Source organism: Phodopus roborovskii, unplaced genomic scaffold (genome assembly GCF_943737965.1).
Source record: "Phodopus roborovskii unplaced genomic scaffold, PHOROB, whole genome shotgun sequence".
Lineage (NCBI taxonomy): Eukaryota > Metazoa > Chordata > Mammalia > Rodentia > Cricetidae > Phodopus > Phodopus roborovskii.
This window is the reverse complement of record NW_026126480.1, coordinates 48845413-48980339: the sequence shown is the minus strand read 5'-3', so window position 1 is coordinate 48980339 and position 134927 is coordinate 48845413. Positions and strand designations below refer to the sequence as shown.

Below are 134927 nucleotides of genomic sequence, written 5' to 3'. Positions count from 1 at the left end.
CCCAGGCCCCTGTACGTCTTGCTTCTGCTCCCTTGTCTCCTTCCCTAGCCAAGTGGACCGATTGAATACTTCCTTTGAAGGTTCTTCCATTTTGCAGAGGACCTGGCTGGGGCTGACACTCCGGGAAATGGAGAATATAATGGCCCTTCTCCAGATCTCTTTGGTGAAACCAGATAAGTTTTTAAAAGGAAGCTCCCCACTTCAGGTGGCTATCCTGGCCCAGACCCACCGGGCAGATTTTTGTCCTTTCCCATGCTGTTTTACACAGTCCCTGTGGAGCCTAGCCAGGAGATGGGAGAGACAGGACCCTCCCAGGAATCAGGCATCCCACTAAGGCCCCAAGACTGATAGACAAAATTTAGAACATAATAAACCAATTCTCTGGCAAGGCTGCTGAGTTTGCCTGATGAGAGTCTAAGGGGCAAAGGGCCAGCACCAGAGAATAAACTTCCACAGCTACCTCCTGGCAGAGGTGCTTACCCTCCAGCTTGTCCTCCCCATCAAAAGGATGCTTCTGGACCATCTGGGTGCTGGACAGGAGCAATAGGAACCCCCCAAGGCCTATGCCCAGACAGGAACAAAGCTGCAGGAGGATTTCTGACTCCTCCATTGCACTGACTCTGGGATTCACCACAACCATCTTACCTGTGATAGTTAATATTTAAATAAAATTTATTATAATTTATTTACTGAGGGGTATGCAATGTGGAGATCAGAGGACACCTTGTGAGCGTTGATTCTTTCCTTCCATCTTGTGAGTCCCAGGAAGGACCTTTACCTGCTGAGCCATCTCAAAAGATGGTTAATCTTGATTGTCAATTTGATGGGATTTATAATCACCATGAGAACAAACATCTGGGCAAAACTGTCAGGAAGTTCCTAGATTAGTTTAATTGAAATGGGAAGGCCCACCATAAACATAGGCAGCATGGGTCGTTCATTGATTAAAAGGAAAGGTAACTAAGCAGCAACATTCATCTCTGTTTCCTGGCTGTGATCATAATGTGAACAGCTGCTTACTGCCATGGCTTCCCCACCTTGAGAGACTGTCGTCCAACTGTGAGTTTCAACAAAGCCTCCTTTTCTTAACTTGCTTTAGTCAGGTATTTTGTCACAGAAAGAAAAAAACTAACATAGGATCACACAAGTGTGCCACATCAGGCCAGACAGTGGCCACCTCCTGCCAGCACTTTTGCCCTTCCAGATACACATGTACCCATATCACTTATCCCACCCAAGCCTGGAACCCAAGCACATGGTCCTTCCAAACAAAAGCCACTCCTCCCTGAGAGGCTGCTAATGTGCACTCCTTGGGAACAATTCTGTTTCTTAACGTTGTCTGAACTAGAGACTTGTCACATTAGCCTCATCATAGTATATTTCCCCAAGTCTGAATGGTACTGAGCCCTGCCTTTCACCATAACCACTAGGTAATAAGGGCTCTGCAAGCTCCAGCTGGGGTTGTTGGGAGAGAATATCAGAGCATCCCAGAGAGACAGCTTCTGCAACACTGCCTGGCCCTTCCTATGCTCACCTAGATCTGCTCACACCTCCTGTCATTTTTACAAATGGCCCAGTTTTCTTCCTCTTATTTCTTCAGTAGGTTAGGATAATGAAGCTTAGAGAATATTGGGGTTCTCTGTCTAGTGCAGGTGTGACTAGGTCCTGGCTTATGGAAGGACAAGGATGTAGAAGACCTCAGACCCAGTGGCTATCTCTGTGTAGGTAATTACCTGTGGTCATCAGAAATGACAAAAACCGAGAGAAGGTCAGGGTTGAGTAACTCCTGCCAAAAACAATGTGTACATATAGAGGGACTCAAAACCTCTAAAGTGGTTGTGGGTGTGGCTCAGTGGATAGAATATTTTCCCTGAATGTATGAGTCCACACATGCAATCCCCACGACCATAGAAAAATAAAATAAATGTTCATACCTTGTAGTACCAGCTACTTCAGATGCTAAGAGGATTGGAAGTATAAGACCAGACAGGCAAGTTAATGAGTCTCTGTCTTTAAATTAATTTTAGTTTACAAAGGATCTCATGGGGCTCAGACTGCCCTCAAACTTGCTCTGTAGCTGATACTGGCCTTCAAAACAATCTTTTTAAAAGCTGGTGATGTAACTTAGTGGCAAAGTGCTTACTTAATATATAGATCAGGCTGTGCCCTGCCTTGGGTGACTTCATTTTACAGGCAGCATTTGACTATATCCTGAGTGCAGATGTAGAGGCAGGGTGACTCTGTATCTCATTCATGCACATAGGCAGCGGCACTTTCCAGCACCACCCATGAGGCACAGACTGATAAATGACATCCCTAACAAGTTGCAAAGTTACCACCTATGAGCTTATCAAAACACTGAGGCACATGGGTACCTTTAAAAAGTCTCAGGAAAGCCAGGCCTTTCTGGATGGTGGTGGTGCACACTTTTGATCCCATTACTCGGGAGGCAGAGGCAGGTGAATCTCTGAGTTTGAGGTCAACCTGGTCCAGGGTACATAGAGAAATCCTTTCTCTAAAAAACAGAAAGAAAAAAAGAAAAAGAAAAGCCAGGTGTTTTGAATGTATTGAATACACCAAGCCAAAAAGAATGCAATGGATCACTTAAAAGAAGAGACACCTAACACTACCAGGACAGCAGTCATGACTGACCATCCCATGCAGTATGTGCCTCAAGGGATAGATAGGTGGGAAAAAAAATCCTCATTGGCCCCTGGGGCTGGGGCTTTGGCTTAGCCGGATATCTGACTACTTGTCACTGCCCACTCAAATTTCAGTCTGTCCATCTTTCCATCTGGCCCCAGTCCTGCCCCTCACCTCCACAGCCCTACTCCTGCACCTCTCCAGTAGCTCTTCCTTTTCATTAGTTAATATCTTATCTAACCATGTGCATATAAGCTCTCTGCCTCTGTCCTTGGTAAGACTTCTTTGAATTCAGAGGCCTCTTTATCACTGTCTTAGTTGAGGTTACTATTGACATGATGAAACACCATGACCAAAACAGCAACTTGAGGGAAAAAAGGGTTTGTTTGGTTTACACATCTGGAGTCACAATCCACTAAGGGAAACCAAAGCCGGAAAGTCAAAAGCTCAAACACAGTTTGCTCATCACAGCTTGTTCAGTGCTCTCTCTCTCTCTCTCTCTCTCTCTCTCTCTCTCTCTCTCTCTCTCATTTTTCAAGAAAGGGTTTCTTTGTGTAGTAGTCCTGACTATCCTGGAACTCACTCTGTACACAAGGCTGGCTTCCAATTCAGAGATATACCTGCCTCTGTCTCCTGGGTGCTGGGATTAAAGACGAGCAACACTAAACTCAAGTCTACCTGCTTTTTTGTAGAACCTAGGACCTCCAGCCCAGAGGTGTCCCCCACCCACAATGTAGTGTGACTTCCCATATCAATCACTAATTAAGAAAATGCATGCCTGGAAAATGAATTCCAGGACAGTCTGATTTACAGAGCTAGTTCCAGGACAGCCAGGGCTGTTACACAGAGAAAACCTGTCTCAAAATATATTAGGACTACTTAGTAAATCACAGGCACCAAAACTGACATGACTTATGAATTTATTGTTATTCAGTAAAATCTAACACAGTAGAAAGACAAAAACATGTCCAGTTTGGGCAGCCCCTTGTCCCTACCATTGCTGCTGTTGTCAAATACAACTAAGATTCCAGAAATTCCTAGAATTAATGCAAAGAAAGGAATTCACAGACTTCAGTGCTTGAGCCTGACTTTGGAACTGTATAACACACAGAAAGTTAGCATCTTCTCAGGCTCCTGGAGATCATCCCCTAGACTAGCAGAAATGGTGGCAAAGATGAGCTCTCTGCTTTAAAAAGAGGTTGGTCAAGATGATAATGGCCCAAGGAACAGAATATCCTGCTGGCTGCAGAGTCTGTGACATCATTTAATGATCTGTTTAACAGTGGAACTGGAGGAAGCCACCTGCACAGAGGACCCTTGAGCCAACAGATTGTCAACTTTCTAATCCCTGTTTAGTCAAGAAAATCCCAGACTTGGTGAATCATGCTCCTACAACTATTAACTCCTCCCTTATGTCCAAGGACATGCCAGGATCCAGACCACAGAGCCTCCCAGAAGAGGGGATAAATGCTGCTGAGAAGAAGCAAAGCCTGCAGTAGCATCTCAACTCTCTGCCCTCCCTTCCTGGTGCATCACAGCAAAATGGGGGAAAGAGACACCTGAAGTCAATGTCAGCAGACAAAGCACTAGACTTCGATGTAGAAACTCCTCTTTGGCCTCCTAGCTGGGAGAGTAAGAAATCACCACTGGGTAGGATAGCTAGGTAAAGACCTTGGGAGGGAACATCCCCAGTGCTTGCTGATGCCACACCCACCTTCAGAAGTTCTGATGAAGTGCCTGATAACCTACATATGTAGCTAAGGATAATATTGAATTCTTGACACACATACACACCCCTCCATTTTCAAAGTACTAGGATTGTAGATGTAGGAAGACATTTTTTATTTTAGTAATGTTGTGTGTGTGTGTCTGCTTGTGTGTGTGTCTATGTGTGTATCTGTGTGTGTATGTGTGTGTTTCTGTGTGTGCTTCTGTGTATTGCATGTATGTGTGTGTGTGTCTGTGTGTATGTATGTGTGTGAGACTGTGTGTGTGTGTGTGTATCTGTGTGTCTATGTGTGTGTCTTTGTGTGTGTGTGTGTGTTGCAGGGGTTGAACCACACACATGCTGAAGAAGTGCTCTACAACTCAGCTATATTGCCAGGTCTATAGTGTTGGAAGTTTTTCAAATATTCTCAGTATCAGACTCTTTGAGGACAAGTGTGGTCGGTAGCAGCTTAAAGGAGTGATACTCAGGAAGTGTTATGGATTGTCAGGTATAGAGCTGTATGGTAATGGTATCTCAGTTATATTATTCACAGCATTTAAAAGAAAAAATAGTCAGTTTGTAAATACACAGATGCTGTCTTTAAAAAAGAGAGAGAACAAAAAAAGAAAAGAAAAACTGGTTCTATGAATAATAATGCATACTTGAAATTCCAGTACTCAGAAAGCTAAGGCAGGAGAATTACCATGAGTTTGAGGCCAGCCTGAGCTACATAGTTTATGCCAAACCATATAGGGCTATAAAGCAAAACCCTGTCTCAAAATAAGCAAAGACATACATGCACACATACATACATAATACATACATACATACAATATGCCAGTAATTCCAGCACTTGGGACATAGAAGCAAGATCAAAACTTCAAGGTCATCCTCAGATGGTGAGTTGAAGGCCAGCCTGGAATACGAGAGACTCTACTTCAGAAATAAACAAACAAACAAATAAATAAATAAATAAATAAATAAATGCTAGAATGCAACACAGATGTAGAGTTTTTACCTATCCTAATTAGGTTTGTCAACTTGACACAGTCTATACTCATCTGAAAGGAAAGGCTCTTGACTGAGGAATTGTTTGGATCAGATTGGCCTGTGCGCATGTCTGATGATTGTCTTGAATATAACTGATGAAGGAGTGCTTGGGCCACTGTGGGTGGCACTAGCCCTAGACAAGTGATCCTGGGCTGAATGAAGAAGCTAGCTAAGCAGGAGGTTGTGAGCTGTCTTCCAGGTTTATGGTTTGAGTTCCTGCTATACCTTCCTTCAGTGATGAACTGTGACCTGGGCATATAAGCTAAATAAACCTTACCTCCTCACATTACTTTTGGTCAGTGTTTTATCACAGCAACAGAATGAAAATAGAACACTGCCTAACATGTATGAGGTCCTGGGTTCAATTTCCAACACTGGAGGGGGGAAAAAGTCAACATTTACCATGAATGGTGTCAAACATCTATAATCCCAGCACTTGAGAGATGAAGGCAGGAAGATCAGGACTTCAGCCTCCACCTCGATTACATAGTAAATTCAAGGCCAGACTGACTGAGTTACCTCAAACCCCGTCTTAGAAAACAAGCAAGATTGAAAATATTTGTTGTACAAGCACCTAAGTTTCAATCCCTAGAAACCAGGTGATGAGGCTGGGCATTGTGACATCCCAAATCCCAGTACTAAAGGGCTTGTCTTAGTTTCTGTTGTTGTGATAAACACCATGACCAAACCCAGCTTGTGAAGGGAAAGGTTTATCTGGCTTACATTTCAATATCACAGTTCATCACAGAAGGGAGTCATGGCAAGAACTCAAGAAGGATAGGAACCTGGAGGCAGAGGCCATGGAGGAATGCTGCTTACTGGCATGCTCCTCATGGCTTGCTCAGCCTGCTTCTTATAGAATCCAAGACCACCTGTGCAGGGATGGCACATCCCATGATGGGCTGGGCCTTTCTACATCAATCCCTAATTAAGAAAATCCCTATAGGGTTGCCTACAGCCCCATCTTATAGAGGCATTTTCTCAATTGAAGTTTCTTCCTTTTAGATCTCTCTTGCTTATGACAACTTGACATAAAACTAGCCAGTAGAAGCGGGGAGGTGGTAGTATATGCCTTTAATCCTAGCACTCAGGAGGCAGAGGTTGGCAGATTTCTGTGAGTTCAAGGCTAACCTAGTCTGCAGAGCGAATTCTAGGATAGCCAAGGCTAGACAGAAAGGCCCTAATCCTGTCTCAAAATACAATACAAAACAAACAAAAAATTAGCCAAGAGAGAGGTGGCGAAAGGATCATTCCTTGGAGTCACTAGAGCACAAGTCTAGCCCAATTAGTCAACTGTGGGCTCATGGGACTCTTCCTCAAAGGAGGTGGCTTGAGTTTCTGAGGGTGACACTTAAGGTTGTCATATAACTTCTACACACACACATGCATGTGCAAACACATGCATAAAAATACATAAAATACTGGGGGCTAGAGAGATGGCTCAGAGGTTAAGAAGAACACTGGCTGCTCTTCCAGAGGCCCTGAGTTCAATTCCCAGCACCCAAAAGCTAGTCACAACCACACGTAATGAAATCTGGTGCCCTCTTCTGGCCTGCAGGGATACATGCAGTAGGAACTATGTACACGTAATAAATAAATAAATCTAAAAATACAATACAAATAAATAAATAAATAAAAACTGGGAGGCCAGAACTTAATAAAGGACATGGCATTGATTGCAGGTTGGCCAAACCTGAACAAGAAAACAACAAAAGCCATCCTAATTTATCCCTGCCTTTCCTGTGGTACTCATAATTTTTAATTATGCATGTGTGTGTGCCTGGTATGTGTATATCTGTCTGTCTCTCATCTGTCTGTCTATATGCACATGCATGTGAAAGCCAAAGGAAAACCTTGGGTACCATCCTCAGAAATGCCAACCACTTTTTTCAAGAATGTCTGGCAATAGTCCTGAGCTTATTAATTAGACTAGACAACAGGCTAGTAAGTCCCAGCCATCCTCAGTGCTGAGTTTACAGGCATGCCAGCATGGCCAGCATTTTACATAGATACATGCATCGTTCAGGTCCTCAAGACAAGCCCTTTACTGGCTGAGCTATGTGTGCAGTCCCACAGTCTTACACTTTACAGAACAGATGAAACAACAGAAATGTGTAAATTTAGCCATGAGATAAATCAATGCATTTTTCATGGGAAAGCCAGCTCTTCCTGTGGTTATGCCCCAGGCTGTTCCACTCTCAGCACGGACATTAGGTTACACTGTGAAAATTCTTTCTGGGGTAACAGAGGAAGGCAGATCTCTGAGTTCCAGACCAGCTTGGTCTATAATGCAAGTTCCAGGACAGCTGAGGCTACACAAAGTAACCCTGTCTCAAAAAAAAAAAAAAAAACAAAAAAAAAAAAAACAAAAAAAAACTGTCTGGTTCAGCATTAACTTCCTTGCTGGGAACTCCAAAGGAAACATTTTTTCCTCCTTCTCCAACAAATCTCATCAGCTCAGGCTCACACTCATAGCTGTTGACCTGGCTAAAAGTCCTTTGTTTTCTCAAATGCATGAGAACAGAGGTCAAGCTGATTAACAAGGGAATTTCAGACATAGTGACTTGGAGACAAATGTTATTATTCCCTTATGAAATATTCACTAGTCCACACTGCAGGGCAGGCAGAGGGCTTTATATTCCCCAACCCACATCACTTGTCTCTGGCTTCTGAATAGTTGTCTCACCTGTCATTCTCAAGTAGTAGAAAAGGAAAAAGTAGAGCTAGGTGTTTGCACATCATGCACGAGGCTGAGTTGATCCTTAGCACTATATACACAAACAGGGCACTGGGCTTGGTGCTTTAAGTCTGCAATCCCAACAGTCAAGAAGTTAAGACAGAAGGACTATCACAAATTCAAAGCTCATCTGGCTACCTAATGAGTTTCAGGCTATCATGGGTTACAGTGTAAGATCCTCAGGAAGGCTAGAGAGATGTCTCAGCAGTTAAGAGTACCTGTTGCTCTTCCAAAGACCCAAGATCGAGTTTCAGCACTTATGAGGCGGTTTATAACAATCTGTAACTCTAGTTCCAGGGAATCCAGTGCCATCTACTGGCTTCTGTAGGCACCAGGCATGCATATGGTACACAGACATTACACAGAAGCAAAATATCCGTACATGTAAAACAATTTTTTTAGAAAGAAGAAAAGGAAAAGGAAGGAAGGAAGGAAGGACAGCAGAGCTGGAAAGATGGCTCAGCAGTTGAAGATGCTTGCTGCCTTTACGTGGAACCCATTAGATTTCTAGTACCCGTATCAGTAGGTTCACAATAGCTCTAGGGGATCTGACACCCTTTTCTGGCCTCTGAGAAAACCTGTATGTGTGTGTGCGCACACACACACACACACACACACACACACACACACACACACACACACACACAAATTGTTTGAGACAGGGTTTCCCTGTGTAACAATTCTGCTGTCCTAGAACTTGCTTTGTAGACCATACTGGCCTTGAACTCAGAGATCCACATAACTCTCCCCCCCCCCTCCGAGTTCTGGGATTATAGATGTGCACCACCGCTGCCCAGCAATAATTTAGTTTTGTTTTGTTTTTCAAGACAGGGTGTCTCTTCATGGCCCTGGCTGTTCTGGAACTCACTTTGTAGATCAGGCTGGCCTCAAACTCAGAGATCCACCTGCCTCTGCCTCCCAAGTGCTGGAATTAAAGGTATGCTCTCTCCCTGCCCGCTATTTTATTTAATTTTTTTTTTTTTTTAAGAAAAATCCCTACAGAGCCTCAAAAGAACTCCTCCTGAGGCCTTTCTGCAGAGTTGAGTTTCTGAAGCCTTTGTTCATTGCATCACCCCATGGCCATTACACAAAGAGGACCTGCTGAGCAGGAAGTAGCTCTGGGGAGACTTGCAGGCCAATGGTAGAGATTACAGCCTCACACTAAGTCTTCCTCCTTTTACACTTAGTGAACTCCTGAGCTTAACCCTAAGAGTATCTACAGCCATGCAGAATAAAAACTACATTAAAGACTACATTTCCCAGCCTTCTCTGAATCTAGACAATGCCAGCTAATAACAGAACATGGAGGATAATATTAATTTCTTGCACCATCCATAACTAGTACCACAGCAAGCACTGTTTTTTGCATAGTTCTGGAGTTTTTTTTTTTTTTTTTTTTTTTTTTTTTGGTTTTTCAAGACAGGGTTTCTCCCTGTAGCTTTGGAGCCTGTCCTGGCACTTGTGCTGTAGACCGGGCTGGCCTAGAACTCACAGAGATCTACCTGCCTCTGCTTCCGGAGTGTTGGGACTAAAGGTGTGCACCAACACTGCTGGGCAAGTCCTTGAGTTCTTTTACATGATTAAAATTCCAAGACTAAGAACTGGCCCCTCCCAAGGACTCTCTCTTTGACCTGTAGGTAGCATCTTTTTCATGTGTCCTCACATGGTGGTGTTTGTTTGTGTCCTGTTCCCTCTCATAAAAATTCTACCAAGACTGGTGAGATGGCTCAGTGGTTAAGAGCATGTACCAGGATTTAGTTTCCAACACTCACATGGCAGCTCACAACTCATCATAATTCTAGTTTCAGGGGACCTGACACCCTCTTCTGACCTCTATGGGCACCAAACATGCATGTGGTACACATCCATACATGCAGGAAGCACTCACATACATAAAAATAAATAAATCTTAATTCTACCATATATAATTAAGAACCACCTTCCCTAGTGGCTTCATCTGAAATAATCACACCTGTCCTAATCCTGTCTATTCATTCTGCAGTACTAAGTTGGGACTTACTTCAACACAGGAATTGTTAGAGGTTCAATTCAGGTCATAATAGAAGTGATATGTGCATATTTGGAGACATGGTTTAAGGTCCTAACCTCTCTCTTAGCTCTCTCCTGGAAACAAAAACAGGTTTGCTTGTTTGTTTGTTTTTAACATTTAATTAAGTAGTTAATTATCTTGTGTGGTGAGGCAAGTTTGTGGGGGTGCCGCAGCACATATGTGGAGGTCAGAGGACAATTTTCAGGGGAGTCACTCCTCTCCTTTTACCAAGTGGTGCTGGGGATTAAACAAGGGTCCTTAGGCTTGGCAGCCAGTGCCTTTACCTATAGAACCACCTAACCAAACCTCCATGAGATACATATATATATATATATATATATATATATATATATATATATATATATATTATATAATTATACATAAACTCACATTGTAGACCAGGCTGTCCTCCAACTCACTGAGATCTGGCTGCCTCTGTCTCAATTGAATGCTGGAATTAAAGGCCTGTGCCACCACTCCCAGACCATTGTTCATTTTTTATTTGTGTGTGAGTATATCTGTCTTCATGTATGTCTGTACATCATATGCATGCAGTGCCCTTGTAGGTCAGAAGAGAGCAGTGGGTCCATGGGTCCTCTAGAGGAGTGGGCAGCCAGTCGTCTTGACCACTGAGCCAGTCCTCCAGTCCCCAGGTTGATTTGTTTTTTGAAACAAGGTCTTATTTTATATCCTAGATTGCCCTAGAACTCACTATGTAGCTCAGGCTGGCCTCAAATTTATGATCATCTCCTGTTTGGGATAGACTGAACTTGAAATCCTGATCCTCTTGTCTCTACCTCCAAAGGGCTGGGTGTATGTGAGTCAGTATGGTTAAAACCTTTTCTTAATGGTCTCCCATTTTGTTGAAAGAGAGACAGAGACACAGAGACATGGACAGAGACAAAGATGAGACAGAGAGACCCTTCAGGCCTCCTCATTTCCATAGAGCATAGACCCAGGCCTCCAGGATCCCTGAGAAACCTGTTTAAAAATATTCCTCTGACCTGAAAGGCATATGTCTGGCTTTTAGGCCTGGCTTCTTCCTCTGTGAGTCCAGTCAGGGTGAGCTAATAGGATATTGTGCCAAAATTCTGAACCCCCAAATCACCAAGAGACCCAATGCAAAAGCAAAGAGTCTTTTCTTGTTTAACAAGTTAACTGTCTTAACTTGGGCCCTTCATCCATTCATCACAGTGGATGGTGTGAGAAGAAAAACTGCTAGGTGGGGAAATTATTAGAAGGAGCAAGGGGAGTGACACAGCAGTCTCAGGATTGCTGCTCTTGTGCAACCTGCCCTGTGTTGATTGGTCAACTGATTGTTATGGCCTATAGGCCCTTCCAGAGCAGTTGCTATGCTCTGCATGGCACTGTTAAACCACTTGTACCATAAAGCACATCCAGAGCCTGCCAGCTAACTTTTGATTTGTTCCTTGCCATGTGGAGGGTATCAAGGGCTAGGACAGGTCCTGCAAGGTCAGGAGGGCAGGAACTAAGCAACATGTAATGAGTCAGAGGCCTACATCTTGCTGATCTTTTCTGCAGCCTGTCATGGCTGCCAAAATAGAAGCTGGGTGAGGGTCTGGTCCCTTCAGCTATACCATCATTTTAACATTGACCTGAGAAAAAGAGCATCTGAAAGAACACGATGATTAGGTGTCTAGGTATCTTAGGTTTTTCTTTTCTTTCTTTCTTTGTTGAGACAGAGGCTCTCTTTTATGTAGCTCATACTGTCCTAAAACTTGTTTTGTAATCAGGCTGGCCTCAGACTCACTAAGACCCATCTGCCTCTGCCTCCCAAATACTGGGGATATTGAGATATTGTCACCAAATTGGATGTGTGATGGTTTAAATTAGAATGTTCCATAGGCTTATATGTGTGAATATTTGGTTTCTAGTTGGTGGAACCCTTTGGGAAGGATTAGGAGGTGTTGCTTCACTGAAGGAAGTGTGTCACTGGGACTGACTTTTGAGGTTTGAAAAGACTTGTGGGATTCCCAATGCACTCTCTCTCTGCCTTATGGTTGTATATCAAGACCTAAACTCACAGCTGTTCCTTTGCTCCCTTATCATGGCCTCTAACCCTCTGAAACTGTAAGTCAAATCAAAAACTTTCTTTATAAGCTGCCTTTAAAAGTAACTAAGACAGAAGTTGGTACTAGGAATGGGAATTTGCTGTGACAGACCTGACCATGTGAGACTTTTGTTGTTGTTTGATTTGTTTTGGGGTTGTTTTCTGTTTGTTTGTTTGTTTGTTTGTTTGTTTTTGAGGAATTTGGAAAACTTTTGGACTTTGGATTACTGTAAACAGATTATTGTTTGTTTTTTTCAAAACAGGGTTTCTCTGTCCTGGAACTCAATCTGTAAACCAGGTTGGTTTTGAACTCAGAAATCTACCTGCCTCCATCTGCCAAGTGCTGGGATTAAAGGTGTACACCACCCAGTTTTTGTAAGCAGATCTTAATGGGCCATCCTATTAGTCTTGGTAGACAGCAATGCTGACCACTGTGTAAACTGTGGAGGCCCAGTTGGAAAGGTTTCAGAGAACAGTATTAGCAATGGCGTAAGAGGCATTCTTATCATATTTTGGCCAAAAATGTGGCTGCCTTTTTCCATTGTTCTAATAATTTGCCTGAAGCTAAATTAAAAGGCAATGGACTAATCTCTTTGGAGGAGATTTCAAGAGAGTCTAGTATTGACCCTGTTGCATGGTTACTAGTAATCCCTCCTATGCAGTTCTACCACGAAAAATAACAAGTGGAGTAAAAAGAAATACAAAATGTATACTTGGAAGAGGGAAAAATTAGCTTCAGGAAATTTAATATTGAAACCAGACATAATGAGAACAAACAGCAGCCTAATCCATAATGGAATAAAAGAAGTGGTTTTCTCAGGGCAAGAGCCCACCTAGATAATTCTGCAACTTGTAAAAGGAAAAGGACCTAAAGAAATTTATGTTCCTAAAGATCAACAACAAACCAAAGATGTTGCAAACATGATTCAAGGGGTGCAGGGTTCACCCCAGGTTGGTCATCAAAGTTGGCAATGTCTTCTAAGCGGTTTAGAGTCATGAAGGATACATGAGTAAAGGGGCTGTGGAATCCTCCTTTGTAGTTAGGGAGAGCCACTGAGATCAGGTGGATGGCAGGGGAGTGAGTCCTACATGGAGGCCCTGAAAGGCCATTGTGTGAAGCTGTGAAAGTGAAACCTAGATTGTTTCATATCCCACTTGGGATATCTGCCAAGTAGAGAGGCACACAGGGAATAGAATCAGCTGGAGAAAGAGACGGATCTTTGAGAGAGCAAAGCTAGAAAGGTAGAGCCATCTTGCCTTTGACATTGAGCATGGAGCTACAGCTATGGTAGTAAAGTTTGCCTTGGTAGGTTTGGTCTTACTTAGGTCCAGGATTTTCTCATTAGGTCTCAATTCCTCTTTTGGAATGGTAATGTATAGTCTGTGCCATTGTAAGTTGGAAGTACATAATTTGCATTTTGGTTTTACATATTTCCTTCAAAGTCAAAAAAGACTTAGACTTTGGACATTAAAATAGTGTTGAGGCTGTGAAAGACTATGGAGACATGGTGTGGACTGTGATGGTTTTAGGCATATACATTTAGGCATATGCATTTGCATACTCAATCCCCAATTGGTAGAACTGCTGTGGAATAATATTTTTGTACACTGTAAAGATGTGTCTCTGCCTAAGGCAACTTCTGATTGACTTACTAAAGAGCTGAATGGCCAATAGCTAGACAGGAGAGAACAGGCAGGACTTCTGGGGATATAGAGGATTCTGGGGAAAAAGAAAGGTAGAGATGCCAGTAAGACTTGGAGAGAGTTGTACATACAGAATTGAGGAGAGGCAATAAGCCACATAACAGAATGTAGATTAATAGAAAAAAGTTAATTTAAGTTATGAGTTAGTGGGCAAGCCTAAGATAATGTCCAAGCTTTCATAGTTAATAATCAGTCTCAGTGTTGTTATTTGTGAGCTAGAAGCCCAAAGGAAACTCTGACTACATGAACTGTTTGGAAAGGATTAGGTGTGGTCTTGTTGGAGGAGGTGTATGTCACTGGGGGAAGGTTTTGAGGTTTCAAAAACCTTCTGGAGTCCCAGTGTTCAAGCTCTCTCTGCCTCGTGGTTGTAGATCATGATGCAAGCTCTCAGCTGTTCCTTCACTCTGCTATTATGGACTCCTAACACTCTGAAATTGTAATACAAATTAAACTGTTTTGTGTTATCAAATTAAACACTTTATAATTTGTCTTGGTCATGGTGCTTTATTACAGCAATAAAAAAAGTAACTAAGGTAGGATGCTTACAAACAACAGGACTTTATTTCTTCACAGTTCTAGAGGCCAGAAATCCAAAATAAAGCTAGCATCCTGGTGGGGTTCTTTAGGAGACCTTGAGGCAGCTGCAGTTAGCTGCCTTCCTGGCTTTGGAGCTATGCTACTCCCCTGTGTCCTCACCCTCACATACTTTCCTACCTGTGTCTGTCTCAAATCTCCCTCTCATCCTCTTATAAGGACACCCTCTCCTCACATCGATGGATTTAGGGTCTACCCTAATCCTTAATCCAAGATTCTTAATTTAATTATATGGGCATAGTTCTTATTGACAAATAAGGTCACATTGAAAAATAGTACAATTTAGGACTTGCACAGTATTTTAAGGAGGGGCCACCATTCAACATAATCATCCAATAAGTAGTGCCTCTTTGCCTATCATTGCCACCTACCCAGATACTTCTCTTTTGTTTTGGGTTTTGGGTTAGTTTCAGAATACTAAGAAGCATTTTTTAAAAAAATCCCCTGCAGATATCTTGAGGCACCAGCTCTTTGCAAAGTTCAAATGCTGTAGGTATAAGGCCACATGCCATCACAGATGGCTGCCCAGTTGCTGACCAGACACCTATACACAGCAACCATCATGGCCAAGGTCAGCCAGGACAGAACCAGACTTGTGGGACACAAACAATATGCTGTGCTGGCCCTGGAGTTCTTTCCAGCAGCTTCCTCCTTCCTTCTTTCCTGGAATTGCTTATTCCAGTACTGAGAGAGGATGTCTCTATCCATGATGGGGGAGGGATCTGCGGCAGGGACTAGAAGGAAGAACTAGTCCATCCTTCTAGACTTCTACCCTTCACACTGGGCTGTCTCTAATCCAGGAATGGCATGAAACAGACAGCTCCAGATGATCCAGGCCAAAGCTTTGATTAAAACAGAGTACAGATTTATTGTCAGGCATGGCCTTGTTGGTCCTGACTTGGCAAATGAGGCCTGGCACAGAGCCATCTTAAGACTACAACTCTACCTTCACCCCACCTCAGGGCACTGTTGAAGTGACATTCACATGCTGGGCTTCCCATAGTAACTCAGAGACACCTCTTAGGTTGTCCCCATAAAATAGCCTTAGGCTGAAGATCCTTACCTGACCATGTGCTTGAGGGTGGTGTGTTCCCAGAAAAAAAAGCAGGAATTCCATTGGCTGCTGAAGGGCCACTGGATAAACAGCAATTGCCCTGTTCTTGTCTGCTTTCCAGCGCCAACTGCAGACATATAATGGTACAAGCCAAACAGCTTCAGGACACCAGCTCCAGGACCATAGCTCAGAGTCAGAGTTTGAACCTTGGCCGGGGCATTCCAACATTACTGTGGTAGCAAAGGCTGAGAAACTGCTTGAGGTCTAGTTTAGTGCTCTGGACAAGGGAGTTATATTTACATTTACATTAAAGTTAAAGAATTAAGATTTAGTCAGTTGGTTTTTGTTGTTGTTTTGTTTTTTATTAATAGACAGGGTCTCGTTTAACCAAGGCTGGCTTTGAACTCATTGAATATCAGATTTCAGTTATGAGCCACTGTGCCTGCCTTTTTACAGTCACTGTTTAGATGTCTTTGCATAATATTTTGTTTCATGTCAAAGCAGTTAAATATAAATAAACATTTTCACCAGTCGGTGATGTCACACACCTTTAATACTAGCATTCAGGAGGCAGAGGCAGGGGGATCTCTATGAATTTAAGGCCAACCTGGTCTACAGAGTGAATCCTAGGACAGTCAAGACTACACAGAGAAATGCTGCCTCGAAAAACATAAGTAAATAAGCATTTTCAACATTTTTAAATGAACATATATGTATGTATATACTGGTACATAACCCAGGCTTGCTTTGTACTTGTAGCTATTCTCCTGTATCTGCCTTCTAAGTGCTGATATTACAGAGGCATGTACCACCACCACATCTGGCCTACATTTTGAAAATAAACTTTCATTTTTGTTTTTTTGTTTGTACTTTGTTTAAAAGAGCAACAAGATCTCAGGAATCTCAAGAACTTGATTTTTTTTTTTTAAATTAATTCCTTGGGCCAAGGATCTGGTTTAAGTGGGTAAAGCATTTAATTAAAAACCTGACAATCTTAGCTTGATCCCCAGAAACCACATGGGGGAAGGAGAGAGTCAATTCCCAAAAGTCTTTTGACACCCTCACACCTACACACACACACACACACACACACACACACACACACACACACACCACACCCCAGGGATCTTGCACCTTGCTCCAGCTGTGTATGTGGAGTATAGAGAGGACAGATTTTTTTTTTTTTTTTTTGTGCTGGCATCTCATCAGGCTCCTGAGCATCTATCCAATGGAGCTCTGCAGAGGGACTCTTTGCTTTCTGTTCTTAGCAACACAGACTTGCCTGGAACAGAATTCTTAATGGACTTTGCAAGTTTATAGCTCAGAGACCTCTGACCTCAGTTGGATTCTCCTGAGACCAAATGCCTTTCCTAGTTTAAAACAAAGTTAGTCTTAACAGGGCAGTGGTGACACATGCCCTTACCCAGCACTCCAGAAACTGAGGCAGGCAGATCTCTGTGGATTTGAGGTCAGCCTGGTGTGAATTTCAGGACAGCCAGGGCTACACAGAGAAACCTCGTCTCAAAACAAAAACAAAACAAATTAAAAAAAAACCTCAAAAAAAAAAAAACAAAAAACAAAAAAACAAAAAAAACCACTGGTCTCATTAGTATTGCTAGAACCATACAATTCTCAAGATATCCAATGTAGTTTATTGGGACCCTCTCCAGAACTCTGCCCCTTTGGAGTCACCATTCTGGGCATTTCTTCACAGTAGGGTGCTGAGCTGGATGCCAGGAAAGCAGATGGTGATGCACAACATGCCTTAGTACACACACCCAGTCCCACTTCTGTAGAAAGATTTGGGGGACAACTGGCAGAAAATATGGGGAAGAGAAAGGAGGAAACGTGATTAGGAAGGAAGAACACAAAGCTCAACTCAGTGAGAAAACCCTGCAGCAGCAGGAACAGGGAAACTGCGAATTCTGGAACAGGCCTTAGTGGAGTGGGGCGGAGGGTTTAACTGGGTGTGTACAGGCCAAATGTGGTTTTCTGCAGGAAACTGCTGGGAACAGCAAGGGATGGGGGTGGGGACCAGTCAGCTTGATGAAAAAATAAAATGCTGGTCACGTGTGCATTCAACCCGCTCTAAGAAGTGTCTGGGCTCCTCTTGCTAAGGCTTAGATGGGGGTAGAGAGAGTGTTGTCTGCCTCTGTGGGTTCTAGCTCCTACAATTTGCAAGACCAAAACTCTAGGATTCGGACAGGTAGAATGCTTGCTGTGCAAAGGCATCCGGAGAAGGATGCTACATTGTCTGACGCAGTGTTCCTGCTGGAGACCGTGTAGTGGACGCTGCAGACCTGTAGATGGTGACAGAAATGTGGCATCAGGGGTAATGCAGAGAAAGGTCCAAGGAAAGGCTGGTGCACAGGGTGCGTGAAATAGGGTCGGTACTGACACACCTGGGAGATTACGGAACTGACCATGCGCGTAGTCACCCGCGCTACGCAGACTTGGCAGGAATGGGTTCCCAAGACCCTCAGCACATAACTCGGCGGTCGCATATGTGGACGTGTGGTATTCAATGCAGGCACTAAGCCAGCCAGCCAGGAAGCCCGGAGCAGGGGACGCTCTGCAACACCACCAGGAGCCCCGCGAGGATCTCAGGATCTGACTCCACGATTCTGCAGCAGGCCAGGCCCTGAACAATCAGGAGACTGGCTGCACAAGCCGAAACAGACCCACAGCCACGCAGTACCGGGTCTGCGCTCCCAGCACTGTCCCTTCCAACTCATCCCTTCTCTACATACTCTACATCAGCTAGGTTCCACCTCTAACCCCGCCCTCCAACCATCTTGGCCCCGCCTCATCCCAGCATGCTGTGCGCAGGGCATCTAGGAAGCTGGCGTGGCGCAGTGATAGCGTGTAGAAGCCGGTGGGTGGGACTTCCGGCCCGATGGATTGTTTTCCGGCCGTGCTTGATGGGTCTGGCCGGTCTTCTGACATGAAGGTGAGCCCGGCGGCGGCGGCGGCGGCAGAGGCGATGACTGCTACTTCTTGGACTGCTTTTGCTTCCGCGTCATGATGCGGCGGGAACGCCGGGCAGCGAGGCTCTCCCCGGACAGAACGGGCAGAGTGTGAGCGGGAAGAACAGTTCGCGGATGAGAGCGAATGTGAGAGATACGGATGTGAGGGTGAGGGAGTTAGAGAATAAGCGGGCTTGAGGGTGAGAACGATGTGTCAGTGTGAGTGTGAGCTAGTGTGATGGTAGACAGATGTGAGGGTGAGTGTGAGCTAGTGTGAGAATGAATAGATGCGACAGTGAGCGCGTAAGCGAGTATGTGAGAAAGTGAGCTGGCATGAGGGTGAGAGGCAGTGTGAAGGCCAGAATGTGCATGTATGAGAGTATGTGTGAGATGAGAACAGGTATGACGATGAATGAGCGTATTAGGGTGAGAATGAGTGTGAGGGTAGGAGCAGCTGTGTTAGGGTGAGCAAGGGTGAAGAGTAAGTGCTAGGATGAGAGAAGGTATGACAGAATGTGACATTGTTCTTGTATAGAAGTGTGAGGGCAAGCGTGTTAATGTGAGGGGACTTCAGAGTAAATAGTTATATGAGAATACGAGAGAGCGCAAGTCATTGTATAGAAGCGACAGAGCCGGAGGTGATGGTACATGACTCTAATCCTAGCCCTTGGGAGGCAAAGGCAGACAGATGGATATCTGTGAGTTCTAAGCCAGCCTGGTCTATATAGAGAGTTTCAGGACAGCAGGGCTACATAATGAAACCTTGTCTCAAAAAAAGGGGTGAGAGGAGAATCAGCAGGAAGTGTGTGTGAACATGGGCAGTAATGAGTGTGAGTGTAAATGTATGTGCCAGTGTGGCTGGGTATGGAGACGCATGGTGGATTAGTGTATAAAGGAATGTAAACAAGAGTCCATAAGTAAGGTAATGAAGTCAGAGATTTTAAGACATGTGAGTTAATGTACATAAATTGTAGAGTCAGGAGTGGAACATGATATGAGTGTGCAAACAAGTTAGTGGGGTCATAGTTGAGGCATGAGCTCAGTGTGGCAGAATGGTAGCCTGCAGGCCCAGCCTGAGGTGGGAGGGTATACACCAAGTTGTGTGGGTTCCTTCCAGTTTTCTGGGTGTATGAGAGGCCTTACCCTCAGCACAGCCTAAAATCTTAAGTACACTGTGCTGGAAAATTTTCAGAGGACTTTCCACAGGTCACTGGACTGTAGCCCAGGGAGGCCAAGAAACTGTGCTTGTTACAGACTTAAAACTGGAGCCATCTTATAGCAGTCATGTTTGCATTGTCATGGTGTGATAGCCACATTCCCCTGCATTGGTTTCCTCATCTGTGAATGTGAATAACACTGATGCCTGGGTCCTGAGCTGTGGAGAGAACTTGTGGGTAACCCACCAGGTTTGGCATGCAACATATGGTCAATAAATGTCACCTGGGGTTGTGATCATCCTGATTCTTATGTCACCTTCATTTCCAACCATATGCTCACCTACCTCCTCATATGAACAGTTCATGCCAAGATTGTTCAAAAGTACAAATGTAGGATGATCATCATACTTGCTGTAGAGCATTGAATCTATTAAGAGTACTCAGAGGGCTGAAAGTGTGGCCCAGTGTTTGCTTAGTATTTGTGGTGCCATTGGTTCAAACCTGGTACTAAAAAACTACTAATAGGTGATGGCAGTAACAGATACTCCGGGCACATCAGTCAGCATCCCTTAAGTCCTTTAATACCAAAGCAGATCAGTCTGAGAGCCAAAAGCCATCTTTTTGTTGTTATCTTTGTTGTTTTGAGATAGGGTCTCATAGCCCAACCTGGCCTTGAACTCAACTACATAGGTACAACTGACCTTGTACTCTTGCTTTGGTTTGGTTCGGTTTTTGAGGCTTTATACTCTTTAATCTTTCTGCTTCCATCTTCTGAATGCTGGAATCCCAAATGTAACCCACTCTGCCCAGTCTAAAGCTAATTTTTCCTTTTTTATTTTTAAAAATGGTTTATTTTAATTTTATGTGTATTAGTGTTTTGCTAGTATGTACATCTGTGTGAGGGTGTCAGATCCCCTGGAACTGGAGTTACAAACAGTTATGAGCTGCCATGTGGGTGCTGGTAATTAAACCCAGAGCCTCTAGAAGAGCAGCCAGTGCTCTTAACTGCTGACCCATCTGTCCAGCCCTCCCCACTTTTAATGTTCTCACCAACTTTATTTTTATGCGTGTGGAAGTTCTGCCTCCATGTATGTCTATGTTCCTTGTATGTGCAATGCTCACAGAGATCAAAAGAGGGCATTGGATCCCCCTGGGACTGGAGTTGCAGACAGCTGTGAGCTGCCATATAAGTGCTAGAAATTGAACCCAGGTCCTCTGGAAAAGCAGTAGTGCAGCTGCTGACCCATTTCTCTAGCCCCCAAAAGCTAGTTTTGCTTTGTTTTGTTTTGTTTTTTTTTTTCCAAGACAGGGTTTCCCTATGTAGCTTTGGAGCCTGTCTTGGAACTAGCTCTTGTACACCAGGTTGGTCTTGAGCTCAAATAGATCCACCAGCCTCTGCCTCCTGAGTGCTAGGATTAAAAGCTTGTGCCATCAGTCCCCAACCAAAAGCTAGTTCTTAAAAGAGAACTAAAGTTGACAATGTATCACAAAGTAGGGTTAGCTTCTTTAACTCTGCACATTCACAATATATGTGTACACACAATATGCGCACATTAGTGCATGTCTTTGTAGGAAGCATATGACACTTCTTGCTTTAAATCTGCTTGAGGAAGATTTGAAAGCTGCTATGACTGTTTGCCAGCCTCACCACGACAGTCCTTCCAGTGCTGTGAAATTTATAGCCCCAGAGTTTCAGAACCTATAGCATGTTCTCCATTGTTGGCTTAGTTTAAACCAGGAGCCAGAACTCAAATAGGCCAAATTCATAACATTTCACACTACGTAGAGGGTGTTTCACCCAAAGGATGGTCATTAATGCTTGGGGACAAAACACGTTTTGATGTGAGAATATTGTGAGACCCTAGGAGTCTGCTATATGAAGAACAGGATGGAGAGTTTATCCTAATGGTCATCAGAGCAGTGGGCATTGGGAGCCATGGAAGGTGCAGTGGCTTGAGCACCCTTTATCATAACACATGCCTCACCCATGCACATCCTAGTCTAGAAAGTTGAAGACCCATATTTATGAGCAGTTAGGTACACAGTATTGTTGATTTTGGTTTTGCCTTGCTGCCAGATACAAACTATTAGACCTCCATGTATCCAGATAGGCCTTCACCTTTTTAAAAAGTGTTTTTTTTTTTTTTCTTTTAAGTACACATAGATGTTTGTGTCTGTATGAGCATGTGAGTGTAGGTGTTTATAGAAATCGGAATGGGCTGTCAGATCCCCTGGAGCCGGGATTATAGGTGGTTGTGCGTACCCGATGTGGATACTGGGAACCTAACTCTGTGAGCACAAGAGCTTTGAGTTGCTGAGCCATCTCTTCAGCACATCCCATCTCCCTTATTTTTGGCAGTGGGTATTTGGGGTTGAATGCAGGGCCTCATGCATCCTAGGAAAGTGCTGAATTACTGAACTACATCCCCAGCCCCTTTTTTCCTCCTTTTTATTTTGAAAAGGGTCTTGATAAATAATCTAGGCTGACTTAGAAGTCTATATATACAGACAGACCTTAAACTTCAGACTCTTGTACTTCAATTCCCAGGTGGTAGGGTTACAGGCCTGGCCCAGCAGGCTAGGCTTCTTTCACCCTTTATTCCTGTAGCTGTAAAGTCAGGTCAGGAAGAGGAGGTGTTAGGCAGAGGGGCTTTTGACTAGGTGAACAATGGCCCAGCTGTAAGTCTAGGCAACAGATATTAGTAGAGACTAGATCACAGGGAACCTGTACATACTCAGTCCTGGACTACTTACCTCTGGTTTCTTATTTCTTTCCTTCTGTGACCCAGTTCTTCACCCAAGGGAGAAGCCTTGCTTATGTAGGTACAGAGGCTAAAGACATCCCTGGGAACTAGGGTAGTCACAGCCTGAAACTGGCCAAGCAAGCTGTGGGTTTTTCTGTGCCACTGGTCCCAAGCCTGTACTGTGGTCAGGATTTCCCATTACCTGGGACTATGAACCACAGTGACTAAGCTTCATAGTTGTGAAGTCAGGGTGGTGAGCTGGGGTAAAGTGAGACACAAAGTTATCTCCTAATTCTCATTTTGTCATGGAGGAGAAACTGGTAGGATGGGAGACCAGGGTGAGAGTCATGGATCTTACCCCTCTAAGCAGCCAGCTTTTAGAGCAATCAGTGCCTTTGCTGGAGGTGTCAAGCATCCACCATTATTTTATATACTCTACAGTTTTCTCTTAAATCTTCAGAGCCTCGGGTCTAGGTTTTCTTGTGGTCTGCCAGTCTTCAAGTTAGGGAACCTTCTGATTTGCCTTACTCAAAGACCACATTAATCATAATTGGTTTGTGTCCTGGGGATGCCAAAGTTTGGAGGATTTAATGCCACAATCCCAGCTTTCCGTGGGTCACACCTGGAGCGGTCTCAGGGAATTGACAGCAAAGGGAAGCAGAAGGAAAACAAGCAGCTAGCCCAGGAAGTCCTAGGGATAGGGGGGCAGGCACTGGTGTGGAGCACATATTGTTAATGGCTCAAACCTTGCCTGGCTGCCTTTCCTATGGCCTTTCAGCCTAGGTTCTGGCATGCTTAGTTGCTCTTGACCACAGGGGAAAACTGTATGCTCACCTGTTGGGCAGTGGGCATGGTCAGTCTCCACAGAACCCTCCCTTTCACTTTGTCTAGTAGGCTATGTGTTGCCAGAGACATGCAACTAGATGCATACGCTTCTGCACAGGTTGCCTTGACATCCGCTGGGGACTGACAGCCCACATGGGCATATTTATCCAGAATTTCCTAGGATCTAAAAGTGAATTGTACACTGATGAAAACTCAGTGCAGAAAATAGAGGTGAAAGGAAATGACCAGCAGTTCCCTATCATCTCTTAGTTTTGCTCCTTACATGCTTTCTTATGTGAACCTATGTACATAAAAACAAGACTGATGGGCTAGGATAATGGTATATACCTGTAGTCCTGTTACTTGGGAGGCGGAAGCGGGAGGATCTTGAGTTGGAGACTATCTGGGATGTTCCTAGCAAGATCCTGTCTAAAGTAAATGATGACAGACTGCACTGCAGAAATGCAGTTTTGGATGTTTTTGCAGACCATCATAGGTACCTCCATGCTTGTTTGTGTTCCAGTATCAGAAGTGCTGGGTCCCTAAACTTGGTTCCTGTGTGTGGGACGGCCTTGGAGTAGAACTTGTAAAAGGAAGGAAGTGTATGGTGGACAGTATAATACTTACGGCCACATTGTCATTCAAAGGTCTTTCCCAGCCGAAATTCCCACTTAACCCAAGAGTTAATTGTTTTCCCAGGAAGCATTCTTTGTAACCCTTCACATACTGAGTGGAGACACCATCTTATATTTCATCTGTGTTTGTTTCTTTCATTCCTGGGGTTCTAAGTAACTGGTATTTATAGTGGGACATTGTTTACTGGGGTGTCTTTTGGTTTATTTGTTTGCTTGTTTATTTTTGAGACAGTTTCATTTAGCAAGCTGCAAGCTGGCTTCCACATCCATCCCTGGCCTTGTGATCCTCCTGCCTCTACCCTCCAAGTTCTGGGTTACAGACATGTACCATCATACCTGGCTTCTTTTTTTTTTTTTTTTTTTTTTTTTTTTTGGTAATATTTCTTTGACTGCTGGTGGTGAATGCCTTTGATCTCTGCACTCAGGAGGCAGAGGCAGGTGGATCTCTAATTCAAAGCCAGCCAGGTCTACAGAGTAAGTTCCAGGCCAGCCAGGGCTATAAAGAGAAATCCTGGCTAGAAAAAAATTTTTTTTCTTTAATTATTATGGATAGTTGTGGGTAGAAATTTGTTAAATATGTCCCAAATAAGTTTTTCTGACTAACTTGTCTTTAAATTTTCTTTTTATTTTCTAAAAGTTTAACTTTTTTTAGAATTTTGAGACAGGGACTTGTTATGTTGCTGAAGGTAGCCATGAACTCATTGGGCTCAAGCAAACTTTTTGTTTCAGTCTCTCCAATAGCTAAAACTATAGATACTTAACACAGTGCCCAGCTTTGAAAGTTATACTTTTTTGCTTTTTCGAGACATGGTTTCTCTGTATTGCTTTGGAGGTTGTCCTGGCTGGCACTTGCTCTGTAGATCAGGCTGACCTTAAACTCACAGAGGTCCACCTGCCTCTGCCTTCCAAGTGCTGGGATTAAAGTTGTGAGCCACCGACACCTGACTTGAAAGTTACACATTTTTAAAACTATTTTTATTTAATGTGCATTGGTGTTTTTGCCTGCATGTACATCTATGTAAGGCTGTCAGATCACCTGAAACTAGAGTTACAGACGGTTGTGAGCTGCCATATAGGAGCTAGGAATTGAACCTGGATTCTCTGGATAAGAAGTCAGTGCTAGTTGGGCTGTTGTGGCATACACCTTTGATCCCAGCACTCAGGAGGCAGAGGCAGGTGAATCTCTGAGTTTGAGGCCAGCCTGGTCTACAGAGGGAGTTCCAGGACAGCCAGGGTTATACAAAGAAACCCTGTCTCAAAAAACAAACAAGCAAACAAATAAGCAAGTAAGTTAGTGTTCTTAACTGCTGAGTCATCTCTCCAGCCCTGAAAGTTATACATTTTTAAATATTAAACTCAGATTATATTTTCTTTTGTATTCTTTCTCCTTACTGATGTACTTGGAAAAAGCTTCTCTACCTTGGGATTATATAAGTAGCTGTCCATAGTCTGTTCTAGCACCTTCTGTGGCTTCATTATTTCACACTTCAGTCCCTTTGCTGCTGAAGTTTCTTTAGATTTGAGGGGAATGTGGGAGTTAGTTTTCCTAGTTGTCTGTGGTTGGGAAGACATCTTTTGAATAGCTTGCAGTTGTCCAAGGGGACCTGGTGATCTTGCTAGGGAAATCTAGAAATTCTAGAGACTTGACTTCAGTAACCAGGGCTAGCCTAAGGGCCCTGAGGACTTAAGCTCTATTAGAATAAGTATACTTGTCTAGTTTATGCCATACTCTGTACTCCTTCCTTTCTGCAGCCCGCTGGACCTGGAGGTTGGTTCCTGCTGTGACATACCCACCATGTGGCCACTTCTTCATGTCCTCTGGCTTGCACTGGCCTGTGGCTCTGTTCACACCACCCTGTCAAAGTCAGATGCCAAAAAAGCTGCCTCAAAGATGCTGCTGGAAAAGGTAGGGAACTTGAGATAACCACATTGGCTAAGAGCTAACCTGTATTACTAGGCTGGGGTTTTTGTGAATCAGGACATTGAAGGATCTTGGCTCCTGGCTGCTTACACAGCTTTCTGACAAACTAGTAGTGGGCCAGTAGGCAGCCTGTGTGACTCTGGGGATGAATCTTGCTAAGGCTGTTACTTTACAGCCTCTGGAGCTGGAGGCAACAGGCTCTTTGGTATCATTGTCTTCCCTACTCAGACTATATCCTGTGACAATTTCCATCTCTGTCAGCTTTCACTATCCCATGATTGTTGAATATTTCATCTTTACAGATCCAAACTGTGTTTCCATCATGGCCCCTTGTGCTGTTCTTTTGGGACATTCTTAGGGATTGCAAACCCAAGCGTGGTCCCCCATCCAGCTCACTCCTTAGCACCAACAGTCCCTGTGCTGCTGGTCAGGCTACTGACACAGGACCATACCTATGACCCAGGTCTGGACTGATAGATAGATGGCTCTGTACTTTGGGGCAGAGAACCCATAGAGTGGGCATCTCTACCTGTGCTGGATGGTTTTATGTCAACTTGACACAAGCTAAAGTCATCTGAGAGGAGGGAACCTCAATTAAGAGAATACCTCCAAAAGCTCTGGTTTGTAAGCAAACCTGTAAGGCATTTTTCTTAATTAGTAATTGGTGGAGGAGGGCCCAGCCAATTGTGGGTGGTGCCATCCCTGGGGTTGTAGTCCTGGGTTCTTTAAGAAAGCCAGTTGAGCCATGAAGAGCAAGCCAATAAGCAGCAACCCTCTGTGGCTTCTGCATCGGCTCCTGTGTCATAGATGTTGAGGTATGGGTGTGGGTTCACAAGGGTCTGTGGAAAGAAGACTCATAGACACTTTAAGAATGGATTTAGCCGTTGCAGCTGCAGGGGACCTCATCTTCGAGGAACTGAAGTATATTCCCTATGCCCAGGGCATTTTTTTTTTCCCCTCAATATTTACACTTTGGGTAGTTTATTATCATATGCTCAGAACAACTTGAATGAGACTTCCAAAAAGACAATGCCATGTGTAAATATTTAATTAATCAGTTACCACAGTTTTTCAGGTTTCCTGAACCAAGTTTTGCATAGACTTTGTATCCTTGGGAAACTCCCAAAAGGTTCACACAGGGTGACAAAAGGTATCCAGTCTGTCAAAAAATGGATTAAGCTAGGTGCTAGCTAGCTCTCTGGAACTAGGCCAGGTGTGTGATTAGGGCTAGTGTTATCGATGCAGCACCAGGCCAGCTGGGTCCCACTACACTCCCACCCCCAGGCGCCTGCCCTGTTTGAGTTCCTGTTTGACTTCCTTTAATGATGAACAATGATATGGAAGTGTAAGCCAAATAAACTATTTCCTCCCCAACTTTCTTGGTTCATGGTGTTTCATCACAGCAATAAAAGCCCTAAGACACTGTCTCACAGGAAGTCAAACAAGGGAGTCAAACACTATCAGGGAAGGCTGCAATGGGCCCCCAAAGTGTGGACAGAACTCAAGGTGAGCCTGATGGAAGACTTTTTAAGAGCAAAGGTAGGGTAGAGACAGGTGTACTAGCAACCAGGTTGGGAGACTCAGGTAGTAGCTTGGCCCATGGGATAGTATGTGCTTGACATGTCCTCAGTGTATGGACATAGGGTGCTGAGATGCCCAGTGGTCTGAGGAGTCACTATAACCTGCCAGATCTGCAGCTCAAATTAAGTGTTGAATGGCCCCTGGCAAATGGCTACTTGTGCTCACTGAGTGCTAGAGCCCTTCTGAAATAAGTCATCTACTGTGGCTTTAATCTTCTACTCATAAGGTCATCAGATGAGCAATGCCATGTTAACCCAGAGACATGGCCTGTGGCTGAACAGAAAAGACCTGCTGCTGCTGCTGCTGCTGCTGCTGCTGCTGCTTCTGATGCTGAGAACAGGTCAGACAGCTCTCTTCTCTCCCTTGTGTTTCAGACGCAGTTTTCAGATAGACCTGTCCAAGATCGGGGTCTGGTGGTGACGGACATCAAAGCTGAGGATGTGGTTCTTGAACATCGTAGCTACTGCTCAGCAAGGGCTCGGGAGAGAAACTTTGCTGGAGAGGTTCTAGGCTATGTCACTCCAGTAAGTCAGGGTTCTGTGGTGCAGAACAGGGATGTCCTCCTGGCTGGTGTTTTCTCCTTGACTGTTGCTACTATGAGACTGTAGGAGAGATGCTAACATGAAAATGTCAAAGGGAAGGAGCTAGAGAGATGGCTGAGTGGTTAAGAGCACTGATTGCTCTTCTGGAGTACCCAGGTTCAATCCCCAATACCCACATGGCAATTAAAAACTTATCTCCAGTCCCAGGATACCTCTGACCTCTTTGGGCCCAGCACACATGTCATAAGCACAGACAAAACACTCCTACACGTAATTTTTTAGCTGGGCAGTGGTGGCACATGCCTTTTAATCCCAGCAGTTGGGAGGCAAAAACAAGAGGATCGTCTACAGAGTAAGTTCCAGGACAGCCAGGGCTACGCAAGAAACCCTGTCTCAAAAAACCAAACAAACAAATAAAAAGATGTCAGAGGGAAGGGTACCAGGGTTTTCTTGGGGCTTACTTCTTGTGGCTTCAGGCGATCCCTATCAATTCCTCCTGGGTGTAGAGGGGGACTTTAGGGCTGTCTAGCTCAGGGTGGGGGCTTGTAGAGCCCTGGTGAAGGGACACTGATGCAGATCTCTGATGGTGGGTTACATATAGACCCAGTAGTTTTGCAGAGTGGGAGAGGGAAACCCAAGCAGGGACTGATGGCAGCTCAAGTCCAGCACTATTGATACTGACAGCTGTCCTGGACATGCGACAGCAGCTTGGCAATGCAGTATACATTTACCTGTTCTTTGTCCCCGCTCTCTTTACTCTTCCAGTGGAACAGCCATGGCTATGATGTTGCCAAGGTCTTTGGGAGCAAGTTCACACAGATCTCACCAGTCTGGCTGCAGCTGAAGAGACGTGGTCGTGAGATGTTTGAAATCACTGGCCTCCATGATGTGGATCAAGGTTTTTCCATTTCCTTTCTATTTGTGCTAACCCTGAGGGCTTAGAAGAGTATGATAGTGTGCAAATTTGTCTGTGTGAGTATAAAAGTGTAGTGGGTATGGGTGTCTAAGAGTATATGACTCTGGTTATATTCTTTCTTTGTTTTGTTTTGTTTTTTTGAGACAGGGTTTCACTATGTAGTTCTGGCTGCCCTGAAACTCCAGGCAGGCTTTGAAATCACAAAGATTTACCTGCCTCTGCCTCCCAAATGCTGAGATTAAAGGCATGCACCACCACACCCAGCTAGGTTATATATTATGACTAGTGAGTATTAATGTAAATGAACTTATTGATTGTGACTCTGCTATTATAGGCCTATAATCCCTGCTACTCAGGAGGTTGAAGCAGGAGAATTACAAGTTCAAGGCCTATCTGTATGTGACTCTGCGTGTGATTACAGGAGTGTAACCATGAGAGATGTCAAGTGTGACTAAGTATGCAACTGGGTATGAGTGTTGCTGTCTCACACCACATGTCTGAGCCCAGAGTGAAGCCTGGTATGCAGTGTGAGGTGTGGTCTGCCAGGTAAAGATAGTCCCTTAGTTGGTCACCACTGTGAGATCCTGTGTGGTCAGTTATAGGAGGTGAGGGGCTGTCCAGGAGATGACAGATTGAAGAGCACTGGGAATGTGCGCCCCCCTCCTTTTCTGACTCTGGTCCCAGGAGCTGTTCATTCATTGTTCCTCCTCTTGAATGTCAGGGCTGCATGTGAGCATAAGGAAGGTAGTCTCTGAGGTGACTTGTGAAGCTGGGTAGTGACGTAGTTGGCTTCCCCTTTTTTATCTCTTCTTAGAATTTGGTGTCCAAAGAGGAAGATAAGCTAGAGAAGGACAGTTCATTGATGACATCCTGGGACCTGATCTACACACTTGAACCACATTTGGCCTCTGACAGAATTGACAGGAGAGGGTTAGCCGGAGTTCTGAGACCAGGAGTGGTTTTCTCCAATGTTGTGAAGGCCCAAGAAAGATGATGGGAGGAAGGGACGGGGAGCAGGAAGAGGGAGTGGAATAGAGGAGGTAGAAAATAGGAATGACTGTCCTGGGCTAGGAGAGGAGTGAGTAATGGTCTGGATCTTGGACTGGATGTATGCCACATACTGACTGTCCCTTTTATCTCTAACAGGGTGGATGCGAGCTGTCAAGAAGCATGCCAAAAACCTGCGCATAGGTGAGTCCAGCAGGCCTGGGCATGGTCAGGAGACCAGCCACCTCCCTGAGGGTAGACCTAGGGTCCTTTTATGTTCCTTCTAGTCTAGTCTATGCTGCTTGAGGGTAAATCCCTCCCCTGAATGCCCTAAGAAGTCAACTGAGCTTGGTCACCGACACAAGCACCTCCATACTTGGCTGGTGATTTTCCTGCATAGTTCTATCTCTTCCCTCTTTCTTCCTGTCTAGTAAACATTACTGAGTTTCCTGGGCCTGCCTGAGGGTGACATTGTCCCTACCTTCCCAATGCCTCTGAAGCTCACAGCTAGTATTGGAAGGAAAATTTTCCCGAAGAACAGCATGGACCTGAGGGCAACAGAGGAAACCTATAGGGCTCAGGGGAAACTACTGGAGACTCAGAAGCAATGGCAGGAGGAAACCTGTGGTTCAGGAGTGGAAGCCATCAGGTTAGAATGAGGTAGAAAGGGTAGCAACAGCAAGGATCCAGATGAACTGGGGTCTGGCCCAGCCAGTTTCCTAACAGGTGGAGCTCTGGGGTTATTTGATATGTTAGCATCTCCTTGTCTCTTCCTTCCTCCTGCAAGGCTATGTGGGTATAGGATAGCTGCACTGGATCGATCCATGATTACTTTGGATGGCCTTGCTGCTTGTCACTGGTCTGACTGGTCTGGGAGCCAAGGGGACACTTTTTTGCAGACAAGAGGGTAATCCAGTGTTTCCTGGGCACAATCTTTCTGTGCATTCTCTCCTGCCGCTAGTGCCTCGGCTTCTCTTTGAAGACTGGACTTACGATGATTTCCGGAATGTCTTAGACAGTGAGGATGAAATAGAAGAACTCAGCAAGACTGTGGTACAGGTGGCAAAGGTGAGGCCTGTGTGCTCCTCAGGACCTCCAAGCTCAGATAAGGCTTGGAGCATCCACTTCCCCAGACAGGCTGTACCTCCCACTCCCAACTCCCCTACTTGTTCTTGCTTCCCTCGCTGGCTCAGGCTCCCAAAGGGCCCCACCTAGCTCCTCTTTCTTTTTTTCTTTTGTTTTGCTTTTTCAACAGGGTTTCTCTGGGTAACAGCCCTAGCTGTCCTGGAATTCCCTCTGTAGACCAGGCTGGCCTTGAACTCACAGAGATCCACCTGCCTCTCCTTCCTTAATGCTGGGGTTAAAGGCCTGCACCACTGTGCCCAGCTCTCTCTCTTTTTAAATATAATTATTTATTTTTGTGTGCATGCGTGTAGAGAGTAAATGGTACAACACATTTGTAGAGGGCAGAGGACCACTTGCTGGAGTTATTCTTTCCTACCAGGTAAATCCAGGCATCAAACTCACGTTTTCAGGCCTCACAGAACAGAAAGTGCCCTTACCTGCTTAACTAACTAACTTAGTGGCTCTTTATTATTATTATTATTATTAATTTTTTGGGACAGTATCTCACATAGCCGAGACTTATCTTTGAATTCACTATGTAGTTGAGGCTGGCTTGAATTTCTGATCCACTAGCCTCTACCTCCAGGGCTGAGATTACAGGTAGAATGACTTGGCTCTTCTTGCCTGACTTTTTTCATGGATATCTTCTTGTGCAACCTGTGTTTTCCAGGGTGGATAGCATAAGCCCCACTCACGCTGTACCACCTCTTGCTCATAGCTTTGGGAGTTCCAAAGGTGAGATAGTTTTTGTCTCTAGGGCCAGAAAGCTTCCTTTAGCTAAAACCCCATAACTCTCCCTGGGGTGGGCCCATTCCTGCTGGTCGTCAGGGCTACTGCAAGGGTGGAGAAGTATGGGCAGCTGAGCACCTCTGCCCTTGTGACTGCTGTGGGTACCTCCTCCCCATGCTGCCTGCTTCAGAGGAACTAACAAATTTGTAGTGCAGACTTAGGCCTTGCCTCATGAGTAAGTGATTGGGCTACTTTGCCAGGTGGGCAGAGCCAGTGGCATCTTTTCTGTCTTCCCTTAATCCTCCTAGATTCCCATTTCTCCTCACCTGCCTGTTTCTTTCAGAACCAGCATTTTGATGGTTTTGTGGTGGAAGTCTGGAGCCAGTTGCTGAGCCAGAAACATGTGTGAGTGGGAATGTGTGTAACTGCTTAGTTCTCTTTCTGGCTTCTGTGTTTGGAGGAGCCAGGGGAAGGATCAAGGGAGAGGGAATCTGCCTGGGATGACTTTCCTTCCTCAGCACCTGGTCTCAGGATTGGGGGGTGGGACCCTGCAAAAGGTAGAGGCCTACCCAGAGAAGTCAAGAGTAGCCATGGGGCAGGCAGCTTTTCCTGACCATGTCACTGTGCTAGTCTGGTGGCTCTCCTGAATGGCTAAAGGAAATGGGGGCTCCTCACCCAAGAGGACTCAGTGAGAGAAGGGTGGCTGAGTCTATGCTGTAGCTGTTCAGCTTGGACCAAGTAGAGATTTCCTCACTGAACACAAAAGGAAACTCCCAGGACATGGAAAAGGGGCTGATCGAGTGTGGCCAAGACCTGGGGTATGATAGTTACAGTGTCTGCTGGAGAAAGAATGTCTAAGAGCATGGGAGTAGTCCACTGTGGGGAGGCTGCAGAAGGCACTCACATCTTCTTGCTACCATAGTACCAGCCAGCAGATAATATATCTCAAGCTCACAGGATCCCATTACCCTTTGCCAGTTAGACTAGGAAGGGGGGGGGTAATCATGGGAAAGTGCCAGTAGCTCCAACATATTTTGAAGTTGACCACAGCACTGAGATATGACCCCTCCTTGATCATTAGCTCAGGCTCTGGCTAACCTGAAACAGCTGCCTTTTCTAGTTGTGCCAGATTGAGAGTTCTGCCCTATAGAAGATGACATGAGGACATTTTGCCCCACAAAGGGCTGGTGCTGTCTGTGTGCATCCTCAGTAGAGGTTTTGGCAAGCCCATAGCAGGTGTTTGGGCAGTAGAGGAGTCCACTCCACTTATGCTTTCTAAGCCACAGCTCAGAAGTGGCTGAGCAGTTCTCTTGATCTTCACTGTCTTACAAGGTTCTGGGCTCCCTCCCCTGTATTACTCTTAGAGGTTTTGCAGAAGGCTTTAATTCTCAACTCTGCCCACTTGGAGGCAGCATTCCTATATGACTTCCCTGTGGTCTGCAAGGGAGATTCTGGTTCAGGTGAAGCACTGTAGGGGTGAGAATGAGGAGGTCATTTGATGAAGGAATGTCCAGACCCTCCATTCTGAGAGCCCAGAGGAAGGTATGCCTAGAGAGAGCCAGGAGTGCCTAGACTTTGCCCTTGGTGAAAGACCCCCACCATGGAACGCCACAGGGGAGAAGTGTGTGCCTGAGTTAGTGGGTAATCTTCTGCTTGCAGAGCCCCTGAAGGACCCCAGCTCTGTCCTGAGGGTTAAGTGCCCCAGACTGTCAGCCATGTGACATCTCCAGACCCAGCTTTGTCCTTGCTGAGCAGAGGGCCCCACCAAAGCTGACTCTGCTGCCAGCCATCTCTTCTTTTAATTCTGGAGATCTACAGATCTATTAATCAGAGATTCATTATAATTCATTTATGTTTCATCACATTCAGTAGACAGCGAGACACAGCTGCATTGTGTCTGGATTCCCAATGGATCATTAGTATCAGATAGGGAGGTCTAGGAGTGGGAGTTTTATCATCTTCAGTAGGAGAGGTGGAGGTAGGAGTAACCCTACATGGGCCTTTGTGCTTAGGAGACAGTGGAGAACTGGTTGCAGAGCAGTAATGGGGCTGAGGCATAGGTAGTGGCCAGGCTCCTCAATAGCAAAAGCTGTGATTCCTTTGGACACTGCCCCAAGGATGAACCTGGTTGTGGTGAGACACATCAGGAATATAAGGAGACTACTGCTCTGGTTGCCATTTCCTACTTCTCACTATTATAGGTGTCTATCTGGGGTTTGAAGAGCTAAGTCAGTGTGTTCAGTACATATGTGTTTGCTCTTCATCCAAGGTGATGGTAGGGCCCATGACTCTTTGTCTCAGGAGACAGCTTGTTGCCCAACTTTCCCAGAGCATAGTCAAGGAACTGTGACTCGTCTCTGAGGACTTTTCTTAAGATTGCCATCTATCACAATCATCTACTCTTAGGTAGAAGCTGCTAGTTGTAGCAGATGAGGCTGTGCAGGCAGCCTTCAGGACCACCTAGTTTCAGGTACCTATGAGAACAGGCCCTGCCTAGGTTACTGCTCTTAGATTCCCCATCAAAGGGTCTTCGAGGAAGGAGCCAAACCCCAGTTCCCCTTGAAGTACCAGCTAATTTGAGCCCTTAAGCTAGGTAGTGCTGTGGATAGCACTCTGGCTTTAGCTCAGGAATTAATTCCATTGCCAGGACTCATCTCAGTAAATATCATGGGTCTTATAGTAGTAATCTCCCCCAAAGTGTGGGTGGCAACAGTGGCAGAGGAAGCGATGGTCATTGGAGGCAGCAGTAGATTTTTGGATATGTCAGCTCTATTGTAACCTTGTCTCTGGAAGATGCTGGTCCCTCAGTAAGGTAGAAGAGAGACTACTAACCAAGTGCCTATTTTCTGTGCCCCCCAACTGATCTCATCCCAGTGTACCAGCCCTGAAGCTGGGCTCCGTGGCTTCTGATCACATACATTGACTACTACTAGGCACAGGCTCAAAGATAGGCTAAGGCCTTTATGGGAACACTATTGCTGCCAGTCCCACTAGAACTCTGTGAGTACTCTTAAAAAGAGTCCCTGCATCCAGAGTGGCTGTAGTGTGGGCCCTTGAAAGGGATGAGGTAGGCTCATACTTGTCTTCTAAAAGCCCCTGGAGCAGTCTTAGGTGCCTTGTAGTCCTTAGGTCTTGTATGGTCCTTGAAAAAGATCATCCTGCTATTTGTCCTATAATCAGGCAGAGGGGTCCTCCTTGGTGGGGTTGGCTTTCCATATTTCTGGGTTTTGGCACTTATCACAGACAGCATTTTCCTGGCTCACCTGCATAACTAGTGTACAGGTAGATAACAAGCCACCGAAGTGTGAGAATTTGCTGCCCTAAAACTTTGTATCATGCTTGTATATTGCCACCTGCAGTCTGCAAAGTATATACCAGCCCAAAGAAGGACAGACACTTGGGACTTAAGTGCTCTTAGCCCCTAATGGCTAGAGTTGTCACACTAGGATCACTGATACTCAGGTTGAAAAATTATAGATCAATGTGGGTCACAGCAGAGAGACTGAAGTCATTGCTGTCCAGTAGTTGGCTACTGGGAAGACTCTAGACTGTTTGCAGAGATATACTAGGGTCAGGTCTAGTGGCCAGTAGGGCACTCAGCTTTGGATCTGCAAGTGTAGAACTTGTCAACCTGCCTGCCAATGGCGCTGTTCCTTCACACAACAACAATAGAACCTCCCTGAGTTGCAATGGGCCAACTCCTTTAAGCTAGCCACCTTCAAGGAAGCAAGCTGGTGTTGAACATGTCACAGGCAGTCCATTAGAGGGGTAAGGAGTGGGCTCCCAGACCATGTGCTGAGAGAAGTGAGTTAGACCACCAGCTGCCTCCACCTTGTCTGGCTCCCTCATCTCTTGTCTCCACTTCTGCTAGTATCTACTCCAGGTGTCCTACCCCATATTCCTTCCCAGGGCCCCTACCTAGTATGTCGCTCAAAGTGTTTTGAGGTTTTCCTTAGCCTGAAGGTGTCTAGGAGTCCTCTGGGTCATTGTTCTAGGCCCTTAAGTGACCCCAAAACACTAGGTCTCTGGGGATACCCAAGTATGAGGAAAGGCAGGCTCGTCTGGGATGTAGAGTCCCCCTTTCCTCAGTTCCCTGTGTGGGTTCTCACTGAAAGGTGGTGTGGGAAACCCTGTGAAGGGCTTGTAGTTCTGCAACAGGGCCTAAGGCTGAGACTTGAGCTGTTATGTTCTTGAAGCAGTGGGTGCCAGGGAGCCCCACAGTACCCTGTGCTAACCTTGAGTCTTGGTTCTTGCAGAGGCCTCATCCACATGCTTACTCACTTGGCTGAGGCATTGCACCAGGCCAGGCTGCTGGTCATTCTGGTCATCCCACCTGCTGTCACCCCTGGGTAAGTGAACTCTAACGGTAGAAAACAGTTAGTCAAGCCCACCTCTCTCATCTGCATGGGTTCCCCTCTCAAAATTAAAAAAAAAAAAAAATCTTTGGATGCTAATTACCTTACCTTCTGCTTAGGTTGTGGGGTGGGAGAAGTTGACCTGCAATTCTAACCTGTTTTGTCCCTCAATTTGGGCATACTATTAAGGAATTTGTTGACATGAGAATCCACATGTTATCTGTCTGTGGGGCTCTGTGGCACCTAGTTCAGTGCTTAGGCTGGCAATACTTGCTATGCCTATGACATATTACACATATTTTCCAGCAAGCTGATGCCAGCTGGAGCTACTGAATGGACCTGGGCCTTTGCTCCAGATTCTAGCTCTTTACCATTCCCAGCCCTGGGAGGCAGCTATTTTGGAACCTTTGGGACAAGATGTAGTGACCTGGGTACTACAAATGGATTCCCATGTCCACCCAGCCTAGAACATCTTACAGAAACCACCAGTGTTTGACTTAGAAATAACAACTGGGCAATAGGAGATTCAGAATCACTTGAGGGTAGACCTGGGGCACAGCAGGTGGAAGCAGGTATGGGACAGGAGGAAGAGTTAGAACTATTGGGTAGGAGTCCTGGGAATCTTTCTGGTATCTGCTAGCCTCCACAGGCAGCTGTATCTATTTGGCCTTTAACCCCTCAGATGGATGCTGAGCACCCTGACCCACACATTAAAAGAAAGAACCCTTCTCTCTAGTCATCTGTAAGCCTTTAGCTATCTGAAATAACAGTAGCTGGATATGGTTGGATATGCCTCCAGGGCACAAAAGAAATGACTTGTGCCTTGCATGTTGGTGCGTCCCTTTAATCCAAGCACTTGGGAAGCAGAAGCAGACAGATCTCTGTGAGTTCAAGACCAGTCCAGTCTACATAGCAAGTTCCAGACTAGCCAGGGCTACACAGGGGCTTAAGCAGCTGGTACAGACACTAATTGTTGGAGACCCACCTAGTGTCACCTGTCACTACAGATGACTCAAGCAGTTCAACTCTTAAGACCCACCAGCTCAAAGTGGTTGCCCATCCAACCTTGAGGGTTCCAAGACAATGTGTATGGCCTGGATAATCTGCCTGACTTTTCTCCCTAAACTTCCCTCCACTCTCAGCCCATTAGTTGGGACTGTTGAGCATAGCTGCAGGCTCTCCACATTGATTTCAGGCCCATCCCAGGAGTCCTGATCCAGAGTGCCATGGGCTCTGCTACCTCTAGGTAGGGATCTGGAAAGTGGAAAGCATCAGGGCTGTCTGCCACTGTGCCCAGGAGTGATGTCTAATAGCACTAGGTAACATGGGCTAAGTCTTCAGCAGCTAGTTAGTGTCCATGTCAGCTGCCCAAGCATGTTGCAGGTGCTACATTAACTCCTCACTTTTTTAAAATTTGAGACAACATCTCACTGTGTAGCCCTGGCTGGCCTGGAACTCACCATGCAGACAAGTCTGTTTTTGTGTGTGTGGTGGGGCTCTATTTTATTCGTCCTAAGTCTTTTGCTTGGTGTCTCACAGGGCTGCTCCTCATTCCCGCCTGGGACTCAGCTCTGAGGACTCCTCCCTACTAGCACCTCCCTTTACTGTGTCTGCTGAGCTGACCACAGGATGCTAGGTTAGGAGGTATCCATCTCTGTCTTAGTCTATCCCAGGCCAGAGCTGCACTTATAGCTCAGTGATCCTACCCTTGCCAGTGAGAGGAACCCAAGGCATTTGTCTTGGGGTTGGGGCCTGTGTTATTCTCCAGGCTGCATCATCTTTGTGTGAAGCACTTAGACTGTCTGACACCCTGGTCCTTGAGCTTGCCTAGAGCTGGTAAAGGTGTAGCAGAGTGGATATTTTCTTCTTCCTCAGCTAAACAAGCAATCTTCCAGACCTAGGGGAGAAGAGGCAGTCAGGGGGCTAAAGTCTCTCAAAAGGGTCTCCAGAGCTGTGGTCTCAGCTGCATATGCCAGGTGCTTGTTTCTGGATCTCTTGGTACAATGTTTGCTGGGATGCCATAGCTAGGTAGAAACGTGGAGTGGACAGTTCAGAAGCCTGGGGCAGCTGATGAGGCTGTGGAAGCTGCCCTCAGATTCTGGTTAGGGTTGGGGTGCCACCCAAGCTCCCAGTCCTTTGCTGGAAGTGGGTTATGGAAGCTGAGGCAGACTCCACCACTCAGTTTGCAGTGACTGAGGCACACAGTTCACCTTATATGGCCATGGGGAGAGGGATTCAGGAGGGTACCCAGAGGGAGAGGGGCATCTGAAGTGGCTGGAAAAAGGACCAAGAGGCAGTAAGAGTCCGAGGGGAAGCAGGACCCTGAGCTGGTTGAGGAGCTATGGGTTTGGGGATGAACCCTTCTGCCTTGAATGCAATGGGTTACTATAGACCCCTCAGTTTCAGTTTCTGTGGTACTACTCCAGGGCATGGGGGTGTGTTGTTTTGTTTTGTTTTGTTTGTTCTCTTTGCTTGTTCTCCCCTCACCCCTTGCTAACAAGCCCCTTGCTAACAAGCCACCTCTGCAAGAGAGCCAGTCAGCATCTGTGCCCTGCATCTTCAGCAGGACAGTCATGTTGTAATGGAAGATACAGCTCTGGTGTGTTGGTGGGGTGGGGTGGGGGGTGCCTTCAAGTCATCAAATGAAAAATCACTTAGATCCTTTGTCATCAGAGTCAGGTTAGGTCAGAGCTGCTAGGACTGGCCTCCAACTGGGCTACCACAGCACTGAAGTGTCTTGGAGTCTTGCCCTGGAGTTGGACAGCTCTTGAGCCATGCTGACCTTGAAAACTTCTTCCAAGGTCACCTGGGTGCACTCAGGAATATAAAAACCAGGGTAGAGTGGCAGCCTTGAAGACCTGCAGGGGCCAGCAACACACCATCCTTGAAACATAGAAGATAGTAGATCTGCTTCTAGCTAGCTTCTTGTTTTTCTCAGGGGCCAGTAACATACTCTCCAGAGTGGTGGTGGTGTGGCAAGGTAAATGTCAGTTTAAGCTCCCACTGGCCTGTCACATTTCCTTGGCTTTTTTACCTACTGGGACCTTTTAGGTTGATTACAGAGACCATAGGGACAACAGGGCCAGGCAAGATGGGCAGACAGGACTGTTGACTGTAGGGTAAGCCTGCAATAAACACCCACTGGGTTGTTATAGAAGAAGTTGAATAGGGAGTTAGCTCACCACCCAGAGGCATGGAGAAATAGGAGTCAGAGGAGGCTGGGTCACAGGGTCAAGGGCAGAAGGTTTCAGAGGAAAGCTGTGGGATAGCTCCAGGAGGGATTGTCCTTAAGTCTGCACTTTCTGTCTAGCTGTAATTCCAATGTGGAGCTGCCAACTATAAGATTGTATTAATTGGGCACTGAAGGAGGGAGGCACACACCCTGTTAGCTGAAGTACAAGGGACAAAGGTTTGTGTATTAGACTCTCCAGTGTAGGAAAGGTGCTGCATTGCTTAGATAAGGTGGCCCTGGGACATGATTAAGGGTTGATAACCCTTCTGTCTCCCCTGAGGTTGCAGGTGTTAATTAAGTGAAGCTGATGGACCCATAGCTGCATGCCTAGCTCTCACAGTGTTCATGAGCAACTTCTTTTATTTGTTTGTTTGCTTGCTTGCTTTTTGAGGTAGAGTTTCTTTGAGTGCCTTGGCTGTGCTAGAACTTGCTATGTAAACCAGGCTGTCCTCGAACTCACAGGTCCACCTGCCTCTGCCTCCTGAGTGCTGGTATTAAAGGTGTGCGCCACCACATCTGGCTTATCATGAGTAATTTGTGCAGGCTGCAGCTGTACCGTGTACCCCAGCACCCATATGGACTTTTTCCCTAGCTGCAGGATGGCTGAATAAAGGGCCACATGACTGGAAGGTCCTAGCCCAGTGTCATTACAATCCTGTTCTCTGGAGAAGAGAGACACTGACCACTGGAAAGAAAGGGTGGCCTGAGGGTCACCCTATCTTAAGCCCTTAGTGGGCACTTAAAAGTGTCTCACTCCTGGCACTGGATCCCTTCCTTCTTTGCTATCACCTACAAAGGGCCTGTCCAAGACCCAGGCATTGACAGTGATGGGTTTTGTTATATTGTTTTCTTTCCTTAGAAATTAATTCAGAACATGAGGTTTTGTAGTAATTTCTGTTTATTGGAAGTCATGCCATGTGTGGCCTGTTGACAAGATGTTCTTCTGTTTCTTAAGCATGTATGCCCCCCCCCCTTTTGTCCTGGTGCTGTGGATCAAAAAGAAACAGCTAGTGACCAAGCTTCCCAGGGTTCTGGGGCAGTAGCAGGACAGGCTGGGGAAGGATGGCTCTAGCAACAGCTTTTGCATAGCCTTTCTTCCTCAAAGGCAGAAGGGGGAATGACACATTCCTAGAGAGCACCCAAGATCATAGCCAGAAGGGTGAGGGCAGAGAGGATGGTAAGAAGAGGCCCAGTGGCATCCCTTCTTTTCTGTTGATGGCTGCCACCTTGGAAGTTGCTTCATTTTAGGACAGTTTTGGCTGTGTTCCTGTTTGTCTTTGTCTTGACCACTTAAGATCATGGCCATTCTGACATGTGATGGTTCTTGGTGCCCCAGCCTATGGAGCAGGGTTGTATCAGTAAGAGGTTGCATGAGGGGACCTCTGGAAATAATCCATGTTCTAGGAGATTAGTTCTCACTAGGTCCAATGGTGTCGCCCCAACATTCCCATCCACTGCTGCCCCCTGTATTCTGACTATCTCCTACCTTACAGCTAGGCTTGCCTCTCCTTTGGTGTCAGAACCTCTAACCCACCCCTGTTCTTCAGGTGCTCCTCGTGCCCCTGCTCTCAGCCCTCATTGTCCTCCCCATTCATTCCTGCCCTGCTCAGTGAGTGTCCCAGTGACGCAATTGAGGGCAGGTGTTGTTGCAGCCCTGCCTGGGGGAGCAAAAGGTGGCCAGAGGGGTCTGTGCCTAGAGACTGTGAACCCAAAGGTCAGATGACAGCAAACGACACTGTGCACTGGAACCAGCTGTGCCTGGGCAGAAGCGATGTGATCAGATCTTTGTAATATACTTGCACTAGCAGAGTGCCCTCTGGCTGAGGCCTGGCTACTGGGTAAGCTGGTCCAAGAAGCACAACTAATAGGTAGTACCATTCTAGGTTTCAAGAGCTCGGACAGTAGGCAGGGCTGAGACACAGCAGATGGTAGATACTGTCTGCCATGACTATCCTTGTCTACAGTTCCCTCTGAGCTTCTGCCCTGGGGTCATAGTGTACTGGCAGCCTGACCAATGTCATTTAGCAAAGAAGCAGGTTCCTCTGGAGATCTTCAGAGAAGATCCATGCCCCTTCCCTGTGCTAGGTACAAATGTCTATGCAGATTTACCCTCCCACTGGTAGAGACCTGCTTTTCTTCATGGTGAGTGTCTGGGGGTTGGCTGACACTGCTGTAACAGCAGGGTTAAGTGTTCTTTCCCAGTATTCAGTGAGGCTACAGATTTTTGTGTGGGACTTTGCCAGGTGTAGCTACTCTGCTTGGAGCTTTCTAGGCCTCAACAGCCTCTTGCCCAAAGGCTTCAGCCACACCTTTCTGAGCCTTCATCCAGTTGTACTGCTGAATCCTTGACATAAGATAGGACTACAAAAAGCTGCTCCTCTGCCAGCCTCCAGCTACAGCCTCTTCCTTCTTTCCTTCCCTCCCACCCTTTCTTTCTTCCTTTCTTTCTTCACTTTTGGTTTCATTTTTTGAGACAGGATTTTTCTGTGTGGCTTTGGAGTCTGTCCTGGAACTAGCTTTGTAGACCAGGCTGGCCTCAAATTCACAGAGATCTGCCTGTCTCTAGGAGTAAAGGTGTGCACTACCACCTCCCAGCTAGCCCCTGCCCCTCTTAATAAGCCATCAGATCTGGAAACAGCAGGGCCTGACATATTAGGAGCCTGTAGACATTTGTGGGTTCTTGGATGAGGGTCCTATGTAGGAGCAGGCAAGCCTTTTCCATGTTGAAGCCTGCCTTTGTTACTATTCTATTGCTGTGAAGAGATAGCATGACCAAGGCAACTCTTTTGGTTTTTTTGAGACAGGGTTTCTCTGTATTGCTTTGGAGCCTCAAACTCACAGAGATCCGCCTGCCGAGTGCTGGGATTAAAGGCATGCGCCACCAACACCCGGCTGCCAAGGCAGCTCTTACAAAAGAAAGCATTTACTTGGGGACTTGTTTATAGTTTTAGAAGATTAGTCCATAATCATCATGGCAGGAAGCAGATAAACATGGCACTGGAACAGTAGCTAAGATCTTTACATTGTAAACTGCAGGCAGAGAGAGACTAGGCCTGGCGTGGGGGTTTGAAGCCTCAAAGCCCATTCTCAGTGATGCACCTCCTCCAACAAGACCACACCTGCTAATCCTTCCCAAGCAATTCAACTGACTGGTGACTAAATATTCAAATATATGAGCCTATATATGAAGGGGTCCTTCTCATTCTAGCCACTTCAGAACCCTTATTATGTTTCTAGATTGAATGTTTGGGCCCCATTTGATTGGGAGCAGGAGTAAGAGCAACTGTTACGCTACAAGGCCAAGTCCTGGGGGCATGGGGAAATTGCTTATCCATGCCCAGGCAACAGGGAGCTCCATGAGTCTGTCCTGTCCCATATGTTCCCACTATGGAATGGTTCTGGCACAGGGATGAGTCCCAGGTACATTGTATAGCTCTTGCCCTCCTTTCTCTCAGAACCTTCTAGGGGCAAGGAAATAGGAATATCTCTGAGTTAAGCCCTCATCCTAGCACCTGGGGACCTGGAGCATGCATGACCCAGTCAAATAGCACACTGCCTCTATTCCTGAGGGAAAGTAGCCCAGGCTCCTCTTAGAGGGAAGAGAAGGGATACAGGCCAGGATCCCAGACAGCATGCCTGTTCTGACTCTGATTGATGAAGGCCATACATAGTAACCCAAGGTAGGTATGCTTGTCTTGTCACAGGACTGACCAGCTGGGAATGTTTACACACAAGGAATTTGAACAACTGGCCCCTGTACTGGATGGCTTCAGCCTTATGACATATGACTACTCCACATCACAGCAGTGAGTACGGGCTAGTAGGGTGCTGTAGGTACAGTAAGTCTTCAGGAAGAGATAGACCTGCACCTTGGTCTTCCCAGCAGACATCTGCCTATGGGTTCTGTAGCTCAGCATAGATAGATAATCACTTTCTCTGCACCTGAATGATGCCAGATGGAAGCTGATGGTGTTGTAGCTGCACCATTCTCAGGAGAGGTGATTCTTTGGGAAGCCTCTCCCTGGGTGGAGCTTTGTTACCAGAGTCAAAGGCATAGTATGCCAGCTACTTCTGTTTTCCTTGGGCCTTAGCCCTAGCTGCATGTTCACTTGCCCAGGAGTTTAGCCCTGTTCCCACTGCTCTAGGGATGGGCAGGTTATACATTACTACTCTGCCCCATTCAAGGCACCTGTGGGTAACATCAGAAAGTGCTAGTGCTGCTTTGCCTATGGTACTTCCATGATACTTTTATGGTTCTGTCCCTTTAAAAGAATTGTAATGTGGGCCAGGTGATAGTGGCACATGTCTTTAATACCAGCATTTAGGAGGCAGAGATAGGCTGATCTCTTCCAGTTTCAGGCCACTCTGGTCTACAGAGTGAGTTCCAGGACAGCCAGGGCTGTTACAAAGAGGAAACCCTATCTCAAACATCTCAAACAGGTCTCATTTTTCTAAGATTTATTTTGTTTTTAATTATACATACACGTACCTCTGTTTGGGTGTATAAGCATGTGTGTGTGTTCTCAAGGAGGCCAGAGGTGTTGGATCTGCTCGAGTTGGCATTACAAGTTCTTGTAAGCCTATGGATGTGGCTGCTGTGAACTGAATTCACATCCTCTGCAAGAACAGTGTAAGCTGCTGAGCTCTCTCTCCAGCCCGATTTTTATTTTGCTTTGTTTTGTTTTGTTTGTTTTTTGGTATAGGGTCTCACTTTATATTGCAGACTGGTCTCGAACTCACTTTTTGCCAAGGCTGGCCTTATACTTGTAGCAGATGTGTGCCACGTGTCCAACTTCTTCCCAACTCCTTTTCTTTTTTTTTTTTTTTTCTTCTTTTTCCTTCTTTTTTCCTTTAAAGACAGGGTTTCTCTGTGTAGCCCTGGCTGTTCTGGCAGTCACCATGTAGACTGGGCTGGTCTTGAGCTCACAGAGATCTGCCTGCCTCTGCCTCCTGAGTGCTGGGATTAGAGGTGTGTGTCACTATACCTGGCTTCCTAGTTCTTGAGAGACATCTTGAGAGAAGGAAATGGGCCCAAGCTGATAACCTAGAGGACCAGACTGGAGTCAGACATAGGGCTTCCTGCTGGCTGCTGAGTGTGGCCCCATTCTCCATTGAACTTGCAGGCCTGGCCCTAATGCTCCATTGTCATGGATTCGAGCCTGTGTCCAGGTCCTAGACCCCAAGTCACAGTGGCGAAGCAAGATCCTCCTGGGACTGAACTTCTACGGCATGGATTATGCAGCCTCCAAGGATGCCCGGGAGCCTGTCATTGGGGCCAGGTGAGCTCAGGGCCCTCCAGGTCACATTCCAGGTGTGGCCAGTCATAGAAGTGTGGGTTTCAATTCCCTGGGAAAAGGGAGAAAAGCTGGGACTGAGAATGTTAGGGGGTAGGTCCTTTTGGACTTTGTGGACTATGGGGTCTGAGATATGGTTGAATAGAAAGCCCGAGTTCTCTGTTGGACACACACCCCAGGCCCATGAGGCTAGCACCTCCCCCACAGTGTTGGTGCCATAGCCAAGGTCTGCATCCATGGTGAAGTTGTCCTGCCATTGGAGAGAGGGTTGGACATGGCTGGCTGGGTTTGACATGGCTTAGCACATGGTTCCTCTGGGCAGCACCTGTGTCATGTGGGCCTGGCCAGGACTAGCTCCTCCTTTTCTGGTCCCATCATTTCCTCCACTGAGGGTCTCCTCCAACATCTTGGCTCTATGGTTTTAATAGTGTAAGCCCAAGCCTCTCTGTGTTTTATAGTATTGCTTCTACTTCCTCCCTTGCTTTTCCTGTGCACTCATCTCCCCACTGCCACCAAGCTTCAGAAATAGCTGTTGGGTTTCAGCTGTTTGGTCACCTGTGCTCAGTGTTCATCGAGCTCTCCGTGGACTGTGCACTCACACTTTTTTTTTCTTTTTTGAGACAGGGTTTCTCTGTGTAGCCCTGGCTGCTCTGGAACTTTCTCTGTAGACCAGACTGACCTCAAACTCAGAGATCCACCTGTCTCTGCCTCCCAAGTGCTGTGATTGAAGGCCTGGCCACACTCACACTTTTTACCGGATCTGGAAAGCATTTGATAGTTTCCTCTCCTCTCTTCCTCCCTGTCCACTCCCTCAGACAAGAATGTATGTGTTGTGTGCTGGCCTGGTTAGTTCGCCCCTTGGCTCCTGAGGTGTGTTAGATGTTTTTCTTTTGATTTTGGTTGCTTTCTTTTGCTGTCTCTGAAGCTGGTTTCTTTTGCCACCCCAGATCTTTTTGTCTCACATGTGTGAGTTTTCTAGTTCTTGTTTTACATCTCTGTGGATTCGTTTGTGGTGATGCTCAAGGTCTCCCTCTGCGAATCCTGACTACTGGTTGGCCTTCACTGGTGATTTCTCTCTCGGCGATGGGGTGGGGACTACGGTGTAGCCTCCTCTGAGGGTGTTAAATGTACTGAATTTCACTACTGAATGCTAGATATTTTAGTATTCTTACAAATCTGGGGTCTTTGTTTTGGGTTCAGCTAGTTGCTTAGAAACCTAACCAGGCATGATGGTGCATGTCTTTAATTCCAATACTTAGAAGGCCATGGCAGGTGGATGTCCATGAGTTTTAGGACAGCCTGATCTATGTAGCAGGTTCCAGACCAGTCAGGGATACATACTAAGACCCTATTTCAAACAAAGAGAAGCCATTTGAACTCCCTACTTTTCTAGTGGTTTTCCATGGAGAATGTTGTCCGGAAACAGATTTGGTTGTCATTGCCCACTGGGTGCAGCTTCCTGGGGGTTTCTTGAAGTTAAGTGGGAAAGTTGGACCACTTCTCTGAGGCCCCTGGCTGTTTGTATTTTGTGGAGGTGTGCTCATCAAAGCTGAGACTGCTTCTCATTCAATCCCTCTTTCATTGGTCTCTCCATGTTGGGCCATGCTCCAAAGCCATGGATCAGAGTTCTGTCTGTCCTATACACCTGTACTCTTCTATATCCACACAGCTGGTCCCAGCATCAGGGGTTCATCACAGGCTTGAATCTCCTGGCCCACAGTGCTGCTGGCCTTGCTTTGTGTCATGAGCTGAGGCCTAATAGCAGACAAGGTAGGGCAGGGGTGCTGACTAAGAAGGACCCTGCATATGGCACATGGGACAGACAAGGTAGAAAGGCCTTGGTGGCTGGCTATCTGCTGTTTTCCAGTAGATTGTTTGGAAGTCAGCCCCTCACAGCTGTGTCCTATGCCTGAAGATGTATGTGACAGGAACTAGACATGGGTTGCGACACTGGTAAAGACTATTGTTGCTCCACTTGGGAGCACATACATCTATACAGGCTGTTCTTAGCCTCCTGCCCTGTCAGAATTTGCCCAGCTAGGGAAGAAAGGCACTACCTCTCATTCCTCATCTTGCTAATGGCTCTTGTGAGGCAAGATGCAGGCATCTATGCTCTATCCTGGACATAGGCCTACCCAAGGGAAACAATTAGGCAAAGAAAGTACTTTCCTGGGGCTAGGCCTGGCCAGCTGATTGCTTTTGCCAGCTTGCTTGTGCAGAAAGATGCTACCTGCCCAGCCTCACCTTGCCAGGGCTGCAATAGTATAGATGCCCACTCAGCAGGGCCACTTTCCCCAAGGCTGGAATAAATAGCCAGCCAGACATACTCACACAGCCATCCTCATGGCTGCAAAGCAGCCAGAGCATTGACCCTGCACAGTTCACTCCTGCCTCAAGGATGCTTATCAAGGAATATGTGCCCCTCACCTTGGTTCTGGCCTATGGGGCTGACCTTCAGGGAGAGAGAACTAGGAGGACACTTTAAGAATGCCCTACCGGCCCTGCTGCCCACAGGGAGTTTTATGCTTGGCGACTGCTATATAGCCTTTGCTTGGGAGATCTCTGGCTCAGGACTCTGAAGTCCCCTGAGTAGGCAGACCTCTGGCTACTCACTTGTTTCCAGGCTTTCAGATCCACAGAATGTCCTTCCTGATCTCACCTCACCCCCAAGTGACATCTGACCCCTTCCTGCAACAAGATTCTCATGCTTGTGCCTTACCCCACCCCTTAGAACCTTTCCCTTTACACCCCCGTGTCATGCCTCAGCTGTGTGATGTCCACTCATGACCCAGAATTCAGCTTTCTAGGAGCACAGGGTTAGATAGGCTTTCTATTTGGGGATGTCCTGTGGGGTCTTCTTGCATTGCCTTAATCATCCTTCTTTCCAGACGTGCTATGCTTTCGGCTAAGAGCCTTCCCTCATCCTCTGCCTTCACCTTCTGCTTTTGGCACCAAGTTTCTGTTTCATATACTGATGTCACTGTCAACTGCAATTGGACCTGAGCCTTGGGTAAAGCAAATTGCAGCTCCCAGTTTGCTGTCTGATGAAATTATTCATAGGGTCCCCTCCCTGGCTGTGTAGTTCCAAAGTGAAAAGCTCTCATTCTTTCATCCTGTGTGTCTCCTTCCACTGGGGTGTGTGCAAGCAGGGTGGCAAGACAGGATGAATCCAATACTATGGCTCTTCATTGTTCCTGCTGCCGAAATTCACAGAAACTACATGCTTTCTTTTTATCTCATTCCTCTCGTTCTTGTTTTCTTTTGTTTTGGAGATAGTCATACTCTGTAGCTCAGGCTGGCTTCTGTCTCATGACAATCCTTGTGCCTCAAGCCTTTGAGCTATCCCCAATTCCCAGATTTTATGCTTTCTATTTAGTTTGTTCTCCCAAACTCCAAGCATCACCTGACAACCAGTGTTGGGGTAAAGGATTCCTATCCCTCGAGGTCCCCAGGCCCGGGATGAGGGGACCCTGTCTTTTTAAGTGGCTTTGACCAAGTTTAGACCTCAGGCATGAGCCTCTATGCCAGGACAGGTAGCAGATCAGGCTAGTTGTGGTTCTTGTCTCAGTAGAATGGACAGTACTCCATGGGGGCCCCATACCACAAACATGAGAATCCTCCAGAAGAGGCTGTATATCTGCTGAGAAGCCAGTGGAAATCTGCCTTGAGGTGTGAGAGACCTTTAAACCTGGGAAACCATGAATGTATGTCTCAAGGTTTTGCTTCTCACAAGGCGGGTTTAGGTGTGGCCCTGCCATCAGCCATCTCCTCCCAAAGATCTGGGTGCTGGGAAGGGGAGGGTCTCACCAGTATGCTGCCTGTAGCAGGCCCAGGGCTGGCTTCAGAGCCCTGTGGCAAACCAGGGAATTCCAAGGAAGAGCCTCTCTGTATACAACCTGAGCCCAGAATTGGTCCTGGGTGTTGGTAACCAGATCTACTGTGTGTAAGGCATCTTTATGCCTGGGTGTCAGTGAGTACACTCAACCCACAGGCCTGCTCATGTCCTTTTCTCAATGATGGGTCTCATGAGGGAATACTAGTTTCAGCTCTAGCGCTTTCTCATGTCAGAGCTGCCTTTGGTTAGGCTTTAGCCATAGCTGGACAGTCAGAGGTAGCAGCATAGCAGATCAGGCTGTGGGCCTTGCTTGGCATTAGTCTTCACACTCTGAAAGCTGTACCCCACTGAGCATCTCAGCTTTGCTTCTGAGGCTGCTAAACTTGCCCTTGCCTGGTACCCTACCAGTGACAGCAACCTTTCTTCCTTCTGTCTAGGGCCCAACTCTGCCTGCTGCTCACCCACCAAGTTTTCTTAGACTTGTGTGTAGGGTCAAAGGGCCTGTCATAGACAGGGCCTCTACAAGGGTTTTCATTGACTTTTCTTTCCAAAGCAGAATTTGTTTCTGGTTGATGGCACAGGGGATCCTGGGACCATGGGTCACAGTCTCTTCCCTGTTGTGGTCCAACCTCTCTGGTAGAGTAGAATCCAGATAGAGATAGCCATGATAGCTACAGCACCCTAGCCCCCCGCCCCCCCCCCCCAGGCCAAGAATAGCATCTATGCCCTGGATTCTCAGGGAAGGTATTAGAGAACATACTGACTAGAGCATAGCTGCTCCTTAAGAACACAGATTAGCAGGAATTGGCCCCTTCGTCAGTCACCATGAGTACCTCTACCAATGGCCGCATCAGGGAAGACAATGATCTGGTGTGGGATACAGGTGAGCTTCTTCAGTTCTTTAGGATTCAGTTGTCCTTTTTGTAAGAATCCAAGCAGGGTCTCAGTATGATCTTCCAGCTTACCTTAGCTTCCAGCACAGAGCCCTAGTCCTCTCCATGGGAGACACGGTTCAGCCACCTAACCATCTGCTCAGCTGTAGATGGAGCCAAGGCCCTGAGATAGGGGTGATTAGCCACCTCACTCAAGCCACTGGCTGTGGTATGTTTGCCTCTACCAGCCAGGCAGACCATCTGTGCCCTATGGTGGTATCTGAAAAGTAGTGCCCCTTTTTGGTATGACTAAGGCTCCTAGTGAAACTGTGGGATGGCCTGCTCATTGCTTGTCTTTAGAGTTATGGCATCCCTCATAATAGCAGAAACTGAGGTTCAAGATACCTGTCTTGGTCCCCTCACTTGGCTGACTGAGCGTAGCTAAGCTGATTAAGCATCACAGCCACTGCACATTCATAGGCTCTCATGTACTTACTGGACAGCTGTCTCCTCCCTTCTACCCCATGAAAGCTGAACTCATGTGGGCTGTGTCCCCTGGCTCCACCCTGTCTCTGGGCCATAGAATCATCCTAGCGATGAGCCATAGTTTACTTGGTGATGTGATGAACAAGGCCAGCTGGCCAGGAAGTGTGTGGGATCCTCCCAGCATGGGCTGTTGATGCTCCCAACATGGTGATGCTATAATTATCCTGTGATACATTTGGAAGCCATCATGGTCCAGCCAGCCAGTCAAATGGGGGGCCAGCCTTGGTGCTAATGACCATCTGTACCTTGTGATGCCAAGGTGAGTTCCATTATCAGCATATCTGATAACTTTGTGTTCTGTGGTGAGTAGCTCTGAACTATGGCAGGGATAGAAACCAGACAAAGATGAGGCCTGGCAGCATTGTCCTCATTCCTACCCATCCTGCCTATGCATCTCTCACCATAGATGGCCCAAGAGAGATCCTGGCCCACCTCCCTGAATCCTTCCTTGCTCATCCCCTGCTGGCTTTGTGAATGTCAACATGTCCGGAACATTCTTCTGATCAAACCCGCTCATACAGCCCTGCTTTTTGTTGTGTTTAACTTAATGAGTTTTATTTTTGAGATGGGAAAGAACACATATGCCATGACACTTATGTGGAGGTCAGAGAACAACATGCAGAAGTTGGTTCTCTCCTTTCACTGTATGGGTTCTGGGGATCAAGCTCGAGTCATCTGGCTTGGTGGCAAGTACCTTTACCCATGAGCCATCTCACTGGCCCTGTTTTGTTTCTTAAATTAATTTTTTAAAATTTATTTTTTATTTTATGTGAGTTGGTGTTTTGCCTATGGTGTATGTCTATGTGAAGGTGTTAGATCTTGGAATTACAGATAGTTAGTTTGAGCTGCCATGTGTGTGTGCTGGGAATTGAACCCAGGTCCTCTAGAACAGCAGTCAGTGTTCTTAACCACTGAGCCATCTCTCCAGCCCCTCAAATTAATTTTTAATTTGTTTTTATTTTTGACTATGTGTATTATGGTGGGGGTATATATGAATGCAAGTGTCAAAGATATCAGATCCCCCTGGAGCTGGAGTTACAGGTGGATGTGACCCACACAGTGTGGGTATTGGGGACCGAATTTGGGTTCTCTGCAAGGGCAGAACATTCTGTGCATTCTTAACTGCTGAGCCACCATTCCAGTGCCTTTTTTTTTTTTTTTTTTTTTTTTTTTTTTTTTTTTTGTTTTGTTTTGTTTTTGTTTTTTTTGTTTTCATTTTCTGAGACAGGGTTTCTTTGTGTAGCCCTGGCTGCTCTGGAACTCACTCTGTAGACCAGGCTGGCTTCAAACTCAGAGATCCACCTGCCACTACATTCTGAGTACTGGGATTAAAGGAGTGTGCTGCCTGCCACCACCTGCTTCCAGGCCCTGTTTTTTAAGTGAATTTTTAAAAGTTTTCTTAAATGTGTATATTGAGCGTTTTCCTCTCCTCATCCTCCTTTCTCCACCCCTTCTGCCTGCTAGTGACCCCTAGGCAGTTTGACTTCTGCTTTAAAACATGACTGAGATTGACTTAATTCACTAAAATGATTATCTCCGATAGCACCCATTTTCCTGCAAATAATATGACTTCATTCTTCTGTTTGACAGCCCTGGTTTTTAGGAAACCTCTTGAGCAGATCCAAGAAAAAGGGTTTCTGTCACCTGCCAGCTCTACGTGGTCAGTCTGTGACACTGGCCTCACTCAAGGCCTTTCTGGAGTTGACCCTCAGCTCAGGTGTCATGTGAGGGATGCCCTAGGGAAATGATGGGTCTGAGCAGGTCAGGGTAGTGGAAATGCCAGACCTTCTGTCCTGTAGGGTGACTCCAGCCTAGCTCTTAAAAATTTGCCTTTGGTTTGAGAGCACTCACTGTTCTTCCAGAGGGCCCTGGGTCAGTTCCCTGCACCCTCATGGCTGTCTAGAACTCCAGTTCCAGGGGACCTGACACCCTCACACAGATATGCATGCTGGCAAAACACCAAAGAACATAAAATAAAAACAAATGAATCATGAGGAAGGGCCAGGCAGTGAGCAGGTGGGTCTCTGTGATTTTGAGGCTAGCCTAGTCTACAGACCTAGTTCCAGAACAGCCAGGGCTACACAAACAAACCCTGTCTTGAAAAAGAAAACAAAAATATTTACTTATTTATATTTTAATTTTTTAAAAAATTATTTTGTGTGTGTGGCTGTTTTGCCTGCATGTATGTGTGGGTACCACATGCACGCCTGATGCCCACAGAGGCCAGAAGAGAGCACTGGATCTCCTGGAACTGGAGTTACAGACATTTGTGAGTCGCCATGTGGGTGCTGGGAATTGAACCCTGGTTCTCTGGAAGAGCAGGCAGTGTTCACAACTGCTCAGCTGTATCTCCAGCCCCTATGAGTGTTCTGCCTCTCTCTCTCTCTGTGTGTGTGTGTGTGTGTGTGTGTGTGTGTGTGTGTGTGTAGGTATGTATATATGTATGTGTATATGTATGTATGTATGTGCACCATGTGCATGCCTGGTGCTCACAGACCTAAGAAAAGAGATCCAAAACTCCTGGAACTAGAATTATGAACAGTTATGAGCTACTATGTGGGTACAAGGAACCAATCTTGGGTCCTCTGTAAGAGTAGTAAGTGCTCTTAACTGCTGAGCCATCTCTGTAGCCTGCTCTCTACATAGCTTTTGTTGGTACTGACCTGAAAGTGTGTCTAGTCAGTTCCTCAAGGAACTTTGGGTGTGGTGGAATGTCAGAGATCCATATACAACAGAACTAGAAAGGACCAGTGCCACAGTGTCAGCTGTGTGGGGTTGAACCTTGTTCTGAGTTATCTATCATTCTAGGTTCTACTATGGAGACTGAGGGTCCCACTGTAGATTTGATCTGTGACTGGGAGTTCCTTCCCCATCTCTGAGCAGTTTAGGCCTCTGGCCCTGTCCATTAATCACAGTATCACAGTGGACTCATTAGGCTCTGGGCCAGGATGGCCTGAGAACCTTTTGTATTACTGGAAACATGTAGGGCATCCTCTGTCCCTGCTGCTCTAAGCTCCTCTGGGAAGTATCTAGGTAGGTTTTCACACAAGGTTCCATTAGCATCCCTGACCATTTCATTTGAGGTCTTGTGTCATATATTATACCCTTCCATTTCAAAATATGTAAATAATATATTCACAAAATTATATAACTCACTGTAATTCCAAAACATCGCATTACTCCCCAAAGAAGCCTACTCCTTACTAGTCATGCCTCATCTCCCCAGTTCCTGTTGACCTCTACCCTGGGTCATGTCCCTGAAGATTTGTCTGGTATGTTACATGAAAATGGAATAATTTACTATGTGTTTGAGGCGTTTCTTAGCTTAGGGAAATGCCTAGTCCTTAATTCTCCTTCCTTGAAGTGGGTGGTGTTGCGTCTTTGAGCTGGCCCCAACCCCTAGACTCAGGTGATGTTCCTGACTATAGGCATTCTAGCTTCTTCTGTCTTAAATATTTACTGTACCTTGCTGTAGACTTAAAGTGATGCCCATGACCAGCTCTCCATGCCATCCCCTGGACTTGTTTATCTTTTCTGTACCTCTCCATCCTCTCACAAAGGTCCCTCTACCCTATCACTGCATGTTTCCTGTCATCCTGCTTGCTTATGCCTGATCTCAGAAAGGTATGTGTAGTCATTGGCTGTTGTGCCTGGACACCTTGTCCTTCACATGATGCTCCTCGGAAGTCACATAAGCCCAGGCCTTGTGTTGCTGTGCTTGGGAACTGGAGTTTAAGTCTGATTGTCTGTCCTGTACCCCACTCCTGTACCCCACTCCCAGCATTTGCAGATTGACTTCTTTTTTTGTTTGTTTGTTTTTGAGACAGGGTTTCTTTGTGTAACAGTCTTGGCTGTCCTGGAACTTGCTCTATAGACCAGGCTGGCCTTGAACTCACAGAGATTCACCTGCCTCTGCCTCCCAAGTGCTAGGGTTTAAGGTGTGTACCACCACCACCTCCAGGCACGGACTGACTTCTGTAACAAGGTTATCATGGGTGGGCCTAGAGAGTTGTGCACAGGAGGGAGGCCCTTGGCTATTGCTCCCTTCCTTGACAAGTCGGCAGCTACACCTGGTTCCCAGAGCAGTCATGCGTGACTTTTCCTCACACCTTCACCTGACTCTCAATTCTTTGTCCTCGGAGCCTGCTTAGAGGAGTAGTTCCTGGGGTTCATGCTGAAAGGAGACATAGGGACCTTCTGTTCTCTCGTCACATCTGCTCCCGTGGGGTCACATACATATATACACACATACACTAGCTGAGACTGGGGGGGGGGGCGCAACGACAACTTGGGGACACAGTTCTATAAAGTATACTAGCTTGAGCCTCAGGAGGCTGCAGGTCTTGTGAGGGTGACCACAAAAGTCTCCATGAGTAGAACCGTATGTGGCCACAGGCCCAAAGGACCCCCAGCCCTATGGGCCTCTGCCCCATGCCCTGCACTTCTCAGGTTCTTCCAGAGAGTATCTCAGTTGACACTGGGTTGATAGCCACAGAGTATGTTAGTACCTTCATTGACATTTGAGTCAGGTGGCCAAGTAGTATTTGGTGATCCTCTTCAGGGAACTGATCTCCACAAACCCCTTACGATTTCCTGGGTGCTGTCCCTCTGGATAGTCACCGGCCTTTGATAAGTTTCAGAAGGGACCAGTGAAGACCAGAAAGACATGGTGCTGCATAGAGAACAAGCTAAGCAGAATGTGTCAACAAAGCTAGTGTGGGAACAAGGCCTGTGATCTTAGCACTCAGCAGGAGGGCTGTGAGCTTGAGTCTAGCCTGGGCAACAGAATGAGACTATCTCCAACAATAAGTGCAGAACCATGGAACCATAGTGCAGGGTGGCTCTTGCCACACTGTGTAGAGAAGAGTGCAGCCACTCGGGTTAGGTCAGTGTCCCACAGCAGCTGGGTGCTGCTGCCCCGCCTTTCCCAGTACTACGCCTGCCTTCATTTGCTGTGGTCTGTATGCCACTGAGGAACCAGCTCAGCTCAGAGTTGGGGCATTGTCTGAGGGGAAGAGAAGACAACAGTGCTCTGGGGAGGTGGAACTATGACCACAAGCTTACAAGGCTGAAGTGACTGTGAGCCAGGCTGTCTAGTTAGGGCTATTTGTTCCCTATTCACCCTACCTTGTTCCTTATGTCTTATTTGGTGTGTAGGAGGCCCTAATACCTGCGCAGTGGCTCCCATTCTATGGGGCCAAGGCCATTCTCCAGGGATACTCTCTGGAGCACTGCTGGGCAAGATGACAGCTGTTCAAGTCTCCAAGACACCTTGCTGCTGCTGGGGCTCTGCCCTGCCCAGCACTGTAGCCTCCTTTTGTCGGGAGCATAGACAACTATAGCTCAGATCTAGAAGGCAGCTCTGTCTGCTACTCCATCATCTCCTTAACCCACATACACTAGAGGCTTCCATGCAGGAAGACTAGCATGCAGGAGCCTCTGCTGCCCGCTGTGCCTTCTCTTAGACTGCAAGCTAATAGCCCTGAAGACCCTCCCACTTCAGGATACAGCTGCATGTACACTGCGACCACTCTGCTCCAACAGGTCTTAATTGTGCTTTCTGGACCAGGGAAAACTCTATCTGCAGACTCCCAGCTGCAGACAGAGGATAATCTCCCAGGCCATCTATTAACATGCGTGTGGCCATGGCCTACAGCTGGGAGGCACACTGCTCTGGTCTCAGGTGTGTGGCATGTGATGGATGGACTGTGTGCCGTGGGTCCTCCTTGCATTGTTGTTCCTCCTGGCCCCAGCAGTTAAGAGCAAGCCTTTCTTCAGGAAGGGCAGCAATACTGCAGCTCTGCAAATGAGGCAGCAGTGTCCACCCGGGAAAGGAAAGTCTGGGGGACTGAGCCTATGAAAGCCAGTGTTTCCGCCCACTGTCCTGGAGAAATCCCTGTCCTTTAACCCTTAGCCCATAGCCTGGTAGAGCAGTTGAAGTCTAGACACTGGACAGCTTGTTATTTGGGCCCTGGGCCCTGGGCAGAGCAAGGTCAGAGCAGAGCATCAGGTGGTCTGAGTGCTGATTTCTCCTACGAGACTCACAAAAAGTGCTGTTTCGTAGTGCAGGACTTGTGTGCAGTGGGACTTTGAGGATTGACCACCCAAGCTTACTGGCTGAAAATAAAACTGAGTGCTGCTGGCTGGCTGTGAACCTTTTTAGGGACAATGTTTCCTTGATTCTCTGTGATAGCCACAGCCACATAGAAGCTGGGGGTTGGGGTGGGCTAGGGTGTGTGGCTAGTTCTCACACCTATAACCTAATCTCTCCAGGTACATACAGACGCTGAAGGACCACAGGCCCCGAGTGGTGTGGGACAGCCAGGCTGCGGAGCACTTCTTTGAATACAAGAAGTGAGTGACTTGTGGCCCACCATTTGTAGGCAGGAAGCCTTGTGGGGAGGACATTGATGAGGGAGCAGTGGAGAGTGGGGGACAGTGAGGGGCCAGGACTGGTGGACCTTAACCCTGGTGGTAGGGTAGTTAGCCCTTGGGCCTAGCCAGAGACAGGGTACATGATCCCATTTCTCCTGCAGGAATCGCGGAGGGAGGCATGTTGTCTTCTACCCAACGCTGAAGGTATGTGCCATGTGCTTTGGCTGTCAACCATAATGCTGTGGTGGGGGCTGACAGTTTTGGTCAGATGCTATCAATGGGTACCATTATTCCATAATTTACCATCTGCATTGGAGGTCTGTCCTGTGGTCTTGAGTCCAGGCCACACACTGCCCCCACACTTAGGATAGTTCTGGGTACCATGTGGGGGTAGTGAGAAAGTGGGTGGAGCAGGTGCCTACACCTCTGTCTGCCCACAGTCTCTGCAGGTGCGGCTGGAGCTAGCAAGGGAGCTGGGCGCCGGGGTCTCCATCTGGGAGCTGGGTCAAGGCCTGGATTACTTCTATGACCTGCTGTAGGCTGGACAGCAACGCCCAAGGGACTGTGGACTTTTCTAAGCCATGGAGTGACTGGTGAAATATAGGCCTCTTCTCTGTTTTCTGTGAGACATCTGCTATGATCCTCAGCAGGGCCCACATGCATGGGTATGTCCTGGGCTAAGAATTGGGGCCCCTCCTACTCACTGCCCGTTGCTGCTTCCTGTGGGCCTGCTGAAAACACAGTTCCCATCTCCCAGAACAATCTGGCTCAGGGCTCTTGAGTGCTTTGCAGGCCCGAGTTAGGTGTGGGTTTGGAACATATAAACAATCATAGACTCTTCTAGTCCTAGCAAAAATAGCCTTTCCTAGCGTCACCCTAAAACCTGACAAGGGCAGTACAGAGGAATCTGCAGCAGGTTTAACACCTATCCCTACCCAGCTTCATGTGACCAGGTTGTGGGGCCATGTTGGAAACTGGCCTAGAGGAATTGGCCTTAATTCTGTGCAATGGCCTGGGCCATAACCTCGACTGTCCACCAGAGGACAGAGGGATAGGGCATGCCTATGGGGCAACAGCAGGACTTGTGGACTGAGTGGGGCAGGTATAAGACCAGAGAGGTCTCTCTACCCTAATGAACAGCAACAAGCTGGGAAATGTCTAAGAATTCTGAGGCACCAACAAGTGAAGAGTGGCTGGCCCTTATTACCTCACTCCTTCATTCCAAGTTCCTTCATCCATCACTTGTGCCTGGACTCCTGCCCCCTCCTCATCCCCTGTTGGGTATGATCTTAAGGTTCCTGGTCCTACAGACCCTTGGGTGGAGCCTTCTAATCCATTAGCCAAGGCTGAAGCCATAGATGCCAGAAACCCTGACCAGGACTCTGCCCTGTCAATTTCTGGTATGTAGCTCAGGATCCTGAGGGATAGGAATGAGGAAGATGCTAAGGCAACAGGCCCAGCCCCAACTCAAAAGACATGGTTAAATCTATCCCACTTGGAGTTGTTTTGGAATAGGTTAAGTCTCGCCTAGCCATCAGTTGGGCTACCTACTGAATTTCCTGCTGGAATTGAGGTGGTTCCTAGCTACTCAGGTCACTGTAGCCAGGGCTGAAAACTTGGGATCCTGGATCAGGGGATGGTGAGGTAGACATATTCTGCCAACTGTCTGACAGTTGGCTTCAGGGGCTGCCCTTACCCCACTGACTCTGAGAGGGATATAGCCAGGCTAAGATAAAAAGGCCAGTGTGGGGGTACAGAGGCATCTTGTCCTCCCATTCTGTAAGAAGTGGTCATCAGTGTGTTCATGTGCTTTGTGTATTACAGGGGTGCTAAGAGGTAGGATACTGGCTGGCACTGTGGGGTGGCCTTGGTCCTATCCTGACTGGACAGGGCCTGGGTCTCTCCAGCCTTGACTCTGAGTGCTTAGTGGATGGGAGTACTCTGAATATAAGGAGTGAGTGACAGCCGGGCATGGTGGTACACACCTTTAATCCCACTACTCGGGAAACAGACACAGGCAGATCTCTGTGAGTCTGAGGACAGCCTGGGCTGTTACACAGAGAAACCCAGTCTCCCAAAAAAAAAAAAAAAAAAAAACAAAGTGAGTGACTTGGAACTTACCTGGTTGTGGGCAGAGCATTGGAGAAGTAACAGCAGTGGGCTGGGGAACAGCCTGCTGTGAGCAGGTGAAGTGACAAGACAACATAGGTCAGAGTGCCACAGCGAGGGTCCTGGTGGGGGGTGTCAAATGGTGGCAGTAGATGGGAACTTGGGTGAGTTCTTTGGGGACACAGAAAAGTGGACAACCAGTTCACCTCTTGACTTCTTTTTCCTCATTGGCGCTGGAGATTGACCCTAGAGCCATGCAGGGGCAACCCCACTGAGCAGTACCCTTCAGGTTCTGGGTTTGGGTCAGCGAATCTGGGGTATACAAAGCTGCTGTCCAAGAACTGACAGACTGGTGGGTAGATTTCAGTTACTAGGGCAAGGCCGTGTGAGCTGTCCGTGGCTATGGTGGACTGGTGACCATGAGCCCTACACAGGAGCTTCTTAGCTTGGGGGTGGGAAGGGCATCCTGGGACCTGAATGAAGCTCAAAAGGACCAAGGCTTTGAGCAGAGGGAAAGTCAGCACCCCATGTACCCTGAATGCAGCTTCCTCTCAGTTTGGCCACCTACAAGTGAAAGGGCCTTTCGCTAATGAGCAGCTTGTCTGGAGCAGCTGACTGCATAGTAATTCTCGGATTCTTCAGGCCTTATGGCTTCCACTAGAGGGAGGACAGTGCAACACAAGGACTCAGCCCAGAGCCAAAGAGCAGGAAGGGCGGCGGCAGCCCCACAGACAGCTGGGCCAGATTCTCTCCAGTGCATGCCACACTTGGTGTGACAGTCACAAGGATGACCCCTAATGAGAGAACTGTGTCCTGTGTCGCTGTCTCTCAGGCAGCAGGATGTAGGTAGGGACTGGGAGTCAGGCACCGCACAGCTTCCGGAGGTCCTGGGAGGAGCTCACCTTAACTTAAACACCACAGTTTAGAGCCCTACAGCCAGATGCCCTCACCTGGGGCTTCACCTGGGGCTCTTCTTTACCCCCTAGTTAAGAAGACCCTGCCTTTGATGTCCTGTTAGTGGCTTGGTGCTTTAACTCTGGCCAGTGGCAAAGGCTCTGTGTCGCCTAGTGTTGCTATTGGCAGTCCATCCATACTAATGCAAGGGCAGAGTTCCTAGGACAGACATACAAGTGTGTCTGAGACATCCCAGGAGAAACAGGAGTGGACAGAGGCCATGTCTTCCCCCAGCCTGCAATGAGTCAGCAGTATTCCCAACTCTGCTGACCCTTGGCTAATGAAAGAACTTCCTCAGCTGAAGGCTGTGGCTGTACAACTTTTGTGTGTCCAGCTAGTCAGAGGGGCTGCTCACACATTTTATTAAGATGCACCTGGTACCACGACACCGTCATGGAATGTGAATCATGGGACCTGGCCCTGCCTGGAGCAGCAGGACCATTGTGGGCCTTGAGCAGACTGAGCCTGCCTCCAACCTGGCATCCATGCAAGGTTGGGTACCCTATCCTGTGTGAATACTGGAAGATATATGGTTATAAAAAGTGTCAAAGTTACCTGGGCCTTTAGCCCTGGATGCCATGCGTGGTTGGCACCAACCCTATAATCTGGTGACTCTGCAGCCACCCAAGCAGAGGTCCCTTAGATACAGGGGTGGATCCTGGGTGCTCTGGCATCAAGCTCTTCCCCCTGCATTCAGCGGAGCACCAAGTCCTACATGGGAAGCGGGTTTGGACATCTCCCCATGGGTGGGGTCCTTTGGCAGAGAAGCAGAGGCTGAGAGGCCTATGCGCAGTAGGTGTCCGCCTTTACCACCTGGCAGTACATGGTCATGGCGAAGGTAAGGCCCAGAATCTGTGGAGACAAGAGGTCACAGGCCTTTGCCCATAGGCAGAAGGGCCTGGTCTTTAGCAGTGCCCTGGCTGGGCTCAGACTGGGCTTCTTGGGGCAGCCAGCTATTACCCGACTCTTGCAACTCACCCCCAGGGTAAGTTGTGTTCTGTACCTTAGGTCACACCTCTCTCCTCCCTGGTCTAAGCCAGGCTGCTTACCCTAGTGCACCCACTGTTTTAGCTGTAGCCAATTGAGTATCTGTTTGCCAAATGGATTATGGCTGCCCTGTAGGTCTGTCCCACTTAGCCTGGAGTGTCATACGGCCAACTTTCAGCACTTCTATGGATGGCTATGAATCTAGGAGGAGAGAGCAGGGCCTGGAGGCATCAGAGTCTCAAGTGCCACCCTCATCCTGCACTGGGAAGTCCTGTTACTTACTACCAACTGGTATAGCTGCCTGGCTGTGCTGACCCATTAAGTGACAGCAGGCTCTGCACAGGGAACACTGGGTAGCACTTGGTCCTTGAGATACCAAAGCTCACCTCCCCTAGTGAACTTCCTCTGAGACAATAGCTTCTTATAATCTGCATTGTTACCTGCCTGCCCAGGTCACGGGCTCCCGAGGGTAAATACTCTACCATTGTATTCCCTGATCAAAAAGCACCAACCAGGCCAGGCCCTGCCCTGCCCAGCCCTGCCCAACTCTGCTCACCTGTACCAGTGCCGTGCACAATCCAAAGATGCCCACAGCTAGCAGGTTCTCCTGAAGCCAGGCCTTCACTGTCTCATAACAGGGCTGCAGGAGAACCAGGATCAGCTGGGGGACCCCACCTCTGCAGCCACCCACCAGAGGAGGGGAAAGCCCTTACCGATTTCCACCAGGTACCAGGTGCGTGTAACCCACAGCTGTCACTGAACTCCAGGCAGCAGGAGTCAGGCACACGAGTGGCGTTGTATACCTCAAACCAATCAGTGTAATTGGAGACTCCACAGCAACGGAACTAGAAGCAGGAGGAAAGCAAAGGACTGGTAGAGAGGCAACCATAACACCCACCCCCCGCCTGCCAGTCCCACCATACCAAGAAGGCTGCCCAAGCCTCACATCAGTCTGGATGATGCTCCAGGCGTTGGTAAGGCCCACATTGCCCTGTGTGCCATACAGATGCAGGCCCTTCTTCAGGTCTTGCTGGGCATAACTGTCAATCTGTTAACAGGCCACCAGTGAATACCCTCTACTTCAGTCCAAGATGGACGCCATCCCTAATCAACACCACATGTTTCCTGGGGCTACCCCTTACCCCGCCACCCAATCACACCCAAGACATAGGCCCAGGCTCATAACCTCCCAGAATTCCAAGGACCCTGGTGCAGGCCTTTGCCCTCTTATCTCTAGGCTTCCTCTTGTTGGCTAAGGGAGGACTGCAATCTACTTGCTAGGACATGGGCATCATTCCTAGATCTCCACTAAAGGAACTAGGGCACTGAAGAAGGTAATTCCCAGCTTCCTGTAGACAGAGGTACTTTACAGAAGGGAGGTCCTATGGGGAAGTCAGGGACACAGGAGCTTGGAACATAGCACTAGCTATAACTCAAGATCCCCAAATCCGTCAGTAAACCCATCCAACTGTGTGACCAGAAAGATGGACAAGACACAAAGTAAGCAGCAGTGTAGGTTGGGGTGGCTGGGATGGTGTATGTTTAGCAACCTGTACTCACAGGAGAACCCTGACCTAGTATCCCACTACACAGATCCCAGCACCCTATGTGCTGCCCATTTGTAGCAACATACCTTGTCGCTGTAGGCAAAGAAGAGCACAGCAATGGTGGCTTCCAGCAGGAACACCAGCAGCAGCAGCACAAAGAACTGTAGAGAAGATGTCCCTTAGTCACATTCTGCTTCTAGAGAGTCCCAGAGCTTCCACTACACCATGGAACTCAGAGCCAGGCCAAACCATCCCCCTGAGCCTGAATTCTACCCCCACACCTGACGTGGGTGTATGTCCCTATTCCCCAAGCTCCTGGCCTGACATCTCTATTTGGGACATCCACTCCCTGCCCCTCCACCTCCATACCGAGATATATGTTAGGCAAGTACTCTGCTGCTAAGCTCCATTCTGAGCCACAATTTGGACATTTCAAAAAGATCCCAAATATCACCTATTAGAGGCCTATAAACATTCTGCCGTACCCCACCAGAGGGATGGGGGAGGGAACAGTTTGTCTCTGCAAGAGATTGAGGCCTTAAGCAAAACCCTACTCCAGGAAGGGGAAAGGAACCATTCAAAGCCTCTTGACATGGAGTTTCAGTCCACCTGCCATGCTGCTTGAGGCCTCTACCAGGCACATTAATTTGTAAGTGCCTTCAGGAATCCTTTCCTAATTACCTGTGATTAACTTCATAAACTGGAGGAGGAAATAGCTTCCTTCCCATAAATATATTCCCAAGGCCAAATGGTGCTATGAGATTTCCACAGAGGGTGGGGGAAGCGGCAGGCCCAGAACAAGAAGCTGGGGTGGAACCACCACAAGGATAAGCCTCAGAACAGTCCATTAGAGGCCACACGTGTGGGCATGCCTAAGTTCTTCGGTTTGTGCCTTGTCAAGAGAAGTCTCTCCAAACTGTGGTATGCTTTTGTATGTGTGGTGCTGGGACTCAAACCCAGAGCCTCATGCATAAAATGCAAGCATTCTTCTAAATCTATAGCTCCAGCGCTCTCCCCCTTTTAAACTTTATTTTGAGACAGAGTCTTATTCTGTACCCCAGACTAGTCTGGGCCTCATGATTGTTCTGCCTTAGCCCCCAGCCCCAGCTATAATGTATTCTTTTGAGCGACCCTTCCAGCCCCCCTGGCCTGGAAAACAGGCCCCAGAGGTGGCGCTGATGGCATGTCGAGCCACACAAGAGGGGCCCAACAACTCACGGTGAGCAGCAGGCACTTGTTCTCCTTGAGGGCCCCAATGCAGCCCACGAAGCCGATGGCCATGACGAAGGTACCAGTGACGATGAGTAGATTGGCAGCCGACAAAGATGGGAATGAGGATGACAGGGTGGCAAAGTTTCCCTGTGTGGCAGCCAACCAGATGCCAACGCCCAGGACACCACAGCCACCCAGCTAGGACCAAGGCAACGGAGAAAGAGAAAGGGTAAGATGACTTGCAGGGCTCCACCCACGAGATCAGGCCAACATTGTCAGCCTGGGAGCCACTGGGGACAGCTTGATTCCTGTGGCAGAGTACCACTCCTCAAGTCCCTTCCCTTCCCCCACAGACAGTGGTCTGTGGCAGAGTACACCTCCTTATACAACCCCTGTGAGACTATGCCTTCATATGCAGCCACCAACCCAATGTCTGAATCTCCTCTGGCTCTCTGACCCTGAAACCTTCCTTCCCCAACATCCTATGGAGGCCATGGCAGTTGAATGGCCCTCCCAGCCATGTGGCTTCCTTGCCCTGGGCTTCTGGTGTCCTGGGCTACCCATAACCCTGAGCAGGGAGAGCCCTGGCTCAGCACACTTTTGCTCATAATCAAGTCACAGTAGCTCTTCAGTACCAACCAGAGGATCTCTCCAGAGCACCTGTGACTGCTCAGCCACCCACCCTGAGCATCCCTGAGTCTCATCACTTTTTTTTTTTTCCTTTGGTTTTTGAGACAGGATTTCTCTGTGTAATCATGGCTGTCCTGGAACTCACTTCACAGGCTAGGCTGGCCTCAAACTCAGAGATCCACTTGCCTCTGACTCCCGAGTGCTAGAATTAAATGTGCATGCTACCCACTGGGCTCTCATCACTTATTTTTATAAAAACCCAAATAAGAGAAAACAGAGAAGAAAGGCAAGTGATGGTGGTTGGTTCTAGAGAGGGCTCATCCAGGCGTGGTGACAGGGACATCTAGTCTGTCTCAGGATACAGGGTTGCCATGGGGGATGGGGGAAGCTAGCTCCACCCTCACCTGAGGCCTTGTGCTTTGTATCATATGGGGAGGAGGGGCCATGCATTCCAGGAGGCCAGGGATGGACCAACAACTGATAAGTTCTGGGAAAGGGCCTGGCAACCCAACAGAGAACTGGATAGGACATGGCACGGGAGCATATGATGTGGGCTCTGACCCAAGGTTCTGAGTTCCAGGTAGCTCCTGGAGATACTACTGTAGAGTCATCAGGAAGCAAGGAGATCAGAAAAGGCTGGCCATATGGGAAACTCTGGAACCTGGAGAAGGATCAGGGAACCTGCCTGGGGAAGGTGTGCATGTGCTCACAGCCACAAGGTAGTTCTGGAAAGGCAAGTCTACAGAGATGCCTCATTTATGGTTGGAGGGAGCTCTGCAGGGCTGCCAGTGGCTAAGAGGCAGTGCTGTCCATGGTGTTGACCACATAAAGCAGCTGGATGGGCTGGACACTCCCATTCAACCTGTGAGGAGAAGACCCCCCCCCCCAATGGAGACCTGGCCAGGTGATGTTCACTTAATCACCCAACCACAGTCACAGTATCATTCCACAAACACACAAAGCTGCTGGACCTGGGAGGCTTCTCCAGGGTCGTAGCAAGCAAAGCCTCACCTGTCTCGGCTATTCCCATGACCTCCAGCAGTTCCCAAGCATCAAGAAGCCTTCTAGGACCCAGTAGTGTGACTCACAGGTTATGGAAGGACCCCCAGGGCCCCCACACTGCTAAGCAGAAGTTATTACCCTGCCTATAATCTTGGACTGGATCAGAATTACTGAGACTATGAAGCGGAAAGAGCAGGACATCCACCTTCACTCCACATTGTACCTGCCCTAGAAGAGCTACAAGTAAAAGTAGCAAAAGGCCTCAGGAGACACCCATAGGGCTGGCCTCAAGCCTAACACTACCCCCAAATGAGTCACATCTGGGAGGGTCACATCCAGGCTCATCACTCATGCTTATGATGGCAGGTCCTTGAACAGGAGGAAGGGGAAGATGCTAGTAAAACAATAAATGTCACTAAGACCCAAGCTGTCTGCACATCCTTCTCTGCCTTCCAAGGACAGCAGACGGCTCGTGTCAGCAGGAAAGTGAGCTGTTGGAGTGCCCCTGGCCCCACGGGACAGAGAAGGGCATTGGGAGGACACTGCTGTGCAAATCAGCTAACACCACTGGGTACACCCCCCCCCCATTCCAGGAGGGTACAGTCTCCAAGACCAGAATGGCAGGGAGGGACCCCACACCCAGAAGAGAACAAGTCTCCTTCACTGACATGGTGAGACATGCTTCCCTCTACCCACAGACAGCAGGAAAGACATCCATTCACTACCAAATAACCAGCCCCACTGTGACAAACACCAGCCCAGGTGCTCCTCACTGCCACCCAGCGGTGTTACATACATTGTCACACATGAGCAGCACACTTGGGAGCCACCATCCTATGCGGCCACCCCTTTCACAGCCTGAGCCAATGCCACATGCATGGGTGCACTGATGAAACTGTGCACGTGGTAAGAGTACTGTACCTGTAATTTTGAAAATGTTTCAGTGCGTGCAGCTTTTAAAACATTTTGGCAGGAAAATTACAGCTTCAAAGAGCAAGAAGGAATGGGTCCATTAGACTCCGAAGATGAGAAAAGCAGGACCTGGAGCAAGGTCTCTCCTGAATCAAAACTGGGGATGGAGCTAAGATTCCCATCCCAAGTCTACAATGTTCCCCCCCAGCATCCTGAGCCCCATCTCCTAAGACAGAGCACTTCCCATTGCTGGATCACTCCTCTGCCACTGTACCCCTAGGCTAGAAAGAAGCCCTGGTGGGAGGCTAAGCCCACTCCTCACAACAGTCTATAGAGAAGCTAGGGTCCTAAGAGATAGTAGCTGGGAACATCACCCAGGGGTAAGACCTCCTGCCACCATCGTCTTCCATCCTAACCTGGCTGATCTTCATGCAGGGTGCCTGGCCCCAAGCTCAGCCTACCTCAGCCATCTGCCAGGCACTCTGCTATGACACCCATGGCAGTCCCTGAGAGGTACAATGAGCTGTTACCCAGGTACCACCCAAGCACAGGCACAGCAGATGCCTTTAGCCTCCAACCCCTTGGATCAGCCTCAGGCTGAGTGCCACATGGTACCAGGTACCCACCAAATGTGCCTGTCCAGATCCACAGAGGTGGGTGCCAACAGGTCTCTGTCCACCACCCCTCCAGCCATACAGAATGTGGCAGATGGCCGGGCAGCTAGCCATATTTTTTGTGGAGGTGGAGGAGCTGGGTCCCCTGTATAAGCCACAGCTATATCCAGAACCCTCTCTCCTGTCAGGCTGGCAGGAGCCTTCCCTCTCTTTGCTAGGACGTTGGTTATCCCTGTGGGGTGAATTTGTGCACTTAAACTGAATGGACGCTGGGGATGTAACTGAGTTAGTAGAGTGTTTGCCAAGCATGCACTGAATTAGACACCCAGTGCCACATAAACCGTGTGTGGTGGTACACACCGGTATTCCTGGCACTTTAGAGGTGGAAGCAGCAAGATTAGGAGTTCAATGTCATCATAAGGAAAGATTGGGATAAGTGACTCTCTCTCTCTCTCTCTCTCTCTCTCTCTCTCTCTCTCTCTCTGTGTGTGTGTGTGTGTGTGTGTGTGTGTGTGTGTGTGTAATGTTTCAACACAGGGTTTCCCTGTGTAGCTTTGGATCCTGCCCTGACACATGCTCTGTAGACTCAGTTGAACTCACAGAAATCCACCTGCTTCTGCCTCCCAAGTGGACCACCACTGCCCAGCTTGTCTCTGCTCTTCCAGAGGTCCTGAGTTGAATTCTCAGTACCTACTTAGTGGCTCACAACCATCTATAGTAGGATCTGATGCCTTCTTCTGTCATAAAGGTGTGCATGCAGATAGAGCACTCATATACATTAAATAAATAAATCTTAAAAAAAATAATTTGTTGTCTTCCAACTCAGGGCATTGTCAGAGACAAGACTAACTTCTTGTATGGGGCGGTTCCCTGCCACCACCACCCCCATCACAAACATAAGCTATACAGGAAACAAAGAGGTCTCCCAGTTCTTCCAAGGAGCTGGACAGAGCCCTTTGCCATATCCTGGTCCCCTCATCCACCAGACTGAAAGTGTCAGAGGCCAACAATTGGACCATTATCCATCAGAGATACTATCTCAGCTCATCAAAGGCAATAGACAACCAAGGGCCTAGCAAGGTGTGTGCCCTACATCTTCCTGCCAGCAGGGGACAGACCCCTGTGTCTTCCTTTGGGATAGCATAAGGCAAGTGCTGAGGCTGCAAAGGTGACAGCGTAGGCAGAGCAGGGCCAGGATGGGGCCCTAGTACCCTTCCTTAAGGAAAGACAAGTGGAGCTTGTTTCCTGCGCCTCCTCCAGCTCAGAGCCTCTGCCCAGCTGCTTATCAATCTAGGGTCATCATAGGCCATTTAGGTGGTGGCTAAGGGACTCTGATCCAGACACCTTTGGATCATCTTGCATGATCCAGCGTGGTCAAGATGGAGAATCTGAGATGCCAGGAATACAGGATTTTTCTCAGGTCATCTTGTCCACCTAAACAGACACTAACCATACCATGCAGGGAACAGCTCTACCTTGTGCTAGACTGAAGACTAGAGAGGGACACCTGCCTGAAAGCACTAAAAGAAGGGCCTCAGACTGGTCAGTGCATGTATGAGAGGGGCCAACCACATGGCTAAGACCTGGCTACCAGCATCTCTAGCATCTGGACACAGAAGAGCCATGGAAAGGTCCTTGCCTTTCTGAGAAGCTCATCCCTTCAGACTAGTCCTAGCCCTTACACCACAGTAGCTGCCCAGAAAGGTGGATAGGTCCCTGAGCCCAGGGCAGGGGAGGGGAGGGCAAAGGAGAGAGGAGACAGGAAGCAGCCTTCACTGACTCCCCTCCATCCCAGGGGACCTCAATTTCCATTACAGGAAGAGCTTTGCTGGCAAAGGCCCAGCTGACAATGCAGCCTCAGAGGCTTGAGACAGGGGTTCCAGGAGCTGTTCAGTTCCCACCCCCTTACTGCCAGTGGCCAGCACCCAGTACCACCTACCCACTCACCTATGTTCAAGGGCCTTGTATGCAGCCCACATCCCTGAGACACCCCCAGCCCCAACCAGCTAGTCGTTACCCAGTGCACACCTCAATAGCAGGTTGGCCAACTGCCCAGTAGAGTTGAGCATCACTGCCCAGTGAGAGCCTATTTGCTGAAGGACAGAAAGGGCCCCTCAGGTACCCACACAGGTCTAGGGGTCAGCGCAGTTCTGACTGATTGACTGGCTAACTCTAATAGGGAAACTGAGGCAGGACACATAGCAGAGGGTGGGATCCTGTCTGTGATCTTGCATCATAAGTGGCAGATGGAGATCAAAGTCTTTCCTACAAGAGTCTGGCAGAGGAGTCAGGGTCTCAGGTAGGGGGTGCTCTGGCCTTCCCAACCACAGCCTGTCACCAGCAAGAAGGGAGATTTAGTTCACAGATACCAGGGACAATGTGGACTGACATCATACTGACCAGATGGATAGTCTCTCACACTTGCTAGCCCACACAGACTCTGCCAAACCCAGCACAGGCACTTCTAGGCAAAGCCATGCTGTTCACAGCACCCTTCACTTGGTTGCCTCCAACCCCTCACTGGGAAGCAAGCTGGAGGGAAAAGCCATAATGGTGTTGAGGCATGCGTTCCTGTTTGCAAGGCTGGAGGTCCATGTAGATAAGAGAAGGGAACTGGGGTTTTCAGCACAGGAACTGTCCCAGGAGAGATGCTGGTTGTTTCTTTCACTGGTAGAGGATGTTATCCACTTCTCAGTGGAATGTACCTGCTCTAGAGCAGGTGGGCCCTTCTACCTGTGTCCAGATCAGGAAGGTCAATGAACAGAGGGACAAGGCCTGCCGGAGCAGCCTCAGCCTCCCCAAACCAGACACTACCCAGCTGCTACCCAGCCCCCACGCTCTTGCTTCCTAACCTCCGGCAGCTACACTGCCTGCTACCATCATAGTGACCTAGAGCTGTCAGATCTGGTCACTGGTACACTGTCACATTGTCATTTGCAGTTCCTGAGCCTTTTCCACCTGTCACACTGTTGCCTACAGTCACCCTCCTCCCCACTGTCACAGTGTCAGAGACACCTGACCCTATGAGCCACTTGATACTGACCACATGCCAGTGCCCACTGAAGTCCCTCAAGCAGAAGCATTCACCTTACATGGGCTGATTACAGCTCCAGCCCACATTATCGCTGATGCCCACCTGGTATGTGAGTATTCCCAGACCTGGCCTATCCCTTAGGAGCCTCTGGCAGAGAACTCCTGATGGGGGTAGGAGGAGATGGGATAGGTGGAGCAGCAGCCTCCTTGGGCTATTGCCCACAGGCAGCCCTGGGTCCCAGCAAATCCCAGCACCTGCCCTGGGCCTGGGCTATAAAAACAGGGAGGTCAGGTAGGTGAACCTAGGTTTCTGCACATTTGACTTGAACTGAACTGAATGGAAATGAGCAGCAAGCGGGGATCCCAGTGATGCCCCTCATGCTCTCACTCCCAAGCTCCCTCACTCCCAACCACACCCCTCATCCTCAGTCACACACACCCACTCCCAGAAAGTTGGCTCAGGAACTACGGTAGAATATGGAATGACCTTGGGCACCATTCTCCAAGCTTTCCAGCTAGTAAGTATAGCTCCAGGTCATGTCCAGGTAATAAAGGGTCACCTCTAATCAATCCAGCATCCTCTGCTCAGACTCCAGGCTCAGTCAAGCTCCAACACTTGCCCCACTCCATAGTGTTGTGGAGTGGGGGGGTGACTGTGCATGCAAATTGTCCTCCATCTAGCCTGGAGAGGGCCATCTTCTGCTCTGCCATCATGCAAGCCCCAACTGAGTGTTACCCCATGTCTGAGCAACCTCAGCATACCCCAGCAAAAGTTGGAGTCTCTGCTGAGGTGGCAGGGAGCCCAGATGCCACCCATGTCCGTGGAGAGTCCGTGGCCAGTGTCTGTGATACCTCCCTAGGTTCTATTAATCAGGCAGTACACATACCCTTGATCTTCTGGATCCTGGAGGACCAGCTGGGTACCAGGACCTGGTGGGGCAATCTCCCAGAGGGGCAGAGTGTGAAGGGGGTGAGGCAAGGACATAGGATGAAGAGGAAGGGCGGGGAAGAGGCTGCGAAAAAGGCACCCGTGGCTCAGTCTCAGTGCACAGAGACTGTGATCAGTTCTATGCCTGGAGCCCAGGAGAGGCAAGACTCAGTACCAACCAGTCCTGTGAGCACGTGCGCACACACCCTGTCTCCGCAGCAGAGAAGAGGGCTCCTGAAAGAGCAGTGAACCCAATCCTTCAGGCCCCCACACTCACCCAGAAGAGCAGGTTGAAGGCGAACATGAGGTACTTGACACCCTGGAGGCAGCCGCGCGCCATGCTGCAGCGCTTCAGCTCTAGAAGGAAGATGAAGGAGAGGTCTAGGTAGAAGACCACATACTTGTTGCCCTTGGGAGTCGTATAGCGTGCCTGGGCCGCCTTGGGACCGGGGTTCGTGTGCAGGCCGAAGAAGCCGCCGCCTGCATCCCCGGCGTCGCCGGCGCCCGCTTGCCCATACAAGCTGCTGCAGCGCCGAAAAGGGCCGCTGCGCGCGAAGCCCTGCTCTTTGCTCTCCGGAGAAGGGCTGCGCCGGTATGTGGACTCGTCCGTGCTGGAGCGGCGCATCGCGCTGGGGAGGCTGGGCTCCCGCCGCCGGGCTCTCTGGCTGCGGCCGTTGTCAGCAATCCGCGCCCGCTGCTGCCGGACGCCCCATCCGCACCACACCAGCGGGCTCCCGCCCCTCCCGGGCCCGCGGTAGCAGCGGGCGCGCAGCTTGGCTCCCACCCCTCGGTCAGACACCTGCGGGCCGGCCCGCTGCGCCCCGCGCGCGCCGGGCCAATCCAGCGCGGCCCCGCCCCTCGAGGACCCCGCCCCACCGGCCAATCACTGCGACCCCGAGCCCCCGCCTCCTCGACACCCTCCCGGGGTCTCCGAGGAAGATGCAGCTGAAGGACAGGGGGAGCGTTTGAAGGGGGTGGGCGGGGAATGAGGCCGCAGCAGTTCTCGGCCCCAAACCTACACCCCAGACCACCCCCAACAGGCCCGCCAGCCATTCTGCAGCAGATCTTCAAACACTCGAAGGACCTGCAAAGCCCCAAACAAATGAAGAGGTGACCCAATTGCTGTTGGTGGCAACTTGGTCTGCTCTGGCTTTCAAGCGCCTTAGGGAGCCCGTGGTGCCTGGGAGGGTGCGGTGTCCACGAGATTTTCTAACTTAAAAAGAGAATTCAAGAACCAAAGTAGCAGAGGAAAGACGCCAAAGAATCCCCAAACGGCCCCCTGCTGGTCCAGAGTGCTCACTGAATCAGCTCAGCCTCCGATCCAGTCCATTCTCCTAGGGGTAGGTAGTAGGAGCAAAGCCAGATTCCATCAGAGCCATGGGCCATTTTGAGAGTCCCACTGATGCCACTCTATAACTGCATAACCAGGGACCTGAAATTTCATTTTGACCAGCTCAGGGAGAATCAGCCTATGAATACCATCCCAGGCAGACAAGTACATGGTAAGTGGCACCAATGCCCCTTGCAGGTGAACCCAGATACATACTAATCCATCAAAGATGGGGGATGATGGCCCCTTGACAGGCCACATCTCCAGTCTCTGAGCCCCAACACACCAAAGGATGCAGATCTTAAGAACCCCAAAATGGGCAGGGTGTTGGTGACGCACTGGAGAGGCAGAGGATCTCTGTGAGTTCGAGGCCAGCCTGGTCTACAGAGCGAGTTCCAGGGCCAGCTCCAAAGCAATACAGAGAAATCCTGTCTCGAAAAACAAAAAAAAAAACAAAACAAAACAACAACAACAACAAAAAAACCAAAGTGTGGGCCAAGTTTTCCCATCTGATCTGCAGCCCAGAGGACAGGAGGGAAAGCTTTGGCTTAAGATCTCTGAGTGTAGCAGGAGGAATGAGAAAAAAAGAAAAGCGAAGGATGTCCGTAGGCAGCTCTTAAAGGCTGAGTGGAAACCCCCATGCCTAAATGAGGTCTACAGCTCCCAGCTCAGCACCTAGGATCACTGCACCAACTTACTGCTGCCTCCCAGAGGGCACAATGGGAAACTGCAACCCCAGCCCGCAAGGCTGAATGCTCAGGGTCCCAGGTCTTGGGGCATGAGTACATGGGAGCCCCCAGAGTGCAAGATGCGTGCCTGGAAATGCCTGCTCAACCTGCGGTTTACCTCAGCCCCCTACCTCTCAATTCCCCTTAGGTTTTCTTTGATGTGTCTAGACCCCAAGAACGGAACAGAGCTGGGTGGGACCACATCCCTAACCCAGCAGAAACCACAGCCTGCAGGTTCTTCCTAGAGAGCAGCAGGCAGCTGGTGATTCCTAAAAAAAATCCTTGTAACCCATGGTCCCTGGTCTTCTTCCCTTGTCTTGACTCAGTCAGTTATACACCACTCAGGGCTGGGGTGGAGAGGTGCCTATATAATGGTATTATGTATGTAGACCATGTACATACAGTGTCTAGGCACCAATGGAGAGGAGCCACAGGGCCCAGGAAAGATCCAGAACCGACCAGAAAAGCTATACCCCCCACCTAACCAAACCATCACGCATACTGACATCACCCAAATGGGATTAGGTACCAGACAATTCCTCTGGAAGTAAGCCTGAAGCCCTGAGTCAAAAAACATACAGCTGACCTCTCAGCAGTATATAAATAAGCCTCATCTACTTGGGCACCTTTATCCCCTGGGCCATGCAATTCCCCATGATGTACTCTGGAGGCATCAGCTGGAGCTGTGAGGAGACCAAGAGTCAGAATTTCAGGCTGAGGGATATATGCAAGAGAATCCAGGGACAACCATCCTGAACCCCAATTCTCTTCCCCCAGAGGTAGCTGTGCTACTTAGTTTTTTTGTCAACATGACACAAGATAAAGTTACCTGAGAAGAGGGAACCTCAATTGAGAAAATGCCTCCATCAAACTGGCCTTTATACTGGGTATGGTGGCTCACACCTTTAACCCCAACACTCAGGAAGCAGAGGCAGGAAGACTCTCCATGAGTTCAAGGCCAACCCACACAAGTTCCAGGACAGCCTAGGCTACATAGAGATCTTATCTCAAAAAAAAAAAAAAAAAAAAAAAAAAAAGCTGTGTATGATGTTTCTTGCCTTAATCAGAACACTCCAGAAGCAGAAGCAGGCTGAGATCTATGAGTTTCGAGATCTGCCTGGTGTACAGGGAAGTTCCAGGACAGCCTGAGCTACATAGTGAGACCCTGTCTCAAAAAAAAAAAAAAAAAAGCTTGTAGGGGATTGGATGATGGCTCAACAGTTAAGAGAACTGACTGTTCTAGAAAACCTAGGCTTGATTCCCAACACCCTCATTGCTTGCAATCATCTGTAACTCCAGTTCCAGGGGATCTTAATCCCTCTTCTGACCCCTGTGGGCACCAGGCACTCACATGGTGTACAGTACAGATACACATGCAGATACACACCTATATAAATAAATTTCTCTGAGGGGCATTTTCTTGATTAACAATGGGATGTGAAAGGACCCTGTCCCCTTGTGGGTGGTGCAACCCTGAGCAGATGGTCCTGGAGAGTATAAGAAAGCAAGCTAGCCAGTGTGGTGGCACACGCCTTTAATCTCAACACTCATAAGGCAGAGACAGGCAGATCTCTGTGAGTTGGAGGCCAGCCTGGTCTACAAAGCAAGTTCCAGAACAGCTAGGGATACACAGAGAAATTACTTGGGATGTCCTTCTGCATGCTGTGAGTATGTGTCTGGGGGACCAGGTAGGTGGAGAGAAACTGATCAAGTGGGACCAGGCTAGACAGAAAAAAGTTTCCATCTACATCTGACACCCAACGTGGGGCTCTTGAGTTCCCACATAAAACTTTAAAAAGAAAATGGAGGGGGTGCTGTACTGCATAGATGAAGCTGAGGAAGGCTTCCTGGTTCTCATACAGGCCATAATGCACAGACGCTGCGGCATTAGGGCTCGAGCATAGCAGGGTGGATTCCCCAGAGATACACAGAGACATTTTCAGCCTGTGCAGAACACTGCATGGCAGATTTAACTTTTACTCAGACAAAAAAAGGTTTATGCTACACACTGGCCTCCAGAATTGGCTCCTACCCAGCGGTCTCAGAGCCAGCAGTGAACATACCTCCGCCATGTTGGAAGGTCAAAGGGGAGGAACTAGAATCCAGGGACCATCACAACCATGCTGCCTATCACTTTAAACTCTCCTGGTCAAAAAAAGGATTGCAGATACACAATAAAACAGATTCAAACATAAAAAGTCCTCTAAAGCAGTCACAGATCACAGTATGTTTAATAAATGTACATAGGCTTGGGAAAGAGAGGATATAAGATAGAGTCATAAAAAATAACTTAGGGATAATAAGTTAAGGTCCTTAAAGGACAAATAGAATAAAAAATTATAATGGGCCATGTAAAGATGGAAAATACACAGACTGTCTGGATTATGTATATTATTGTGTTTTTATTGAATTTTTGATAGTTTATGAGCTAAATGCAGAGAGACATTTGATTATGGGTGAACCCTAAAGACACTTCCTCCACAGACAGCAGAAAGCAGTTTGGAGAAGATGACATCCACATCCCAAAGAATTTGGATGGCCTTTGGTTATTTGGTAGGTTATAGATATTTGTTATATTTTTAAAAATATAAAATATAGGGTAAAAAGACAACTATTAATCTCAGATATTTTACATTGACATGGATTTTGATATAATGATACAAATTTAAAGTTAATTTTGTTATAGTATATATATATATACATTTATTTCTATTCTTGTTTAAGGTATTATGTTTATACAGTTCATTTTAAAACGTAATATATAATCAAGGTAGCCATGTTAGGTTTTCTAGATATACAGAGATATATTTCAGATGGATAAGTATTCTTCATACCTTTCAAAGACCTATAGAACATGGCATTTATAATGGTTTTCTAATTTAGGGCTTTTCATGACAGTGAGACACATCTGCTCCTGGCAGCACGTTACTTCAAAGAGGATGATAGGTATCAAAAATAAAAAATAAAAACACTCACCCTTCTTCCCCTTCTTTCCCCTTCCCCTTCCATCTCTGTTCCTGGTTGGCCAACACCTACCCCTCCCTTTACTCCCTTTCCCCAAATAAACTCCATGTGAGTTATGTTGAAAAACAAAAACAAAAACCTCATTATGGAGTTTGCCTTCAATGTGACAAGACTAGCCATTTGGTCAAGAAACTGCTCTTGCCTGGACTGCCTGATTGTATAAAAATGGACGTACAAGACCCACAAGAGAGTGACTACTGAACTTGCCAAGATAAGACAGGATGGTTCTTCAGAGTTCCTGCTTCACAGAAGAAACTGCTAGACATTCTAATTCTACAGGACACAGAAGAATGCAACTGACAGAACTTTACCAATATAAGATAGAACAGATCTTAAAATTCCCTGCTTCATTAAAAAGTCTGCCAGATATTATGGATGCCCCAATGTTACAAAAGAACTTTGGGTGACTGTCCAGGCAACAAGATGTCTCTGTCAATTGTAGAGTTTTAGAAGTTGCTTACAATGCACTTCCTGCTTACTTAAGTAATATTATATCCTTCTAGGGTCTTTGATGGAGTTGAAGACAGATAGTTTATAGTTATAGTTGTCCTTAGTTATGATAAAAGATAAATACAAAACTTTAGACTCACAAAGATAGGATAGAGTATTTTCTTTAAATTTTGCCAAATGCAAATGGACTACATATTGTAACTGTAATTTTACTATGTTAAAGTTAAAACCTTTCTTTTTTATTTAGGCAGAAAAGGGAGATGATGTGGTATGTCCTTCTGTATGCTACAAATCTATGTTGCTTTTTTATTGGTTGATGAATAAAGCTGTTCCGACCAATGGCCAAGCAGAGTAAAGCCAGGTGGGAAATCCAAATCCAAAGACAGCGAGAGAAAGAGAAAGAGGGCAGAGTCGAAGAGATGACAGTAGCTACCGGGGAGGCAAGATGCCAGGGCATCACTGGTAAGCAAAAGCCACATTGTGATACACAGATTTGTGGAAATGGGTTAATTTATAAGAACGAGATGTAATAAGAGTAAGCCATTGGCCAAACAATTATAAATATATATTAAGTCTCTGAGTGGTTATTTTTTAAGCGGCTGCAGGGATCCATTGGGCAGAGAGAAATTGATCAAGTGGGATTGGGATAGACGGAAAACAGTCTCCATCCACAGAGAAACCCTGTCTCAAAAAACAAAACAAAACAAAACGCAAGCTAAGTAAGCCATGAAGAACAAGCCAATAAGCATTGTTCCTCCTTAGTCTCATCAGTTCCTTCCTCTAGCATCCTGCCTCAAGCTTCTTTTCTGACTTTCCTTCATATTGTACTATAAGACTAAATCTCTCCAAATTGCTTTGGTCAGGCTGGAGAGATGAGTCAGAGGTTAAGCGTACTGGCTATTCTTCCAGAAAACCCAGATTCAATTCCCAGCACCCATATGGCGGCTCACAAGTGTCTGTAATGTCAGTTCCAGGGAGATCAAACACCCTCACACAGACATACATGAGGCAAAATAACAATTTACAGAAAAGATAAAATAAATAAATCACTTTTTGAAAAACTGCTTTGGTCATGTGTATCACAGCAATAGAAAGTAATTAATGCTGGACAGTGTTGGCGCACACCTTTGATCCCAGCATTTGGGAGGCAGAGGCAGGTGGATCTCTTTGAGTTTGAGGCCAGCCTGGTCTGCAAAGTGAGTTCCAGGGCTACATAGAGAAACCCTGCCTCAAAAAAAAAAAACAAAAAAGGAGAAGAGGAAGAAGAGGAAGGAGTAGAAAGTAACACAGCCAAAACTGGAAGGAGATAGGAAGGGCTCCCCAGAGGTGCCAAAAGTTCTTGAGGCAAAAGAGAGCCAGTTTGGTTTCTGCACTGAGCCCAGCATTTGGATGCTGGCCTCTAAACCATGTGCCACTCTCCTGCTTAGTAGGCCCTGTCTGTCTATAAAACCCACATGAACATGAAGTAGGCTACCAGCAGACTTCAGGACAGTCATGTGAGGACTGGGTCCATTCCTGCTGCCAAATACACAGGGTGTGGTGTGCAGGCTAAGGCCAGGCCACCCCATCTGAGCCAGGAAGGGTGCCTTCCTCAATACCCTGACCTAGCACCCAACCACCATGGTCTGGACATGGGGTCCATCTGCCATCAGGGATCACACCTAAGGCCATCCTCAGATGTGAGTAAGTACAGATGGGAAGCCTGGGAGATGGGCCAGGGAAACCATGAACACCCACCTAGCCAGAACAGGTTCCCACTCAAAAAGAGACCGGCCCAAACTCTAGACAAAGTATGACCAAAGTTTGACTTGTCTGGGGCAAGTAGTTGCCAACAAGCAAAGCAAGCCACCTTTGGACCTCTCAGTGGGGTGGCAGCATGAATCAGCCCAGAAGCTTGTTTGGACCCCTGAGTAAGCAACCACTCCCAGCCCAGCCAGCTCAGGAGGGAAAGCAGAGCACCACCCCCACCCCTGATACACAGACAGACAGACAGACAGACAGACAGACAGACACACACACACACACACACACACACACACACACACACACCACCCTGGCCCTAGGTTGGGAGGCTCCACAGCTTCTTTGAGAAGGCAGGGAGACTTGTGCCAATCCAAACAGGCTGTGGTGTCTGCCTTCCTGCTGTGGCTTCAGCCCCTGCAGGGCCTCAGTGCCTGCTCGACCCCCACCCTGGACAGGAGCACCACAAATTCCTGGTCCAGTAGGCTGACACCTCCCACCAAGAAGCAGAGACTGAGGGCCACACACAGCCTAACAGGAGCTCCTGGACGCTGAAGACACACCTCTAGCCTTCTACCACTTCAGGGACAGAGCCAGGGCTTGGGGTGCAGGTCTCTCTGGGTAAAGACAGTAAAGGGGCTCAGTCTTACTCCCTGGGCTCTGCACCCCAAACAATACCTTCCCTATACTTCCTGCCTTGCCCCCTCAGGTATTTCTGTCAGAGCTCCTGGGGTACTGGAAATAGAAGGGACCTGATTGAGACTCAGGGAATGCTTATGGTGTGAACAAAGCACACCCGTCTCAAAGTGCTAGGGACCTCCACGCACTGAGGTGGCTCAGGTACGGATCCCAAGTACCCCAGCCTCAACAGCCCAAAAGGTTCTTGGGTTAGTCACTTGGGTTTCAGCCACAGGCTCCAAGAGCTATTTAAACAGCATGCACTGGATACATTTAGTGTGTGTGCCACAGCTATGGCCTGGGAGTGAGGGATAGGTGTGTGTATGTTCACACGCCATACCCTACAGGAGCAAGCCAAAGGACACAAGGCTGGAGTTCCAGGGAAGAAGTCACTTTCGCCCTCTTGCCGCAGTTCATGGCCAGCCTTAAGTGGAGGGGTTGAGAGCCTCCCAGGGCATGCTTCTGCTCCCACCAGAGGTCCACAAATGGGGAAACTAAGGTTGTCATCTTAGTCAGGTGGTAAAACCAGCTGAAACCCAGCCCAGTGCTCCAGACCACCCTCTTTTGGCCGGCTGTTTTCAGGGCAACACCCAGGGTAGGAGGGGCTGGGCAGCTAAAACTTCAATCATGGGTTTCCTCCTTGTCCACTGCCCTGAAGTGACCCCTGCTCTGGCAGGAACTGTGGCAAATGGGTTAGAAACTGCGTAAGAACACATCTCCTTCACTGTGCCCTCCACCCTTCACCAGAGGCTGAGCACCCATTCTCATGACGCCATTGCCAGGCCAGAAACCAGTCGATTTGTGTTGGCTAAACACTAGCCCAGCTGGCAGGTAGGTACGAATGACCCACATCTCTCTCCCACCACAGAACAAAATGAGAACTCCACAGCAGTTAGGGAAAGGTAGGGGCAGAGGCTGAGCCTGGAATCCTGGCCAGGGCTCTGGAGGGAAGTGAAGCACAGCATCCCCCGCCCCCCCCACACACACACTGTCCTCTTGGGGTAGTAAGCAAAGGCTGGGCAGATAAGCAACAGCCTGAAGTCCTCCAGCCTGGGTCATTTCTGGGAATCCAGGGAGCTGGAGCAGGAACTAGGGGAGGAGAGGATGCCACCACCCCACAATAGGGCACTGAAGCTAGTCGGCATTCAAGACAACACACACACCACACACACTACACACACACACACACACACACACACACACACACACACACACACACACACACACACAGAGGAATTCTAGGAATGTCAGCTTGGCACAGCTTTCACTCCCCAACTCTCCCTAAGTAAACAAGTCTTCCAGGGGCGGGACCGAACTGAACCCCTCCTCCAAGAAAGAAGCCTTTGGCCTCCACCCCATCCTTAGGGCCCACCCTACCGACCATCTCCTAACCCACTCCCCTGCCACCCTCACCTCTGGCCACCAGCAGTGTTCAGTTCTGATCCTGAGTCTGATCCCAGGCCACAGTGACTCACAGGCCCCCACTGCCCCTCTGGCTAGGGCAGGATGTTGGGGGAGGGGACAGGACCGGGAAGTCGCCTAGCTCGTGGCTCTGCACGTGGCTCCTTGGGGGATGTCAAATATTGCTAAGAGAGGCTGCCCAGGATGACTGCGGGAGCATAACCACCAAGTTGGGCAGAGGCTCCGGCCAACCACACCAAGACCCAGGAGGCCCTTCGTGACCTCTTCTGCAACGAAGGAGAGTACAGCTTTTGTTCCCACAGAGGAACCTGGCAAACGGCTAGGACACCAAAGGCTTAACTCTAACCAGACTCCAAACTTTCCAAGCTCCAGCTTCTCACTGCATGCTGCCTTGTCCTCCCCAGGGTAGCCCCCCCATTCCTACCCCCTGCACAGCAAGAAGGCGCTGCGGTGAGGGTGATAGAGTTCCCAAGATACCAGCACTCATTCATTGCCTGGGTCAACTCCAGATGAGGCAGCCCTGTGGCCCTTAGCAGTCCCGCAGGCAATCTCCGCCAAGTTTCCCAGGAGAAAAAAGTTAGAAAGCCTGTTCTTAGGGTACCTCCTACACGACGCCTTCCCTGACCACCACCCTGCTCTCTACGCGGGAAAAGACTTTTCCTTCTCAGGGAAGGAAGGGCAGGACTGCTGGGCACGGGAGGACGGTGTCGGGACCCGGGGCACCGTACAGCCGACGGTTCTGCAGAGGCGGAAGGGAGGGGACGTCCCAAACTCTACGGCTCGGACTCTGGCTGGGCACCTCGGGTAAGGGCTCCAGACTGAGACCCCTTGCAGTCCGCGACAGGAGGCATTGGCCCCGGCCGCGCCACCACCACTTGTTGCCATCTCTTGGCTCAAATCTGGATGCCTTCGAGCCGGCGGGACCCCAGCCCGTAGACCCGCCGTACCTGCGCGCGCCGCCGCTCCGCGGAGCAGCTGTCAATCAAGCAGACACGAGAAATGCGAACCGCCGGCGCCGCGGACCTTTCGGCCTTGCTCGGACGCCGTAGCTCCGGGATGTACCACTACGGAGGGAGGGGGCTCCCGGGATGCTGCCGCGGGCACGCAGGCTCTAAGAGCCCGGAATGGGCGCTAGCAGGGAACACCGCAGCTACAGGGTGACCGCGGGAGTGGGGGCGGGGCCGCGGCGGGGTTCGGAGACATGTGAGGCGGGGCTCAGGATAGCGCGGGGCGGAGCTGGGGCGCAATGTGCCCCGCGCTGAGCCCCGCGCTGTGGACGCGCCTGGGCGGGCCTTGAAATACTGCCGCCGGCAGCCTGCACGCCAGACGCAGCCATGATCATCCCGGTGCGCTGCTTCACCTGCGGGAAGATCGTCGGCAACAAATGGGAAGCCTACCTGGGTCTGCTGCAGGCCGAATACACCGAGGGGTGAGGCGGCGGGCCTGCTGGGGGGAGGGCGGGAAGGCCGGCCTGGGGTCATAAAGCAGAGGGGTCGGGGTGAGAGTTACGCGGCGGACCCGGGGGTAAAACTAAGGTGCCCCTGGCCAGGGATAAATGAAAGTTTTGGATGGAGAATTGGCTGCAGAAGCAAGTCAGGGGTTGAGGGGTCAAGTGAGGAGTAGGATCTCGGGCAGCGAGAGCGGGGAACTATGCATTAAGAATTTCAAACTCCGTTTATCCTCCAGCCCAGCCCTGTGATGTATTCCCGGAAGAATGATTCTCTTTAGTTTGTTTTCGAGGCAGGGTCCTCTCTGTATAACCCAGGCTGGAACTATGTAAATCAGGCTGGTCCTGAACTCACAGAAATCCTCCGCCTCCTTCCTGAGTTGTAGGGATTAAAGGCGTGCACTACCACGCCCAACCTCTCTGAAAACTGAAGGTGGGTTTCAAGCTGCTGTCCTTCCGGAAACTTCTGAGCATGCTTCCCATGGCTGACTGGCACCTCTTCATCCCCAACAGAACACTCAAGTCTCTTATCTGTCCACCTACCCCCTGACCTGTGTCTATTTTCAGGCCTACTTCTATGTATTTAGAACCTTGTGGACTCTTTAAAATGCAGAGCAAAACCGATGTCTTTAATCCCAGCCCATGTCTGTAATCCCAGCAAAGGCATGTAAAGTCATGCTGATCTCTTGTGAGTTGGAGGCCAACCTGGTGTACCAATCGAGTTCCAGGGCAGCCAGGGCTGTTATGCAGGGAAACCCTATCTCAAAAAACCAAAATAATAAGTTTAAAAAATAATAATAATAAAATGCAGAGCAAATTGTGATATTCAGGCTTTGTGGGTTATCTTCTTGTGTTGTCCCTTCCCCCTGAAGTCACTACCATGTTACCCATAGTAGTCAGACCTCTGGCCACCATCTCAACACAACACCAAAGGGTTTCCTTTCACAAGCCATAGTCAGTACAGCTGAATGGGCAGCTACAATAAGCAGCATGGGTGAGTAGCTGCTAACCTTCTGGGACTCTCCTTACCTGGGCAAGAACTTCTCAAGCTGACTAGGTTCCAGACAAATTAAACCTAGCTGGTTTGCAACCTTTCCTGGATGTGGGGGTATGGAGTCAAGGAGCCAGTTCACAGCATTTGCTCAGAGTCCACCTATGGGCTTGAAATTGAGCTTCTAGATCTTCTGACCTTCCCCCAAATAATTCTGGAAGCCCATAAAGCTACCCCAGGCCTGGATACAAGAGCCAGAAGCAGAGGTAGGGGGCTAGAGAAATGGCTCAGCTGTTAAGAGCGCTGGCTATTCTTCTAGAGGACCCAGGTTGAATTCCTAGAACCCATATGGTGGCTCACCTTTGGTCTTTGGCAGGCACCAGGCATGTATGTACAAAATACCCATAACATATAAAATGAAGTTTCAAAATTGGGTATGGGCAGAAGGCAGTTAAAGGTATCGGGCACTGAAGATTGGCATTGGGCATATACATGGGATAGGTGTAACCTGGGGAAACAAGTGTACTTCTAGGTGAGAAAGAGACTAACCAGCCTCTGCTCTAAGTATCTGGGTGCATAGTTCAGAAATCTCCAGGTCATTTCCCCGTTGTGTGCTGTCAGGTTTCAATCCCCATTTACGTAGAGGTACTCGGTAACCCGTCCACAGTAATGCATAGAGGACCTATGCAGACTATAGATACCATATCCAGCCTTACTCCTTTCTCCTCCTTACAGGGATGCCCTGGATGCTCTGGGCCTGAAGCGCTACTGCTGCCGCCGTATGCTGCTAGCACACGTGGACCTGATTGAAAAGCTACTTAACTATGCTCCCCTAGAGAAGTGACTGCTGGAGCTTACCCTCCTCCTCTGCTGGCCATGGACAATCTAGCATGCTGAATTCAAACTGAGATGTTGGGGAGGTGGGTAGGATGCCTGGATGTGGCCCTGTGGCTAGGTCCCCTCATCCTGGAAGCAACAGTTCAGTAAAGACCTTTGCAGAACCAACATGTCTAACTTTATAAGACCCTCAACATCATGTCTGTGCTGTCTTTGAGGTTACCTGGCCTGGCTCCAGGCTTTCCCCTGATGCTGGTTTCCTTCCTCACCCGACTTAGGAGTCCAGTCTTGTGGGGAGCCCACTGCTTCTGTTTCTCTGGGCCTTGACCCATTTGATCCACTAGGTAAGCCTACAGTAGTCTTATGTTCATTGCTCTAGGGCCTCGCCACTTCCTGCCAGTGCTCAGGGTGGGCAAGGTAGATGTGGCCTCACCATCCACAAGGCAGAGCCCAAGCTTGGGAGGATACTCCTTTGGTTGGGGAGAGTACTTGGAGGCCCACTCAATTGTCCCACCACCATGATATTGAGATTCTTTTTATGTGTTTGGTGTTTTGTCTGCTTGTTTGTCTTTGTACCACTTGTGTACCCACAGAGATCAAAAGTTACAGACAGTGTGAGCTACCATGTATTCTTTTTTGTTTTTTTGAGACAGGGTTTCTCTGTATCTCTGGCTATCTTGGAACTGAGTATGTAGACCAGGCTGGCCCTGAATTCAAGATCCACCTGCCTCTGCCTCCTCAGTATTGGGGTTAAAGGCTTGTGAAGACCAGCCAGTACTCTCAACCTCTGAGCATTTGCAGCTCCTAAGTGCTCCCAAGGCCACAGGCTCATGCCCTAGTTTCCTAGAGCCTAATGAACATTAGCTGTGAGCCCATCTTCTACTCATGTGTGAAGGATTTTGTTTCCAAAATCTTCCAGGCCCAACAGCTAGGCATCCCTGCCCCTTAACCCAATCCCCACAGGAAAAAGTACCAGTCCGAAGAAACCTGCTCAAGGCCAAAGGAGGCCCATTTAAGGCTCTGGCTCCTAATAGCTGCAGTAAATATCCCAAGTTTTTTTTGTTTTGTTTTGTTTTTAGCACATTGATCCACTGAGATTTTTGTTGTTTTGGGTTTTTTGTTTTGTCGGGGTGGGGAATTGTTTAAGATAGGGTCTCATTATGTAGCCTTGATTGGTCTGAAACTCAAAGCAATCCCCCTGCTTCTCCCTCTCTTGAGTGCTGGGATTAAACATGAATCACATGCACATTAGTTTTCAAAGAAGAGAAACATTTTACCTTGGACTGGAGTCCAGAGGGCCCCTAGGATCCCATTCCTCCAGCTGTCACTAAACAGCATAGGACTATTGGAGACAGAGAATCAGTTCTTAAGGTACATTCTTGAGCCCTTGAGTGTAGGTAATCCTTCGCCTGGCCAAATCCAGGCCACAGTGAGCTGGAGGCTCTCCAGCTACCAGAGGTCAGCCTAGCTGCTTTGCCATTGGGTACTTCCCCATCCTTGACTCTTATGAGTACTCCAGCTACCGTGGACCCTAAGGTCCTGTCAGTGAGCTGACTCAATTGTTTATACATTTATTGAGCACCTGTTACATAGCAGGAGCACGTGTGGGATACAGTTGTAGATGGAAACAGCCATGCTCCATTCAGAGATGTTCCAAAAGGAGACAGTATACAGGAACATGGGGCATATGCATAGTGTTAACAGAAGTAGGGAAAAGCCAGGGCTGACACTGTTAGGAGCAAGAGAGGCCTGGGTGGAGAGGACGGCATATACAGTGAGTGGCGTTGGATTTCCCCTCAGTTTGTCCCATTGGTTTGGGGCAAGCAGATGTGAGGGTTTCCAGCAGCAGGCATGAAAGGTACCTAGCCCACCCAGAATGGCCCTTCTCACCTGCTTCTACCCACCATGCAGGTGGTAAACCCAAGTTCTCCCCGCACTTAATGCAAATCACAGCTACCCAAAGGAAAGTAGTCTGTGGGCAAGAGGCACTTTTGTCAAATAATCTAAACCCTATTCTACCAGCTAGGCCTAGCCCAACACTGGCATACCTGCCCCCTCTTATCCTGGGGCAAGTATACTGCCTCAAGCCTTGGGACTTTGGTATGCAGTGAAAGGCACTTGAAGCTACCCCTGAGGTGGGGTTGCCAGTGGTGGCCGTGATGGCATAAGGATAGCTACCTCTCTGGCAGTCAGCAGTCTAACTCAGTAGTACTTTGTAGTGGGGTGGGGCATAGTGCAAGGCTAGCAACCTGGCCTGCCACTGTGGTCAGTAGTGCTCCAACTTGAGGCTTCTATATAAGCAGCAGGTGAAGATCATGCCGAAGACCTGCATGGAACCAGGCTGGTGTAAACAGGGATGTGGGACACCAGCCACCCCAGTGTTCCCACCTAGTCACCTCTTATGTTTCCGCACCTGCACACAGGCGATGCCAAGGCCCACAGCCCCGATGACCCGCAGGTGCTCCTGAATGAAGGTCTCCAGCTTACTGATACAGCCACCCTAGTGGGAAGAGAGTGATGGTGGACCTTGCTGGCTCCCACATGCATCCCTATTAGACCAGGCTGCCCTAAGACCTGCCACCCAATCAGTCTAGCCCCTTGCTGAGCACCCACCTACCTCCACTTTATAGATGTTGGAGGCATGGTCCCGCCTACCACAGCCCGGTACCACAGTCTTGCAGCAGCTGTCAGGAACCACGCGGTTGTCTGCCTCACCAGAGCGGATCCACTCACTGTCTCGCCAGTCTTGAGAGCTGTTGCTGCCACAACAGCGGAACTACAAGGGGTATGTGGTGGCTGAGCCCTGCAGCCAGCCTACCAGCACACAGCCCCATGCTGGGAAAGTGGAGGGGCACAAGTAGGAGCATGGGGCTGGCGATGCCTGGCATGGGTTTCTCAGGGGACACCCACCTCTTGCTGTAGCTTATCTACAGCACTGGTCACACCCTCCTGGCCTGACTGGTGGTATTTCTTGGTCATGGTGTCCTTGAGATTCTCCTTGAGCTCTGTGTTCAGCTGTGGGTAGGATCAAAGTCTAAGACCCCCAAGGGCAAATCTAGGACCCCCAGTGGGACTAACAAGACTTAGAAGAGTCACCAAGCAGGCAAGCACAAGGCCAGCCTGGAATGAGTGACACTTTCAACCCTATGCATATCTGCCTCCCCATAAGTCTACCTGCCTATGTGTACACCTGTTCTGGACATACCCTATGTCCAGTTCAGGCCCTTACCTGCTGGTAGTAGACGTAGGCCAGGATGCCAGCAATGATCTCCAGGAGGAAGATGATGAAGAGCAGGATGAAGTACTAGGAAGCAGGGACCCAGTGAGTTGGGGTTCCTAGTGCCAGAGCACCACAAAGCAAGTCCCAACCCAAGAGGCCAAGCAGGAAGAATCCAATTAGCTATAGGCTGGGGCTGCTAATCTGATCTGGTGTATGCCCTCAGTGGTCCAGTTGGAGGATGCCCCAGTGAGTTCAACAGGAACAGCCTGTAGTAACCTACTTTACAAGAGTCAAGCCCCAGAAACAGTACCAGAAGCCCCTGAGAAACCCATGCCAGGCATCCCCAGCCCCATGGCCTCCCACATGTGCCACCAGGCTCTGCTGACCAAGCGTAACAGGTTCCGTCGCTCCTTGAAAGTGGCACAGCAGCCCAGGACTCCAGTCACCATGACAACAACACCAGCCACCACTAAGATGTAGGCTGTGGCTAGGTAGGTGTTTGAAGCCAGCAGACTAATGTAGTCACTCTTGAGGGCCAGTGTCCAAATGCCCACTGCCATGACAGCCAAGCCGGCCAGCTGCAGAAAGTATGTACTGGTCACCACATCTGGCCTGGGTCTGGAAGCTGGGACCAAGCCCTTAGGCCAGGCCTCCAAGATAAGGAAGAACAGGGATGTAGGGAGAATCACTTCTCACCCAGAAGCAGCAGTTGTAGGTGAACAGCAGATACTTGAGGCAGACCGTGCCACATGTTGCCTTCTTCTCATTGAATTCACCCATGCTGGGCCTGCAGAAATGTGGAGGTCAGATGGCCTAAAGCACCAGGCCTCCAACTAGCAGGAAACCAATGGGAACAAACAGGAGGGTATGCAACAATCCCTAGATATTTCCAGAGTTTGGAGCTCAGCCAGCTGTCTGCCTTAAGAGGAGTCTTCCCAGGAACCATATGAGTCACTTCCTGGACAACTGATCACTCCTCTTTGTATAGCCAGACACCCATATTGAATTGTCATGTAAGGACCCCCAACCACTGCTGACTCACTCCTGCTAGCAGGCAATGGGGGAAAGGCTACAGGATGCATTCCTGTGGATTGCCACCCGGACAGCATTCCCTGACCCCACATCACAGGCTGTTTAGTACTAATACCCCAAATGTGGCAGAGAAGCAGGAAGTTCAGGTAGACAGTGAGGGCTCTGTGAGCAACCTCTGCTCTCATCCAGGACAGGGACAATAGAGGTGCCAGTAGGTGGAGCCTGCACAATCAGCTCCCCTACAGGCTGAAGGAGGAGGCCCTCGGTTCCATAGATGTAGATGTGCCATTCCCTCAAAGGTTTCCTAGGCACATCCTGCCCTAGACACACTCATGTCTGCACTGTGGATAGTCTGCAGGACAAACCTCAGTGGAACACCCCAGGACCGGTTTCTAGACAGGCATGTGTGCAGGACTTCTCACATGCCACCTGCGGGCTCTGCCCAAGCACCAACAACTCACCTCTATAAGTCAGAAGGACCAGAAGGTACAGGTCAAAAGTCAGTCTGCCCTTTACCTGGCAGGTGGGGTCTTGACACTCCTCCTATGGTGGCTGAAGCAATGGTCAGAATGATTTCCAGAGCCACCAGATCTAGAAGCAGGCATAACAGTCAGGTCTATTTTCTTCTGGACCAGGGTAGGGCAGAGGACATTGCTGGCCAGCTTGAACTAGGGAGGGACCAAATGCCTTCTCCAGGGGCCCCACCCTTCAGACCATTACTGTCCCTCCCCCCACCAAACAGCATCGACTGCAGACTGGACCGGGGAGAGGAGGAAGGCATCAACTGACCACTCCTGGAGATTACAGACCTCCATTTGGAAATAGGATCCAAATACACGCTGCCTCACTGAAGGAGGGGCATGACACAAACTAAGGCCCAACCACAATGCAAGCCTCGGGGCCAGGCTCTAAAAGCTGAGAACCTATGCGGTGCTGCTTCTGAACACATCCAGCAACCTAAGCCAAGGGACAACCAGCAGACTGAATGTTAATTTCCTGAGAAATGGCTGGCGTAGGAGTCACAATCAGCCAGAAATAGCTCCTGCGGCCCGGACACAGCCGCCCTACACTCAGCCCCTGGACCTCTCCTGTGCCCTCGATGGCGCTCAGCCACTCGCCCCACCGAGGGGACTAGGAACTGAAGGCGGCTAGGCGAGGAATCCCCGCGTCACCGAGATGAAGTCACCACCGCTCCTGCCCGTCCCTCCACTCCCCCCGTGCCAATAGGCGGACCTGCGGTCTCAGGGGAGGGAACCGGTGTTCAGAGACAATGAATAGGGTGATCAGATTTTGACTTCCTCGGTTTCTGCAAGAAAGAGACCTCCAGGCCTGTCCAAGAACATCGGAGGCTCTCTCCCTCCCCCACTCTGCTCCTACCCTCCCGCCCCGGTGTCGATCTTCCGGAAAGAAGCCTGTATTCCTGTCCTACCGGCGCTGCCTCCTGGGCGTCCCCGAGGCCAGCGTTGAGGACTAAGGACACCAGGGCACAAGGCACTCAGGATACTGCTCCCGACACCCTGCGGCCTGGCTCTGCGGAGCACTTACCAACCACACTTTGTAGTACCAACCCCGGCGGGCGGCTGTAGGAGTAAGCGCTCCGAGTGCTGAGAATGCTCGGCCCGGGGCCTGCAAGGACACGCCCCACGCGCGACCCCGCCCCGGGCGCAGCCCCGCCCACGGCCGGCCTGGGCTGGGCAAGTCCCAACTGGTTTGGTGCTAGGGAGCACAGAAGACCGCGCGCACCGCAAGACCCGGGCACATCTTCCCAGTCTGTGGGGCCGGAAAGTTAACCTGAGGGCACAAGTGATCAGCAAGACAACCCAATCACTCAGAGACAGAGGAGCTAGGCTGGAAGCAGAACCCAGGTGGTGAATGGAGAGGTGGGAAAGGTGGCACCTAGACCAGCAGAGCCCAGAACTGAGACCAAGACCAGATCCTCCTCCAGTCTAAGTCGGGGGAACCACTCAGAGGCTGCAGGTTCTAGCGCAGCTCAGGAAATCCCAGAGGGGAAGCTCCAGGTACAGTGTGCCAGTGTGCCGGGAGACCCACAGACACATGAGGGCCCTGCAAGAGGTACCCAGTCTAGAGGGCATATGGTCTGTCTAGGAATGGTGTCAGACGATGAGGGAGTAAGGACCAGGGCCCGAGAGGTAGCTGAACACAGAAGTGAGGGGCAGGACTCCCTTTCCACATGAGGACTAGTATGGAAGTGGACACTTGTTGAAACCTGAGTCCTGTGATGGACGATAAGGGAGGGCTTGGTGAATGGCCAGAATCACAGAACATACACTAGCACACAGGAACACACAGGAATGGCAGGCTAGTGTGTACCTGTGAATCTACATAACACCTTGTGTCATGGATACCAAGCATGAACCACAAATGCATTGTGGCTCTGAGACATACAAAAGGCAAGGAGTGCACAGTGGCCAGTGGCCTTTATTGGTCAGCTAAACAGAAATGAAGACAGGATGGAGACTTTGGCCATTCAGAGCTCAGTTCTTTCTGGCAGGTGATGCTTTCTGGCTAGAGCCACATACCTAGCAGGCAACGGCCACCTACAACCAGTCCCCTTCTAGATAAGGAAGTGAGTCATTTGAGGCTGGTCATCGGGCACTAGGAAGATGGCCAGAGCCTCGTCTAGGGGGCCGAGCCCAGCCACAGCAGCAGCAGCAGTTGGTGGGTCCCGGCTTGTGGGCAATAGTTAGAGCCTTCCTGTGGCTACTGCCCAGCAGCTTAGTCTCACAGGCATCTCTCTCATCTCGAAGCCGCAGATTTAGCTCCCTAGAGAAGAAGAGTTTGAGACTGAGAGGTTAATTAAGATCTAGAGGAATCAGTGGGTGGGGAAGATGGGCTGGCTCTCCATAGGACTACAGAGACTGCAGCATGAAGGCTATAGGGCAGACATAAGGACTTCCAGCAAAATGGGTAAGAGCCAAGACCATTCTGGAACTTGAAACCACTTCTCCACACAGCCCAGGTAGGCCTGACCCACCTCAGCAACTCCAGCTGCCTTAGGAGACTGAGTTTCTCCTTCTGCATGTTCCTGGAGACAGCAACAACATCTCTGTAGGTAGAAGGTGATCCAGATGCAAGGTGGGGGAAGGGACCCTCTAGCCTGTCCACAGGCGCCTCACCATACCTTTGGGTTTGCTCCTGACGACCCTGTGCTTCACCCTCCAGTCGGCTGAGCTGCTCCTGCGCCTGATCCAGCTGTGCTCTTATCACCTCATAGGCCCTACGCAGCTGGCTGTGCTGGGCCTGTGCCTCTAGCTGTTCCGCAGTCCGGGCCAGCAGCTGCTGTTCCAGCTAGGGAATGGTGGGATGCGGGCTGGCGAACCACGCTCCCCACCCGTACCCCCCAGTGCCAAGGTGACCCCTCCGAGGCACAGGGAACCCCAAAGAAGGTGAGTCTGTGCGAGGATATGGGCGTGAAGTGATTAAGGCTTACTTCCCGCTGCCGCAGGCCTGCGCGCTCCAGCTCCTGCTCGCGGGTCTGCAGTTCCAGCTCCAGGTGGCCCCTCTGTTCCTTCCGGAGCAGTTTCTGGGATGTACAGCTGCACTAGAGCCTTCGCTCCTGGCTCAGAGGAGGCAGGCGGAGAGGCAAGGGTGGGGAGCAAAGGGGTGGAGAGCGCGGGAAGGGGCACTTGCGGAGGCAAAGCAGAGTTCCCTGGACTTGGGGCGGCTTGGACTCTCGGAGGTGAGTCTGGGGCGGGACAAGTTCGGGGAAGGCGGAGCCAGAGAAGCCAGAGAGGCTGGGCGTGGCATTCGTGGGCCCACCTGGCTCTGGCCGTTGTGTCGCTGCTCCCCGAAATGCTGCTCCAGCTCTTCGTAGAGTCCGCGCACCTCCCTCTCGTGCTCACTCTCCCGCCTTCGAGGAACCGGGATATCACAGGCATGAGCATTTACCAGCTTCCTTTCTGTCCCCTCATTAGACCCCAAGCCTAGCCAGGCCAATCCTCACCGCCGCAGTGCCTGCTCCAAACCGTCGCGTTCCCGGGCCGCCGCCTCCAGGCAGGCTGATGCGCGCATCAAAACTTCCTCCAGAGAGCCCAACAGCTCGGGTCGCTCGCGCTGCAGTCGGACCCAGAGTGTTCTCACAGCCCATTGCCTAGAGGATGTGAATATAGACGAGCTGGCAGGTGCTGGAGGTGTGTCCCCTTTGCGGAAGGTGAACCCCCTAGAGAACCCAGCGGCCCAGAACTGGCCGTGCACTGCTCATCCCTATGGATTGTGCTCTCATGCCTGCTTAGTAACTAGGTGTCTGGTGGCGCCCTGCCCCACAGAGCTATGGCCTCCTGAAATGCAAATCCTGAGGAAAATCACGCCAGGGCTCTCTCCCAGACTACCACAACTGACAAAGGATGGACTGGGCCGGCCTAGGGATTCTGTGGGCAACAGCCAGGAGGTCAAGGTGGACAGAGCATGCAGAGGAGAGGGGACAGGCGCGAAAAGGGAGTGGGCCTAGCATCAACTCACTCGCCCAGGACCCGGGCCACTCCCAGCTTCTCTAAGGAAGTGCAGAATGTCTCAACATCGTTGTCCTCCTCCAGAGAGCCCCCTGTGCTTGACTCAAAGGTTTCCTCAGGAGTCCTCAAGGAGGACCCACCGTGGGTCGACTCCACCCCCACAAACTTCCCTGTAGACATGGGAGGAGAGATGACCAGTACTGTGGGTTAACACTCCGGACCTACCCAACTCCCCCAGCCACACACAACACAGCCTGCCCTCTGTCAGGGCCCAGTTTCCTGTTTTTCTTCCTTGTTCTGGTTCTATTGGCCTGGGAATGGGAAATGACAGCCAGCTCCCCCACCCCACCTGGGTTGGCAGAGGAGAAGGGATTGGGGGAGGGCAGACCATACACTGCACAGTAGCTGGGGGTGGGTAGTGTAGTTCACAAAGTGACTGCTTGTAGACACCGGAACGCCTGGGTAGTTGTGAAAGGCACAGGCTATGTAGAGTCTCACAGGGGTCTGAATAAGGTCTCCAGGTAGCTGGGACCTACTCACCCAGGCCTAGACAGAACTCCCGGGCTGTGAGGAAGCCAGTGTGGGCCTGGTCCAGACTTTCAAACACAGCCTCCAGCTGCTCAGGCGTTAGGGGAAGATCACTCTGCAGACCCTAGCCAGGCAAGAAATACCAAGGTAAGCAGCTAAGGTCACCCTTGGGTCTGGCAGCCTCTTGGAACTATGGCTCACCTGCAAGTCCTGCCTAGTGATGAAGCCCTTAGCATCCTTGTCACACAGTAGAAAGAGCTCCTGGGCCTGCTGCAGCACCTCTGCACGATGGCCTGCTGAGATTCCCTTTGCCTCCTCTTCCTCTGGGTCCTCCCCAGGCCCAGGCTGCCCAGGGCTGGCCATAGGAGCAAACCTTGGCTCTAGTAGGTGCTGAGAAGCTAAGGGAGGGTCAAAAGAAATAGGAGGAGGGATGAAGGTGTGTCAGAGGGCAAAGACAGATAGAGGTCTTGGGACCTCCTAGTACCAGGTAGGAAAGTGTACAGAAGGCAAGACATTGGGACAGGGATGCTCTAGGGCCACTGGGATGGGATGAAGCAGACTCAGGACCAGAGTTGCTACCAAGGACCAGCCATCTCAGGAAGTAGAAATTTTGGGGAAAGCATAAATCCCTGGACACAGCCAGTTCAAGAAAGGGTTAACTGGATATAGTGGTATACACTTTTATTTTATTTATTTATTTATCTTTGTTTTTGTTTTTGAAGACAGGGTTTTTCTGTGTAGCAGTCCTAGCTGTCCTGAGGTGGCATACACTTTTCATCCCAGCACTCTGGAGGCAAAGTTAGGCAGATATTTATTCCAAGACATGTAAATCTACATAGTGAAATCCTACCTAAAAACAAACAAACAAAAAAAAAAGCAAAGAAAGAAAAGAAAAGAAAAAGAGAGAAAGTGAAACCAGATGTAGTGGGGCATGCCTTAATCCCAGCACTCGGGAAGCAGAGACAGGCAGATCTCTGTAAGTTCCAGGCCAGCATGGCCTATAAAGTAAGTTCCAGGACAGGTCTGTTACACAGAGAAGCCTTGTTTCTAAAAACCAAAGAAACAATGAAGAAGAAGGTGAGAGTGTGAATTTACTATAGAAGACTTGTAAAAACAAGTGTCCGACTCTTGGCAGTCAGGAGAGAAGTTTTGTAGTGAAAGAGGGCCTGAGTGTGAGGAGTCTGCCACATCCTGGACTTGGGAGATCCCAAGCTGAGACTGCTTAAGGAAGAAGGCTGAATCATTTCTGACCAAGTCCTTAGCCTCAGGACTGAGCCTGTGATACCCTGGCCTTCTGACAGCTGGCAAGCAGAGAGTAAACTCCATCAGCCCCTCCCACCTGCCAATAAGGCCTTAAGGGTGCAGGTGCAAGGCCCCAGCCCTGGGCACTGGACAGCCTTTGTAAGAAACACCCCCACATCTTGGTTTAGGACAGTCTCTAGTCATTTTCTCTTCCCTTGGGGCTTCCCTTTCACCTCCTGGAATGAACATCCCACCTCTAATTAGAGCCACCTGTCTGTCCCCCAGTGTGCTAACCCCAGATTTCCCAAAGCTACAGTGACACCAACCCAGACCGGCTATCTCACTTCTCAGTCCTTAGGGTTATCTTCCCCTTACCATATTCCAGGAGGAGAGGGACGATAGTCCAATAAGCAAACACGAGGAAGCAGCATGACAGAGCAACCTGGAGTCATTGCCCCCTTGACGGCTACCCTAACTTCAACCAAGCACAGTCACCAACCGCTCCCGGGTTCCACAGGACCGGAGGTCCATCCCAGCCGGAAACTGAACCATGGCCAGGCTCCAGGGAGTCCAGAGGAAGGGCAGCGGGTGGACCCACAGACAAACCTCATCCACACACGTCTAGGCTAGCTGCGGTACACCTCGGGATCACAGCCGTCCCAGACTGACGCTTGTGGCCGCCGATCCACACAGCGGTCCGAAGGTGCGACCACCAAAGCCGGGGATTGAGGGTAGGGAAGCCCGGCAGCAGGTGCGGCGCTGGGACCCCAGCCGCGGGACCTGCGAGCCAATGCCTACCTGCGAGCCGCGCCGCCGCACCTGCCGCAGACGGGCCGCTCCTCCCGGAAACGCGCGGCGCGCCCCGCCCCTGCCCGGACCCCGACAGCCTGCGAGGGGCGCGGATCCACAACCTTGAGGCCTTGCAGGCTGGGAGACCCCGAGAGAGCACGTCCGGGTGGATCCACCAGAGGGCTGCTGTTGCTTTGTCCCGCCTCTTTTATCTTGGCAGCCCGACCCAGGATGGCTAGCTCTCCCCAGAGAGCCACAGGGGGCAGCAATGTTGACGTCGTGTCCCTCACCCCCACTCCCAAGACCCTTCCAGGACAGGATCAAGGCCGCGGAGGTGCAGATACCAACCCCCACCCCTCCCGGAATATCCAGACTTATGGTGCCAAGAAGTGTGTGTAGGAAAATGCCGAGCAGGAAATAGAACAAATACTTTCAGTGGCTGTATCCAGGGCTGGGGAGACTACACTTTCTTCTCCATGCTTTTCCAGTTTGGAGTCTTCTAAGTTTTAATGCTAGCGAAGAGACATGTAAGTTAACAGCATTCCTGTATACTGAAGTGAGTGTGGGAACATAGTGAGACCACCTCAGCATCAGTCTGCCCCTAGCACTCCTTTTGGGGCACAGACCTGATTAGGATTCCCCTAAGCCTAGAAGAACTCTAGGAGATGTCAAAGTCCTACTTAGGAAGAAACCCATCCGCTTCCAAGGTTATGCCCCCCACTAAGCCCCTAAACTGACCTGAAAAGCTGCCCTGGCTGTCACAGGCTGCAGAGGTGCTGGGGGGCCCTGTGCTTCTCAAGTAGAATCACAACAGGCTGGCCCTATAGGGCAGGACCTGGAGACAAGAGGAGGGGCGGCCCCTGGCACCTAGGCCAGGGACCTGCCTGGCCGGCTCGCCCAGTCCTGCTGTCCCAGGTCCCATAACCAGACCTACCGTTATTGTTGGCTAGGGGCTGCAACCGCAGCCACTGTGCACCTTTTGGGAGGGGCAAGAGGGTGCTGAGCCAGAAGGCAGGGCTAAGCCAAGCCCCACAGATTGATAGCTAAGCTCACCCCTCACAGTTCTCCTTCATCCAAGACTGTACAACACGCACACAAATCTCAGCAGAGAACACTTGGAGGAAACTATGGTGAGCTGCCCCCTTGAGTTAAGACCTCACCAACTTGCCTCAGTACCCTCAGTACTTCAGACCATTCCCAAGGTTCTGGGAGGAAACAGGTATGGTCACAGTACAGAAAAGGCACATGTACACACGCACTTGGCAATGAAGTGTGACAACAAAGTTCTGAGCAAGATTCCCAGTGTGGGCCAGGAACTGAGCTTCCCTGGTCCGTTCCAGAAGCTTCACCCTTCACAGGGATCCAGCCCTGAAGTCAGCCCTGATCCACACCCTCACTGTGTCACCATGTGGAGCAGATGTGTGGGTGACACCTTTGTAAATACTTTACCCGGCCTGGTGCATGCTGGACAAATGCTCAACCAATGAGCTACTCCAGCCCAACATTTTAGTTTTTATTATACTAAGGTTCTCAGTACTAAACATATCAACTGGCACTTGAAACACTGCCCAAGAGACAATCAGCAGGCCTCAGGGCAAACGGAGCAGCATACGTGTGTCCTTGCCAGAGGGTGACCCTAGGGGAGGGTCCCCAGCAGCCAGGTCTCAAAGCAACTCTTTAAGGCCTGACTATTAGCTGTTGAGACACTGGGTCATCTGAGAAATGGTTCTGTCCACTGACCTCAGTCAGAGGCATGAGCAACAGGCAGAAGTGAAGAAGGCAGAAACTGAGCTGTGGCTTTTATTATATCTACTTTGGCAAAAATAAATAATTCTTCACACACTCTGCAAGGAAACTTGAAAAGCTGAGAGAAGCAGCAGCTGTAGAGTTCTCAGGACTGACCCTGCACTGAAAAGGTGGTGGGCAGGAGGAAGAGAGTAAGGCACAGGGGGAGGGGGAGGGCTCTGTGGGCTCCAGCCAGGGGAGGTTACTCCTCATCCCTCCCCACCAGGAGCAGCATCGGAGCAGCTGGTAACGGTTTTACATCAAAAATTCCCTTTCCAGCTGTGTAGGGTCCTGTCCTCATTCCACAGCACGTAAGGGGGAAAGCCAAGGGACAGGCACTTGGTCTGCCCCAGGGCTCCTCTTAGTGGAGCAGAGCAACTGGGAGCTTGGCTGGTAGCCAGGGAAATGGGGAATGATGGTTCTCAGCACGGTGGGAGGCCAGGTGGATGCTGTGGGGTGGCGGGGTCTGTGGAGGCAGGGCTGGCAGGTGTGCACATACGCAAGGCATCTGGAGGGAAGGCCACATTGGTGCAGAAGAGACCCAGCAGCAGCTGACGCTGGCATTCCTCCCACTTGGCCAGCGCATCCCCCAGGGATAGGTTGTTTCGTACCCAGTTGGGCAGTGCCTCACTGTAGGTGGCACAAGACAGTGGCACAGAGGGCAGAGACTGGGCTCGACGAAGTTCCACTTGCTCAGACAGTCTGCAGGTGGGGAAGCACGGAGGAAAGGAAGGCTTAGTGGAGGTCCCAGGTCCCAGGTCCCAGGCCCCAGGTGGATAGGCAGCCATGGTAGCTCACCTGGAGGGCAGATGATCACCCAATTTCCTCTTGGCCCTCATCACCAGATACTGGCAAATGCTGCCTGTCTGCTCTTTCATCCACCGGATATCCTCAGGAACATCAGGCAGCCACTCCAACAAGCTAGGAAGGGAGCCCCGAGTATGACCTCAGAAATAACAGGCTGGGTTCTGATGGTCGCCTGCCAGACATTGAACACCCACCCTCACCAAATCTCCCAACCAGCTCCTGGCTCACAGATGGTCCTACACTTCTGTCCCTGATGTATGTATGATATGTTCATGTATTCTCCCCAGATCCCCCTTCACACCCTCACCGAATGGTGAAGGACACTGCACTCTCCAGTGGCAGAGTATAGGGCACCATCATGGCAGTCGCCAGGCGGACTGGCAGCATGTTGGAGAGGGTGGTCATCAAGTCCTTAGGCTCCACACAGGCCTCCAGCAGGGCTGCAGGTGAGGAGGTGGTAGTCAATTAGGGAAGTGGAAGCCTCTCAGACCTGCTAGCCAAGCTTCTCCAAAGGACCCTGTCCCTTCCTCCGCCCTCCCTTCCCATGGCACACCTTCATTGAGTCTGGCTGGCAGGTGCTCTAGAATTCGATCTTTTCCTTGGAGCTGCAATTGGTCCCCCTCTCCAGTCCTCTCCTCAGTCACAGTGGCTTCTTCTGCATCCTTTTCCTGGGGGACAGCTGGGGGCAGCGCCAGCAAGGGGTTGGGCTGGTTCAGAAGGCCTGGGTTGAGGGTGTGTGGGTGACAGAAATGCCATCAGAGTTTATGGCCAGCAGGGGGCATTGCAGAGCCAGCTTCTCCCAACCCAGGGCTGCTTACACACCATTCCTCCTAAGGAATCGAAGTCCGTCTCTGTAGCCCTGCTTGCACATCTCTCGGAGAACCTATGAGAGGAATACATAAATCAGCCCAGACTGGTGCAGTCAATCCCTGCTGTAACAGCCACTTCCACCAATAACCTGTCCTGGCTTGAAGTGCTGTAAACCATGCAATGCACATGAAAGTCACCAGCAGCTCTCTCCCCTGGTGCTTAGCTGTCTAGCTGTGCTGGCTCACCATGGGCTCTGGTGGGAAGAGAGCCTTTGAGAGGCGGTAGAGATTGCGCAGATTAAACTGGATGCTGGTGTTGGTGACACGAAGCTCATGGATATTGGTGGAGCTATCCTGTGGGCAGATGTCACTCTCGCCTGAGAACGGGGACACTGTGATGGTATTCTTCAGCTCATAGAGTGGCAAGTTGTCTGAAATGCCGCCGTCCACATAGCGCTGTGCAAGAACACACATTCACAGTCACGTGGTTAGGGGCCTGCTGGGTGTTGTGCTATCTGTTCCATTTGAGCCTTTTGCCCACTAGGCATTGGCCACTGAACACTCAGCAAATGGCCAGACACATGGAATGGGATGGGCACCAGCTACAGGAAGTGTGCATCTCCCCTGGGATTCCCCACATCTTGAGTCATGGGAAGTGAGGGACTGGAGAGGGGAGAGGTGTCCCGCTGGCCTTTCTCCTCCACCCCTGTATCCCACAGCCCAGACAGCAGATGATGCTTGTCATTCCAGGGCAGGGCTAAGCAGGGATACTTACCACTCCTTGGAGGGTAGGAGGAATGAGGCCACAGTATACTGGGATAAAAGTGCTGCAGACATTGGCCTGAAAAACAAGACAGGGGACAGTAGCAGAGCCCTGCCTTGAGTTAATCCCATAACCCCCAACACAGTTTCTCCAGGGCCTACCTGGATGAGCTCATCCTTGGAGCTAAAGTGGGATATGATAACATTCTCCCCATCTGAAACACGAGTCAGGGAGATGCCTAGGCGTCCACTGGCACGCTCATGGCAATCAGCAGGCAGGGTCTTCAGTAGACAGCCACGGATGGTCTTCACCAGGTTGAAGGAAGGGTGTAGAGGGCCCAGGAACCGCTTCCGGGCCTCCTTGGACACTTCAATAATGTTGGCACCTGCTTCACCTGAGACAGCAGGGCCAGGATCAGTGACAACACTCCCAGCTTAATAACCATCCTTCCTCCAGGACTCCACACCCAGAAGGTACTCAGATGTGTTACATTCTGTTGACCCCGAAAATGCCCATACCCACACTGTGGACTGGCTCACAGTTGGGACTTTGCCACCTAAGTGGAGGGAGGCAGCCACCACCCTGGGGATAGCATACAGCGCTGGCCAGCTGGGATTGGAACCTGCCCTGTGCCTAGTATTTCCCAACTGCCTGTCCCCATGAGTCACTGTGCCTAACGTGGTGTGGCACGTGGCCCAGAGAGTGGGGAAGACATAGGGTCAACTCTGACCTGCTTCCACCTTCATCTACTTGGCCAGATATGAGTGGGTGGGCAGATCCACAAAGTCCAGTTCAGCCCAGGGAGCACAACCTTGAGAACCTCAAGCTAAAGTGATGAATCCACCTCCTGGGAATACATGATGGTCTCAATTCAGCCAAAACCAAACACTCCAACACTCTTAGGAGCCCATGGGTGCTGGCCCAGAACAATAGTAAGGGAGAGGAGTGGCCAACAGCAGCCAGGGAGAGGAGAGTATAGGGCTTCCCCTGAGGGCCTATGCCCTCCTCTAAGGTTCCCTCCTTGTCAGCCATGGGGTATACAGACCAAGGACTCACAGCTGACATCTACTACAATGTCATGGTTCTAGCTGCCCAAGATTGCCTGCGAAAAGTATTGGTAGTAAGTAGTTCTGTGAGACTGGTATCCCTAACTCATTCTCAACTCAGGTGGAGTCTTGATGTATGTCTGAGATCAGCTGGCCACTATACCCACTTCTCTGAAGGCTTCCATGAGAGCCAGTGGGCAAGATAAGAGGGTGAAACCCCAAGGTACCAAGAACAAGAGCTGTGTTCCTTCTCCTCTTTCCTCCTCAGGGCAAAGGGGATGGGAAAGAGACAGCAGAGAACCCTAGACAGGCTCCAGCTGAGCAGGACTCCCTTGTCACCTTGGCTGACCTATGGGGGGGGGGGAGATGGGCAGCCCTTTCCAGGACTCTTAGGAGGAAGAACGTAGTGTACTGTAAACAACACCCCACGTGGTAGCCGGAAGTATCATGGAAATAGCCGGAGACCCAGCCCCCTCCCATCTCTGTACTCTTGAAACCCTTCGGCACACAGAAGTATGGCCACCGCGTGAAGTGGGTCAGCTGGCCACAGCTGGGGAGTAAGGCTGTCAATGCACCATGGACAGAGGAAGCACTTATGCCCACCCTGAGTCCAGCTGGGCTTTGCCTTCAGAGGTCCCTTTAAGGATTACACTACAGTGTAATGCCCACTCGAGATTCCCTTGTACTAGGCCCCAGAGCCACAGCAGTTTGCAGCAGCAGAGCCTCAGGACACAGTGACCGCTGGCAGACTTTTCGGAGTGAAGTGTGCCCCTCCTCTCTCTCTCTCTTATGGTCCCGCCCACTATTTACTTTCTCTTTCCAATAACACAGTCTGGAAGCACCTGCCTGGCCCCACCTTTTGTGCCCCTTGCTTGAGGTGGGTTACGCAGATACCGGAGAGAATGCCCTCAGCCGGGAGCGCGCCAGGCCCTACCCCAATTCCTGGACACTCTTGGAACAAAACAAAACAAAACACGCCCGGGCCAGGGCTCAGAACTGGACCTTCGGTCACAGTTCCGGGATTCAGGCAGAGACGCCCCCTTCACCGCGCTACTGCACTAGCGGCTGTATTGGCTTCCCTACGCGGGTTGGGCGTGGGACGCTAGAGCATCCACCCGGCCCCGCGCGGTACCCACCACACCCTGCCCAACTTCCGCGCAGCCAGGCTCACCCAGGCAGGCCCCAGTGACCAGAGCCGTAGCGGTGAGCGCCCCGGCCGAGGCGCCGTAGATGTGCGTGGCGTTGGCCACCAGGAAGGGCGCGTGCTCACGGAGGCAGGAGGCCACGCCAATGTGGTAGACGCCGAGGAAGCCACAGCCAGCGAACGAAATGTTCCACTTGGTCTCCCTCGGGAACATCGTGGCTCAGTATCCTGCGGGCTGTGGGTCCCGCAGTCGTGGTAGTTTGGGGTCCCCGCCGGCGGAGGCGGAGACGCTGTGCCGGGAGGCAGCGGAGGAGGTGTTTTAGTGCAGGGACGGGGGCGGGGCCTGGTCGGCAGTGGGCAGGACCTGGGCGCGCGACCCAACTGGATCGCTCCAGGAACGGCCGCGCCCCCGAGGCCCCGCCCTTCTACGACACCTGCTGAGCAAAGCCATCTGAAATTCCGAGGGCCTCCCAACCCTTCATCCTTCTTCCTTCGACCCCACAGCGTGGGCAGCCTCTGGGCTTAGAGCAGCCTGAGTGATTGTAGCAGTGAGAGTTTCATACAGCTAGGTACTAGGACTAAGAAGAGCTCTGGTTTGTGAGCAGGCTCCTTCCGCTTCTCCAGGGACACCCACCTAGACACAGAAGAGCTGAAACCTTGGCCTGGAAGCCTGAGGCATTGAGACTTCAGCTCCCAAGACCCACGGGTCCAACAACAAACACTGGCCCAGCACAGACCCAAGACCTGTTCCACCATAGAGGATCCCTTGATACCCTGGCTGCTCACCTGAGTCTTTAGTTGTCTGTCCCTGATTTGTGGGGTTCACCTGATCTCATGATCTCAGACTAAGGCCTCACCCTCAACTAATTGTGCTCGTGGGTAATGTCACCCTCCCGCCCTTTTTCCGCATTGTTCCCTCAGCTGTGGGACAGGCTAGGCTAGCTTAGACCTAGGAACAGCTCTCATCTTGTCCTACCCTAAACAAGGTGCGGGCCCAGGTTGGGGCGATGAATGATTGTCTTTTTGCCCAGAAATTCTCACTCCCCGCTCATCTTTAGACCTGTCACAATAGCAGAAGTATACATGTGTTACCAACAACTCAGCCAGAAGATCTGACCCCAGTGACTCTTATTCAGGTGACCCAGGTCCTTGACATGCACCACGAAGAATTCCAAGACCAATAGGAATGAAGTTTAATTAAGCATACAAATGAGAAGCCAAGCACAGGCCTTAGTAATGTGCCTAAGTGCCTGAGCAGTGGCTATATATGTGACTTGGGGGGATTTTGAAATTGTTTAATCTATAAACTAATTTTAGATATAAAAGATGTGCTGATACACTTTTTTTTCTTATCTATGGACTTCGTCCTTGAAGTCTTGGATCTGCTTCCACCTCTCAAGTGCTCGAATTAAGAGTTGCCTACAAGAGCCTTTAAAAGGTACATCATACAGGTTTACAGCTGGAGCAGGAAGTTGTGTAGGAATAAAAACACTCGGGGAGCCTCACACATGTCACGAGAAGACTGGGATTGAGACAGTGGAGTTTACTAGCCATTTTGTTTGTGAAGTTTTCTCAGAAAAGGGAGTACAGTTCTTTGGCAGGTGGTCTGGTCAGCAATGTTGAAACCCCCTGGATGTCAGCCATCAAGAGAAGGAAATGTGCACCAGCAGAGGGCTGGGTGAACTGGTGCCAGGGCTGGTTTTTAAAATCCCTTTGGTGGTCCCCAGGGCAAGGAATGAAGCCAGGAGACATGGTGGGACTGCTGGTAAATGAAGATAAATATGTGAACCCACAGAAGGGATCCTAGCATCTGGGATGAAGAGCTGAAGAGCTGTGTGGCTGTAAGGGCACAGGAGACATGTCTCAGAAATCAGGATGATTCATCCTGTGATGGAACCATTTCACACTCATCACAACTAAGAGCAGGCGTGGGTACAGGAATAGGGTAACAAGGTGAAGTCAACAGTGCCCCAGTATTCTGAGGTCAAAATGAGTAAGGCACCCTGAGACTACAGAGTTGTACTCTGGCAAACAGAGAACCCGAGGGGTGTGAGCAGGGGATGATGTAATAGAATTGTTTTTGAGCTTTTGTAGCCCTGGCTGTCCTGACTTTCTCGAACTCAGATATACCAACTTCTACCTCCCAAGCACACAACACACAGCTTATGTTACTTTTTAAAAGAAGTCAGATTCTTTGGATTATACTTAAGAGTTCTGAACCACCTAGTGTGGACACTGGGAACAGAAATCAGGTGTGTGTTACAACAGTGCTCTTAATAAGCCATCTCTCTAGTCCGATTTTTAAAATTGTGAGTAGGTATCCAGAAGTCAAAGGGCTGCATATGAGCCCCTGGATTTGGGGTTACAGGTTGTGAGACACCTGATGTTAATTAAGTGCTTGGATCTTAACGTTAGTCCTGACAGAGAACTTACCATCCTAGAACCTTCCAGTAGTGGAGATTCTGGGGTTTGAACCACCCTGGCTAGCCTCATTTTCAGAGATCTCCCTACCTACTAGGATTAAAGGCATGTTAGGAATTAGCAGCCAGCTGACCCCCACCCCCCGATGATGGGCGGGACACTCATGGCTGTGTCATCACTCAAGGCCCCCTTTTAAAGCAATGGCGCCTGCTACCCCCTCTTCTCTCCCTTCTCTCAATAAACTCCACGTGGGCACTGAGTCTCCTGTTTGTTTCTTAGGCATTAGCTGCGGTAGCAAAAGAACAGCATGTACCACCTGACTCAAAACTTGACTTTTGAAGAGACTTCATGCTGGCAAATTTGTCCCATACTGGTCTGGGGGCACTTAGTGAATTTGAAGCCAAATGCTCTCAACATGGGGGTATATGGGTTTGTCCTGATTAACATGACCAGTTTAGAGGCATGGTACAATAGAATCATGTTCTCAGAGTCAACCAGTAAATGTTTATGGTGGTCACAAGAAGCCAAAGACTTGAGATCCTCCCAATTTTCTTTCAGTTAACAGGCCCAAGGGACAGTGCTGCCCCAACTCAGTAGGACCTCTGATCTTATTTCCACAGAGCAGTCAGGCTGTTTGGGTACACATGCTTTCAGGCCCCTTGGGAGATGCTGGTGCCAAGAACATGGTTGGCCTTTCTCAGAATCCTGAAACTAGGTAACTCCCTCAAGCAGCCTTATGAGGACAGGCCTCACCAGGAACCTGCCCTTCTGAGACCCTACTTACTGTCCCTAGCCCTACATTTACCTGCTCCCTTGTAGCTCACTCTATTGGAGGCTTCTAATGCTTTCTACACCCACTCTTCCTGTCTTCATGCTGTCCCTATTTTATTCCCTGCCACAAGCACCAGAATGATTGTCTCTAGCCCCTCAGTATGGCACTCAATTGTCTCCTTAAAAGTAAAGCAGACCATTTATACATTGCTGTGTAGTCTGACCTAGTTGATCAGCTGTGGAGTAACAATGAGTTAAAAGACCTAGGCTTCACATTCCAAAGCAGCCTGTGAGAGAACAGGCCTCCCTAGGAATATTAAGTTTATATGTAACACATGACCCTCTACCCACATTTCTACAGATGTCCAATAGGTAGCAAGACCATCACTCTGAAAAGCTTAATGACTGTCTACCTTGACACAATGACCCTTACAGGTTAAACTTAGGAACATCCTTTAAGTCTTCATCCATGAACAGAGGTTCCAGGTACCTCTCCCCTTACAGTAAGTAAAGCCTGTGAAACCCCTAAAACATCATCTCATCTCAGCCTCACATTTCCCATACATTCAGTGTTCCATGAAAGATGCAAGGATCTCTCACAGGAACTGACAGTTCTCTGAAGCTAAGGCCCTGAGAAAAGGGACATGGGAGGTCCTGTTCCTCCCCATTCATCCAGCATACATACTTCAGCTCTCTGGGGTGAGGACACAGTATAGATGTCACTTGTTAACAATGTCCTTAAAGGCCACTCAAGATACATAAAAAGGCTTTATTTGCAGGCGACTAGGAATTTAATCAAACAAGCCAAATCCCATGTCATCATCTGACTCTTCCGACTCTTCCTTCTTCTCGTCTTTCTTCTCCTCTGCTGTGGAGGAAGCACCATAGTAAGCACTGCCCCAAGAATTCATTCAGGTTGCTCTGCCACCCCCACCCAACACCAATCCCCATAGATCGCCACCCACCTATCAGACTACTTACCTGCAGCAGGGGCAGAACTAGCAGCAGGAGCTGCAGAGCCAGGGGCAGCAGAAACAGCTACAGCCCCACCAGCAGGCACACTAGCAAGTTTACCAACACCTGAACAGAAAGAATGTGAGATGAGAACAGGGGCCCTGCCAAGAAAGCTCTTCCACAAGGGTAGTGACCAAGGGAAGTTATCACACTAGTGGCCCAACATACTCACACTACTGTCACCTGCTTTCACTCTAAATCACAAGGCAACCTTGTACAAACTGAGAAACAGTAATACTATTTAGGATTTTCCCCTATCCTGACCCACTAAGAACTTTGTTTCTGGAAATTAGCCCATCGTGACCTTAAGATGGACAATCTATGTATGGGCCACAAGAGTTCATGACCAGTCTGGGCTACACAAAAAAACAATTCTTGTCTTAAAACAAAAATAAACCAAGGCTCTTACACAGATAATCCCTATCTCAAAAAACTAAAAACACAAACAAACAAGCACACAAAATAAGCTTTGGGTTAGAAAGATGGCTCAGCAATTAAGAGAGCCCTTATTGTTCTTCTGGATCACCCAAGTTCAATTCCCAGCACTCACATGGCAGTTCAGACCATTCCAGAGGATCTGACACCCACACAGGCACATATGCAGGCAAACACCAATGAACATAAGAATAAAGTTTCCACACATGCAGAATACATGTGTATATATGAAAACAGTGATACATGCTTATAATCCATTAGTCAGGAAGTAGGTGGATCTGAACTCAAGGCCAGCCCCCAAATAACTAACTTAAGTTAAAAACTTAAGACTGGGCTGGGCAGTGGTAGTACATGCTCTTAATCCCACTGACACTCAGGAGGTAGAGGCAGGCAGATATCGTGAATTAGGGGTGAACCTGGTGTACAAAGTGAGTTCCAGGACAGCTACAACTGTCACACAGCAAAACCCTTGAAACCCACTCACCCTGAAACACTTAAAAAAAAAAAAAAGAGTATATCCAAGATCTTTTTTGTCACAGGGGTGAGCTCACAAGGCAGACCATTTTCTGAGCTGGTTTTGTCTGCCATGTACACAGGACAAGAACATAGCCGGTAACTGATCAACTTGCAAGTTAGTCCCAGTCTGTTGGCATCAGAAATCTATCCACCTAGCAAGAGAGGCTTAAGAGTACAAACCAATTTTAGAAAACCCAGACCTAGCTCACCAAAAAGGCTCTCTTTTCACACCCTGGAAGGAGCAATAAAAGTGTGTTCCCACTGTGAGCTCCTGAATGTGTTCAGAAGTGCTGCTGGCACAAGCCTAAAAAGGCTTTGCCAAACTCTGACAGGGCTTCCAGGATGCTCTGGTCCACAAGCGAAGCCTGACAGATCATTGACTGATCTGCAGGGATTAGGATGGACCATAAACATGTCCTTGCCCTAAATAAACTCACCCTGGGCGATGACATCCTCAATGTTTTTTCCATTCAGCTCACTGATGACCTGGAGTAGACAACCATACCCAGTGGTCAGTATCAACATATCCATACCAGAACCGGTGGTGCAATACACAGGAAAGTGTTCTGAAGCTTCTAGACCTACACTATACTCACAATAGCTGGCCCACTGCCACAGGACTGAATCTTGTGAACAAAGATGCTGGCAATGGGAAACCTTACTTTTCTAAAGGATTTTACTGTTTTGGGTTGTCTTTTTTTCCAGACAGGATCAAACTGTAGTTTGGGCAGCTACTCATTCATGCCAAGTCCTGGGGTTTGATTCCCAGCACTTATACCTCCAGCTCCAGGGAGACCTACATGTCCCTGACCTCTGAAACATCGCATCTACACTCATGTGGATATATCTCCATACTGAACACAGTAATAACCCCCCAAAAAATCTCATCTAGGCCAGATGTGGTGGTGCACACCTTTAGTCACAGCACTCAGGAGGCAAAGGCAGGCAGACCTCTGTGAGCTCGAGGCCAGCCTGGTCTACAGAGCCAGTTCCAGAACGGGCTCCAAAGATACGGAGACACTGTCTGAGAACCCCCCCCCCGAAAAAATCTACACGTGGTCTAGGATAACAAACCAGAGCTAACAGAGTGAAAGTTTGTCACAATTTTTTTTAAAAAAATAAAACCGCAGGGTAGTGGTGGCACATGTCTTTTAATCCCAACACTTGGGAGGCAGATTAGGGGCCAGCTTGGTCTACAGTGCAAGTTCCAGAACAGGCAGGAGTGTTTCAAAGCGAAACCTTGTTTAAAAAAAATAATAATACCACACAAATAAGTTGCATTAAACTTGTACAAAACACGTCATCAGACCTTTGGTTTGCATTGATTTGAATTAACAAGGTCCTCAAAAGAGTATTTAGCAGAGCTGGGCGGTGGCAGTGCACGACTTTAGTCCCAGTACTCGGGAGGCAGACCTGAATTCGAGACTATCTTGGTCTACAAGAGCTGGTTCCAGGACAGCTAGGGCTGTTTCAGAGAAACCCTGTCTCGAATAAGCAAAAAATAGGTCTCCTCCATCCATCTTTTCCACCGAGTCACCTACATATCTTTTTTAACGTAAGGCCCAGTTCTAATATGATAACGTTAAGGGCCACCTGTCGACATTTGTAACCGCACCACAGGGTGCAGGGAAGCAGAAGGTACCTTGTTGAGCCGGTCATCATCAGCCTCAATGCCCACGCTGTCTAGTATCTTCTTAATGTCTTTGGCGCTAGGAGAGGAGTTGCCCCCAAGGGCGGCAAGCAAGTAAGAGGCGACGTAGCGCATGCTGAAAGGGACAGAGAGGATACGGCGGTGGCGTTACCCAAGAGGCCTTCTGCTTACTCCTCCATTTTAGTCAACAAGTGAGGCCACGTGCGGCCCGGAGCTTCTGTCCACGCGAGGCCGTGCACGCCTCGGCTCCCGGCCGCCACCCCGCCCTTCAGTCCCGAACCCTGCCCGCGGCCCGCTCGGCAAGCCCACTCACTTGGCTGCTGCGGACAGGCCTCACGCGTGCGACCTCGTCGGCGTCCGGCAGCGAAAGGAAGACGCTGACGCAGTGGGCGGGGGTAAACTGCTACCCAGAAGCCCCCGGGACGCGCAAGGCGCCGTGCGGGGACGCCTCCCATTGACGAAATGAGCGACCGGAAGGAAGCCATTGCCCCGTCTCCAGTGGTGTTCCCCCACAACAAAGACAGCGGGTTGTTTAGTGGCCAGGTTCTCATGTAACGAGGGCGGGCGAGATTCCCCGAAATCCATGAGGACACGAGCGAACAACCTCGAGGGGCTTTCAAATCCCTTTAACGTCTCACGTTCCCAGCATTCCACGCGGCACTAACTCCCAACATGCAGTGCTGAGGCCCCGCCCGAGCCGTAACTTTCATGGTGAACTGCAAGTCCCATGATGCATCGTTACCAGAGTGAAGCTTGCCACCGGAAGTTCCGCCTTTTTACCTAGATGTCTTTCCTGGAAGTTTAAACTGAATTGGTGGGTTTTTTGCTGGCCTTAGACAGCAGGCCTCCGAAGGCGGGCTGAGGCTAATGACTCCAATGTTTAGATGGCCTGGAAAAGGTGGGCGAGCTGTATGGAGCTTAGTGATTGCGCCCATATTTCGTGACTTGCTTTTTGAGACAGGATTTCTCCTTACAGTCCTGGCTCTCATGGACATCTCTATGAAAAGCATACTGACCTCGAACTCACAGAGACCTATCTGCCTGTCCCTCCGGAAAGTGCTGGCGTGGTGGCGCACACCTTTAATCCCAGCACTCGTGAGGCAGAAACAGGAACATCTCTGAGTTTGTGGCCAGCCTGGTCTACAGAGTGAATTCCAGGACAGCCAGGAGTACGCAGAGCACCCCTGTCTCAAAAAAGCAATACAATAAAACTGTGCCTTTACATCGGACTCGAGAGCCTTCCTTTTTTTGCCTCTAGGCACGAAGAGCCTGACTTTGCGGAGCTGTTGCAACAGTTACCCATGTTCTTGGTTTTGGGTAGTGATGAAGCCTAAATTATCAGCCTCATTTTGTCCCTATCTGCCCAGGACAACCGGGAGACAATTGAGTGTGCAAAAGGCACATATGACCAAGCATGATGGCCTGAGTTCTGTACTAGAGTTCACGTGGTATAAAGAAGTTACTCCCCCAAGTTATCCTCCAACTCACGAATACATGCATAAATAAATGTAGAATAGAGAAAAAGAAAATCCTAGCCTTAGGTCAGGAAGCTTTTTGTCTTTCAAGACCAGTAAAATCTTCCCAAGTAGTAACTTTGAGCTGAGAGAGAAGTCTGCTTTTACCATGCCAAGACTAGAAGGTAGCTGGAGAGAGGTTATGTTGACAGTTGGCTGTGGAGGACAGCCTCCCAGATAGTGTACACCTTACTTTGTATGCAGTGCCTCACGTTGCTAGATTGAGCCCTACTTGGTGTTGCTGTTTTACTCACACTTAAGGCACAGAGGCTTTTTTTTTTTTTTTTTAAGATTTATTTATGTATACGAGTACTGTTCTGTATGTCTGCATGGCGAAGAAGTCATCAGTTCCCATTATAGATGATTCTGAGCCACCATCTGGGTGGGTGCTGGGAATTGAACTCAAGTCCTCTGGAAGAGCAACCAGTGCTCTTAAACACTGAACCATCTCTCCAGCCCCAAGAGGAATTTTCTTTCTTTCTTTGTTTTAAGATTTATTTATTAATTATGTATACAATATTCTGCCTGAATGCTAGAAGAGGGCACCAGATCTCACCACAGATGTTTCTGAGCCATCATATAGCTGGAAATTGAACTGAGGACCTCTGGAAGAGTAGCCAATGCCCCCAATCACTGAGCTATCTCTCCACCTCCCTAAAGGGATTTTCTTATAGAGCTATAATGAAGTAGAGAACCCACCTGGCAAGATAAGGGTTCAGTCTGAATCACAAAAGGTTTAAGCTAGACTGTGCATATTGTGATTTTTCTTGCTTTTATTTTTTTAATGAATGAGGCAATTTATTAACCCAGCATCCTTTGTTCTAATTCTTCTTGTTGGCAGCTGCCACCTGTCCAGCAATCCTGTCCAGATCCCTCTGTCCCTGAGGTGTTAGCTTTCGGCCCCCATCTTGGTCCTTTTCCACCATTTTCAGCCCCTCCAGGGCTTGGAGGACACGGCGGGCCACGCTCTTGGAGCCTCTGCTGAAGTGGCTGGGTCTGACACCGTTTCTCTGCCATCCTCCGTAGATCTTGGTCATGGAGCCAACCCCAGCACCACCACGGAGGTACAGGTGCCGTGCTGTTGAAGCAGCTCGCGTATAGAACCAGTTCTCATCATAGGGGGCAAGTTCTTTGTGTTTAGCCAGCTTGACCGTGTCCACCCATTCCGGGACTTTCAGCTTCCCAGACTTCTTGAGGAAGGCTGCCAGAGCTCAGATGAACGAACTCCTGCTGGTTAACGTCTTTTACAGTAACTCCAGGCCTCCACGCTGCCAGCCAGGGGAAAGGCTCTTGCTTTTTTTTTTTTTTTAAACAAAGAGTCATTTTGTTTTGGTGGCAAACGCCTTTGGTCCCAGCACTTGGGAGGCAGAGGCAGGCAGATCTCAGTGAGTTCAAGGCCAGCCTGGTCTACAGAGTGAGTTCCAGGACAGCCAGGACTGTTACATAGAGAAACCCTGTCTCAAAAAATACAACCAACCAAACAAAAGATTATGTGTTTTGCTTGCATGTATGTGCAGCATGTGTGTGCCTGTGCTCCTGGGGGTCAGAAGAGGGTACCAGATACTCTGGAACTGAAATTAGGGATGATTGTGAACTGCCCTGGGTGCCAGGAACCAAACCAAGATCTTCAAGAGCAGCCTGTAGTCTTAACAGCTGAACCATTTCTCTAGCCCCCTCGTTGATTTTTTTTTCTTTTTAAATGTGAATATGTATGTGCCTGCTTGTTTGTGTGTGTCCCCCATGTATACAGTGCCTTCAGAAGCAGGAAGAAGGCATCAGTTCCCCTGGAACTGGAGAAGCACACAGTTGTAAGTTACCGGCTTGCCTGGAATTCACAGAGATCTACTTGCCTCTCTACTTTCAGAGTGCTGGGGTCAAAGACTTGCACACCATACCTGGCATGATTTTTTTTTTAATTGTTGTGATTGGGGGGGGGCTGTTGTTTTCGTTTGTGTGTTTTGAGACAGGGTTTCTCTGTAGTTTTTGAACCTGTCCTGGAACTCACTCTGTAGAACAGGCTGATCTCAGATTTATAGAGATATATGCCTGATGTGATTTTTTTTCTTTCTTTCTTTTCTTTCTTTTTCTTTCTTTCTTTCTTTCTTTCTTTTTTTTTTTTTTTCTTTTGAAACTCCATACACAACGGGGCTGGAAAGATGGCTCAATGGTGAAGAACACTCTTGCAAATTGAAGTCTTGTACCACCATGTCCAGCTCACTAGTGTAAAGTTGCTTTTGAGACAGGGTCTTGCTGTGCAGCCCAGGATAGCAGCCCTCCCGTCTCAGCTAGGTACTGGGTTTGCAGGTGAGCATAGTTATACTAAGCTCCTGATACTATTTTTTATAAGGATCCTTCTGGCAGCTTTATGGGAACAGTGCAAAAGAGACAGGTGCTAGAAAGAATGGAAGCAGGGAGACTCAGCAAGGAGTCTGCCCATCACATAGACTGTAGACTGTCCACTTGTTCAGTTCCAGTCCACCACTCTGTTGAAGATGCTGAATGTTGGTTTTGATAGTCATCAGTTAAAGAACTTAGGCAAGATCTATCTCAACTTTATTTTATTTATTTTTTTCTTGTGAGATCCACAGGATTCAGGAAGGAATAGCCAAAAGCTTACTGTCTAGGAAGCTGGCCCAGAGAGGTGTTCAGTGAGGACAAAGCTCCAACAAGCGGGTGTTCACTGCAGAGCCTGGGAGCCTGGGAAGAAAGTCCTAGACTCGGTGGTTCTCAACCTTCCCAAGGTCGTGACCCTTTAATACAGTTTAATACAGTTCATTTTGTAGTGACCTCCTAGTAAAATTATTTTCATTGCTATTTCATAACTGTAATTTTACTAGTGTTATGAATCATAATTAAATTTTTTGAAGATAGAGGTTTGTCGAAGGGGTCTCGACCCCACAAGTTGAGAGTTGCTGTCTTACAAGGTTCGCCCAGGAAGCCCTTGGTGCTAGCCGCACTTTGGGCATTCAGAGTTCTAGCTTCTAACAAAGAGTGAGATAATTTTATAAAGTTCTCCCCCAAATTCCTGCCTTAGAATGTACTTGGGGCCCAGGCTATGCAGTGTCACAGTATGTCTCGGGTTGTGGAGATCGCTACACCAGCCTCCCTACTGCGGGCCACCGAACAGGAGGTGGGAGTCAGAGTTCCAGGGAGCTCCTACTGGCTAGCGGGGAAGGGCGGAGCCCGAACCACTGCCCGCCCGGAAGCGCGCCGGCGGGAAGCCGGCGTGGAGCGCGCCTGTGGAGGCGCGGAGATCTTCATAGCAGGTACTCAGTGGGCCGCGGGAAGTTCGCTTCAGTGGCGGGACCAAAGCGACTCCACACCAACGGAGCCCCTCTCTGCGTTTCCCACATGACAGAGGTGTGAATTGGGAATTGTGGCGCAAGAGCCTCTTCCAAGGGCCGCGATATGAGATCTGAGCCCTGGGACCCCAAAGTGCTCTTGGCTCTTCTTCGCACTGTTTGCTGACCCACTCATACACTGCGAAGCTGCACTGGAAGAGGGTCCTGGGTCGTCCCAAACTAATGAGTGTGAAGGTTGAAGGTGGACCCTTATTACAAGAGCCCTGTAGGTGGTGTCAGGGGTCACGTGGCTATATTACCCTTGTCTTTGATCTAATAGAGTTCTGTTTAGCTGTTCACAGTGTCTCCCTGCCTGACACCCCTCCCGGGCGGCGGGGGGATCCAGTTCTCATTTATAGCACAGATATAGGTCCTAGGGCTTCAGTGGTCATCCCTCTTTGTACTCGTCAGGCCCTGGGTTCTCGGGCCAGTGGTTTTAAGAGCTCCTTGCTTCCAGGCTGAGTTATTGTTAACTCTGATCGGGAGAAGGAACTGGTCCCCTGTTGTTCACTCCTCCCCCTGCTTCTGCAGCTTCCCTCAGCCTTGCCTGAACAGGCTCGCTTGGCAAGCTGGGACATGTCTGGTCCCCGAGGACCTTCCGTGGGTGATGGCTACAGTGTCGGAGGGGCTGGAGTCGGAGGAAACTGCAGCTACTGCAGAGGATGCTGCAAGACCCGTTGTGGAGGCTGTGGATTCCAGGCCTGGGGCACCTTTTCTCCTGGCTGGGAACCAATTGAACTTGGACATACGTCCAGGGGGCTGCCATCGGCTGCAGTACCTGTGTTCCCAGCAGCCCCCAGAGCTGCTGCGGGTGGAGTTCTTGCGACTCAGTACCCACGAAGACCCTGGACTGCTAGATGACACCCTAGCCCAGGTTCCTTGGAGTCTGCTGCGCCTGCGCTCTCTGGTCCTCAAAGGTGAGTACCCTTGCTACTGACCTTATTCTTATCTCTAGCCCTGCTTTGACTCTGCTTATTGGTCCACAAAGGCCATCTTGTCCCAGCCCTCTTCTTCCTGCACCTCAGGAATGAACCCCTACCCCACCCCTGTTCCCTGTCCTCAGCCCTATCACCTTCCTCCCCAAAGTGAGGCTGGCTGAACTCTCTCTCCTGAGCCTGGACAATGAAGGTGCTCAGTTGGATCTCCGCAGATCCCAGTTGTTCTTGGGTGATACTGCCATCTGATATGAACTGGTGGTCTTCTCTGTCTGCCTTTCTGTCTTTCTCTGTCCCCATGGCTGGCTTCAAAGGGAAGCATCCTTCCTACTGCTTCTCTGGTAGTCAGGGCTGAATTGAGACTCCAACTCTGAGGGCTACAGTTGTCTCCCCCACTTCCAGGGGGCCAGAGTCGGGGTGCCCTGGGTGCCTGCCTCCATGGTACCTTGACCACTCTGCCAGCTGGCCTGAGTAACTTGGCGTACCTGGCCCACCTGGACCTGAGCTTCAACAGACTGGAGACACTGCCAACCTGCATCCTGGAACTGCGAAGCTTGGATGCGTTGCTGCTTTCTCACAACTGTCTCTCAGAGCTGCCGGAGGCCCTGGGGGCCCTGCCCACCCTTACTTTCCTTTCTGTGAGGCACAACTGCCTGGAAAGTTTACCTACAACACTGGGGTCCCTGTCCACTCTTCAGCGTCTTGATCTCTCTGAGAACCTTCTAGACTCCATACCCTCTGAGATTGGAGACCTTAGCAGCCTCAGTGAACTCAATCTGGCCTCCAATCGGCTGCAGAATCTCCCAGACTCCCTTGGTGAGTAGCCATGGTACCAGCTTTGGTTTGCCAGCTAATGTAGAGTGCCCCTTGGTCACTGCCTAGACCTCCATTCCCACGTGGGTCCCTGCAGCCCTCCAGTCTTGGGACTGGCTTGGCCTGTGAACCCTTACTGCTCCTGGGTGGCCCCTTGACTTTGCTTCTACCTCCTTGGTTGTTCATAGTTCACAAGCATCTTTATCCCTCCACGTGATAGAGCCTGAAGCTTTTAGTGTGAATGTCTTGTCAAGGTGCCCAGGCAGGGCCACCATGAGTGGCCCTCTGCCAACCCTAAGCAAGCACTTGCCTGCAGCGGGGCTGCGTTCCCTGCGGCTCCTTGTTCTGCACAGCAATCTCCTGACCTCAGTGCCCACTGGCCTGGCCCACCTGCCACTGATCACTCGGCTTGACCTGAGGGACAACCAGCTCCGGGACCTGCCTGCTGAGCTACTAGACGCTCCCTTTGTGCGCCTGCAGGGGAACCCTCTGGGTGAAGCCTCTCCAGCACCCCTAAGTCCCTCAGGTAGGCTTGGCATGGGGAATGGCCAGGCTATGAGAGGATGAAGGCATTTCATCATGCTAACCACATGCCTATCCTTTGTGCAGACATATCCCAGATTCCAGAAATGCCCAGGCTATTCCTGACCTCAGATTTGGACAGGTATGGGTGGGAAAGTGGCTAGAAGACATCTGTCTACCCTGTCTCCCTGGCCACATTGGAGTACCTGCCCTCACACCTCTTTCCTCACTCAGCTTCCTTGTGACTCCCCATGGCTGTTCTGTGACCTTGGCCTGTGGTGCCCGCCTCCAGTTCCCAGCAGGAGCCACCACTACACCCATCACCATCCACTACAGACTGTGGCTGCCAGAGCCCCACCTGGTCTCCCTGGGACCTCATGATTTCCTGCTTAGTGGTGTTCTGGAGCTGCAACCCCATGGGGTGGCTTTCCAGCAGGTATGTCAAGGACGGGTAGGGGGCAGACATGGCCTAAGCCTGGCCCTCTCACATGTTTCTATTGCCTGACAGGACGTGAGCTTGTGGCTGCTCTTTGTCCCCCCACGAGTCCGTCGTTGCCGTGAGGTAGTTGTGAGGACACGGAGTGACAGCAGCTGGAGTGACCTAGAGACCCACCTGGAGGAAGAGGCACCCAAGGTGACTGCTGCCTAGGCTCTTGGGAGTGAGTGAGGGGGCAGGAGCAGCCTGCCCTGACACACCCACCCCTGCCCACTCTCCCTGCCCTGACCCTGCCCTCCCATGCGTGTGTTCCAGAGGCTCTGGGCTCGCTGTCAGGTGCCCCACTTCTCCTCGTTCCTTGTGGTTTTACGCCCTGTATCCAACACTTGCCTCTTGCCACCAGAGGGAGCACTTCTCTGCTCTTCAGGTCATTCTGGGGTCAAAGTCACCTTTCCCTCTGGGGCCACAGAAGAGCCCCGGCAAGTCTCCATGCAGGTATAGTCAGGGTGGGGCCAAGGGTGGCAGGAGGTGCCTTGGCATACAGGAGGGTACGCAAATGGTTCTCTGTCCAGGTAGTGCATATGGCTGGTCTAGAGCTGAGAGCTCTCTTGGAAGAAGCAGAGGCGTCGGTGAGCCCTTTGCTGTGCCTCTCACAGAGTGGCCCCCCCAGCTTCCTGCAGCCAGTCACTGTGCAGTTGCCCTTGCCCCCTGGCGTTACAGGTGAGGCTGCATGCTGTAGGACCAGGACCAAAGATGGGTGCCGAGAAGGGGAAACTGCAGTTAGAGGGCTTCCAGCCTTCTGCCATTTCCTGTCGTTTCCAGGTTTCAGTCTGGACCGCTCCCACCTTCATCTGCTGTACCGGACACCCTCAACAGCCACCTGGGATGACATCACCACTCAGGTGGCATTGGAACTCACCCACCTGTATGCACGCTTCCAGGTCACACACTTCTCCTGGTCAGTGTCCCCCTAGCTTCCTCAGCACCCCTTCTGCCCTTCATCTGTACGGCCACACCTCAACTCTGGCACTTCCAGGTACTGGCTCTGGTATACCACCAAAACCTGTGTGGGGGGCCTGGCCCGGAAGGCCTGGGAACGGCTGCGACTGCACCGTGTAAACCTCATTGCATTGCAGAGGCGTCGGGACCCTGAGCAGGTCCTGCTACAGTGCCTGCCCCGGAACAAGGTGGGGCAGCAGGAAGGCAGTGGGGTAACAGAAGGCTAGGGTGGGTACGGAGCTTTGGCCTCCAGTCCCTGCGGGTGCTCCACAGGTGGATGCCACCCTGTCTCGTCTGCTGGATCGATACCGTGGCCCTGAACCCTCTGATACTGTAGAGATGTTTGAGGGTGAGAAGTTCTTTGCAGCCTTTGAGCGGGGCATTGATATAGATGCTGGTAGGTGTCTATTTTCGGGGTGTTCTGGGGGGTGACACTTTGACCCCTCCTACTGAGTTTGCCCCCTCCACAGACCGCCCAGACTGTGTGGATGGCAGGGTCTGCTTTGTTTTCTATTCACACCTGAAGAATGTAAAGGAGGTGTACATTACCACAACCTTGGACCGGGAAGCTCAGGCTGTTCGAGGCCAGGTGGGCTGATGTGTCAGGAACCCCAGGGTACCTGGACTGAGGCCAGAGCTCTGAACCCCACGTGGTCCTTCCCCAGGTGTCCTTTTATCGGGGTTCACTTCCCATGGAGGTGCCTCAAGAGGCTGAGGCTGCCCGCCAGAGGAAGGGCACAGATGCACTGTGGATGGCCACCTTGCCCATCAAGCTGCCGGTGAGGCTGGAGAGGTGTGAGCTGATAGGAGACACAGTCCCAGGGCAACCAGAGACAAGAGGATAGGTTCAAGCTTACTGTACCCTTGCCTCCTGACAGAGACTCCGGGGGCCCCAGGGAAGTGGGCCGGGGACTGATTTTTCCCTGATGCCTCTGAACCTGGGTGATGCAGAAACTGGTTTCCTGACTCAGAGCAACCTGCTAAGTGTGGCCTCGCGCCTAGGTCCTGACTGGCCATCTGTGGCCCTGCACCTAGGCATGCCCTACCGTGAGCTACAGCGTATCCGGCATGAATTCAGGTGAGCCTCATGAATTCTAGTGGGCCTTCTGACTCCCAGCCTTAGCTTCAAGGCCAACACCCCCCCTACACACCTCCACACCTACTCTCCCACCCCACCACCACCCCCTTGCCATACTAGCTAAAGCTTTCAAGATGATGGAGGTAGAGCAAACACCAGCCTGGAAAAGGAAGGTCTGGTCTGTAGCTCAAAGAGCAAGGAACTCCCTCCATTTCGAACATTGAGCCTCTCATATGTGGTGTGTTCTCCTGGAAGAACACCTTCATTACCACTCTTTTCCCCTCCAAGGGATGACCTGGATGGGCAGATCCGCCACATGCTCTTCTCCTGGGCTGAGCGCCAGGCTGGACAGCCTGGGGCTGTGGGACACTTGGTACAGGCTCTGGAACAGAGTGACCGGCAGGATGTGGCTGAAGAAGTGCGTGCCATCTTGGAGCTTGGCCGCCACAAGTATCAGGACAGCATCCGGCGCACAGGGCTGGCTCCCGAGGACTCTACTCTGCCTGGCACTTCAGCTTCACAGACCCCAGAGTCTGCCCAGGCCTAAGCTCAGTTAGCCTTTGACTTGCCTTGACCAGTGAGCAGAACCCCTCCTCTACCTCACCTGTGTGGTACAGTGCCCCAGCATACAAAATCTCCTCATGGTTTTGAAAGCTTGGTTTATTTACTTTTTGAGACAGGTCTTACTGTCTAGCCCAAGCTAGCCTCCAGCTCCCAGTACACCTCAGAGATTGATTTACTTATGGGATAGAGGGGAGGGGTGCCTAAGTGATCCTACCATGCTAAGTCCTCCAGTTAAGATGAAGACAGAGAAGGCCTGGAGAGACGGCTCAGCAGTTAACAGCACTGGCTGCTCTTCCAGGGGACCCAGTTTCAATTCCTAGCACCTACATGGGGGCTCACAACAGACTGTAACTCAAGTTCCAGAGGATCATACACCCTCATCTGGCTTCCACAGACCAGACACATATGGTGCATAGACATGCATGCAGGGAAAACATTCATATCCATAAAATAAAAGCTATTTATTGTGTGTGTGTGTGTGTGTGTGTAAGGATAGTTTTGAAGAGGTTGTTTTCCCCTCTCATGTACTCCCTGGGAATGAACTCAGGATCATCAGGCTTGGATGCAAACAGTCTCAGTGAGCCATTTCTAGGCCCTCCTGTGTGTCTTCCTCAGGGATTGGGAGGAGCCATTCTACATAGTAACCCTGCAGCAGGCATGGATACAAAGTCATCTGTGACAGAAGGGTGCTTAGCCCTGCCCACTGGGATCGATCTCGTGGGCTGTGTCTAAGGAGCATCTATCTCCATGCTCTGGGACCAAACCTCCCCCAGGCCACGCCATACACACGTTTCCTGCCACCTGTTCTTAGTCTCTACCCCAGGTTGAGGTGGGAAGACCAAAGAGAGGGAGGGCTTGGGATACGCCCGCCCGAAAGCCCACAACCCCTCAAGGGTGGCCTGAGGCTGTGACTGGTGGCAGTGGCAACGCCGGCCGGGAGGGGGAGCCGACTGCAGCGAGGGTTTAGGGCGGAGCGGGCGCGCCTCCGAGAGACGCGCCTCCCAGCTTAGGTGCAGGCCCCGCGCGCGGCACAGCGGGGAGGCGATCCCGGTGGCGGCGGTGCGGTGAGTGCTAGCCGGTCAGTTTCTGTGGCGCCCACCCAAATCTGGCTGGCTTGCGGGGAGGGAAGGGGTGGCTTTGGTGGCTGGGAGAGGTAACATCTGTTCAGACATTGCGTCTCCGGCGCAGTCTGGACCAGCGGGTACCTTGACCGGCAGTCTCGGGTGTTTCGGAAGGCCGTGCTCGGTCCCGGCGCTGCCGGGCGCGCTCCCTGCACACGTGTACCAGCAGTGTGGAAACCCCAGAGCTGAAGCTGGGTTTGTGTGTATATGGTTCTTTTTTTTTTTTTTTTTTTTTTTTGCCGGGGTGTGGGTACCGCACACGTGGGAACCCGGTGGACGTGGGTGGGCTCGTATATGGTCAGAGTCCGCGTCCTCTGGCTGGAGATAGCGAGGCCAGGTCAGCCGCGACGGTGGGGTAAAAGGGTATGATCTGTCATGAAGCAGAGGATGTGCCTCAGCCCTGTTTTTTCTTTGTAGGACCGCTAGGGCATCTCGCCGTAGGAGCCCTCTTTGTAACCCTTCTAGCTAGCAAGGCAAAGCTAACCTCCCTAAGAGGAAGGGGTGAAGGAGACTGGATTGGGGGGAGGGGCACGCGGGTGGCGGGGCTCAGCCCTAGCCCAGTCACTTTTTTCTTTCTTTTTCCTTTCCTCTCTCTATTTCTCTCTTCTGAGACGGGGGCGGGGGGTCTCTGTGTGGAACTCTCTATATAGACCAGGCTGACTTCGAACTCAACAGAAATCCACTTGCCTCTGCCTCCCAAGTGCTGGGTATGGAGGAGGCTGCTTTTCTTTTAGGTAGAAAACGGGCAGCTTCATTCATGGAAATGTGGAAAGAAGCTGTTAGCCTCTGTATGCTAAACTCATCTTTCTCAGTGGGCCTGTGACCTAACTTGGGAAGGCTGGGCCAGCTAGGCAGAAAGCTCTAGATCCTCAGCGGTTAGACTGGACCTTCAGGTTTCTATGGTAACAAGCCCTTTAACCCCAGCACTCAGAGGTGGAGGCAGAGGCAGGAAGATAGGAGTTTGAGGACAAGCCTGGTCTACAGAGGGAGTTCTAGGAAAGCCAGGGCTACACAGAGGAATCTTGTCTGCCGGGGAGGGGGGGGGGAAACAAAAACAACCCCTGGGGGGGTGGGAGAGGGAGAGGGAGGGAACAGCAAGGTTCCCTTGCTTGTTGTTCCAGGCAGCAGAGCCCCTCATCCTCAGCTAAAGCTACTGTCCTCTCTGGTGTTTGCCTGTTTTGTTTAGTTCTGGGTGCAGGGCTGACTCAGCCCATGGGATCTCAGTGCCTGCCTGTCTCTTCCCTACTAGCTTCAGATAGTCTGTCTAACTTCTCGGTCACAAAGAACACCCAGGTGCCCAGATCCCTTATGTGAGGGGAGATAACATCTGAGGGTAGCAAGCTCACTGTTCCTGAGGGCAGAGAGGCAGAAAAGGATGGGGCTTTCCCCTAGAGAAGGGACACAAGGAAGAGCTGCTGTAACTAGTTTACATTTGAAGTGTGTTATGGGGAGGGAGAAATCAGACTACAGTTCAGAGGTCAGGCCTTTGTCACATACCAGGCTTAGGAGGAACACATACTCTTCCACTGGGGCCCCTGGTGTGCAGAGGTGGGGCAGAGGGCAGAGGGCACCTGGAGTACCGTCCCATGTCCTCTGGACCTGCCAAGTGAGCAGGGCCCGTGCTTGGCAGTGGCCTTTGATAGTTAAGCATCCCTTCCTTGCTCTTTCCAGAGAATAGGCATACCTTCTTGTAACCTAACCTAAGGTTCCCTGATGGGTACACCCAGGTTTCACAGCACAGTGAGTGTTGACCCATTTCTCAAGGGCACATGTTGACAGGTGTGTCCCATGCTTGGGGTTCCAGAGCTATAGACAGATCTGTGCGCATCTCATAGGCTGCAGACAGAAACCTACTGAGTGGTCTGAGAACTTGGTGGCCCTGTGGTTCTCATGGTTAGTCTGTCCTTTCTTTAGCTCTCAGGCTGGGCCCAGTCCCAGACCCCCAGAAGTTGTCTCACCCATCTCTGCCTTGTCCCAAAGCTGCTGAGATTATCATCTAGCCCAAAGTGAAAGAGAAAGTCCTCCCCCCCCCAGGCCCGCCCCGCCCCGCCCCGTGGCCAATCCCTGTGGCCTTTCGCCTCCTCCCCCTAGCCAGCCTCTTTATCTCCTCAGTGAGGGAGCCTGCTCCGGAGCGGTGGAGGAGCAGTTGTGCACACTCTGGAGTGCGGTCATGGTGAGCAGAGCTCAGTGGCTTGTATGGGGGAGAGGTGGGTAGCAGGTTCAGGGTACCAAGTGCAGTGGGGGCTCTTTAGTATGAGACAGCCATGTGACCCCATGTGGCAGCTCTGAGGATACTAACCTAACCAACCTGTGAGTGACACCTGACTTCTGAAGGCTCAGGGAGATACACAGGGGAGGATCAGGACTCCTGGAACACCCCCCCCCAGCTTAGTTTTTATGATTGTGTCCCTCAGCAGAGCCCCCCACCACCACCAAGGCTGGTTCTTGGATTCCCATCCTTGCTGCTAATAGAAGAGGCCCTTCTCCCACCCTAAGGGAATAGGGTGTACTGGTCACAGATGCTTTGGGAGACAGACATCCCTCTGCTTCTCTCCTCCTACCATTTATTCCTTTCCTGTCTTCCCCAAGTCCTTATCCCTAGGCTCCTCTGTTGGGAGTGAAACGCCTCCTTTGGGAAGTGGACAGGAAGGTGGGCAACCAGCTCAGTGTGGGTGGGGGGGTCTTGCTCCATGTCCAGTGAGCTGCTGTGGAACTAGGTCCGCTCTGCCCAGGAGCACAGCAAAGGAGAAGCCACCACTGCCCTAAACCCCTGAAAATGGCAGATGCTAGCTGACTCTGCTCAGGGATGGGGACTGGTTACCACAGCTCAAGTCCAAGGTCCCAAGTACCACAGCACTAAAAGGCATCTGGCCCTTTAAAAGCTGGAGCTTTCCTTCTGTGCGTGAGCATATTCGAGTGAGCGTGAGTTCCTGGCTGCCTGGGAGGACGCCATGGGGAGGGCATTGAAGGAAAGCCAGGTGGCTCCAGGGATGGGTGGCCTTCCCCCCCCCCAGGGCACTTTGATGGCTGCAGCCTGCTGGATGGGGTCTAGGGAGTGTGGGGCTTCCTACCCTTGTAGGGTGGTCGGTGGGTGGGGAGGCTCCTTTCTCTGATAGGCCCCCGTCTTTCACTCATTCTGTCCCTTTCTTTTTTTCAGGTGGCAGAAGTCTTGAAATCACTCTGAAGGTGAGGACATCCCCTCCCCCACCATCAGCCACCACCACCAGCCACCCACGTTGTCCTCACCAGCCCCTCCCCATCAGAACTTCCACTTGCATCGCCTGGCCTGAGTCAGCCTCCTGCTTCCCGTGGTGTAAATGGCTGATAAGCAGATCAGGTCAGAGGGACCCCAAGCCCTGGGCTTCAGTCTTGGCTTTCACTCCCTCCCCAGCATGACCTCCCCATCCCCATGTCCTGTGGTTGAGGATGTTAGTCCTGACCCTTGACCCTGCTGCATACACAGCCTGCCGGCCAAGCTCATCAATGGTGGCATCGCTGGGCTAATCGGGGTCACCTGTGTGTTCCCCATCGACCTGGCTAAGACACGCCTGCAGAACCAGCAGAATGGCCAGCGCATGTATGCCAGCATGTGAGTAAGAACAGCATAGGAGGGAGGAGGGCACAGCTTCCACCTCTGATCTCCACTCCTGCAGCCCTGGGTTTGATAAAGGGGGCACAGGGTAGGGCAGACCTGAGGGACAGTCAATCCCCATCCCCAGCAGAGTATTTGGCTTCTCTGTGAGCCCTGGAATATCATACTGGGCAGAGAAAGCCCTGGCTGCCCTTGCCTGACTCAGGGCCAGGGTCCAGCTGGCCTCAGCTTATTGCCATTCCCTTGGCTACAGGTCTGACTGCCTCATCAAGACCATCCGCTCTGAGGGCTACTTCGGCATGTACAGGGGTGAGGCTTGGTTGCGTTGGGTGACAGGCGGGTCTGGCTGGGAGTCGAGTCAGGGATGCATGCCTGGGCTTGGTCCATAAGTATGGACGTGTTATGTGTTGCTGGAGCACCAGAACACAATGGGGGCATCTGCCAACCTTTAGTGTGTGTAGGAATTGGATGTTTGAGAGGATTTCTTCTGCAGGGTGGTGGGTCTCAACCCTCACTTGAACACTCTCCTAGCCTCTACTGTTAGAGCAGGACAGGGTGTGTCTCTTTTTCTCTCTTAGTGGTTCAGATCTCCTCCACTACTTTATTATGTGACAGGACCACATCTGTGCCTAGAGAGTAGGGCAGGGGCCATTATGCAAAGCAGCTTAGAAAACAATCCCTGAGGGTGGATTTGCCCAGATACTGAGCCCTCAACAGCCTTCCCTGAGCCCTGACCCACACTGAGCTCCCACCAGTGGGAGCACCTGTCCCCAGGAAGGAGGCTCATTGCAGTCTCTGGGAGCCTGCTCCTCACTGGCTTCCAGGAGAGGCGTGATCTGCCAAAAGCAGACAGATGGATGTGGAATTCAGGGGAGGGGAAGAGAGGGAGGACACAGCGCCACCCCATCCTGCCTGGTTCCCGCTTGCCTGGCACAAAACAAGCCTATATGTGGGTGAGAGGGCAGGAAGCTGCAGCCAAGGAGTGCCAGGCAGGGCTTTGCCAGTGTGGAGCAAAGTGCTATCCCAAACCTCCCTAACCCAAGCTACCCAGTAAGTCAATCCCCACCTGACCTGCCTGTGTCCCCCAAGCCTCAGCTAACCCTCATATGCCCCACAGGAGCAGCAGTAAACCTGACCCTGGTCACCCCCGAGAAGGCCATCAAGCTGGCAGCTAATGACTTCTTCAGACATCAGCTCTCTAAGGATGGGTGAGAGGCTCAGCCACCCTGGCTGCTGGGGCCCCGGTCCTAAGGAAGGGTGTGTTGCTAATCCCACCTCTGCCCAGCAGTCCCCTAGGCTGGTATCAGACCCCCAGAGGCTCTTCTACCTCAGTCCCTTTGCTCAACATCCCTGACCTTGTGAGGGCCGGCACTTCCCTGCCGCCCACGTGAGGAGGTACAAAGCAGTTGCTGAGTCAGTGGCTGTTGGACCCTAGCCACTGTCTGCCGCCAGAATTTGGGGGCACTAAGTAGCCACCCCATCGCTGGAGTATAGACCTACAGGACTGGCCCCTTCTATTTCTCATTTCTCTTTATGAGCCCTTGATCATCTGTCCTTTGGGCTGGATGCCTATTGCTGGAGGGTCTGGAGCCCAGGGCTGTGCCCCATGAGACCTCCATAGTTCCCTTCCCCCTTTACACCTCTGAAGCAGGGAGTCATTGCCCCATGTAGGGAGCTGTTCCTTCTCACCTCAATCACAGCCCTGCCCCTGCCCTATAGACAGAAGCTGACCCTGCCGAAGGAGATGTTGGCAGGCTGCGGGGCTGGCACCTGCCAAGTGATTGTGACTACCCCCATGGAGATGCTGAAGATCCAGTTGCAAGATGCAGGCCGAATTGGTAAGGTACAGGGAGGGGACAGAACCTGGGTGGGGACAACAGCTAGACCCTGTCCCCTGACCCTTCCCCAAGCCAGGAGGAAGAGACCAGAGATCCTTTCTCACCAGCTGCTCAGAGGAAGATTCTGGCTGCCCAGGCTCAGCTCTCGGCCCAGGGAGGTACCCAGCCCTCAGTACAGGCTCCAGCTGCTCCTCGGCCCACAGCCACCCAGCTGACCCGTGACCTGCTGCGGAACCACGGCATTGCTGGCCTCTACAAGGGACTGGGGGCCACACTACTCAGGTGGAAAGATGGGCTTTTGGGAAGAAGAGGTCTGCGGGCTAGCCCCTACCATCAACATCATTCCCTCCCTCTCTCTCCACAGGGATGTCCCCTTCTCCATTGTCTACTTCCCCCTGTTTGCCAACCTGAACCAGCTGGGCCGCCCATCTTCTGAGGAGAAGTCACCTTTCTATGTGTCCTTCCTGGCAGGCTGTGTGGCCGGGAGTGCAGCCGCTGTGGCTGTCAACCCCTGTGATGGTCAGTGCTTAGGTCTGGACCCCAGTGGGGGGTGGGGGAGGGCACAAGGCCACGACACCAAATTGACTCATATGTCCCTTGTAGTGGTGAAGACTCGGCTTCAGTCACTTGAGCGAGGCGTCAATGAAGACACTTACTCCGGGTTTCTGGACTGTGCCAGGTGGGGCCAGGTCCCATGAGCGGGGCTGAGCTGGGCTGAGCTGCGCTGGGCCAGTTCTGACCATCCTCTTTTACAGGAAGATCTGGAGGCATGAAGGCCCCTCAGCCTTCCTGAAAGGCGCATACTGCCGTGCACTGGTCATCGCCCCGCTGTTCGGAATCGCCCAGGTGGTCTACTTCCTGGGCATCGCTGAGTCCCTGTTGGGGTTGCTGCAAGAACCTCAGGCCTAGGCCTATGGCCGCTTCTCCCCAGCCTACGAGCTGGGGCCAGAACAGGGTGACCAGCACAAGCCTGAGGACTGGTCTCTCCCCAGTCCTCCCCATCAAACAGGAAGGCAGGGGGAGGGTGCAGGGTCCACATGGGTGGTGCACACATAGGCCCCCATGGGGTCCTGAGGGACAGAAAATTGGGATCAAGGTCTTATTTATGTAGAAAATGCAGAATTCTGTACATTCCTCAAGCCAGTCCTTTTGAGCCAGTCCTGTCCTATCCCTGTACCCCAATCTAGTCTCACCTGGCCTGAACACCCCCTGAGACAGAGCTGGTCTCTGGGCTGGGGTACCCAGGCCTGGTTTGGGCAGACAGACCCTACCCTGTAGTCCACTGGCTCCAGTCTCCGAGGCTCTCCTGGTCTACAAAGGGAACCCACCCATACAAAATTATTTATTGAATTTGCTGTTCCCACGTGGCTCGGCCTGTCCTCCGTCCATCAGTCTGTTTGCCCCTGCTGCTCTTTCTGCCTCAACCAGGATCCCACTCTGCCTCCCCAGTCAGCCTTACAGGAGGACTGGCATGTTCCATCCTCATGTTAAGCTAGGATTCCTAGGCTGGGTGTGTTGCCACATCAATTCTGATTCCAGGCACCCCGCACATACTCTTCCTGGTGAGCCTTTGGGCTCCCACCTTCTGTGGGACCCAGAATGCTTGAGGTCTTTGTGTGCCTGTGATGGGGCAGGTTGCCCTGCCCCCACCGCCAAGCAGTTGGCTGACCAGGCTGCATGGGGATAGGCCCTTAAGGGCACAGTTTGCCTTTCCCTGTGGAGTCAGGCATCCCATGCTTGTGTGCTGTGTGTGCCTCAGGTCTTTTGCTGACCCCGTCCATTAATTTAGTTCTCCAGCTTGGTGGCTCTTCTGATAGAGCCCTACTCCTGAACAGAGATTGCTTGTGGGGAAAGGGTGGGCATGAAGGCCAGTATGGAGCCTGGGCCACCCAGCTTTCTGGGCCTCTGTCCATATTGGGAAAGCCACGCCCCCCCCACTCCCACCCCACCCCCAGCCCTGGATCCTCTGTTCTGAATCAAAGCAGTCCTTCTCCCCTGCCCTGGCCATGTGATTGTGTTTGGTGATTGACTGAAGTGCTGGTGCTGTGTCCCTCAAGCCCAACCCCCTCCGTGGAGGCCCCTTCCCAGTGACACTACCTGGGGCTCAAGCCTGGGCCATCCCTACTTCACGGTTGCTCCTGGGAGCCTCCCCTCCTACCATATCTGTACCTTGGAAGCTGCTGCTCCTGCTTAAAGAATTATATTTTTTTCTTTTGAAGAGTTTAAGAAGTTGTAACTTTTTGTGTCTTGTCATGTAAAAGATAAATAAATATTCTAAATAGATGCTTGCTTTCAGAGTCTGTTTATGGGTGGAACAGTGAGGAGAGGGTGGCCACATTAGCCAGGCTCTCTCCTCTGCAGACTAGCATTGCCCAGGTCTCCACCCTTGCAGACCCACTTTGGAACCTCCTCCTTCCTACCTCACAGTCTGAATAGGATGCAGGCAGGTAACCTTGCCTGGTCTTTTGGTTCAGCCTCCTTAGATGTGAGAAGTAGAGCTAGGCTTAGGGACACTCTACCCGACCCCACTCCAGGGTTCCCAGGGTGGAGCAGGCAGGCGTGGCCCCGCTGACGCAGCCGCTGTCGCTGCTAACCTGCCCCTCCCCTTGCCTCTGGTCCTCCGGTCCTGCGCCCGGAGTGGTGCATTGTGGGAAACTCCTGAGCATTCCTCGGTATCCGCAGCCGCCGCCCGCTGTCATCCCACCCGCGAAGCGAGTGCGCAGCGAGAAGCTGGAGGCCCGAAGGAAGACGTAAGGCAACAGGCCCTTCCAAGGGCAGGTTGGGATGGGGAAGTGGGGTGGGGTTGGGGGCACCGGGTCTGGTGGCCAAGCAGTAGTGCTTTGGCCCTGAAGGTCACCAGGGTTGTGCTGTGAACACCGTACTCTCCCAGGCTCAGCAGCCCTGGGAAGGCAGAGGAGGTAACTGGAAGAACGGGATATAAGTGAAAGCCAAAAATAACCGGGGTGGGGAAATCTGCTCTGTGCAAACTTGATGCCCAATGGCTAAGGTCTCTCTAGAACTGTGGCATAAAGGGGACTCTGGGGTTTTCTGGGAGGTGGGCAGCATCTGGGTTTCTCCACTGGTCATCTCCATCATGACATGACCTTCAAATGACCTTCACTATGTTCATTTTGCCTGGTGGGGGGCTTAGAGCTTGAGATCTGGTTTCTCCAAGTGGCTCCCCCTCCCTGCATACAGGCGATTGTCCTTCCAGGGTGGAGGCAGACAGGTGGTCCTGGGTCTTCCAGACAGGAACCACTGTGGGGCAGAGTAGCCTGGCCCCAGTCTCCCTAGCTAGGACACAGGGAATCAAGGTGAGGCCTTTCTACAGCCTGGGGGCCATACTCTGTCACTCCACTCCCATAGCACAGCCAGGAATGCTTGTCCTTGAGCTGGATGAAGCAGAGGCCTGTACTGGAAAGGGCACTAGATCTAAGCTGGGTGGGGCAGATGGCTGACCAGAAGCACACACAGGCTACCAGATTCCCAAATGGCTTCTCTGCCTCCATTTTATCACTTTCTTGTCCTGATAGTCCTGGTGACCTGAATCCACTCACTCTCCCCCTGACAGGATCTGAGGACCCAGACCCTGGGCTCCTTCCCTTCCTCTCAGACTCTGGTCAGGTTGAGACTAAGGCCCATCCCATCCCATTCTGTGAAATAGCAACAAGCCCCTAAGACAGCATGCGGTGCTCAGCTGTCAGAGCTTGCCATGACTCCTTCCTGCCTCCCTTGAGCAAATACTCTCTTTCAGTTTCCAGGGTTAGAGCCATGTCTATAACAGTGTGGGGTAAAGCAAGACCAGACTATAGGAGAGGAAACTGGGAAACTGAGGCCTCTGGTCCTTCCCCCTCCCAGCGTCTCAGTAGTTGGAGGGGCTTCTCCAAGAATGGTCAGAAGCAAATAGAGGCCAGCCCTTGGAAGGGGAGGGGCTGGGCTCACAGGAAGCTGGGCTAGAGTCCAGGGCATTGAGAAGGGTATCTCCAAGGGGTGGAGGCAAGACCAGGTAAGATAAATAGGTGTTTTTTCCCTGTTACCACCTCATTTCTGTCTCCCTCTAGACCCATATAATGCCCAGAGGTGAGCTGTCCTGAGACACTGTGATCTATCCGCCTGCCAGTCCCACAAGCCCCAAGCCAGACACCAAATCGTCATGGAGTCCCGAGGAAAGTCAGCCAGCAGCCCCAAGCCAGACACCAAGATGCCTCAGGCCACAGCTGAGGCCAAGGCCACTCCAGCTGCTGATGGGAAAGCTCCCTTGACCAAGCCTGTGAAGAAGGACACCCAAACTGAGAAGCAGGAGCAGCCAGCAGCCTCTGGGCCGGCTACTACCAAGAAGACACCGGCCAAGGCAGATCCTGTACTTCTCAACAATCACAGCAACCTGAAGCCAGCTCCCGCAGTGCCTGCAGCCCCCAGCAGTCCTGATGCAACCTCAGAGCCAAAGGGTCCTGGGGATGGGGCAGAGGAGGATGAGTCCAACACTGGAGGCCGAGGTCCCTGGCCTTGTGAGAACTTGACCCCTTTGCTAGTGGCTGGGGGTGTGGCTGTGGCCACCATGGCCCTGATTCTTGGTGTGGTCTTCCTAGCCCGGAAAAAATGATGCCTGGTGTCCAGGTGGGGGCACAGAGCCACTTTCTGTACAGACCTGAATATATAGTGCATGCAAGGTCCTAGATACTTATCTATACATACACACATACATCATACACACACACATATACACACATGTATATGTATGCTACATACATCCACGCAGCAGGAGAGAGACAGACAGAGAGCCCACCTCCACTGACCCCAGCACATTCTTTCCCAAGTCCTGGGGCAAGAGCCCAGCTCTGCAGTTTGCAGGATGTACTAGCGTGGGGCAGAGGGGATAGCCTGGACTAAACCACTAGGAACAGATGCTGGGTATGGTCTCTGAAGGATAAGTGGTGGAGTAGGCTGGCCCTGTAGGGACATGTAAGGGCATGGCTGTTTTACTCTCTCCACTTCTCTTTTGTGCAGCTGGGGGCAGTCTGTCTGGGCCTGCTGCAGGGAGACTGAACTGAGGTGGGAATTCAAATCTGCAGAGCTACCTCCACCCACTGTCCCCATCCTGGCTGAGTGGAAACGCAAAGCTTAGCAACTAAATTTGGGGTGGGATCCCCTCTTCCCTTTTTCAATATGTGCCCCGGGAGAGCTCCTGAGGCCAGGTCCACCTTACTCCATACCCAGAGCAGCAATTTTGTTTTGTTTTTTTTTTTTCTTTTTTCTTTTGGAGGGGTGGGGGGCTGAAAGCCTGGCAGGGAGGTAGGAAATATGGAGGATCCACATTACAGTTGCGCCAGCCCAAAACCCCTCAACAGACTGCCCTGCCTGCCTGCACCCAACACCCCCTTGAGTCTAACAGCGTATAAATGCAATAACACAGGTAGAGTAGAACTGCCCAGTGGGTGACAGTCATCCACTGCCTGCAGGAAGACCTGCTGCGCAGCCCCTCCTTAGTGGGTCTGGCCCCAGCTTGCCCCTCGGTGTGGTGACAACTGGCGGGCAGGTTTCCAGAAGGCTGCAGTGGGCTCTAAGGAAACATTGCCCTCACCTGGCCAGTGGCTGTAGGGACCTTGGGCCTGAGTGGAGGCTGAGTTTGAAATAAACTGTTACAATATAAAGGCTGGGCTGGTGTCCTCACCTGCATGGGGCTGGGAGGGGCAGAGACGTCCTACTTGGGTATGTGTGGGCCATAGATTCATCATGTGGGCTTTCCAGGGAACAGGTAAGAAGTCCTAGGTCCTCCTTCGTGCCCTGATCCTTATGGGCTACGTGTGTCTACAGTCCCAACCAGCCCCTCCCTTTTCTCAGGTGATCCTTCCCTGGCCTTTGTGGGACCCTGAAACCAAATGGACATCCAGGAACTCCACAATGACAGTCCCCCCCTCCACCCCCCCCCATGTGCACCATCAACCTGGACTGCTGATCACAGTGCACTGGGACAGAAGGCCAGAGGCAGGCAGATCTCTGAGTTAGATGCCAGCCTGCTCTACAGAGCAAGTTCTAGGACAGCCAGGGCTACAAAGAGAAACCCTGTTTTGAAAAACCAAAAGAAATAAAGAAAGAAAGAAAGAAAAAAAATAACAAAAACCTGTCAGCCAGCAAGAAGGGCCCCTGCATTCATGAAGTACAGAAGCTGAAGTGGGTTCCTTCTCTGGCCACTTCTCTTCCACAGCTCTCTGAGCCCATTTTGACTTGGTGTTTGTTTAGCACAGGGGAACGGCTCATGGCTCCACCTGTGAGTGAGTCTGTAGGGCAGTGGGCTGCAAAGGGCAAGGCTTACTTTGGAATATATCACCCTGGGCCCCTTCTCCCTACCCTAGGGGGCTACTGAGGCCTGAAGGCAGGCGCTCATTGAACACCTCTTCCCAGAGGCTTTCTTTGAGCTGGTGTTTCTTCTTTCCAATTCCTTGGTACCTACCCCCCTCAGAGAAGTTGCTCTGCCCACATAACATATCCCATTAAACTCTGGACAACCCCAACAGGGTGAAGATATCCCAAATGGATCACTTGTCCTTGCTCAAACCACTCTTCCTGGTCTCCCTTTGACCACTGTCAGTACAAAGTACCTCTTTCAAGCCCAGGCTGGCACCTGCCTGAGCCAGGGCTTCCTGAAGACAGGCTGCTATAGACACTCTGGACACATGGCTACCTCTGTGGCCATGCTGGACCCGTTGGCACCACAGCTGTTGAGGAGGCACTGCCTGGACATTCACTGCTTCCTCTAGCACGCATACCTGTCCATCCTGTGCCTTGCACTTTATAACATACAAGCACTTCCAGGCCTTTTATTGCACTAGGATGCAGCAGAAGTGACTGTCGGTTTCTGCTGGGGTGAACCATTCACTTCGAGCTGGCTCTTCAAAGTGATGTTCTTCTCATGCTGTTACTCATTTACAGGTTCTCTATTAAAGCACCTTTAGGTTGTCTTTAAAATACTGGTGCCTAGGACTGGAGAGATGGCTCAATAGTTAAGAGCATTTCAGGATACTTGAGTCTGATTCCCTGCACCTATGTGATGGCTAACAGCCATCTGTAACTGAGGTTCCAAGGGATCTGATACCCTCTGCTGGCCTCCATAGGCAACAGGCATACACATGGTACATAGACAAATACAGGCAAAACACCCATACATGTAAAAATTAATTAAAATATTGGGGGCTGGTGAGATGGCTCAGTGCTTAGAAGTACTGACTGCTCTTTCAGAGTTCCGAAGTTTGATTCTCTGTACCTACATGGTGGCTTACAACCCGTAACTGCAGTCCCAGAGAATTAAGCTGCACATACATCATGCATATGCACATGTATACAAAACACCCATACACATAAAAAGAAATCAGAGCCGGGCGGTGGTGGCACACACTTTTAATCCCAGCACTTGGGAGGCAGAGGCAGGCGGATTTCTGTGAGTTTGAGACCAGCCTGGTATACAAGGACAGATTCCAAAGCTACACAGAGAAACCTTGTCTCAAAGACAAACAAACAAACAAAAGAAAAGAAATTAGATCTCAGATCTCAGTAAAAGAAAATACTAGCACCTTAGACAAGGCAGAGATGAATATCTCTAGTGTGACCTGGAATGTTCTTTATAGACACTGTCTTATTGCAGGCATGGCTGTCTGCTGGTATGCTACTGGACCAGGAACATCAAGGGTGGATCCTAGTAAGAGGACTTCTTAGCCAGGTGACAGTGGCACATGCCTTTAATTCCAGAACTCAGAAGGCAGAGGCAGTCAGATCTGTGAATTTGTGGCCAGCCTCGTCTACATAACAAGTGCCAGGACAGGCTCCAAGGCTACACAGAGAAACCCTTCCTTGAAAAAAAAAAAAAAAAAGGGGGGGGGAGGGGAAGATCGGGCTTCTTGTCACTAAGAGGTAGTTTATTTGTTGTTATTTGCCTGCCTGCCTGTTAATTTTAAGTCAGGTATGGTAGCATATACCTTTAATCCTAGCACTTAGGAAGTAGAGGAAGGTGAATCTTTTGTGAGTTTGATATCAGCCTGGTCTACATAGTCGAGGCTACACAGAGACCCTGTCTCAAAACAAATCAAACAAAAAATTAATTGAATGTTTGCCTGCATGTATGTATATGCACTGCACATATATCTGGTGCCTATGGAGGGAAAAGAGAGCGTCAGATCCCCTGAACTGTAGTGTAGTTACAAATTGTTGTGAGTGGCCATGTGTTTATGCTTACTGTGTCCTCTGCAAGAGCAACCAATGCTATGAACCACTGAGCCATCTCTCCAGCCCCCAGCTAGCACTTTTAACTACTGACCTATCTGACAGGGTTTCTCTGTGTAATAGTCCTGGCTGTCCTGGAACTCACTTTGTAGATTAGCCTCTACCTCCTGAGTGCTGGAGTTAAAGGTGTGTGCCACCACCACCTGGTGCCTGTTTTTTTGTTTTGTTTTTATATATATGCAGGATTTCAATATGTAAAAAAGGATTTCAATATGATTACCTCAAATCTATACCTCCTGCCTCAGCTTCCTGAGTATTGTTTGTACTGAGATTACAGGCTTGCAACACCATGTCTGGCTAAAACCCAATCTTACGTTAGGACCAGAGGTCAACTCAGGTATCAAACCTTAGGCATTGTTCAGTTTATCTACCTTGTTTGTTTTTCAGTTTGAAAGTGTTATGTGTATGAGTATTTTGCCTGCATGTATGTCTGTACACTACTTGCATGCCTGCCTGATATGGTGAGAGGTCAGAAGAGGGTGTGGTATCCTTTACAACTATAATTACAGATAGTTGTGAGCTGCCTCAGAGGTGCTGGGAATCAAACCCAGGTCCTCTGGAAGAACAGCCAGTGCGCTTAACTACTGAGGCATCTCTCCAGCCCTGATTTGGCTTGAGACAGATCTCTTCCTGGTCTGGGACTAAGAAAACTAGACTGGCTAATCATCAACCCTTAAGGATTTCTCTCTCCCTGGTGCTGGGGTTACAATTGTGAGTCACCAGGCCTGGCTTTGTCTATTTGTGGCTGGTTGGTTTTGAACTCACAGAGATCTGCCTGCCTCTGCCTTCCGAATGCTGCAGCAGAGGTTTACCAAACATCACATTGTCCCTTTACCTTCTGGAATATTGTTTAGGAGACCTTGCCATGTTATCTATTATCTAGTTCAACAATCTCAGCATGTACTCACTTAATCACCAGTGGGTGATCAGCCAGGGCTCTCAGGGTGTTTCTGTTTTATCTGAGCAAAGACGGCCCCAGCCTCAGAGAGCACGCAGGCCCTGCTACCCACTTTTGACACCATCTCCTCTTATTACAGCCTATAAAAGCGTGCACCTGCCACCTGTGACTACAGCTTTGTGGGTTATTTCATTTCCAGAGGAACATTAGAGCTAGGGAGCAAGGTAAGCAGCAAGGCTCATAGCTGTAATTTCAACCTTCAGGAGGCAGGGTCTGAGGGTGGAGAGTTTCAGGCAGCCTGAGCTACAACATGAGAACATCTTAGAACAACAAAAAACAGAAAAACAAAAAAGGCTGGACCTCAGGCAGTGGGACACACTCCTTTAAACCCAACACTTGGGAGGGAGAGACAAGCAGATCTCTGTGAGTTCAAGGCCAGCTTGGTGGCAGTTTCAGGACAGATTCCAAAGCTACACAGAGAAACCCTGTCTTGAAAAAAAAAAAAAAAAAAGGTTGGACCTGCTGGCCCAAGTTGTGGGGAGGCCAAGTCAAGCAGGTAACAAATACAAGGGTGGCCTGAACTATAAAGGACAACTTAGTGAGATCCCCTTGAAAAAGAGGGTTGGGCTGAGCTGTGACACATACCTTTAATCCCAGCACTAGGGAGGCAGAGACAGCTGATCTCTGAGAGTTAGAGGCCAGTATGGTCTACAGAGTCCAGGACAGCCAGAGCTGTTACACAGAGAGACCCTGTCTTAAAAAACAAAACAAAACAAAAAGTAAGCATTGGGATGTAGACTAGCAGTGCGGCACTTGGCTACCATGCACAAGGCTTAGATCCAGTTTCCAGCACTGCAAAAACAAACACCTGAGCAGGTGGCAGAGGTCCCTGCAGAGGTCACGGAGGTCAGGCTCTAATGCTTCACAGGGCCTGAAACAGTAAGGACCCTTCTGGAAGGGAAAAAAGCCCCACGACCCTCAGCAGTCCCAGCTGGTTAAATTATAATTTTAAAAACATGCTCATGTATGCTAAATCACACACAGAACTACAGGACAGAAATGTTCTGATAGGTCATGTCACCTCCACAGAGGTGTCTATGGGCTGGACACTGCTAGAGGGAGCCCTGCTTTGAAGGTGACCCCATGATGTCAGTCCCTTTGGGGGCAAAAGTTCCAGTTCAAACCTCCCCAATAGGCCAGCTGAGTTGCTTGGACCATTGAAGTACTAACTAATGATGAAAATGGAGGAATACATAGAGAAAGGACCAGGTAAGGGGCAAGACATGTGCATAACTAAGCAGTCCTTGTCTACAGGTGGTCCCACCAGCACGGGCTCATCTCTGGTGCTGCACGGTCCTTCAGGTAAGTCAGTGCGTGAAGGGGGAAAGCAGGTGTGAGGAGTGCTCACTGCTGCTCCTGGAGCAGCCTGGCCCTCCTGGCGCTGGGGTTTCTGTCCCGTGAGGTCTGCTCTCAGACTCTATGTTTAGCACAATGACTTGAAGACAAGAGGTTAGGCATATACTTTTGGAGTGATTAATATGATGACCCAACGTGAAAGCAGGGTAAAAGCAGAGATGCCAGGCTTTTGTCCTGCATTTACTTACTGTATTGGTTACTTTTCTCATTGCTGTGGCATTACCTGACAAAAGCAACTTAAGGTTTTATTTTGGCTCACAGTTCAAGGGAGCCAGCATCAAGGTGGGAGAGGTATGGAAGCAGGCGCATGAGGCAGCTGGT

General features: G+C 50.0%; 10 protein-coding genes and 1 non-coding gene across 20 annotated transcripts; 4 read left to right on the top strand and 7 right to left on the bottom strand.

Moving 5' to 3' along the window:
* Nucleotides 1–18402: 18402 nt before the first annotated feature.
* Chid1 (chitinase domain containing 1) lies at nt 18403–56874 on the top strand. Of its 2 annotated transcripts, none has more exons than XM_051193374.1 (13): nt 18403–18561; nt 25691–25844; nt 27815–27964; nt 28748–28880; nt 30045–30089; nt 30847–30953; nt 32083–32144; nt 35996–36088; nt 43031–43132; nt 44450–44605; nt 56147–56227; nt 56410–56452; nt 56689–56874. In XM_051193374.1, exons 2-13 carry the CDS (start codon nt 25734–25736, stop codon nt 56785–56787), a joined length of 1182 nt encoding a protein of 393 aa, XP_051049331.1. In that variant the 5' UTR covers nt 18403–18561; nt 25691–25733; the 3' UTR covers nt 56788–56874. The 2 variants fall into 2 exon arrangements, with proteins under 2 accessions (XP_051049331.1, XP_051049332.1); XM_051193375.1 differs by lacking the exon at nt 18403–18561 and adding an exon at nt 18574–18724.
* A 2743-nt stretch (nt 56875–59617) lies between these two features.
* Tspan4 (tetraspanin 4) lies at nt 59618–70972 on the bottom strand. The gene is made up of 7 exons (XM_051193382.1): nt 70454–70972; nt 63064–63255; nt 61932–62006; nt 61245–61346; nt 61012–61143; nt 60855–60938; nt 59618–60163 (listed from the first exon to the last, which is right to left on the bottom strand). The coding sequence occupies exons 1-7, from the start codon at nt 70799–70801 to the stop codon at nt 60095–60097; spliced, it is 1002 nt and encodes a 333-aa protein (XP_051049339.1). The 5' UTR covers nt 70802–70972; the 3' UTR covers nt 59618–60094.
* Nucleotides 70973–84378: 13406 nt separating this feature from the next.
* On the bottom strand, nt 84379–88769 carry Cd151 (CD151 molecule (Raph blood group)). 2 transcript variants are annotated; one of them, XM_051193387.1, is made up of 9 exons: nt 88621–88769; nt 87537–87666; nt 86740–86830; nt 86430–86621; nt 86053–86127; nt 85734–85838; nt 85441–85599; nt 85237–85323; nt 84379–85149 (listed from the first exon to the last, which is right to left on the bottom strand). In XM_051193387.1, the coding sequence occupies exons 3-9, from the start codon at nt 86821–86823 to the stop codon at nt 85090–85092; spliced, it is 762 nt and encodes a 253-aa protein (XP_051049344.1). In that variant the 5' UTR covers nt 86824–86830; nt 87537–87666; nt 88621–88769; the 3' UTR covers nt 84379–85089. The 2 variants fall into 2 exon arrangements, with proteins under 2 accessions (XP_051049344.1, XP_051049345.1); XM_051193388.1 differs by lacking the exon at nt 88621–88769 and adding an exon at nt 88309–88331.
* A 722-nt stretch (nt 88770–89491) lies between these two features.
* Cracr2b (calcium release activated channel regulator 2B) lies at nt 89492–94965 on the bottom strand. Of its 4 annotated transcripts, none has more exons than XM_051193378.1 (10): nt 94842–94965; nt 92274–92470; nt 92085–92196; nt 91555–91714; nt 91040–91186; nt 90856–90946; nt 90527–90619; nt 90218–90384; nt 90071–90121; nt 89492–89859 (listed from the first exon to the last, which is right to left on the bottom strand). In XM_051193378.1, exons 2-10 carry the CDS (start codon nt 92433–92435, stop codon nt 89682–89684), a joined length of 1161 nt encoding a protein of 386 aa, XP_051049335.1. In that variant the 5' UTR covers nt 92436–92470; nt 94842–94965; the 3' UTR covers nt 89492–89681. The 4 variants fall into 4 exon arrangements, with proteins under 4 accessions (XP_051049335.1, XP_051049333.1, XP_051049334.1 ...); XM_051193376.1 differs by having other exon boundaries at nt 90071–90142; nt 94842–94963; XM_051193377.1 differs by lacking the exon at nt 94842–94965 and adding an exon at nt 94113–94237 and having other exon boundaries at nt 90071–90142.
* Nucleotides 94966–95885: 920 nt separating this feature from the next.
* On the bottom strand, nt 95886–100778 carry Pnpla2 (patatin like phospholipase domain containing 2). The gene is made up of 9 exons (XM_051193373.1): nt 100485–100778; nt 98429–98661; nt 98280–98345; nt 97751–97960; nt 97518–97578; nt 97249–97416; nt 97003–97135; nt 96687–96809; nt 95886–96590 (listed from the first exon to the last, which is right to left on the bottom strand). Exons 1-9 carry the CDS (start codon nt 100669–100671, stop codon nt 96311–96313), a joined length of 1461 nt encoding a protein of 486 aa, XP_051049330.1. The 5' UTR covers nt 100672–100778; the 3' UTR covers nt 95886–96310.
* A 3620-nt stretch (nt 100779–104398) lies between these two features.
* Rplp2 (ribosomal protein lateral stalk subunit P2) lies at nt 104399–107745 on the bottom strand. 2 transcript variants are annotated; one of them, XM_051193393.1, is made up of 5 exons: nt 107579–107745; nt 107257–107380; nt 106052–106100; nt 104631–104729; nt 104399–104517 (listed from the first exon to the last, which is right to left on the bottom strand). In XM_051193393.1, the coding sequence occupies exons 2-5, from the start codon at nt 107377–107379 to the stop codon at nt 104441–104443; spliced, it is 348 nt and encodes a 115-aa protein (XP_051049350.1). In that variant the 5' UTR covers nt 107380; nt 107579–107745; the 3' UTR covers nt 104399–104440. The 2 variants fall into 2 exon arrangements, with proteins under 2 accessions (XP_051049350.1, XP_051049351.1); XM_051193394.1 differs by having other exon boundaries at nt 104399–104514.
* On the bottom strand, nt 105890–106021 carry LOC127228969 (small nucleolar RNA SNORA52). Its single transcript, XR_007835067.1, has one exon. It is a non-coding gene; the product is annotated as a small nucleolar RNA SNORA52 (small nucleolar RNA).
* A 1831-nt stretch (nt 107746–109576) lies between the features above and the next one.
* LOC127227808 (40S ribosomal protein S19-like) lies at nt 109577–110681 on the bottom strand. The gene is given in 3 exon segments (XM_051192133.1): nt 109577–109993; nt 109995–110047; nt 110675–110681. Coding segments are annotated over 3 exon segments (453 nt in total). The 3' UTR covers nt 109577–109600.
* Nucleotides 110682–112290: 1609 nt separating this feature from the next.
* On the top strand, nt 112291–117941 carry Pidd1 (p53-induced death domain protein 1). The gene is made up of 16 exons (XM_051193371.1): nt 112291–112346; nt 112652–113037; nt 113458–113871; nt 114185–114394; nt 114478–114532; nt 114625–114826; nt 114899–115024; nt 115142–115321; nt 115399–115546; nt 115649–115784; nt 115863–116013; nt 116099–116222; nt 116296–116414; nt 116491–116604; nt 116704–116903; nt 117192–117941. The coding sequence occupies exons 2-16, from the start codon at nt 112728–112730 to the stop codon at nt 117448–117450; spliced, it is 2748 nt and encodes a 915-aa protein (XP_051049328.1). The 5' UTR covers nt 112291–112346; nt 112652–112727; the 3' UTR covers nt 117451–117941.
* A 445-nt stretch (nt 117942–118386) lies between these two features.
* Nucleotides 118387–126301, top strand: Slc25a22 (solute carrier family 25 member 22). Of its 4 annotated transcripts, none has more exons than XM_051193383.1 (10): nt 118387–118531; nt 121746–121925; nt 122052–122177; nt 122434–122489; nt 123298–123388; nt 123900–124018; nt 124126–124300; nt 124383–124537; nt 124622–124697; nt 124774–126301. In XM_051193383.1, exons 2-10 carry the CDS (start codon nt 121906–121908, stop codon nt 124925–124927), a joined length of 972 nt encoding a protein of 323 aa, XP_051049340.1. In that variant the 5' UTR covers nt 118387–118531; nt 121746–121905; the 3' UTR covers nt 124928–126301. The 4 variants fall into 4 exon arrangements, with proteins under 4 accessions (XP_051049340.1, XP_051049342.1, XP_051049343.1 ...); XM_051193385.1 differs by having other exon boundaries at nt 118430–118545; XM_051193386.1 differs by lacking the exon at nt 118387–118531 and adding an exon at nt 120716–120761.
* Nucleotides 126302–126602: 301 nt separating this feature from the next.
* On the top strand, nt 126603–128887 carry Cend1 (cell cycle exit and neuronal differentiation 1). The gene is made up of 2 exons (XM_051193392.1): nt 126603–126768; nt 128080–128887. Exon 2 carries the CDS (start codon nt 128172–128174, stop codon nt 128619–128621), a length of 450 nt encoding a protein of 149 aa, XP_051049349.1. The 5' UTR covers nt 126603–126768; nt 128080–128171; the 3' UTR covers nt 128622–128887.
* The last annotated feature ends 6040 nt before the right edge of the window (nt 128888–134927 follow it).

What these genes read in the sequence shown, in the direction of transcription:
- Chid1 (XM_051193374.1), top strand. Translation starts at nt 25,734, where the DNA reads ATGTGGCCACTTCTTCATGTCCTCTGGCTTGCACTGGCCTGTGGCTCT. An exon ending in GACTACTCCACATCACAGCA is followed by an intron (nt 43,133 to 44,449) that starts GTGAGTACGGGC and finishes TTGAACTTGCAG; the next exon opens with GCCTGGCCCTAATGCTCCAT. An exon ending in CACTTCTTTGAATACAAGAA is followed by an intron (nt 56,228 to 56,409) that starts GTGAGTGACTTG and finishes TTTCTCCTGCAG; the next exon opens with GAATCGCGGAGGGAGGCATG.
- Tspan4 (XM_051193382.1), bottom strand. Translation starts at nt 70,801, where the DNA reads ATGCGCCGCTCCAGCACGGACGAGTCCACATACCGGCGCAGCCCTTCT. An exon ending in ACAAGTGCCTGCTGCTCACC is followed by an intron (nt 62,007 to 63,063) that starts GTGAGTTGTTGG and finishes TCTTCTCTACAG; the next exon opens with TTCTTTGTGCTGCTGCTGCT. An exon ending in CTGGTACCTGGTGGAAATCG is followed by an intron (nt 60,939 to 61,011) that starts GTAAGGGCTTTC and finishes GTTCTCCTGCAG; the next exon opens with CCCTGTTATGAGACAGTGAA.
- Cd151 (XM_051193387.1), bottom strand. Translation starts at nt 86,823, where the DNA reads ATGGGTGAATTCAATGAGAAGAAGGCAACATGTGGCACGGTCTGCCTC. An exon ending in CCTACGTCTACTACCAGCAG is followed by an intron (nt 85,839 to 86,052) that starts GTAAGGGCCTGA and finishes TCCTACCCACAG; the next exon opens with CTGAACACAGAGCTCAAGGA. An exon ending in CCAACATCTATAAAGTGGAG is followed by an intron (nt 85,324 to 85,440) that starts GTAGGTGGGTGC and finishes TCTTCCCACTAG; the next exon opens with GGTGGCTGTATCAGTAAGCT.
- Cracr2b (XM_051193376.1), bottom strand. Translation starts at nt 92,435, where the DNA reads ATGGCCAGCCCTGGGCAGCCTGGGCCTGGGGAGGACCCAGAGGAAGAG. An exon ending in TCACTAGGCAGGACTTGCAG is followed by an intron (nt 92,197 to 92,273) that starts GTGAGCCATAGT and finishes TTGCCTGGCTAG; the next exon opens with GGTCTGCAGAGTGATCTTCC. An exon ending in AGGCAGCTGGAGTTGCTGAG is followed by an intron (nt 89,860 to 90,070) that starts GTGGGTCAGGCC and finishes CTTCTTCTCTAG; the next exon opens with GGAGCTAAATCTGCGGCTTC.
- Pnpla2 (XM_051193373.1), bottom strand. Translation starts at nt 100,671, where the DNA reads ATGTTCCCGAGGGAGACCAAGTGGAACATTTCGTTCGCTGGCTGTGGC. An exon ending in CTCCTACCCTCCAAGGAGTG is followed by an intron (nt 97,961 to 98,279) that starts GTAAGTATCCCT and finishes GTTCTTGCACAG; the next exon opens with CGCTATGTGGACGGCGGCAT. An exon ending in TCTTCCCACCAGAGCCCATG is followed by an intron (nt 97,579 to 97,750) that starts GTGAGCCAGCAC and finishes TTCCTCTCATAG; the next exon opens with GTTCTCCGAGAGATGTGCAA.
- Rplp2 (XM_051193393.1), bottom strand. Translation starts at nt 107,379, where the DNA reads ATGCGCTACGTCGCCTCTTACTTGCTTGCCGCCCTTGGGGGCAACTCC. An exon ending in ATGATGACCGGCTCAACAAG is followed by an intron (nt 106,101 to 107,256) that starts GTACCTTCTGCT and finishes TGTCTACTCCAG; the next exon opens with GTCATCAGTGAGCTGAATGG. An exon ending in TGAGGATGTCATCGCCCAGG is followed by an intron (nt 104,730 to 106,051) that starts GTGAGTTTATTT and finishes CTTTCTGTTCAG; the next exon opens with GTGTTGGTAAACTTGCTAGT.
- Pidd1 (XM_051193371.1), top strand. Translation starts at nt 112,728, where the DNA reads ATGGCTACAGTGTCGGAGGGGCTGGAGTCGGAGGAAACTGCAGCTACT. An exon ending in AGTGCCTGCCCCGGAACAAG is followed by an intron (nt 116,014 to 116,098) that starts GTGGGGCAGCAG and finishes GGTGCTCCACAG; the next exon opens with GTGGATGCCACCCTGTCTCG. An exon ending in CCTTGCCCATCAAGCTGCCG is followed by an intron (nt 116,605 to 116,703) that starts GTGAGGCTGGAG and finishes GCCTCCTGACAG; the next exon opens with AGACTCCGGGGGCCCCAGGG.
- Slc25a22 (XM_051193383.1), top strand. Translation starts at nt 121,906, where the DNA reads ATGGCTGATAAGCAGATCAG. An exon ending in ATGGCTGATAAGCAGATCAG is followed by an intron (nt 121,926 to 122,051) that starts GTCAGAGGGACC and finishes CTGCATACACAG; the next exon opens with CCTGCCGGCCAAGCTCATCA. An exon ending in CAGCGCATGTATGCCAGCAT is followed by an intron (nt 122,178 to 122,433) that starts GTGAGTAAGAAC and finishes CCTTGGCTACAG; the next exon opens with GTCTGACTGCCTCATCAAGA.
- Cend1 (XM_051193392.1), top strand. Translation starts at nt 128,172, where the DNA reads ATGGAGTCCCGAGGAAAGTCAGCCAGCAGCCCCAAGCCAGACACCAAG.